We start from the raw sequence: 104,287 nt of genomic DNA on the forward strand, positions 1-104,287 counted from the left end.
AGCAACAACTGCAATCAAGTGTTTGCAATAAGTTGCCATGAGTCTGTTACAGCCCTGTGAAGGAATTTTGGCCCACTCATCTGTGCCGAATTGTTGTAATTCAGCCACATTGGAGGCTTTTCGAGCATGAGCTGCCTTTTTAAGGTCAATAGGATTGAGTTCAGGACTTTGACTAGGCCACTCCAAAGTCTTCATTTTGTTTTTCTTCAGCCTTTCAGAGGAGGACTTGCTGGTGTGTTTTGGATCATTGTCCTGCTACAGAACCCAAGTTCGCTTAAGCTTGAGGTCACGAGCAGATGGCTGGACATTGTTCTTCAGGATTTTTTGGTAGACAGCACTTTTTCACACAGGGCCATGTGGGTTTTGATTTTGTTTTCCCTTCATAATAAAAACCTTCATTTAAAAACTGCATGTTGTGTTTATTTGTGTTATCTTTGATTCATATTTACATTTGTTTGATGATCTGAAACATTAAAGTGTGACAAGTTAGACTATTAGCCAATTACAAGTTAGACTCAGTTTGTTGTTGTTATTCTTTTCTTTGGTGTCACTAATTGTGTCCCTTTTCTCTTGGGTTTAATAATCTGATTTTGTTTTGAATTGTAAATATTTGCTTATTTTCATCATCATATCATCATTGTACATTTATTTTAGCTTATGCATAATAATTCCTTTTCAAGTTGTCTCTTGCCAACACCATCACTCCAAATCTGATCATGACCCCAGTGTTGTTCTTTTGACCCTAGACCAAACTAAGAGGTCGTAACAGTAATAATGTTAAAACTACACCAATGAATGCCTATTTAAACGGCTCTGAATATAAAATGTAATGTAATGTATGGTAATGTAATGTAATCAGAAAGTAAAACTCCCCTTCCGTATTCAACCTACTGTAAAAGTGTATTTGACACGATGCCAGTTTATGCTTTCTTTGTAACTTGAATACAGAAGGCAGTCTTGTGGAAGCTAGATATTTTACTTTATAACTTGTTAAATATGGATATGCATCGCTTCACTTCAGAAGGGTTTTATTAACTGGAATATTTATTGTTCATGAATTTACTTTTCCCTCAGTCCAACAAATCTTTGTTTGATGTTCAGTTTGTAAAGACTATCTGTCAAAAAATCTCTCATTTTTGCAGATGCATAATTTAGCCTCATTTTTGCATCAGCTTGTGCCGTGTAGGAAACGATGTGATTGCTTACAGATTACATGTCAAGCCTATGCCATATTGAGTTTCATGATTAAACTAGTGATTAAAAACACACTTCATGACATTAAAATAGATCATAATCGTGACACAGCAGTTGTCGACCACATTTGATGGGATTAAAAAGACTACTGAAATCATCAGTGATCTTGACTTTGGGCTTCATTTTCAGTTACACACAAAGGATATTAATATTACAGCAGAAAAGACACAGCGGTGTGTTTAAGTGCATGAAGTCCTTTACTACAGATGATGAACTGAAAGAGCACCAGCAGAAGAAGAGGCCATAACCCTTTTAAGAGAGATATGAATCTGATATTATTTTTTAATCTTTTTTTTTCATTATCTTTCATTAGAACATCTAGTTTCTCTTCCACTTCTACTCTTCCATGCAAATGCAATGTATCTTTGAAGATGGGGACTTTGCTTCTCTTGAGATGCTTTGACTCTCTTATATAAATCTGTCCTATTCAGTTTCATTTTTACTTCATTTTTGTATTTGCTTTAAGTAATGATTGATTAAACTCTAATTTTATTTTGTGTCTGTTTTCATTTTCTACTGATCTGCTTGCATCAGGAATAATTAAATCATTTTAGTTCTGAAAGGCATTTACCTTTGGGGCTTTCCATGTTTTAAATTGTAATAGATTAAGTCAAGATTTAGAAAAGGTTATAGGGTCAGGAAATCATAAAATAATTTGATGTGGAGATTTTAATGCACATAGCACTTTATGGAAAAGCAGTAATGATGGTCATAATGGGGATGTTGTTAAAGAAATAATAGACCATAATGAGTTAGTTCAGGGATGCCCAATAGGTCGATCACAATCTACCAGTCGATCGCAAAGACAATGCTGGTAGATCGCACACAATTATAATAAATGCTTTTGTTAAATTTTAATAAAAAGAAACATAACAATGCCCTTTCTTATCCTTTTAGTTTCTGTCTGACTTGCATTTGACTGATATATTTTTACCAGGCAAGATTCAGTTGCCATGACGAATAGCCGGAGAACAGAGCGCGAAGTCGGCTTCTTCCAAATACGCACAAAACAAACAGCCGTCTCTAAAGTGAGCGTACACGTATTGAGCAGACGATTTTCATGAACATATCCACGAACTATTTAATGTTCTGCATTTTCGCACATAGAGCTTGTTAGTGTATAATACAGTGATAATTAATGAAGTCGGGAAAAGCATCGTCCCCCTTGTACTTAATAATGAATCCATTTGAACAGCTGACCATCGCCTGTGCTCCGTCAGGGTTACCTGAACTGGACGGTTATGTTGTTGAGAGCTCTGTAATCAGTACCCGGAAACAGATCAATGGAGCAGTCCTATGGCCAGTGTGGAGGCAACTTTGAAGTTCTCTTGGGGCAGAAAACGTCGCTGAAGGGGACGTAACAGGCTGGTATATCCACAGATCGTTTCTCTAATGGACTCTTGATGGATGTTGCACAGACAGGGAGATGATTGTAACTTGGAGAACGTGGAACAGGGAATTCAGGCAAACAGTCATTAAAACAGGTCGATCTTCTGAGGTGAGGAGAGCAGCTCATGGTATTTCTCATATTTCACAACCATCACACACACTTTATACAGTTTGAGCGATTTTGTGTGTTCGTTTAAGTTGTTGTTTCTTTGTTTGGGGTGAGAACTTTTACTGAATGTCAAAAGTCAAAGTTTGAGATCTGTAAGGGGAATTGATGTGAATAGTGTTGCTGTTGCCATTTAATTTCTATCTTTTGATTTCTAAATTTCTGTCTTTCTATCTCTTTGGCAGATCAACTTAGTTACTTTACATTATTAAACTGGAACAGAGACTGCTAAATACATCGAACCTGTAATGAGTCAGGTGAGACATCTTAAAACTATATGACTGTTTATACAGTTTGACTCTGGAAACATTAAATGTTGCTTTGTAGTGCTCTTTTTTTCTGTACAAAACTAACAAGTTAATGGTCGAATTACCTTATTTAGATTAAATAATCTAAAACTATATTTAGATTAATTTGTTGTAGATTAGTTATTTACACTCACCTAAAAGATTATTAGGAACACCTGTTCAATTTCTCATTAATGCAATCTAATCAACCAATCACATGGCAGTTGCTTCAATGCATTTAGGGGTGTGATCCTGGTCAAGACAATCTCCTGAACTCCAAACTGAATGTCAGAATGGGAAAGAAAGGTGATTTAAGCAATTTTGAGCGTGGCATGGTTGTTGGTGCCAGACGGGCCGGTTTGAGTATTTCACAGTCTGCTCAGTTACTGGGATTTTCACGCACAACCATTTCTAGGGTTTACAAAGAATGGTGTGAAAGGGAAAAACATCCAGTATGCGGCAGTCCTGTGGGCGAAAATGCCTTGTTGATGCTAGAGGTCAGAGGAGAATGGGCCGACTGATTCAAGCTGATAGAAGAGCAACTTTGACTGAAATAACCACTCGTTACAACCGAGGTATGCAGCAAAGCATTTGTGAAGCCACAACACGCACAACCTTGAGGCGGATGGGCTACAACAGCAGAAGACCCCACCGGGTACCACTCATCTCCACTACAAATAGGAAAAAGAGGCCACAATTTGCACGAGCTCACCAAAATTGGACAGTTGAAGACTTTTGAAGAAAAATGTTGCCTGGTCTGATGAGTCTCGATTTCTGTTGAGACATTCAGATGGTAGAGTCAGAATTTGGCGTAAACAGAATGAGAACATGGATCCATCATGCCTTGTTACCACTGTGCAGGCTGGTGGTGGTGGTGTAATGGTGTGGGGGATGTTTTCTTGGCACACTTTAGGCCCCTTAGTGCCAATTGGGCATCGTTTAAATGCCACAGCCTACCTGAGTATTGTTTCTGACCATTGTCCATCCCTTTATGACCACCATGTACCCATCCTCTGATGGCTACTTCCAGCAGGATAATGCACCATGTCACAAAGCTCGAATCATTTCAAATTGGTTTCTTGAACATGACAATGAGTTCACTGTACTAAAATGGCCCCCACAGTCACCAGATCTCAACCCAATAGAGCATCTTTGGGATGTGGTGGAACGGGAGCTTCGTGCCCTGGATGTGCATCCCACAAATCTCCATCAACTGCAAGATGCTATCCTATCAATATGGGCCAACATTTCTAAAGAATGCTTTCAGCACCTTGTTGAATCAATGCCACGTAGAATTAAGGCAGTTCTGAAGGCGAAAGGGGGTCAAACACAGTATTAGTATGGTGTACCTAATAATCCTTTAGGTGAGTGTATCTATCTTGTTAGTGTAGTGTTTCTCTATTATTGTTGTTTTAATGTCATATTGTGATAAATTACAGTATTATTTTTTCAATAACTCATCTGTATAGTTTTGGCCATCATTTGGACGGTACAACAGTCTTGTAGTAATATAGTGGATAAAAACAAGAAGACAATATAAGCACATAAAAACATATTATATTTTATTCAGCAAGCCTGTGAACACTTCGATCATAGATGGAAAAGACTATTTACAGCTAATAGAGGCAATTTAATAAGGGATAGTAAATAGTATTTTCCATTTATGATCTAATTAGTGCTTAAAGGCCTTAAAGGGTTAGTTCACCCAAAAATAAAAATTATGTCATTAATGACTCGCCCTCATGTCGTTCCACACCCGTAAGACCTTCGTTAATCTTCAGAACACAAATTAAGATATTTTAGTTGAAATCCGATGGCTCTGTGAGGCCTTCATAGGGAGCAATGACATTTCCTCTCTCAAGATCCATAAAGGTACTAAAAACATATTTAAATCAGTTCATGTGAGTACAGTGGTTCAATATTAATATTATAAAGCGACAAGAATATTTTTGGAGCACCAAAAAATCAAAATAACGACTTACGTAGTGACGGCTGTAGTGGCAATTTTAGAAAATGCATGTTTCCTAACAACAAATATTCCTAATATTCATTCACGTGTTTATGCAATGTATGCTTCTGTGTGAACTAAAACATATGGAGAGTTTAGGTACAGGGGACCTTTAACCTTTGAAGGTAATGATTTCTCAATGTAAAGGAAAAACAAGACTGTGAATAAGTCAGCAAAGTGTTAGGGAATGGCGTGATCTTGACCTTGCAAATGGGTATAAAAGGGACCTGAAAATGTTATGTCTTATCTTCACTCTGCAGCTTCTTGTGAGCTTGTATGACTGTTAGATCTTTCTTATAAGAAATAAATTTTTAAAAGACTTTGGGTCTAAGTTTGTTTCTTACACGGTGAGTTGTTACTTTTGCCACAACACGGCCGATTTCAAAATTTCTGAATCAGTGTGTCGAATCTGCTGTTCAAAGCGCCAAAGTCACGTGATTTCAGCCGTTGGCAGTTTGACATGCGATCTGAATTATGATTTGATACACTGATTCATTTATGATCCGATGCTTCCTGAAGCAGTGTTTTGAAAATATTTTAATTTGTGTTCTGAAGATTAACAAAGGTCTTACGGGTGTGAAACGGCATGAGGGTGAGTAATAAATGACAGAATTTCCATTTTTGGTTAAACTAACCCTTTAAATGCTTGAATCCTGGTAAATGCTGCTTGCTGCTTGCACTTATTGTTATTATTATTAAAAATACTTAGCAACTGATATATTTTTGATTTTGTCAGAGCAGCTCCTCCCACTACAGTTCATCATCACTGAAGCTCCTCCCACATTAGTTCTCCAATAAATGCTGGAATATTTCCATCAGACGAGCATCAGAGCATCAGGAGGAGCTGAAATCTGCAAAGACTGAGTTTATTAAAGAGGACAGTGAGAACATGAGTGATCCAGAACCCTGCAGAATGAAACACACTGAAGATACTGAAGAACAAAGAGGTTGGTGTTTATTATTCATTCATTCATGATGCTGAACAACATTCATGTTAGAAAAATTCAAACACTTCTGCACATTTAGATAAACAGTCAAACTATGAAATAGATACTGATTTTTCAACAAATGTTCAGCAAAGGGAGGTTTGAGAAACTTTCATCTTGTCAAAATCAGTTCAAATTAAATACAGTTAATAAGCCCTAATAAATACAGTTTTTTTGCAACAGTGTTGGACATTTCTCAATATAGTTTACAACATTTAGTTTTTTTTTGTTGTTGTTTTTTAGCAATAAACAGCAAAAATTGTTTTTATTAATTTTCTGCATGATTTTACTTATGCTCACGGTTGCAGATGTGTTTAGGTATGCACAGTCTTTGTATTGCTCAGAGAGTCAGGATGTAGTGAATCCTCCACGAGGGAAAGAAAACACTGGAGGTATAGAAAGATGGTAAACATATTCCTAATATGGTGAAGGCTGATAATTGGACAGAGGCTTCAGCCTTGAAGGTTAGAGATATGAATGTGAGGAGAAGCTTTCATTTCTTGTCTCACACTCTGCAGCGACTTCAGTGCTTCTGTATGGATATGTATAAAGTTGCTCATAGTAATATTAATAAAATAAAGACTTCATTTAACCAACTATGATAACTTTGTTAGATGGTAGATAAATACAAAACACAGTTTTGGTGAGCGCTTTGTAATCTGTATTCACATTAGATTTTAAAGCAACACTATTTATTTGCAAATAAGACAAACCACAGATTCAGATTGCCCTGCAAATTTGTAAAGCAAAGAATGATGGATGCTCTTTGATATAAAAAAAGAATATCCCTGGCAATATATCATTTTCAGCTGATTAACATTATGAAAACTGGTAAAACCTTTAGGAACGTCAAAAGATAAAACAGCGAAACTCCTAATATTATTTACAATTTTTCCAAATTATGTTCATTTTCCAGATTGAATTGTCACATAGGTTGCAAATGTGCATTCTGCAAACAGTAAGGTGGAGATCAGTGTTGCATTTGTTGAAATTCAGCACTGAAGGTTTGATCATGTCAGATTTAGTCACACAATACAAGTGGCTTGTGAAGAAACAAAGACTGGCTGTATGACGCTTTCATTGAAGCAGAGTTTCGCTGTGAAGATCGCTAAACTCAGGCGCACGTTTGTTTTCAGATCATCAGCGCTTCTTCCGGATCTAGAGGGAGAGTATGCATAGAGTTACCAGATTACACAGATTTAAGTAAAATACCAGGAAGAAAGTCTATTCTTTTAAGTTAAAAGCTCTATTTGGGAAACCACAAGCATATCCCAAAGAAAAAACATGTTTTCAGGATAAATAATGAGCACGCCAATATTGTGACGATTATTTAAAATCAATCGAGAGAAGCAGATATCGTTATCACGATTAAAATATGATTAATCGTGCAGCACTACGTAAGCCCTTCATTCATCTTCAGAACACAAATTAAGATATTTTTGATGAAATCCTATGGCTCAGTGAGGCCTGCATTGCCAGCAATAACACTCCCTTTCTCAATGCCAAAAAAGCTACAGTTCATGATCTGACTACAGTGTTTCAATCTTAATATTATAAAGAGACAGTAATACTTTTTATTAGGTATGCACCGATACAATTTTTTAAAGGACAGAGTATATGAGTACCGATACTTCTTTCTTTTACTTGCCGATTGTTACGGTACACAGGAGGCAGACACAGATATAAACAGGTATTGGTAGTTTATTGACCACAGTAGAGCAAGGGATATCAGACAGGTGAGTAGAATGGATGCAGATGAAGTTCAGATGGTAATATAGGGAATAGTTACTGTCCTTTGTGTTGCAGGTTGATATACGCTGGAGCTTGGAGATCGCTGGAGACACTTGGAGCTGACTGGAGCACACCCACACAGAAGACGAGGCACACAGAGGGAAGGAGACACGCTGGAGACAGGTGAGTATACGAAGAGGAGTCCTTGAGGTAAGCATTACAGGAAGTATATGCGAACGAGACCGGACATGGAGTGCTGTGTGTGTGTGCTCTTTATGGTGCTGTTGATGAGTGAGGTGATGAGGTGCAGGTTGCGGTGATCAATACTCTGGAGATGGTGTGCGCTGTGATTGGTTGAGGTTGGAACCAGACGTGTCTGTGACAGTACGGCCCGCTCCAGAGGGCCGAGGACCCCGACGCCGTGGTGGTCGTCCTCTTCCCCGCGGTTCCGGTCTATCAAGGTGACTGTCGTGGAAAGTTTGAAGTAAGCTGGGATCCAGGATGTCGTTTCTTGGGACCCAGGAGCGTTCCTCGGGACCGTAACCTTCCCAGTCCACTAAATATTCCAGCTGACCACCACGACGCCGGGAGTCCAAGATCTCATGGACCTCGTACGCTGCTCTGTCCTCCAGGATGAGTGGAAGGGGGGGGTTCGGCGGGAGCCACGTCAGGTCCTGTGGAGAGAGCAGAAGGATGGAGAGGTTTTAGCAGTGACACGTGGAAAGTGGGGTGAATACGATACCCGTGTGGCAGTTGGAGTTGGTAGGTGACTGGGTTGACCTGCTTGACGATGGGAAATGGGCCAATGAACCTGGGACTCAGCTTTCTGCAGGGCAGACGCAGTCTGATATCCCGGGTGGACAGCCAAACCTTCTGACCGGGCTGGAAGACCGGGGTGTTGGAGCGTCGAAGGTCGGCCGCCATTCTGCATCTACGCAGGGCTCGTTGCAACTGATGGTGCGCTGAGTCCCAGACCCTCTCGCTCTCTCGGAACCAGTAATCCACAGCCGGAACGTTGGAGGGTTCCCCGGTCCAGGGGAAAAGTGGGGGTTGGTAGCCGAGTATGCACTGGAATGGGGTGAGTCCTGTAGTCGACTGCCGGAGAGAGTTCTGGGCATACTCTGCCCAACCCAGGAACTGGTTCCAAGAGTCCTGGTGGTCATGACAGAAGGTACGGAGGAAGCGGCCAATCTCCTGAACCTTCCTTTCCGTCTGCCCGTTCGACTGTGGATGGTATCCGGAAGTCAGGCTGACGGCCACACCTAGGAGGGAGTGAAACGATTTTCATACTCTGGAGATGAACTGAGGTCCTCTGTCAGAGACTATATCTTCTGGTATTCCGAAATACCTGAACACGTGATTGAAGAGTATTTCTGCGGTCTCCATGGCAGTGGGTAATCCTGGCAGTGGAATTAGACGGCAGGACTTTGAGAAACGGTCCACAATGACTCGGACGGTGGTATTTCCTTCTGAGACAGGGAGATCAGTGATGAAATCCACTCCTAGGTGTGACCATGGTCGATCTGGAACGGGCAGCGGAAGGAGTTTCCCAGCTGGCAGATGACGAGGACTTTTGGAGATGGCGCACTCCCGGCAGCCCTGCACGTACCTTCTGACATCAGATGCCATCCCTGGCCACCAGAAGCGTTCCTTTAGCAACGAGAGGGTTTCATTGACCCCCGGGTGACCAGTGCCAAGTGACGTGTGAGCTGAGTGGATGGTTGGAGTGCGTCGTGTCCGAGTGATGTAAAGTAAGCCAGGTGGACAGCCCGGCGGAGGGTTCGTGGAGGCATTGGAGGAGGGAATGGTCTCTTCTGACCAAGTAATGGGACTTACGATGAGAGAGCTCGGGATGATAGGTTCAGGTTCTTCGGTCTTTTCCTCTAGAGCATGGAGATGAGAGAGAGCGTCAGCCTTAACATTCTTGGTACCTGGACGGTAGGAAATTGTATAATTGAATCGGGAGAAGAACATGGCCCAGCGAGCTTGTCTTGGGTTTAGTCTTTTCACTGAACAAAGATACTCAAGGTTCTTGTGGTCGGTTAGCACCAGGAACGCATGCTTGGCTCCCTCCAGCCAATGCCTCCACTCTTCCAAGGCAAGCTTAACAGCAAGAAGTTCCCTGTCACCGATGGAGTAGTTGACTTCCGCCGGGCTGAGCTTGCGGGAGATGAAGGCGCATGGATGTAGTCTACTTGGCGTCCCCTGCTGCTGCGATAACACCGCTCCCATTCCAGTAGTCGAGGCATTTACCTCCACGATGAACTGTTTCTCAGGATCAGGATGAACGAGTAAGGGAGCGGTGGTGAAGGCTTCTTTGAGGTGATTGAATGTGTTGGTGGCTGCCGAGTTCCAGGACAGAGACTTAGGTTTATCACGGAGCAGGCTGGTAAGTGGATGGGTGATGGAGCTGTAACCTTTGATGAACTGTCTGTAGAAGTTGGAGAATCCGAGGAAGCGTTGTAACTCTTTGATAGTAGTGGGTTCTGGCCAGTTGGTGATGGATTCCACCTTCCTCTCATCCATCCGGATGCTACTGTGGTCTATGTTGTATCCGAGGAAGGAGACAGAGGGTTGATGGAAGGAGCATTTCTCGGCTTTGAGGAACAGGTTGAACTGACGAAGACGGGTGAGGACCTCCCCAACATGTTGGCGATGTTCGGCCTGGCACCGGGAGTATGTGAGAATATCGTCGATGTGCACTAGGACGAAGCGATGGAGGAACTCCCGGAGCACCTCATGTATGAAGTCCTGGAATACGAAGGGGGCATTGACCAGGCCATACGGCATCACCAGGTATTCATAGTGGCCAGTAGGAGTAATGAAGGCGGCCTTCCACTCATCCCCCTCACGTATCCAGATGAGGTTATACGCGCTGCGGAGGTCCAGCTTCGTAAACACAGTGGCACCACGGAGATGTTCCAGGGCCGCTGGGACGAGAGGAAGGGAATATCTGAATTTGACAGTTATCTTGTTGCGTGAGTGATAGTCTATGCATGGCCGCAAGCCTCCGTCCTTTTTAGCCACGAAGAAGAAGCTGGAAGCAGCAGGGGAAGTAGACGGCCTGATGTAACCTTGGGCTAGGGCTTCCTTGATGTAATCCTCCATGGCCTTCTCCTCCAGGATGGAAAGTGGGTATATCTTACCCTTTGGCACTGGTTCACCCGGAAGCAGGTCGATGGCACAGTCCCATGGCCGGTGTGGAGGCAGCTTTGAAGCCCGTTACGGGCAGAAAACATCGTTGAAGGGGGCGTAACACTTGGGGATGTCGATGGAGCGTTGTTCGACTGGACTCTCGATGGAAGTGGCGCAGAGGGAGAGATCAGGCGAAGGAGAAGGTGGAACAGGAAGTTCAGCCAGACAGCGAGAGAAACAGGTGTCGCCCCACTTCAGGATTTCGCCCGTTTTCCAGGAGATGGTTGGGTTGTGCTGCTCCAACCAGGGGCGCCCCAGAACCACGTCAGCGGTGGAATCCTCCAGAACCAGCAGATGTACCTCTTCTTGATGCAGTAATCCAACATGAAGTTTTACAGGTCCTGCCACGGTGCGGACGCTCTTACGTCTCAGGGGTTTGCCAGTTATGGAGTTGATCTTGTAGATCATCGGAGACGGAGTGGTCTTGAGACGTAGCTGCCAGTAGAGGGCGCTGGAGACGAAGTTGCGAGCGCGACCACTGTAAGGGAGCAGTAAGATTGACTACAGTGGTGAGTGGTTTCATTTTATGGGTAGCAGGAATGATTGCACCTACCATGGGTCGAGGTGGTCGTGTGGGGCATGCTGCAATGACATGCCCAGGAAATCCACAGTACAAACAAAGATTCAGGGTCAGCCGACAGCTGCGCTCTTCCGGAGATAAACGGGAATTTTCCACATCCATGGGTTCTTGAGCTGGTTCTGGGGAGCTGACGGGTTCGGATCGGCAGAGGAGCATGTTGGGAAGTGACTGATCCTGGTGCTCTTGGATGCACGCCTGCATGCGAGTGGCACAGCGAATGGAGAGCTGGATGAACTTCTCAAGGCCGATGGAATCCTCGCATGCAGCGAGATGCAGCCGTACCCGAGGTTCTAATCCTTGACGATATGTTGTGATCAGAGCTTGTTCATTCCATCCGCTAACTGCTGCAAGTGTTCTGAAGTGCAAAGCATAATCGTAAATCGACATTGATCCTTTGGGACCGTTGGGACCAGATGGAATCGGCCCACTTCAATGCTTTGCCGTTGAGCTGAAAAATGATGAATGTGATCTTGGATGATTCACTCGGGTACAGGTGCGGCTGCATCTCCAGGACCAGTGTGCATTGCAGCAGGAATCCGCTGCAATCCTCCGCCGATCCTGAGTAGGGTGCGGGTTTGGCCATGGGACTGGCGTACAGCGGTTGTGAAAGAGAACTAATGGCGCTGGTGGTGGTGTTCGCTGGTGCAGGTGCAGGAGCAGTGACAGGAGATGACGGTGGTGGATTGATGGTAAGAGTTCGCCGAAGCGCATCCACCAGGTCTTGAAAGGGATCCGGTTGGCTCATACTGGGTCTGCGGTGTTGGTCCGGTCTTCTGTTACGGTACACAGGAGGCAGACACAGATGTAAACAGGTATTGGTAGTTTATTGACCACAGTAGAGCAAGGGATATCAGACAGGTGAGTAGAATGGATGCAGATGAAGTTCAGATGGTAATATAGGGAATAGTTACTGTCCTTTGTATTGCAGGTTGATATACGCTGGAGCTTGGAGATCGCTGGAGACACTTGGAGCTGACTGGAGCACACCCACACAGAAGACGAGGCACACAGAGGGAAGGAGACACGCTGGAGACAGGTGAGTATACGAAGAGGAGTCCTTGAGGTAAGCATTACAGGAAGTATATGCGAATGAGACCGGACATGGAGTGCTGTGTGTGTGTGCTCTTTATGGTGCTGTTGATGAGTGTGGCGATGAGGTGCAGGTGGCGGTGATCAGTACCCTGGAGATGGTGTGCGCTGTGGGTGATCAGTACCCTGGAGATGGTGTGCGCTGTGATTGGTTAAGGTTGGAACCTGACGTGTCTTTGACACCTATACCGTTACCTATAATTGTGATTAAAGTATTAATTTCTCTCTCTCTCTTTTTTAATAAATATAATTGTTGTTATTTAAAAGAAATGTACAAACAAATTACAAACAATACAACAAATACTATAGAGATACAAATTAAATAATCTTGTTTTTCAGATACAGTAGGTTTATTTACCATGTTTACATTAATTTAATATATTTTGTTGTTTTATTAACATTAATAACAAATATAGGCTACGGTCCCTTTAAGACCGAATCCATGAACACTGACACATATCCTGTTTTCACCCAAATGTTTACATCCACTTAAGCCATAACCGACTGTATTTACCTGAGATACCCCACACGATAAACATTTTGACAGCTGTGTGTGCATTTGACCATTCAGGCGCATAGAGAACCGATCGCACGCTGTCTGAGAGAACCGGGATCTTGTACAAAAAAGAGAGAGAGCGTGTGCAAGAAAGAGAGTGCTTCTGGTCTGTGTTATTCAGCGCAATTCCACCTATCCCGCCTACACTAATCGATAACGAACTGTGATTAAAAGCATGCAGTTCACAATGCATGTGTTGTCATCATATATTTTGAAGTATTTCCACATCTCTTGTCATAGTTCCCTTTGTTCCCAGAATCCATTTCCCAAGATCTTTCATGTTTCCACACCTGCACTCACTTCCTCGTCATCTCCTCATCACTCATCACCTGCACCTGGACTTGATCATCTGCACTCTCTTTATAATGGACTCACTCCCTGCACTCCTTGTCTGATCTTAATGTTAGTTTACAGTGTATGTGTTGTGTCTCATCTCTTTTGTGGAATAAATACCTTTAACTGTGGATCTCCGTATATGCCTCATCTCTACCGCAACTAACACGTAACAGAAGATCATACCCAACCGCTGGACATCCACAAGTTAATATGGGTATCTTCCTTGTACCTGTGCCCCCAAAGAAAAGTGGATGCAAGCTCTCGGCGGAGGACCACCTCTGGACTGCCAGACAGGACGGCCACCCGCTGGAGAAGTATGTGGAGGAATTCGCTGAGCTTTCTAGTAAGGTGAGCTGGCCTGATGCAAATTTGAACACTTGTTTTTTGTGGGGTCTGGACGAGGAGACGATTCGTTATTTTGAACCAGAATGCCTCTTTTTCCTAGTCGAGTCTATTAATCTGATTTTCTTTCTTAATATTTCAGAGTTTGAAATTCAAGAGGTTCAGAAAGAGTTGTATTCTCTTCCTCCAGCCCTCTCAGAAACACAGGTCAATTCAACACTGGTCAATTCACCAGCTGCTGATTTCCTCCACCTACCACTCCAGTGGCATTTCCCTTGGCCTTGTCTGACCTTCAGCCCAGACCGTTCAAGAAGAGGTCCAACGCGAGTCGCAGATGGTATAAGAAGTCGGTCGCTGCCTCACCTGAGCCTTCTTTTAAGCCTGCTGACGAGCAGCCCATACCAGTCTTCCACGAGCCCGCTTCAGCCTTCCATGAGCCACCAAAGGAGGCGGAATGACTGATAGACTTTTGGGCTGAACCAGCAGTCCCAGCCTTCCCCAAGCCCTCTCCAGCCCTTGATGAGCCCTCTCCGGCCTTCAAGCCTCTCTAGCCCTCGACGAGCCAGCTCCAGCCCTCCAACATGAGCCAGGCCACAAGTCCCTTCTTACCACCAGGGATTTCCCCAAGAAAATGTGGTGGGGTTGAGGGGGGGCATGTACATGTACCCGTGGGTGGGGAACCCATGGGTGGGATTCCAGTCCCACCATGGCCTTCCACGGCTCCTGACTTGCCATGGACTACCGAGGCTCCAGACCCACCATGGCCTGCTAAGGCTCCTGACCTGCCAGGACCACCCACAGCCTCCGACCTGCCTTGGCTGCCTGAACTCCTGGACCTGCCCTGGAGACCTCCGTTCCCGTCCGCTCCTTTCTCTGCACCTGCGTGAGGACTCCAGGGCACTCACTACCCTCCTCGGTTTTTCCATCTACGGCGCGAGGCCACACCTATCGGGAGGGGGAGGTAATGTCACAGTTCTCTTTGTTCCTAGACTCCATTTCCCAAGATCCTTCATGTTTCCACACCTGCACTCACTTCCTCGTCATCTCCCCATCATCACTTATCACCTGCACTTGGACTTGATCATCTGCACTCCCTTTATAATGGACTCACTCCCTGCACTCCTTGTCTGATCTTAATGTTAGCTTACTATGTATGTGTTGTGTCTCAGCTCTTTTGTGGAATAAATACCTTTAATTGTGAATCTCCGTACATGCCTCATGTATAGCGCAACCAACACGTAACACCTCTGAGGCTGACATTGTTTCTGCTGCTGCCTCCGGTGTTTCTGTGCATGGAAAATTCTGTTAGCTACGTCATGTGAGGTATTGGTCTTTGGTATCGGGGGTATTTTTATGAATATTAGTACAAGTACATGAGCCTGGTATCGGGCCCCCTTCTTTTTATGTTTTTTATGCTTTTTAATACGTTATGACAATGCACACTGAGCCAGTTTCCCAACGTGATTTCTTAACTGCCACAAAGTTAAATTCATTAAAATGGACATTTGTCCTTGAAATATGATGTACTGCCACAACAAAGCCACATTTTGAGCACTTTTTACTGTATCAGCCTTTTTTTAACTTGGCAAAAAGAACAATGCACACAGCCATTCATGTTACGGTTTCCCGGCCATTACAGAGAATGCTTTAAAGCGGACATAAGGCTGTGATATAAACTGCCCTATGAAAGCCACATTTCAGCAAATAGATTGTTAATCATGCACATCATTAATCTCTTTTTCTTTATAATTTTGAGCAAGATCTTTATTAACTCATTCACATCCATACATCAGGGCTCAGTTTTATGTCTTTCCACTTTATATTTTTCTCTTTAAATTATTTGGATGCACTGAGAATGAAATAATTATTTTTTACTTTTATTTCAGACCCAATAGAAGAGAGCGAGGAGAGTGAAGAAGTGAGTGAAGTGGAGAAGAAACATCATGACAAACCTGGAAAAAAACATTTGAGTCACTCAAAGACTAAAAAGACATTTTTAAAGAAAAGAAGAGCCAAGAAATCTACAACCTGCACTCAGTGTGGAAAGAGTTTCTCAACCAAACAAAATCTTGAGGTTCACATGAGGATCCACACTGGAGAGAAGCTGTTCACATGTGATCAATGTGGAAAGAGTTTTCCAAGCAAACGTAATCTTGAGCATCACATGAGGATCCACACTGGAGAGAAGCCGTTCAAATGTGATCAATGTGGAAAGAGTTTTCCAAGCAAATGTAAACTTGAGCATCACATGAGGATCCACACTGGAGAGAAGCCGTTCACATGTGATCAGTGTGGAAAGAGATTCAGTCAATCATCAAACCTTAAAGATCACATGATGATCCACACTGGAGAGAAGCTGTTCACATGTGATCAATGTGGAAAGAGTTTTCCAAGCAAACGTAATCTTGAGCGTCACATGAGGATCCACACTGGAGAGAAGCCGTTCAAATGTGATCAATGTGGAAAGAGTTTTCCAAGCAATCATCAAATCTTGAGCGTCACATGAGGATCCACACTGGAGAGAAGCCGTTCAAATGTGATCAATGTGGAAAGAGTTTTCCAAGCAAACGTAATCTTGAGCGTCACATGAGGATTCACACTGGAGAGAAGCCGTTCAAATGTGATCAATGTGGAAAGAGTTTTCCAAGCAAACGTAATCTTGAGCGTCACATGAGGATCCACACTGGAGAGAAGCCGTTCACATGTGATCAGTGTGGAAAGAGATTCAGTCATTCATCAAACCTTAAAGATCACATGATGATCCACATTGACGGAATCTCTTTCCACACATGTGATCAGTGTGGAAAGAGATTCCGTCAATCATCAAACCTTAAAGATCACATGATGATCCACACTGGAGAGAAGCTGTTCACATGTGATCAGTGTGGGAAGAGTTTCACAAGTTCAGGTTACTGTAAATTACACATGACGATCCACACCGGAGAGAAGCCATTCACATGTGACCAATGCGGATGGAAATTCTTAACCAAACAAAAGTTTGAAGTTCACATAAGAGTTCATACTGGAGAGAGGCCGTTCACATGTGATCAATGCGGGAAGAGCTTTATGGATTCATCAAAACATAAAAGACACATGAAAATCCACACTGGAGAGAAGCCGTACGCATGTGATCAGTGTGGGTTTAGTTTCACAGAATCAGATATACTTAAGAGACACATGAGGATCCACACTGGAGAGAAGCCGTATACATGCAGTACATGTGGGAAGAGTTTCAGTGATTCAGGAAACCTTAAGATTCACATGAGAATCCACACTGGAGAGAAGCCTTTCATGTGTGAACACTGTGAAAAGAGATTTTCAACCAAACATAGTCTTGAGCTTCACTTGAGAATCCACACTGGAGAGAAGCCATTCACATGTGATCAGTGTGGGAAGAGCTTCAAAGACAAACCAGGTATTGCGCTTCACATGAGAGTTCACACTGGAGAGAAGCCATACATGTGTGAACACTGTGAAAAAAGATTCTCAACCAAATATAGTCTTGAGCTTCACATGAGAATTCATACTGGAGAGAAGCCATTCGCATGTGATCAGTGCAAGACGAGATTCAGAGATAAACCAAGTCTTGTGATTCACATGAGAGTTCACACTGGAGAGAAGCCATACATGTGTGTTGAGTGTGAAAAGAGATTCACTCACAGAAAAAATCTTATTGCTCACATGAGGATTCATACTGGAGAGAAGCCGTTCACATGTGATCACTGTGGCAAAATATTTATTGGGTCATCAGTCCTGAAGAAACACCTGACAGTTCATACGAAGGAGAAGCCACATTCATGTTCTGTGTGTGGAAAGAGTTTTTCACTGCTGCAAAGTTTACAGAGACATCAGAAAATACACACTGGTGTGAAAGAGTACAAGTGCTTTGAGTGTGAGAAGACTTTTATTACAGCAAACTGTTTAAAAGTGCACCAGAGAATTCACACTGGAGAAAAACCTTACAAGTGTTCACTCTGTGACAAGAGATTTAGTAAGTCATCATCTCTGATAAGACATGAGAAGATTCACACTGGAGAAAAAACCTTACAAGTGTTCACACTGTGACGAGATTCATCGTGTCATCAAATCTGAAAACACATGAGATGATCCACAGCAGAGAGAAGCCGCACACGTGTGATCGGTGTGGAAAGAGTTTCACTATTAAAAGTCACCTGAAGCGACACATTAAGATCCACTTAGTTTCCTAACAGCCATGATGAGGGACGATACATTTTGTTGTTAGATTTTATGGGTGGGTGATCTGACGAGTTTATATCATGTTTTATCTTGAAGAAGTTTTCAAGAGAATCATAGAGATTGTGATCTTTTTTTTTTTCTTCGTAATAATGTTAACTACACCAATGAATGCCCATTAAATGGTTGTGCTGACTGGCCAAATTATATCACTCCATCATGTGTCTTTCATTCATGGTGACGTATTTGAATAACAATTCAATGCGAGCTAGCAATAGAGCTGTGAGAGGAATTGATTTGAGGAATTTAGTTTCAATTTCGATTAGGAAAACGTGATTTAAAAAAAAACTGGAAGACGCAGACGTAATCGCTGAATCCAGTCATACAAATGAAATCTACTCTATAACTGTATAATATGTCAATTAAGGCTACGTCCACAAGAAGCCGGATCTTACCCTAAACCGATCTTTTTTTTTTTTCTGCGTCCACACAAAACCACTGAAACGACTCAAAATGTAGTATACATGCCCAACCATTATGTGGCGCTGTAATTCTGCCGCAGAAATGCACTTAAAGCAGCGAAGAAGACTTGCGCATAAACCTTGCCCTCTGAATACAAACTTTAGCAAAACTTAGAAATAACACTTTATTTTGGCTCAGTAGCTTCTGAAGCATAAATGCAAGCATCTAGAGTCTGCTATTACTGTTGTTGGTGCTGTTTTGTGGTGTTAGCGCCGTCTGACTAGGATAGACACGTGGGGTGAGGACATCATAATTTCAGAAAATATACGGATTGCCGCGTCCATACGAAAACGCAAAGACGGCGTTTTCAAATTTATTCACTCTGGGACCTGGTTTCATAAAATAGCGGTTTCACCTTTCGAAAACGCCATATCCGTGTGGACGATAAATATCCGATAAAAAAATTGTGCGTATTCACAGAAACGCGTCTCCGTGTGGACGGGGACTAAATCAAAACCAGGTCAAGTAGACTTAAATCAGATTGTGATATGGACTAGTGTCTGTGAATATTAAACCCCAAAACACTGTCAAGTGTCTCACCTCAGTCATGGTATTGTGTCTGAAAGAGAGCACTGTTTCTGTTTTGACTGCTGCCAGTACCAGGACTCAAACTCATAACCTTTGGGTTACAATTCTGACTCTCTAACCACTAGGCCACAACTGCACATCAAGTGGTAGATAATGTGTATGATTCAGAGAGAAAGCAACGTGGCCGATTGACTGGCTATCACGCTTCATTGCTGAAGCATTAAGAGTTCCTTTCACTGGAACTAAGGGCCAAGCCCAACCCCTGAAAAACAACCCCACACCACAGCGCTGACAGCGGACACGCGCACAGCGTTTGAGAGCAGAGAATACTGCTTATTTTTTTCATGATTTTGGTAACTTATTTCATTTACTTAGCAATATTTTTTTAATCATTCAAATTTGGCTGGGTGTTTAATTACATGTTTTTTTGTGGTGTATCAAACTTAAAGGTGCCCAAGAATGCTTTTTCACAAGATGTAATATAAGTCTAAGGTGTCTCCTGAATGTGTCTGTGAAGTTTAAGCTCAGAATACCACATAGATTTTTTTTTATTAATTTTTTTAACTGTCTATTTTGGGGCATCATTAACTATACACTGATTTTTACAGTCGCCGCCCCTTTAAATCGCGTGCCCCCTGCCTCACAAGCTCTTGACTATATTACAGTGCATTTACAAAGTTCACCCAGCTAATATAACCCTCAAATTGATCTTTACAAGATGTTCGTCATGCATGCTGTGTGCATACATCGAATCATGTGAGTAAAGTATTTATTTTGATTTTCATATTTGATTCTCTATGAGTTTGAGGCTATGCTCTGTGGCTAAAGCTAACATTACACACTGTTGGAGTGATTTATAAAGAATGAAGTTGTATTTATGAATTATACAGACTGCAAGTGTTTAAAAATGAAAATAGCGACGGCTCTCTTGTCTCCGTGAATACAGTAATAAACGATGGTAACTTTAACCACATTTAACAGTACATTAGCAACATGCTAATGAAACATTTAGAAAGACCATTTACAAATATCACTAAAAATATCATGATATCATGGATCATGTCAGTTATTATTGCTCCATCTGCCATTTTTCGCTGTTGTTCTTGCTTGCTTACCTTGTCTGTGCACAGATCCAGACGTTAATACTGCCTTTCCTTGTCTAATGCTTGAACATGGGCTGGCATATATGCAAATATTGGGGCGTACACCCCGACTGTTACGTAACAGTCGGTGTTATGTTGAGATCTGCGTGTTTTCCGGAAGTCTTTTAAACAAATGAGATTTACATAAGAAAGAGGAAGCAATGGGGTTTGAAACTCAATGTATATCTTTTCCATGTACTGAACTCTTGTTATTCAACTGTGCCAAGATAAATTCAATTTTTCATTCGAAGGCACCTTTAAATACTTTAATATGGCTGTACAGGGACTTTAAATCGATATAAACCTTTTATGCATTAAATGATTTTAAATAAATGCAACCATTGAAATGATTGTTTGGTTGTTGAAATGTTCTTTACTGGTATTCTCTATAATGTCTGTGTTTGATGTATGAACTATAAACTTGTTGACTGGTTTTAAGAGGCCATGAATATGTGTTCAGACAAATATATGTTTTTCTACCTGACCAAGACCGCTAGGGTCACAAAGGACACAATACAGCATTTGGGATATGTGACACGAGTTTTACCTTGCTCTGTATTTTTCCAAAGAATGAAGATGAATATTGTCTGTAATTCTCACAAAGACGAGAACATGTTATCAGTATGTTTTTGGAATATTTCCTGTTTATAGTTAAAGCTCAGGGCAACTCCAACCTTGAAGAAGCTGTAAATCCTGTGTATGTGTGCAGGTTCTGTATTGGTGAAGGACTGTTAGTCTACTTGGGACCTGTCGACGCCTTTTCCTGACATAAAAGTTCACAATGTGCCTAAATCCAGGTTGCTTCTGTCTATTAGTCCATGTGCTGAAAATTACTATGTTTGTCTGTTTTTCTTAACCAATCAGAGTCAATTAATTTGAAAGTATTAACATAGCTAGACTTCGAAATGTGTATAATTGAAAATGAAACTATTCTTCAGTAAAGTTTTCTTCAGTTGATTACACTTCTGACTCTGGGTCTTCATTTATCATATCTGGTCTTTAACTGTAATTTCCCCTACAGAATGATATAGTGTTTTAGTTGTTAGCAGCCTACTTTTGATTTCTGAGAGAAACATTTTTCAATGCAGAAAAAAAGAATTTCAATTTACTAACTATTTTATTTACAAACGTGCTGTGCTAATTTCATTCATAGAAGCAATTTACAAACTCACTTTTAAGTTTCACTCTTGATATCCAGTATCATATATACATTTTACAGTTTGTTCTAGTCAGTTTGATGTTCATTCACACCATGAGGCTTCATGAAGTCAGAACAATTACTATGAACTTTAAACACAATTTTTACAAAATAAAATGATTACTGCCTCCATCTCACCACAGCTTTACACAACCAGCAGAAAGAGAGCAGCTGGAATAAAGAGAGGAGGCGTGTAATTCTTGTTGTTATTTTGTGTGATTATGTTGATTTTTACAGTTTTGTTATTGTGAACAGAATTTGCTGTGTTTTTGTTAATTTACCATTGACGTGTGGTGGCAAATAAGTATCAACACATAAGAGACAAACACGTCCAATTGTCTTTCAAAAGTTGTATTTGTTGCAAGAAAGGTCATTCATACAGAGACAAAAGTTGCTGCAGAGTGTGTGACCAGGAAGGGAAGGATTCCTATCACTTTTATATCCACACCTGTCCTTCAGGGTTACAGCTCTTAACAGCTGCATCTTTATCACACATGGCCACAGTCAAAAACACATTTCCGTACAATATCTTGTTCTTTAGACTCCAAACCATATTTTGTTCTTTCCACTACTTCACTACAAACATTACACAATGTCCCATAGCATATAAAAGCATGAGAAATTAAGAAAATGAGTTTTTCTTTCACAAACGTCCTTACTAGTGCCTTCACTTCCATAGATATTATTTTACACTGTGTACTTTGATCTTAACACCTTTAACCGTATTATTTATTATTCTTACGTTAGGTAAAATAAGTTGAGTCTAGCCTAAATTATAAGCATTAATTTGACCTCCAGTAAACTCAACCAAGTTGTCTGCATGATTTCCTTTTAAGTTTCTAAGAGTAAACCACAGTAGGATTCACTGTTGTTTCATCTGGTTAACAGGAAGTCCCCACATCCACTGAAGCGTTAAATGCATTATATATGAATCAGTATGAATTATATATAGGATATGAAGCGTTATATATGAATCAGTAGTGCTCCTAAACAGCTTTATACCCGGAAACAGCATTCCTTTTACAGCAACACTTAACAAGAAGATTGGCTTACAGTTTAATAGGAAGTGACAAATCCAACGTACAATTACTTTGTAACCCTAATATCTAAATGTTGATCATGATTACAAATATTACATTTAAAAGTAGCTATCTTTGGGACAACAGATAAAAACTGAACATTAAAGAAAAATCTAAAAAGAAATCTATGCATTGGCAATGTTTCCTTTTACTATCATTTTACCATTGTTGTCTCCAATAAATGTGACTTATTAAATTTCTGTTCTCATAAAATGTTAAAGCAGGATTTCAGTTGAAATGTAATATTTGATGATCGCTAACATATTTTCTCCTTACACAGAATCCGATTGACCAACGCAGCTGCCAACAAGAAGCTCCTTCCACCAATGAGAAACCTGAAACAAACCTTGGACACGCCCATTACTCCGAGATGCAGCGCCCCGTTTATGTTCAGTTTCAGTCAGCGTCGATCTTCTGAGGTGAGGAGAGCAGTTCACGGTATTTCATCAAACATCAAACACACTTTATACAGTTTGATTGAGCGATTTTGTGTGTTCGTTTAAGTTGTTGTTTCTTTGTTTGGGGTGAGAACTTTTACTGAATGTCAAAAGTCAAAGTTTGAGATCTGTGAGGGGAATTGATGTGAATAGTGTTACTGTTACCATTTCATTTATATCTTTTGATTTCTAAATTTTTATCTTTCTATCTCTTTGTCAGCTTATTTATTTTACATTATTAAACTGGAACAGAGACTGCTAAATACATCGAGCCTGTAATGATCCAGGTGAGACATTTTAAAACTATAAATGTTCATATAGTTTGACTCTGGAAACATTAAATGTTGCTTTGTGGTGCTCTTTTTTCTCTCTTTCTAAAGTTTTTATGATCATCGTAAGTTTCTGTACAAAACTAACAAGTTAATGATCGCATTACCTTATTTAGATTATATAATCTAAAACTATATTCAGATTAATTTGTATATATGTTGTTGTAGAGTAGTTATTTATCTATCTTGTTAGTGTAGTGTTTCTCTATTATTGTTGTTTTAATGTCATATTGTGATAAATTACTGTTTTATTTTTTCAATAATTCATCTGTATAGTTTTGGCCATCATTCAGACAGCCTTGCCTTGTAATATAGTGTATAAAAACAAGCACATAAAAAGGTATTATATTTTATTCAGCAAGCCTGTAAACACTTCGATCATAGATGGAGAAGACTATTTACAACTTGGGTAAAGTTGGTTTTATATTCGCACATTCGGACATCCATATTCAATAGCCTTGTTAATCACACTACATTGGACATTCAGTGGACATTCACAAGTAAATATGCCATTAAAACAATACTTGCCTATTTTGATCGACTGTGGAAAATGTTGTAAGTTGACTATGGAGTCAAATTAATGCCTTAAAGTTTTGCAAAACACAAAAAAGAATTGAGCAATAAAAAAATAAGTTTTGCAAACAAAAATAAGAAATTGGAAAATAAAATAAAGTAGTGCAAAAATAAAAATATAATCAATTACAAAAATCAATGACAGCTGTAATCCTATTTTATCTTTGCCACATTTTTCATGCTCAAACCCACTAAATCATTTGCAACGCTCATTTTATTCTGCGTTTCAGTCAAGCGTGCGCTCACGATACCGGTTTTTCTTTGCGCTGCACTTTTCTGTGCGGATCTCTTTATGGCACTGGTTTGACGTGGGGGTGGAGTCAAGAAACGGGGGCACGCCTCCGTGAAATGCATTGGAGGGGAACGTAATCAGCGACAGGTGAAATAATTCTTTGACTTGGTTAAAAATAATGAATGGTTTGTTTTTGTTGGTTTGTTTAGCATATGTTGTCACCGATTACGACCCCCTCCAATGCATTTCTTATAGTAATATGACAGTTTCGCGCTCTGTCTCACTGCCTGTATCCACTTTTGTGTCCTTAAACATTAGTTTTTTGGGGTCGACAGCTTATAAAAACTTATTTCTGTTTTTTTTTTAGCTTGTTAGCTGTGCACCTTGTCACACAGCAGCTTTTAGGCATTGTTCTGTTTATTGTAATGAGTCAGAAAAGACAAGAAGGCAGCCTCACGCAATACAAAGTCAATGGAGACGGTTGGATTGTTTTCCCCCGGTGGGCGTGGTTTTCAGATTATAATAAATGCGCTCTGTCTCTATGCTTGATCTGTTCTGTGCCGATCTGCGTCTCCTGCCGATGACGTGTTTCGTTGGGGTGTGCAGAGTCTTGATCCAAGGGGGCATGATGGTCTATGAGGACATTGGCATATCTCAAAAAACATGACCGCCATCAGTCAATGATGTTGAGCACCTATTAGACAAGGTTAACGGAGGCCGATCTGAACAAAACTCTGTGGGCATGTTCGACTCATGGTCCTAGAGGTCTGTAAGAATTTTGAAAGAAATCGGCCACTAGTTGGCGCTAACAAGATTTACACTTTTGTAATCATGTGGTGTTTCATACATACAGACAATATGCATATCATTTGATAGATCTCCTCATGCTGAACAACTTTGCCTCAAGAACCAATGATGTCAATCAAATCGTTCATTAAATATTCATGATTATGTGAAAAACCTACTTTTGCAAACTAGTCCTAGGTTTTTCACCTGATCTGAACAAAACCAATGCAGGACAATTCTCTGGACTCTCTAGATCAATAATTATCGAAAAAAAGTTGAACTTTTGCATTTGGGTGGCTGTAACAGGGTCATTTAGAAAAGGGGCGTGGCAAAATACACTAAAATGCCTATAAATCCCAAATGAAAACTCAGAACTTCACGAAAATAAGTGAGCATATGCCACATATGGTTCTAAATAAGCATGACAAATTTTGTGGAGATTGAGCTTCAGGTATAGAAGTTATAACCGTCAACACAAAATATTCCTATGTTTATAAATGAAATCTCAACTAATCCAGATGGCTCATTCGAACCGTCTAGATGAAGTCTGTCCACACTATGAATTTCAGGCATTTTCATTTAATTTTCGCCGAGATATTAGCCAAAAACCAGCAGGCGCGATTTAAAATGTCATTTTTGCTTTTAACTCAGGAACTGAAGGTCCCCGTGAGCTCAAACTCAGATGACAAGGTCTCCCTCCGGGCCCTTGAGCGGCCACATCCGTCGCGGGCCTTGGGCCCCCTGCAGATCGCTAGTTTGCGGGACCCCCGATTTTTAAAGTCCCTGTAAAGTCATTTTAAAGTATGTGTTCTGAGTTTGTCACACCGCAGAAAAATGTGTTATTAACCACCCAGCCAAATTTGAATGATTAAAAAAATCTAAATTAAAGTAAATGAAATAAGTTATCAAAATCTCGAAAAAATAGGCAGCGCTCTCTGCCCTCAAATGCTGGGGGCGTGTCCTCTGTCAGCGCTGAAACCGCGCCCACGTCTCAACTGACTTGAGTATAATGAGTCAAACATACTGATGCATATAAAAATAATTATTTAGAGGGTTGCAAATTTTAGTACAGTTACTGTGGACTACTACTAATTATAACATAAGCAAACTCTGCAACTTACACTTGATGGGCATGTACTGCCGACTGTTGTCGAGTCGACAAATGACGGTGCCGCGGGACGGGAGAGACTCTGTCCGGCCCCATATATCATCGGTTATCGGTGGGACGAGGTCTGTTCAGCCCCATTCACCAAAAAAACATCGGATTATCTGTGATTCCCAGCTGTCTGATGAAAGTTTCTAAAACTATCCGGTGTAGAACGATCACTTTAGAATGCTTCATATCGTCGTTTTAGGAAATGTAAATAAGGACACCGAACATATTGTATATTATAACAACCATGTAATATGCATTTGCATTACGAAGGCATTACTAGCTAAAGGTGTGTTCACACTTGTCATGTTTGGTTCAATTAAAACGAACCCTGGTGCGATTGGCCGGTTAGTGTGGTTCATTTGAACATATGTGAATGCTGCCATCTGAACCCTGGTGCGTACCAAACAAACTCCGGTGCGGTTCGAATGATATATGAACGCAACACGGACCAAAGACATGAAAATGAACCAAAAACAGGAAGATGAGACCCTAAAATGGACAGAATCCTCAAGCATGTCGGTTTTTCTCGTCATAGATGCAAGTTTGCCCATGACAGGCATCAGACACGCGTCTCCACGCAGCAGATCGTTTGTTTGTGTGACAGATGGATTCTCGCCACTGTTTTGACTACTTTGCACATTTTATATACTCTTCAAGAGTTTCCAGCTGGCCAAAATACCATCACATTCAGGCTACGCCCCGCTACACACACACACAATGAGCGCATTTACCTCAGAAAACAGCATTGTTTTGGATGTTCGGTAAGATCCGTCTCAAATTTGGCAATACGTCATAAAATCCGACCAATCACGTTGTGAATGTATCCCTATGCCTGAAGGTTCGGTATCTTTTGGTTCTGTGATAAAATTGCTAATCTGAACGCTAATCGGACCAGGACTAAATGTTTTTTTTTTTCTTCTTTGGTCCGGACCAAATGAACCAAACGAACCGAACTACAAGTGTGAACGCACTATAAATGTGCAAAGGGCTGTATAACTGTAATGACACTCGAGATTGAGCGAGTGAACCGCTGTAGAGGCGGCGCCACACTCTGTGCATCATCGACAGTTATATAGTGTTAGGGGAGGGGCTATGCTCGGGGGACGATGTGCGTCATCAAACCCCCGTTATAGCTCCGCCCAAAAAATCCTGAGCAAAGACTTGGTGAAAAACTGTTTAACGCTCTAACTTTACAATTAAGCATTACACAATTCACTTTGTAATGTGTTTCAGCAATACATTTATAACATTTAGAAAGTGTTTAGAAAGTATTCTCATAATTGACTTTACAGGGACTTTAAATTATTTTGATGCACTAAAAATGAAATAATTATATTTTTACTTTGATTTCAGACCTGATGGAAGAGAGCGAGGAGAGTGAAGAGCTGAGTGAAATGGAGCAGAAACATCATGACAAAGGTTTTTCTCCAGGTTTGAGTCGCTCAAAGACTAAAAAGACATTTTTAAAGAAAAGAAGAGCCGAGAAATCTACAACCTGCACTCAGTGTGGAAAGAGTTTCTCAAACAAACAAAATCTTGAGCGCCACATGATGATCCACACCGGAGAGAGACCGTTCACATGTGATCAATGCGGATGGAAATTCTTAACCAAACAAACGTTTGAGATTCATGTAAGAGTTCATACTGGAGAGAGGCCGTTCACATGTGATCAATGCGGGAAGAGCTTTATGGATTCATCAAAACATAAAAGACACATGAAAATCCACACTGGAGAGAAGCCGTACGCATGTGATCAATGTGGGAAGAGTTTCACAGAATCAGATAAACTTAAGAGACACATGAAAATCCACACTGGAGAGAAGCCGTACGCATGTGATCAATGTGGGAAGAGTTTCACAGATTCAGGAAACCTTAAGATTCACATGAGAATCCACACTGGAGAAAAGCCTTTCATGTGTGAACAGTGTGAAAATAGATTCTCAACCAAATATAGTCTTGAGCTTCACTTGAGAATCCACACTGGAGAGAGACCGTTCACATGTGATCAGTGTGGGAAGAGTTTCAAAGATAAATCAAGTCTTGAGATTCACATGAGAGTTCACACTGGAGAGAAGCCATACATGTGTGTTCAGTGTGAAAAGAGATTCACTCACAGAAAATATCTTAATGATCACATGAGGATCCACACCGGAGAGAAGCCATACATGTGTTTTCAGTGTGAAAAGAGATTCACTCACAGAAAATATCTTAATGATCACATGAGGATCCACACCGGAGAGAAGCCATTCACATGTGATCAGTGTGGCAAAACATTTCTTAGGTCACCAGATCTGAAGAAACACCTGACAGTTCATACGAAGGAGAAGCCACATTCATGTTCTGTGTGTGGAAAGAGTTTTTCACTGCTTTCATATTTACATGCACATCAGAAAATACACACTGGTGTGAAAGAGTACATGTGCTTTCAGTGTGAGAAGACTTTTATTTCAGCAAAACATTTAAAACGTCACCAGAGAATTCACACTGGAGAAAAACCTTACAAGTGTTCACACTGTGACAAGAGATTCAGTGTGTCAGCATCTCTGAAAACACATGAGAGTATTCATACTGGAGAAAAACCTTACAAGTGTTCACACTGTGACAAGAGATTCAATAAGTCATCATCTCAGAAAAGACATGAGAGGATCCACAGCAGAGAGAAGCCGCACACGTGTCATCAGTGTGGAAAGAGTTTCACAATTAAACGCTCTCTAAATCGACACATGAAGATCCATACAGTGGAGAAACCACTTAGTTTCCTAACAGCCATGATGAGTGACAAGGACATTTTGTTGGTTGATTGTAGTGCTTTATTGTAGTGTTGATTGTAGTGCTTTATATCATGTTTTATGTTGAAAATGTCTTCAAGAGAATCATAGAGATTGTGATCTTTTATATCTCCGTAATAATGTTAAAACTACACCAATGAATGCCCATTAGATGGTTGTGCTGACTGGCCAACAACCTAAAGGTTTAATTAAAGCTGCTGTCCACAGTTTTTCCTCTTTGTCGCCATCTCGGTTTGAAACATGCAATTGCAGTCATATGCGGAACAGTTATCTGTACGTGCGTTGTGCCTCGGCACAGTCGTCAGCGCGGATGAATCTAATGTTTGCTGTCAATCACCGCACCGGTGTGGATACTGCACTTCAGAATCACAGACTCTACCTCTTGAAAGTATGACCAATATAAGAATTTTCACTGGAAAATATCATCTGAACAAGTAAGTAACATGTCTGCCACTTTTGTTTTGACCAACTGAGGAAAAAAGCATTAGGCCTACAATAAATCACACTGCCAATGATGATTAAATCTAACGATCCCTTAGCTCGGATCATGCCAAACCCTGCAAATTATTATTACTGTTATATTGTTCTCAAATTGTTAATGTTAACAACATCAGCACTGCGTGACTATGTATTTAGTGTGTATTAGCGTTACCTGTAGATTGCAATGTCTGTAGCCACTCCACAGTCCGAAGTCTTTTGCTTTTTGACTACGGGTTAATCTCCAGTTGTCACTGATGATTGTCATTTGGACCTTTCTGGATTACAATCCGCCATCAAAATGATAAGTTTAATTATTTCAGCTGCTGTGAGAAAAGGCTATAAACGTGCCTCTACCGGCAGCTTCCTCACATGATTTAACTGAGCCTCTCGACGGGACTCCTTTCTGTTTACGGACGTGACGCACAGAGGAACTGCTGCATACTTGAATTTCCAGCCGAAATCCGCCAGTTCGCTCTGATTATAAAACATTATTACAAGCTAACTTGTGAATCGAGACAAGATAATGAGATAGTTTTGAACACTGGCTGGTTATGTACTTGTTCAAAAGTTGATTTTGGATCATTTTTAACCAAAAAAAGTTGCGGACTGCAGCTTTAATCTATCTGTAAATATCTTGATATTGATTAACTTGCTTATTTTCTTGTTAAAGAAACAGCTGCCCAGTAATTGCAGTATAACTAATATATTTTGGGTTAATTTAAATTTATAATTTCTTTTTTTTTTTGTCACAAAAACCTAAATTTGTGTGAATATGTTATTAATTACTTCATTTTATATTCAAAAATGTTCATCCACAAGCAAAACTGGCATAAATCTCCTTTGTTTTCTACTTTTTCTTGTTGAATTAGCTCTAGTTTTATCCCTCAGGCTTATAAATAAAAAATATAAAAATACTTTTATGCATTATGATTTATTCAAAATATATAACCTTGTCATCATGCTTTATGTCTGTGTATATAATATCAAACTGTGATGTATACAAACACGTTTTTTTTTGTTTTGTTTTGTTTTTTCACGCTTTTTGTCATAGTACAACCATGGTATTTTCCCTGATCTTGTATGTAATTATAGGTCCTGCTAAAAAATAAAGATGTGAATGACAGGCGCACTAACACCTCACAGCACGAGTAACCCTATCTAGTGCAGTTTTTCTCAGTATTAGCAATATCTGAAGCCAAAGAAGATGTCAGACAGCTGCTCGAGGATCTCGCCTTTGGAGAAGAATGGACAAAAATGTAAGTAAAAATACTTAAAATTAAGATTACCATGGTGACCTGAGCCACCAAGCATGGCCCCGCCCCTAACGCTATATAAAGCTGCATTCACGTCACCTCATATTTACCGGAATCTTGAAATGACAACACGTGACGTTATATTCGGACCTGTTCACGTCCTTTTGGTTCTTTGGACTGGGAATTATGCATTTCCATGGCATCACTATCAACGCCTAAATGAATCTACAGCGGTCAGGTGGTACATCTGGGAATTATCCGGAATTAACGTTGAAGATATCACCAACGTCTTTTTGACTAGTCGTAATTACATTTTGGATAGTTGGAATTGTCATTCGAGATATCTGTAACGTAATTGTGACTAGTCGAAACGACAGATAATCTGTAATGCAGTTTTGACTAGGCAAAACTGAATTACAGATATCTGCAATGAGGTCATTGAAAACGACATTCAACTCGTCACACATCTTAAATGACAGTTGCAGATATCTGTAATTCAGTTTTGCCTAGGCAGAATGTAGGTTAAAGATATCTCAAACGTCATTATGACTAGTGATGGCATGGTGCCAATCAGTGCTACTTACGAGTTAACAGGTGCGATTTGAATGATTAGAACAACAACATGCTCTGCTCAGGTCTAAAAGTGCTGGCCTAATTTGCATAAAGATATCTGCAACGTCATTTTGCCTAGTCAAAACTCTAATTCAAGATATCGGCAATTACATTTTGACTAGGCGGAATGAAATTTACAGATATCACAAATTTCAGTTATCTCTAATCAAAATTAATTTCAAGATATCTATAACTTGATAATATCTACAATTAAATTATGACTATCCCTAACTCCAGTTTGAGATATCTACAACGCCATTTTGACTATTCATAATTCCAGTTACAGATATCTACAACGTCATTTCGCCTAGTCAAAACTTAATTTGAGATATCTGAAAAGGAACATGTAGATATCTTGAATTGAGTTGAATTAAAGATATCTTGAACAGGAGTTGTGACTAGTCAGAATCAAATTTTAGATATCTCAAACTGGAATTACAGATATCATGTCATTTGTCCTAGAATGTCTTTGTGGATATCTGAAATGACAATTATGGATAGGAAGAATGTAGTTGCGGACATCCGAAATGTTCTTTTTGACGAGGCAAAACTGAAATACAGATATCCGCAACACATATCCAGTCTAACTGTTAAATGTTAAAATGGCTTGCCATATGGCCCCACCCCTAACACTAAATAACTGTCAATGACGCAATAGAGCCACCGAGCATGCCCCTCACCTAACACTACATAACTGTCGATGATGCACTGGAGCCAAAGAGCATGGTCCAACCCCTAAAGCTATATAACTATCATTGACACACTAGCGCCATCGAGCATGGCACTGCCCCTAACGTTATATAACTGTCTGACGCACTAGAGCCACAGAGCATGGCCCTCCCCTAACACTACATAACTGTCAATGATGCACTAGCACCACTGAGCATGGCCCCGCCCCTAATGCTATATAACTGATGATGACGCACTGGAGCCACAGAGCATGGCCCCGTCCCTAACACTATATAACGGTCTGACGCACTAGAGCCACCGAGCATGGCCCCGCCCCTAACGCTACATAACTGTTGATGACACACTAGAGCCACCGAGCATGGCCCCGCCCCTAACGCTATATAACTGTTGATGACACACTAGAGCCACCGAGCATGGCCCCGCCCCTAACGCTACATAACTGTTGATGACACACTAGAGCCACCGAGCATGGCCCCGCCCCTAACGCTATATAACTGTTGATGACACACTAGACCCACCGAGCATGGCCCCGCCCCTAACGCTATATAACTGTTGATGACACACTAGAGCCACAGAGCATGGCCCCGTCCCTAACACTATATAACGGTCTGACGCACTAGAGCCACCGAGCATGGCCCCGCCCCTAACGCTACATAACTGTTGATGACACACTAGAGCCACCGAGCATGGCCCCGCCCCTAACGCTATATAACTGTTGATGACACACTAGACCCACCGAGCATGGCCCCGCCCCTAACGCTATATAACTGTTGATGACACACTAGACCCACCGAGCATGGCCCCGCCCCTAACGCTATATAACTGTTGATGACACACTGGAGCCACAGAGCATGGCCCCGCCCCTAACGCTATATAACTGTCAATGATGCACTAGAGCCACAGAGCATGGCCCCGTCCCTAATGCTATATAATTGTTGATGACGCACTAGAGCCACAGAGCATGGCCCCGCCCCTAACGTTATATAACTGTCGATGACGCACTAGAGCCACCGAGCATGGCCCCGCCCCTAACGCTATATAACTGTCTGACGCACTAGAGCCACAGAGCATGGCCCCGCCCCTAACGCTATATAACTGTCGATGACGCACTAGAGCCACCGAGCATGGCCCCGCCCTTAACACTATATAACTGACGCACTAGAGCCACCGAGCATGGTGCCGCCACTAACGCTATATAACTGTCGATGACGCACTAGAGCCACAGAGCATGGCCCCGCCCTCAACACTATATAACTGACGCACTAGAGCCACCGAGCATGGCCCCGCCCTTAACACTATATAAGTGACGCACTAGAGCCACCGAGCATGGTGCCGCCACTAACGCTATATAACTGTCGATGACGCACTAGAGCCACCGAGCATGGCCCCGCCCTCAACACTATATAACTGACGCACTAGAGCCACCGAGCATGGTGCCGCCACTAACGCTATATAACTGTCGATGACGCACTAGAGCCACCGAGCATGGCCCCGCCCTTAACACTATATAAGTGACGCACTAGAGCCACCGAGCATGGTGCCGCCACTAACGCTATATAACTGTCGATGACGCACTAGAGCCACCGAGCATGGCCCCGCCCTCAACACTATATAACTGACGCACTAGAGCCACCGAGCATGGTGCCGCCACTAACGCTATATAACTGTCGATGACGCACTAGAGCCACAGAGCATGGCCCAGCCCCTAACGCTATATAACTGTCGATGACGCACTAGAGCCACCGAGCATGGTGCCGTCCCTAACACTATATAACTGTTGATGACGCACTAGAGCCACCAAGCATGGTGCCGCCACTAACGCTATATAACTGTCGATGACGCACTAGAGCCACCGAGCATGGCCCCGCCCTTAACACTATATAACTGACGCACTAGAGCCACCGAGCATGGTGCCGCCACTAACGCTATATAACTGTCGATGACGCACTAGAGCCACAGAGCATGGCCCAGCCCCTAACGCTATATAACTGTCGATGACGCACTAGAGCCACCGAGCATGGTGCCGCCACTAACGCTATATAACTGTCGATGACGCACTAGAGCCACCGAGCATGGCCCCGCCCTTAACACTATATAACTGATGCACTAGAGCCACCGAGCATGGTGCCGGCACTAACGCTATATAACTGTCGATGACGCACTAGAGCCACAGAGCATGGCCTCGCCCCTAACGCTATATAACTGTCGATGATGCACTGGAGCCACAGAGCACGGCCTCGCCCCTAACGCTATTTAACTGTCGATGATGCACTGGAGCCACAGAGCATGGCCCCGCCCCTAACGCTATTTAACTGTCGATGATGCACTGGAGCCACAGAGCATGGCCTCGCCCCTAACGCTATTTAACTGTCGATGATGCACTAGAGCCACAGAGCATGGCCCCGCCCCTAATGCTATATAATTGTTGATGACTGGAGCCACAGAGCATGGCCCCGCCCCTAACGCTATATAACTGTCAATGACGCACTGGAGCCACAGAGCATGGCCTCGCCCCTAACGCTATATAACTGTCAATGACGCACTGGAGCCACAGAGCATGGCCTCGCCCCTAACGCTATTTAACTGTCGATGATGCACTAGAGCCACAGAGCATGGCCCCGCCCCTAATGCTATATAATTGTTGATGACTGGAGCCACAGAGCATGGCCCCGCCCCTAACGCTATATAACTGTCGAATGCGCACTGGAGCCACCGAGCACGGTGCCGCCCCTAACGCTATATAATCGTCGATGACGAACTAGAGACACCGAACATGGCCCTCCCCTAACGCTATATAACTGTCGATGATGCACTAGAGCCACCGAGTATGGCCCCGCCCCTAACGCTATATAACTGTCGATGATGCACTAGAGCCACCGAGCATGGCCCCGCCCCTAACGCTATATAACTGTCGATGACACACTAGAGCCACCGAGCATGGCCCTGCTCCTAACGCTATATAACTGTCGATGACACACTAGAGCCACCGAGCATGGCCCCGCCCCTAACGCTATATAACTGTCGATGACGCACTAGAGCCACAGAGCACGGTGCCGCCCCTAACGCTATATAATTGTCGATGACGAACTAGAGACACCGAACATGGCCCTCCCCTAACGCTATATAACTGTCGATGATGCACTAGAGCCACTGAGCATGGCGCCACCCCTAACGCTGTATAACTGTCGACGGCACACTAGCGCCACCGAGCATGGCCCTGCCCCTAATGCTATATAACTGTCGATGACGCACTAGAGCCACCGAGCATGGTGCCGCCCCTAACGCTATATAACTGTCGATGACACACTAGAGCCACCGAGCATGGCCCCGCCCCTAACGCTATATAACTGTCTATGACGCACTAGCGCCACCGAGCATGGCCCTGCCCCTAACGCTATATAACTGTTGATGACGCACTGGAGCCACCGAGCATGGCCCCGCCCCTAACGCTATATAACTGTCTATGACGCACTGGAGCCACCGAGCATGGTGCGGCCCCTAACGCTATATAACTGTCGATGACGCACTAGAGCCACCGAGCATGGCCCCGCCCCTAACGCTATATAACTGTCGATGATGCACTAGAGCCACCGAGCATGGCCCCGCCCCTAACGCTATATAACTGTCGATGACGCACTAGAGCCACCGAGCATGGCCCCGCCCCTAACGCTATATAACTGTCGATGATGCACTAGAGCCACCGAGCATGGCCCCGCCCCTAACGCTATATAACTGTCGATGATGCACTAGAGCCACCGAGCATGGCCCCGCCCCTAACGCTATATAACTGTCGATGACGCACTAGAGCCACCGAGCATGGCCCCGCCCCTAACGCTATATAACTGTCGATGATGCACTAGAGCCACAGAGCATGGCCCCGCCCCTAATGCTATATAACTGTTGATGACGCTTTTTACCACATTTTTTACATTTGTGGTACTATTTTATGCAAAATGGACACTATTGCTGTTGCCATAATAGTCTTCTTCTTCATCAGTTTTCTCTGAAAACTTGCAAAATCTCTGTCAAAGTACTACAGTTGAAGAAGAATTTAGTTCGCCACTAATATAAAAATATGTTCTATATAGTGGGCAAACTCTGGAGGGCCACTGCCCTGCATAGTTTAGCTCTCCAACCCTGATAAAACTCACCTGCCTGTAGGTTTCTAGTAATCCTGAAGGCATTGATTAGCTGGTTCATGTGTGTTTGATTAGGGTTGCAGCTAAACTCTGCAGGTCAGTGGCCCTCCAGGACTGAGTTTGCCCACCCCTGTTCTATATGAATGCAATCCAGACATGCTATATCTGCCATTTTTGGCAATTTGCAAGTCCTCTTCCAAGGCCTCATGGGATAGTAAAGTGTCTTTGTATGTATGTAACACTTACTTTTCATTACCCGATCAGTTCCTTTCAACTATACGCAAAATAAAATACTGCATAAATGTATGTGTGAGTAACATTTATGAAATTGTATTTTATATTCCATTAAGTTTTTTTACTATGTCTGCTTGAGGAAAAAAATTAAAAATATCCCCATGGACATCCTCATAATCCACTCTTAGATGACCCTATTGTCACACTTCAGTTCCTACCATCTGGCTATTTTTACCCTTTACAGATATATCAACCGTACGGTCATGCATAGTTTTGGAAAGTCATGGCAAACAGGTGTTTCTGTATTTCTCTTATATTTTGCCATATTTCTATTGTTTAGACTCTACCCTACTAACTAAAACATTGTGGTTTGATTCCCTCCTTAACTGATACCATGTTTGACCCTATTATTCGATGACCGTTCAGCAACTTCATTCTTTCGTGTGACCAACTGAAGTGTGCAAACTGATGCGGTCACCTGAAAATTTAAAAGTCCCATCCCTCTATGACAAATACAAATAAAGGGGTGGGACAATAGAGCTGTCGTATATTTTTGTCTCATCTCCTTCATTTGACTGATTTTTTTCACACTCAAAGTAAGGTCTACCGTACGGTTGAGAAATCAGTTAAAGGGTTAAAAACTTTCATCAGAAACAACTGGGATTCACTGATAATCCACTGTTATTGGTTAATGGGGCTTAACCAACTATATCCCGCCTCGGCCTTCATCCTCCCGTCCCACCAACAACCGATGACATGGGGCCAGAAAGAGTCTCTCCTGTCCCGGCCTTCATCCTTCTGTCTTGTGGCGCTGACATCTGTCGACAACAGACAGACAAACTATTATGTGAAAAACAAGAACATGTTATCAGTATGTTTTGGGAATATTTCCTGTTTATAGTTAAAGCTCAGGGCAACTCCAACCTTGAAGAAGCTGTGAATCCTGTGTATGTGTGCAGGTCCTGTATTGGTGACCGTCTACTTGGGACCTGTCGGCACCTTTTCCTGACCTAAAAGGTCACAATGTGCCTAAATCCAGGTTGCTTCTGTCTATCAGTCCATGTGTTGAAAATTACTGTGTTTGTCTATTTTTCTTATAGTTAATTAATCCGAAAGTATTAATGTAGCTAGACTTTGAAAATTAATTGATATTGTGATTCGAAACAAAAGATTCAAAGCAGTGTTCTGAAATTGGCCATCACTTGATTGTTGAAAAGTCATTATTATTTATTTTTTTGTCACACAAAAAGTTTTCTTTTTTGCTTTATAATATTAAGATTGAACTATTGAACCTTTTTTAGCTTTCTGGATCTTGAGAAGTTAAGTGGCATTGCCTATAGAGGCCTCACTGAGCCATCAGATTTCATCAAAAATATTTTAATTTGTATTCTGAAGATGTGTTCTTACTCATGTAGAAATAATAGTAATTAATGACATTATTTTTATATTTTGTGTGAACTAACTCTTTTAAGTCGATTAGGCTAAATAAGCCAACAACACACATGGTCAGGTAAACGCAGTAACTGTTTATTTCTTTTACTGGTCATAAACAGCTTAAGCATAAACCGGTCGGGACAGGTTGTTTTTTTGGCTCTGATACATCCCTCAAAGCACCTGAAGTGAATTACAAGCTTCTTGAAATGTTATTATTTGGACAGCCCGTGTTATCTCTGCAGCTGCACTGTTATTTGCGTTCAGTTTCAGTCAGCGTCGATCTTCTGAGGTGAGGAGAGCAGTTCACGGTATTTCTCATACAGTATTTCACAACCATCAAACACACTTCATACAGTTTGAGCGATTTTGTGTGTCGTTTAAGTTGTTGTTTCTTTGTTTGGGGTGAGAACTTTTACTGAATGTCAAAAGTCAAAGTTTGAGATCTGTGAGAGGAATTGATGTGTTGCTGTTGCCATTTCATTTCTGTCTTTTGATTTCTAAATTTCTATCTTTCTATCTATCTCTTTGGCAGATTAACTTAGTTACTTTACATTATCAAACTGGAACAGGGACTGCTAAATACATCGAGCCTGTAATATTACAGTCAGGTGAGACATTTTAAAACTATATAAATGTTCATATAGTTTGACTCTGGAATCATTAAATGTTGCTTTGTGGTGCTCTTTTTTTCTCCCTTTCTAAAGTTTTTATGATCATCGTCAGTTTCTGTACAAAACTAACTAAAGTTAATGATCGAATTACCTTATTTAGATTATATAATCTAAAACTATATTCAGATTAATTTGGATATATGGTGTTGTATAGTAGTTATTTATCTATCTTGTTAGTGTAGTGTTTCTCTATTATTGTTTTAATGTCGTATTGTGATAAATTACTGTTTTATTTTTTCAATAACTCATCTGTATAGTTTTGGCCATCGTTCGGACGGTACAACAGTCTTGTAGTAATATAGTGGATAAAAACAAGAAGACAATATAAGCACATAAAAAGGTATTATATTTTATTCAGCAAGCCTGTGAACACTTCGATATGGAAAAGACTATTTACAGCTAATAGAGGGAATTTAATAAGGAATAGTAAATAGTCTTTTCCGTCTTTGATCTAATTAGTGTTTACCTGCTTGCTGAATAAAATATAATACCTTTTTATGTGCTTAAAGGCCTTAGATTCTCGAACCCCAGTAAACGTTATTATTATTAATAATATTATTATTAGTATTAAAAATACTTAGCAAATATATTTTTGATTTTGTCAGAGCAGCTCCTCCCACTGTAATCACATCATCAGTGAAGCTCCTCCCACAGCAGTTCTCCAATAAATGCTGGAATATTCCCATCAGATGAACATCAGAGCATCAGGAGGAGCTGAAATCTGCAAAGACTGAGTTTATTAAAGAGGACAGTGAGAACATGAGTGATCCAGAACCCTGCAGAATGAAACACACTGAAGATACTGAAGAACAAAGAGGTTGGTGTTTATTCTTCATTCATTCATGATGCTGAACGACAGTAAAAACTATAAACAGTCAAACTATGAAACAGGTAATGATTTTTCAACAAATGTTCAGTAAAGGGAGGTTTGAGAAACTTTCATCTGTCAAAATCAGTTCAAACTAAATATTATTTTATCTGTTTAATTTTGCATATTTTTATATCTGCTTCACAGTTTTTTGCAACAATGTTAGACATTTTTCAATATAGTTTACAATGTTTTTTTTGTTGTTTTTTAGCAGTAAACAGCAAAGATTGTTTTCATAAATTTTCTGCATGATTTTACTTATGTTCACGGCTGCAGATGTGTTTAGGTATGCACAGTTTTTGTATTGCTCAGAGAGTCAGGATGTAATGAATCCTCCATGAGGGGTAGAAAACACTGGAGGTATAGAAAGATGGTAAACATATTCCTATTATGGTGAAGGATGATAATTGGACAGAGGCTTCAGCCTTGAAGGTTAGAGATATGAAAGTGAGGAGAAGCTTTCATTTCTTTTCTCACACTGCAGTGACTTCAGTGATTCTGTATCGATATGTATAAAGCCGCTCAGAATAATATTTTAGTCTTAAAGAGGAATGGCTTTTACATCTATACAAGTCGTATGTGACATTTGGTTGCAGTTTTCATTCAGGAGAAAAAAATTTCATACATTCATACATATACTACATATTAGGGGTGTGACGAGATCTGACGAGGAGAGACTCGAGATTGAGTTCACGAGTTGAGACAAGATTTTTACACACTATTTTTAAGAAATCCTCAATGGCAAAATACATGACTAGAAAAAATATTCTGCAGGTGTATTTGAAATGTTTTAACTAATTATGTTGTAATGAATGTCATTTCAGTTCTACTTTCTGAGTATGAATTATCATATGCAGTAAAAGACAACAATACTCAAGTACTGTAAAAGGTTTTGTCACTAACTCAACTGACTGACTTCTCTTTATGATTTCAGTCTCTTCAGATTTATGAGCTTCTACAATTTTTGACCTCCTAACTGAACTCCTTTCCACAAACTGATCATAGAAATAAAAACAGTATAAATAAAAATGGTAACACTTTACAATAAGGTCTCATTTATTAACATTAATGTATTAACCAACATCAACTAACAATGAGCAATACATTTGAAACAGTATTTATTAATCTTTATGTTAGTTAATAATAATAGTCATTTAACGAGTTCGTTTGCCCATATAATCTTTAGGATATTAGGTTAGCTAATTTGGCTTGCTGTCCACTGAGGAGGGGCTCGATGAAGCATCTTCAACTCGAGCTCTGATACACCCCCCAGTGAATAAATATAGGATGTGATTACATAGGGCAAGGTACCTGAAATGAAGGTGGAGTTTGGGGAGGTGGAGGGATGCTGAAACAGCTGAGACTGAAGAGAGGTAAGCAGCTGCTTATATACTCTGGCTGTTGATTGGAAGATTAGATGGGCTCGCTCCTCCCTAAATTACGTTTAGGAACTTCACTCATTGTTAGTTCATGATAGTTCACAGTGCATTAACTAATGTTAACAAATCTTACTGTGTGTGCTTAATAAGATTATGGTAAAATCTCATCACATATTAGTCTCGTTACACCCCTGCTACTTATGCACGCATATATGCATGCATACATTTACCGCACAGACATATTATACAGATGCACACACCAAATGCGAAATGTGAGTCTCACTTAGGCTCCTCCCAAGTCTTAACAAAAATCATCACAGTCGACTGTGTACTCCTTCGTAATGTTTTTGTTTGTTTCTTCTATTATTTATGCGATCCAAATCTCCCTAAACTGCCGCGCTCCATATCTCTGAGTTTAAATCCACCCGCACTCCCTGAAAGTGGCTGCCATTTGCTGACAGAAGGCATGGAATTACCATGTATTGCTGAAAAGCCCATATTGTCTACTGTCTGCAGCCATTTGAATTATTACGATACCGCCAACGGTTCAAGAGTTACGGTAACATGAATACAGCTTGGTTGGATGTGTCATTGTTTTAAAGGGTTAAAAGAAATGTACAAACAAATTACAAACAATACAACAAATACTATAGAGATACAAATTAAATAATCTTGTTTTTCAGATACAGTAGGTTTATTTACCATGTTTACATTAATTTAACGTATTTTGTTGTTTTATTAACATTAATAACAAATATAGGCTACGGTCTCTTTAAGACCGAATCTATAATTACTGACACATATCCTGTTTTCACCCAAATGTTTACGTCCATTAAGCCATAACCGACTGTATGAGATACTCCAGTCTGTGTATGCTTTCCTGTAGCTCAGCGGTTAGAGCATGGCACTAGCAATGCCAAGGTCGTGGGTTCTATCCCAGGGATTGCACATACTCAGATACAAATGCATAGTATAATGCAATGTAAGTCGCTTTGGATGAAAGTGTCTGCCAAATGCATAAATGTAAATATGTTATTCAGCGCAATTCCACCTATCCTTCCTACACTAATCAATAATGAATTGTGATTAAAAGCATGCAGTTCACAATGTGTGTGTTGTCATCATTTATTTTGAAGTATTTCCACAGCTCTTGTCACAGTTCCCTTTGTTCCCAGACTCCATTTCCCAAGATCCTTTGTGTTCCCACACCTGCACTCACTTCCTCGTCATCTCCCAATCACTCATCACCTGCACCTGGACTTGATCATCTGCAGTCTCTTTATAATGGACTCACTCCCTGCACTCCTCGTCTGATCTTAGGCTACGTTTACACATGGGCGGCTATTTTCACAAACGGACATTTCAACCTCTCTGGTTTCAAAAATAACATCGTGCACACATGTCAGTTTTCAGAAAAGTGTTCATTTACACGTACCCATGTATATATGACGTCAAGAGTGTAACAAGCAGCTCAAGCCCACGTAAGCCAATCAGAATCCCGAAAAAGAATCCCGAATTCCTCTTGAAGTGATTCGAAGTTGTTGCAAAATTGCTGATCTCCTAGCACTCATTCGTCTCTGCTCCTCGACATAATGGAGCAGCTGAAGAGAAGAGAAGAGTTTGCACCAACATAAATGCGACTGCTACTCTTAACGCTTCCATGATCACATGTAAACATAGGTGCGAGCTCTGGCGCATACTGTGACATTGGCTGCCTAAACACCTGATTGTCTCCGTTTACATGCTAACGTGCAAACAAAGATTTTCAAAATCTCCACTCTGGCCGAAGTTTTTAGAAAGACTCATTTTCAGAGGCAAATTCTCCGTTTGCGTGTAAACGAAGGGCGCAAACGAAGGGAAATGTCTCCGTTTCTAAAAATAACCACGTACGTGTAAACGGGGCCTTAAAGGATTACTCCACTTTTAAATAAACTTTTGCTGATAATTTACTCACCCCTATGTCATCCAATATGTCCATGTCTTTCTTTCTTCAGTCGAAAAGAAATTAAGGTTTTTGATGTAAACATTCTAGGATTTTTCTCCATATCATTCATTTCAATGGGCACCAAACGGTTGAAGGTCCAAATGGCAGTTTCAGTGCAGCTTCAAAGGGCTTTAAACGACACCAGACGATGAATAAGGGTCTTATCTAGCGAAACGATTGGTCATTTAAAAAAAATAATAAAAAAGTTTAAGTTTTAAAAGCACAAATGCTGGCCTTGCTCTTTTCTCCAATGCGCGTTCGTGACGTCACGTAATACGCAATTACATTGAAAAGGTCACGGTTGACGTAGGCGGAAGTATCGAGTCAGTGTTTACATTACAAATGTACGGAAGGAGGACCGTATACACATATTCAAATGTCTTTGTGTCAGTTTATTGTTTAATCCTTTGAGCGGTACGTTCCCACATATGGGATGTTTATTTCTGTGCCCCTGGGCGTACGGTTCCACATGTTAAGCGACGTCACATAACTGCTAGATTCAAACTGTGCTTTCGCGCTCTGGCTGCGAGACGGACGCGCGCTCTCTTGTCATCACAGCTATGAAGTGTTTTCAGCCACATAATGTTTCTTTTAAGGTTTCAGACATTTAAATACGCATAAGCATAATTAAACAATACATTTGGAGTTTATAAAACACACACTGATGTCAGACGGCAGTGGAATCATCAATAAACAGTGAATTCAAATATAATTTGCCGACATTTATTCATATCAGACACATAATGGGTCTAAGTAACTATAAAGTTTACTCTCTTATTCTTTCAGTTCACCAGCCACTTACTTGCATATATTTCAGGAGAAACTGATGAATTCACCTGCTGTAAATCAGACTGACAGAACTCTGTGAACTGCAGTGCAAACTAAGATGGCGGCGCCCATCTCGCATTATAGCTCAAGACAAAGATCATTTATAAAAGTTTTTAAAAAACAAAACACACTAACTCACATATATTTGAGAATCGGAATATCATATAATTGAAGACATGTAAGCAAGTTTGCGAATATTTTAAATAAAAAAGGAAAAACAAAATAATAGTGATCCATCTCTCATACAGTGTTATTGTGGCTACGTTCAGCGCTCGTGACACGCACGCGTCGCCATGGAAACAATAAGGGCAAACGTTCTAAAATAAGGGTTGCCTTAAAAAAAAACTCACTCTGGCCGTCAGAATATTTTAAACTCACGCTTGAAAGGTGTGCGTATCCTGGGTGTTTTAATATTAGAAAGCCTAAAAGAAATTTTTTGTCAGGACAGAAATTTGTGACTTTTCAGAGATTTCCTATACACAATCCTGAGCTAATGAAACTGTGGTTGCTACGCCTACGTCAACCGTGACCTTTTCAGCATAATTGCGTATTACGTGACGTCACGAACGTGCATCGGAGAAAAGAGCAAAGCCAGCATTTGTGCTTATAAAACTTAAACTTTTAATTTTTTAAAAAAATGACCGATCGTTTCCCTAGATAAGACCCTTATTCATCATCTTGTGTCGTTTAAAGCCCTTTGAAGCTGCACTGAAACTGCCATTTGGACCTTCAACCGTTTGGTGCCCATTGAAATGAATGATATGGAGAAAAATCCTAGAATGTTTGCATCAAAAACCTTAATTTCTTTTCGACTGAAGAAGGAAAGACATGGACATCTTGGATGACATGGGGGTGAGTAAATTATCAGCAAAAGTTTATTTAAAAGTGAACTAATCCTTTAATGTTAGTTTACTGTGTATGTGTTGTGTCTCAGCTCTTTTGTGGAATAAATACCTTTAACTGTGGATCTCCGTATATGCCTCATCTGTAGCGCAACCAACACGTAACACCTCTGAGGCTGACATTGTTTCTGCTCCTGCCTCCGGTGTTTCTGTGCATGGAAAATTCTGTTAAAATGGACATTTGTCCTTGAAATATGATGCACTGCCATAACGAAGCAACATTTTGAGCACTTTTTACTGTTTTAGCCTTTTTTTTAACTTGGCAAAAAGAACAATGCACACAGCCATTCATGTTACGGTTTCCCGGCCATTACAGAGGAAGCGGACATAAGGCCGTGATATAAACTGCCCTATGAAAGCCACATTTTAGCAAATGGATTGTTAATCATGCACATCATTACTCTCTTTTTCTTTATAATTTTGAGCAAGATCTTTATTAATTCATTCACATCCATACATCAGGGCTCACTTTTATGTCTTTTTCTACTTCATATTTCTCTCTTTAAATTATTTTGATGCACTGAAAATGAAATAATTCTTTTTTACTTTTATTTCAGACCCAATAGAAGAGAGCGAGGAGAGTGAAGAACTGAGTGAAGTGGAGAAGAAACATCATGACAAACCTGGAAAAAAACACTTGAGTCACTCAAAGATTAAAAAGACATTTTTAAAGAAAAGAAGAGCCAAGAAATCTGCAACCTGCACTCAGTGTGGAAAGAGTTTCTCAAACAAACAAAGTCTTGAGGTTCACATGAGGATCCACACCGGAGAGAAGCCGTTCACATGTGATCAGTGTGGGAAAGGTTTCACAAGTAATTGTAATCTTAAGAGTCACATGAGGATCCACACTGGAGAGAAGCCGTTCACATGTGATCGGTGTGGAAAGAGCTTCAGTCAATCATCAAACCTTAAAGATCACATGAGGATCCACAATGGGGAGAAGCCGTTCACATGTGATCAGTGTGGGAAGAGTTTCACAAGATCAGAATGCCTTAAGTTACACATGACGATCCACACCGGAGAGAAGCCATTCACGTGTGATCAATGCGGATGGAAATTCTTAACCAAACAAAAGTTTGAGGTTCACGTCAGAGTTCATACTGGAGAGAGGCCGTTCACATGTGATCAATGCGGGAAGAGCTTTATGGATTTGTCAAAACATAAAAGACACATGAAAATCCACACTGGAGAGAAGCCGTACGCATGTGATCAATGTGGGTTTAGTTTCTTAGAATCAGATAAACTTAAGAGACACATGAGGATCCACACTGGAGAGAAGCCGTATGCATGTGATCAATGTGGGAAGAGTTTCAGGGATTCAGGATACCTTAAGATGCACATGAGAATTCACACTGGAGAAAAGTCTTTCATGTGTGAACACTGTGAAAAGAGATTCTTAACCAAATACAGTCTTGAGCTTCACATGAGAATCCACACTGGAGAGAAGCCGTTCACATGTGATCAGTGCAGGAAGAGATTCAGAGATAAACCAAGTCTTGAGATTCACATGAGAATTCACACCGGCGAGCCATACATGTGTGTTGAGTGTGAAAAGAGATTCGCTTACAGAAAAAGTCTTATTGCTCACATGAGGATTCATACTGGAGAGAAGACGCACACATGTGATCACTGTGGCAAAGTATTCATTGGGTCATCAGCCCTGAAGACACACCTGACAGTTCATACGAAGGAGAAGCCACATTCATGTTCTGTGTGTGGAAAGAGTTTTTCACTGCTGCAAATTTTACAGATACATCAGAAAATACATACTGGTGTGAAAGAGTACAAGTGCTTTGAGTGTGAGAATACTTTTATTACAGCCGGTGAATTGAAACTGCACCAGAGAATTCACACTGGAGAAAAACCTTACAAGTGTTCATACTGTGGCAAGAGATTCAGGCAGTCACCACATCTGAAAATACATGAGAGGATCCACACTGGAGAAAAACCTTACAAGTGTTCACACTGTGAAAAGAGATTCAGTTGTTCATCATCTATGAAGACACATGAGAGGATCCACAGCAGAGAGAAGCCGCACACGTGTGATCAGTGCGGAAAGAGTTTCTCTATTAAAGGTCACCTGAAGCAACACATGAAGATCCATGATAAGTGATGGGACATTTTGTTGGTTGATTGTAGAGGTGGGCGATCTGATGAGTTTATATCATGTTTTATCTTGAAGACGTCTTCAAGAGAATCATAGAGATTGTGATCTTTTATATCTTCATAATAATGTTAAAACTACAGCAATGAATGCCCATTAGATGGTTGTGCTGATTGGCCAAATTATATCACTCCATCAAGTGTCTTTCATTCATGGTGACGTATTTGAATAATAATTCAATGCAAGCTAGCAATAGAGCTGTGAGAGGAATTGATTTGAGGAATTTAGTTTCAATTTCGATTATGAAATCGTGATTTAAAAAAAAAACTGGAAGATGCAGACGTAATCGCTGAATCCAGTCATACAAATGAAATCTACTCTATAACTTATAATGCTGTTGTTGGTGCTGTTTTGTGGTTTTAGCGCCGTATGACTAGGGTCGACACGTGGGATGATGACATCATCATTTCAGAAAATATACGGATTTCCCCGTCCATACGAAAACTCAAAGACAGCGTTTTCAAATTTATCCACTCTGGGACCGGGGTTTCAAAAAATAGCGGTTTCACCTTTCGAAAATGCCGGATCCGTGTGGACGATAAATATCCGATAAAAAATTTGTGCGTATTCACAGAAACACGTCTCCGTGTGGACGGGGCCTAAATCAAAAGCAGGTCAAGTAGACTTAAATCAGATTGTGATATGGATGAGTGTCTGTGAATATTAAACCCCAAAACACTGTCAAGTGTCTCACCTCAGTCATGGTATTGAGTGTGAAAGAGAGCACTGTTTCTGTTACGACTGCTGCCAGTACCAGGACTCAAACCCATAACCTTTAGGTTACAATTCTGACTCTCTAAACACTATAGGCCACAACTACACATCAAGTGGTAGATAATGTGTATGATTCAGAGAGAAAGCAACGTGGCCGATTGAATGGCTATCATGCTTCGTTGCTGAAGCATTAAGAGTTCCTTTCACTGGAACTAAGGGTTCAAGCCCAACCCCTGAAAAACAACCCCACACCATAATCCCCCCTTCACCAAACTTTACACTTGGCACAGTGCAGTCAGGCAAGTCCCATTCTCCTGGCAACCACCAAACCCAGACCGTCCATCAGATTGCCAGACAGAGAAACATGATTGGTCACTCCAGAGAACATGTCTCCATTGCTCTAGTTTGAGTCCAGTGGCAGCGTGCTTTACACCACTGCATCCGACACTTGGTGATGTAAGGCTTGGATGCAGCTGCTCGGCCAAGGAAACCCATTCCATGAAGCTCTCTACACACTGTTCTTGAGCTAATCTGAAGGCCACATGAAGTTTGGAGGTCTGTAGCTATTGACATTGCAGAAAGTTGGAGACTTCTGTGCACTGTGTGCCTCAGTATGCGCTGACCCCGCTCTGTGATTTTACGTGGCCTACCACTTTGTGGCTGAGTTGCTTTTGTTCCCAATTGCTTCCACTCTGTTATGACACCACTAACAGTTGACCGTGGAATATTTAGTAGTGAGGAAATTTCACGAATGGACTTATTGCACAGGTGGCAACCTACTTGAATTCACTAAAGCTCCTGAGAGGGACCCATTCTTTCACAAATATTTGTAGAAGCAGTCTGCATGCCTTGGTGCTTGATTTTATGTGAAGTTCCTAAACGTAATTTAGGGAGGAGCGAGCCCATCTAATCTTCCGATCAACAGCCAGAGTATATAAGCAGCTGCTTACCTCTCTTCAGTCTCAGCTGTTTCAGCATCCCTCCACCTCCCCAAACTCCACCTTCATTTCAGGTACCTTGCCCTATGTAATCACATCCTATATTTATTCACTGGGGGGTGTATCAGAGCTTGAGTTGAAGATGCTTCATCGAGCCCCTCCTCAGTGGACAGCAAGCCAAATTAGCTAACCTAATATCCTAAAGATTATATGGGCAAACGAACTCGTTAAACACCTGTGGCCATGAAAGTGATTGGAACACCTGAATTCAATGATTTGGAGGGACGTCCCAATACTCTTGGCAATATAGGGTATCATTTCATTGATTTGTCATATTGTACAATGTTTTAAACATTTAAATACACATATATTAGACAGTCAGCAGTACGTACCCACCAATGGGTGTAAGTTGCTTTGTGTGCTTATGTTATAATTAGTAGGTAGTCCACTGTGACGAGCAGGGTGGACGAGAGCCGTGAGGAAAAGGTGCGAGTCTCTCACCGAGGAGCTCCGGAAGCATAAAAGGAGGAGCGATGACAGAAGGATGAGAGAGGACCAGGCCTAACTGTGTTAAATCCACAGTCTCTCAACTATATTTTTCAACCCTCTAACTAACGTGATTCTTTTGTTTATATGCATCAGTATGTTTGACTCTTAGAGAAGTTGAGACGGCAGCTCTTGCGAGTGGGTGTGGTTTCAGCACTGAGAATACTGCTTATTTTTTCATGATTTTGGTAACTTCATTTAGTTAGCGATAATTTTTTTAATCATTCAAATTTGGCTGGGTGTTTAATTACATGTTTTTTTGTGGTGTATCAAACTTAAATACTTTTATATGGCTGTACATGGATTTTAATCAGTAATCGATAAAATCATTTAATGCATAAAAGGTTTATAAGTAAATGCAACCATTGAAATGATTGTTTGGTTGTTGAAATGTTCTTTACTGGTATTCTCTATAATGTCTGTGTTTGATGTATGAACTATAGACTTGTTGATTGGTTTTAAGAGGCCATGAATATGTGTTCAGACAAATATATGTTTTTCTAGCTGACCAAGACCGCTAGGGTCACAAAGGACACTGCAGCATTTGGGATACGTGACACAAGTTTTACCTTGCTCTGTATTTTTCCAAAGAATAAAGATGAATATTGTCTGTAATTCTCACAAAGACAATTTATATTTGATGCTCAGGGCAACTACAACCTTGAAGAAGCTGTGAATCCTGTGTATGTGTGCAGGTCCTGTATTAGTGACAGTCTACTTGGGACCTGCCGGCGCCTTTTCCTGACCTAAAAGGTCACAATGTGCCTAAATCCAGGTTGCTTCTGTCTATCGGTCCATGTCAGAGTCAATTAATCTCAAAGTAGCAAGACTGTGAAACGTGTATAATTGTGGTGTGAAAATTAATTGTAAGCAGAGCGGCCTATGAACTCTTTGAGAGGCTTGAATCTGGCTTCTGTTCTGTTGATGAAAATTAAACTATTCTTCAGTAAAGATTTCTTCAGTTGAACACACTTCTGACTCTGGGTCTTCATTCATCATATCTGGTCTTTAACTGTAATTTCCCCTACAGTATGATGTAGTGTTTTATTTGATAGCAGCCTACTTTTGATTTCTGAGAGACACAAAAGAATTTCAATTTACTATTTAATAAAAAAAAAAAAAAAAAGTGCTGTGCTAATTTCATTCATAGAAGCAATTTACAAACTCACTGTTAACAGTTTCAACCTTGATATCCAGTGTCATATATACATTTCAATGAGTTTGTTCTAGTCAGTTTGATGTTCATTCACACCATAAGGCTTCATGAAGTCATAACAATCACTATGAACATTAAACACAGTTTTTACAAAACAAAATGATTACTGTCTCCATCTCACCACAGATTTACACAACAAGCATTGGTGGCAAATAAGTATCACCGCATAAGAAACAACAATTGTCTTTCAAAAGTTTTCAAAAGTATTCCTTACAAGAAAGGTCAGACAGTCTTACAGAGACAAAAGTTGCTGCAGAGCATGTGACAAGGAAGGGAAGGCTTCCTATCATATCAAATCCAACACTAGTACTTTTTTTAACCCTAATCTCTAAATGTTGATCATTATTACAAATATTAAATTTAAAAGTAGCTATCTTTGTAGCTAAAGTATGCATATAAAATCTGTTTCCTGCATCAACATTTTACTGTCATTTTACAATTGTCATTCCTTTGATTTATAAATTATGTTTATGGTTTATAAATCGAGGAAACAAGTAAATCGTGTGCACATTTATCTACTATTTTATTTCCAGCAGGTTATGTCTGGGGCTCCGTGAATACCAGACACATCCCTCAAAGCACCTGAAATGAGTGAATCCCTGTGCTTACAAGCTTCTTGAAACAGTTTATAATGTTATTATAAGTGTTTTGGACAGTTAGTGTCTTTTTTTTTTTTAGACACGTGACATCGCTAACGTACTCGGTTACTAACGTAACCTCGGTTCCCTGAGATACGGAACGAGTACTGCGTATGGGGAAAGGTCTCCCTTTTTCCCCGCTGCTGAAGCCTTTTTCAATAACACAGTGTAACTGCACCGTCATTGGTTCACTCATAGACAAGTTGTTGAACCAATGGCGGCGCGGCATAGCTGCGCGGCCTATGGCGACAAAGCGCGCGAATATTCCCGCCGAAATGAGCGGGGTATAGGGCTATATAAGCAGGCGTTTCGCCATAGGATTTCAGTGTCAATCGACTGAAGCGACGACCCTGAGCCGCAGCCTCGTGGCACGGCAAGTGACGCAGTACTCGTTCCGTATCTCAGGGAACCGAGGTTACGTTAGTAACCGAGTACGTTCCCTTTCGATACTTCACTCGTACTGCGTATGGGGAACGAATTCAACCACGCCGTGCCACGGCTGGGAACGATATAGCTTGCATTTGGCCAACCCAGAGGGGGGCCAAAAGGACAAGCGGAGGCAAAGCCTAACCGAACCCATGGTTACACTGAAGGAAGATACTTCCTATGGTGGCGTGAAGCGGGACTTGTTGAAGGCCGCTAATCACACCGACAGGACCCGAGCTTGTAAGGTCGGGACATCGAGGTGATAGAACCTGACAAAGGTGGACGGCGAAGACCAGCCGGCCGCCTCACAGATGTCTTGGATGGAAACTCCGTTGGACCAAGCCCACGAGGAAGCCATTCCTCTAGTGGAGTGGGCCCTGACTCCTATGGGGCAATTAGTGCCGAGTGAGGAGTAGCACAGGTTAATAGCATCCACTATCCAACGGGAAATGCGTTGTTTCGAGACCGGAGACCCTTTGGTGCGGCCGCCAAAACAAACAAAAAGCTGATCCGACTGTCTGAAAGACTGTGATCGGTCTATGTAGGTCCTCAATGCCCTGACTGGGCAGAGTAGCTGCAGCTCTGGTTCGTCCGCCGAGGGAGGAAGAGCAGAGAGCGAGATGACCTGAGCTCTAAACGGAGTTGAGAGCACTTTAGGGACGTAGCCATGCCTAGGTTTCAGAACGACCTTAGAGTCACCAGGCCCGAATTCGAGGCATGCAGGGTTCACGGAGAGGGCCTGCAAATCGCCAACACGCTTTACCGATGCTAGTGCTAGTAGCAGAGCGGTTTTTAGCGTTAGGGGCCTGAGGTCGGCTGAACCCATTGGTTCAAATGGGGCTCCTTTCAAGGCCCTGAGGACCAACGAGAGGTCCCAGGAGGGAATAGTGAGAGGGCGAGGAGGATTCAAACGCCTAGCACCTCTCAAAAAACGGATCACAAGCCCGTTTCGTCCCACCGATTGGCCAGCAATAGGAGCGTGGAACGCTGCAATGGCTGCTACGTAAACCTTAAGCGTGGAAGGGGAGCGCCCCATTTCCAAGCGTTCTTGGAGGAAAGACAGTATGGAAGATACGTCACTCTCCACAGGGTCTATGTTGCATGTTGAACACCAATCAACAAAGACTGACCACTTCTGGTCGTAGAGGCGCCTCGTAGACGGGGCTCTAGCCTGAGAAATGGTATTTAGGACGTCCTCGGGGAGGCTAGTCGGCTCCCATCGAGGGACCAGAGGTGCAGAGCCCAGAGCTGCGGCTGTGGGTGCCAGATTGTTCTGTTTGCCTGAGAGAGGAGGTCCCGTCTCAGGGGAATTGGCCACGGGGCTCTTAGAGAGAGCCTGAATAGCTCTGAGGACCAAACCTGGTTCCTCCAGAGCGGGGCCACCAGAAGGACTCTGTGCTGGTCTTCTCTGATACGCCTGATGACCTGGGGGATCAGTGCGATCGGAGGGAAAGCATAAAGGAGCGTGCTGGGCCATGTGTGGGCCAGAGCATCTACTTCCTTCGAGAAAAATGTTGGGCAATGAGAGTTGTCTTCTGAGGCGAAGAGGTCTACCTCTGCCTTCCCGAAGAGCTCCCAGATCGTGAGGACCACTTGGGGGTGGAGCATCCACTCGTCGGAGGGGATGTTGCTCCGTGACAACATGTCCGCACCCAGATTGTTCCTGCCAGGAACATGAGTCGCTCTGAGCGACTGAAGCCTCGGAAGAGCCCATTCCAGCAGACGTTTCGCCAGAGCGCATAAGCGGCTGGACGAAAGACCGCCTTGGTGGTTCAGGTATGACACCACCGTCATACTGTCTGACCGAACTAGAACATGACGTCCCGTCAAGTAAGCCTGAAAGAACTGAAGGGCTTTCATCACTGCTAGCATCTCTAGACAGTTGATGTGTAGATGGCTTTCCTCGTGGCTCCACGAGCCGAAGGCCGGTCTGCCCTCGCACACAGCGTCCCAGCCCAAGTTGGAGGCGTCTGTTGAGAGCACCGTCCTCCGTGAGACCGCCCGTAAAGGGACTCCGCGCTGGAACCATACTGGATCCATCCAAGGTTTCAGGGCTAGAAGACAGGCCCGATTGACCTTGAGACATAGGCGGCCGTGCCGCCATGCGCTGGGAGGAACCCGGAACTTCAACCAGTACTGAAGAGGCCGCATCCGAAGAAGGCCTAGCTGCAGCACCGGGGAGGCGGAAGCCATCAGCCCTAGCAGCCTCTGGAAAAACTTCAGAGGGAGATAGGCTTTGTTCGTGACAGATGCCGTGAGCTGCTGAATTGCCAGGGCGCGCTCTGGCGAGACTACTGCCGTCATACGGACCGAGTCGAAAACTGCTCCCAGAAACGAGATTCGTTGAGTGGGGCATAGCGAGCTCTTGGCTAAGTTGACCCTGAGACCCAGGCATTGTAGATGGCTGAGGAGCACGGATCTGTGGCGTTCCAGCTCGACTCGCGAATGGGCTAAGATGAGTCAGTCGTCGAGATAATTCAGAACCTGGATTCCCATCTGTCTCAGAGGGGAAAGCACCGCGTCCATGCACTTGGTGAAAGTGCGGGGAGCCAGAGACAGCCCGAAGGGCAGGACCGTATATTGGTATGCCACCCCTTCGTATGCGAATCTCAAGAATCGTCTGTGACGGGGGGCTATCTGGATGTGAAAATACGCATTCTTCAGGTCCAGCGAGCAGAACCAGTCCTCGGGGCAAATGTGCGCGAGGATCTGCTTCAGCGTCAGCATTTTGAACTTCCCATAGAAAAATAAATAAATATAAGAATTACCAACTGATGACCAACACAAAACTATTGATACACAACGTTGCCACGACGTTGCAGTTACTAACTGGCAACGTCACAAAGTTACGTTGTGGCGACGTATAGGCACCTTTCACTTTTCCGGTTGCCACGACGTAACTAGTTACGTCGCCACGACGAAAGTTTGGTCACCAAATTACGTTGCAGTTACGTAACAGTCACGTATTTTGGTTAGCTGGGTAAATGTTTGAACCCCGGTAAATGCTGCTTGCAGCTTTGATTATTATTATTATTATTATTAAAAAACTTAGCAACTGATATATTTTTGATTTTGTCAGAGCAGTTCATCATCACTGAAGCTCCTCCCACTACAGTTCATCATCACTGAAGCTCCTCCCACTACAGTTCATCATCACTGAAGCTCCTCCCACATCCGTTCTCCAATAAATGCTTGGATATTCCCATCAGACGAGTATCAGGAAGAGCTGAAACCTGCAAAGACTGAGTTTATTAAAGAGGACAGTGAGAACATGAGTGATCCAGAACCCTGCAGAATGAAACACACTGAAGATAGGTGAAGAAGGTTGGTGTTTATTCTTCATTCATTCATGATGCTGAACAGCATTCATGTTAGAAAGATTAAAAAACACTTCTGCACATTTAGATAAACAGTCAAACTATACATTAGTTACTGATTTTTCATCAAATGTTCAGTAAAGGGAGTTTTGAGAATCTTTCTTCTGTCAAAATCAGTTCAAACTAAACTTTCTTCTGTCTAAAATTCAGTCCCTCGGTGCTTGTCTTTTTCACGGTTTGCAGTGTGTGTGTGTGTGTTCACTACTCATTGCTCCTATTGTGTGTGCACTAACTTGGATGGGTTAAATGCAGATGACAAATTCCGACTAGGGTTACCATAATTGGCCTTCACGTCACTTTTTCTTTTCCATCTCCAAACCTATTCTGTTCACAGCTGATCAGAGGATAGTGCGTGCCCTCCTGCTTTGTTGTAATTTGATGATTTTTGTAAAATAATATGTATTTGTCACGGTCACCAGCACTAGGACTCCATTTCCCAGCATCCCTCCTGCTCCTCACCTGCGCACATTCATTTGTTTCTATGTACACTAATGATCATCACAGCTGCACATAATCAGTCAATCTTCCTTTGTGTATTTAAGTTCCTGTTTGTCTTCAGTTCCTTGTCCGATCACTGTCTTGTAATGTTGTGTTGTTTCCCGTTTACCTTGCCTTTTGGATTAAACCTGTATTTTGTATTGAACTCTACTCCTTTGTCATCCTTCGTGAACAAAGCCTGACAGTATTTTGCTTGTCAAACTCTGAGTGGTTTCACTGGTTTCACACTCTGCAGCAACTTCAGTGCTTCTGTATGGATATGTATAAAGCTGCTCAGAGTAATATTTTAGTCTTAAAGAGGAATGGGTTCTGAGCTCTAGGGCTAAATTATGAAAGGCTGCAGTATCGATAAACTCCTACATTACTGTCGGTACTGGAGAAATTAAGAAAATACACATGCTGTTTATTATTGCTATATAGACGTTATATTACCATTATTGCACTTTTGCTATTCGCAATCAAGAAGAGAGAGAGATCTCTTACATGGAGCCACAGCGCACACAACAGGAAAGCCCCTGCTTGAAGGGTTAGTTCAACCAAAAATGAAAATTATATAATTTATTACTCACTTCATCTTCAGAACACAAATTAAGATAGTTTTGATAAAATCCGAGTCCTACATCGCCAGCAATAACACTCCCTTTCTCAATGCCCAGAAAGCTACTAAAAGTACATTTAAAACAGTTAATGTGATTACAGTTTCAATCTTAAGAATACTTTTTATGTTTTTTATACTGTTTAATATGTTATGATAATGCACACTGAGCCAGCCCATACGGAAATGTAATATATGACATATATGTCCCTATATCGCAAGTGACATTGTCATATATGCAAAATATATGACAATATATTGCTATCACATATATACATATCTCTAGATATATGTTGATATATGTTTATAACATATATAAAAATTTCATATTAAATAAATATATTGACATATATTAATACCATGTATATTATTTTTGTTTATATAATATTATATGTTATGACCATATATGTCACATATATATGTTTAATTTATATATGCCAATATATATGTTTATAACATATAAAAAATGTCCATATTAAATAAATATATTGACATATATTTATACTATCTATATGATTTTTGTTTAGTTTATATAATATTATATGTTATGACCTGTCACAGATATGTTTAATTTATATATGCCAATTTATTTACACAACATACATAAAAACATTTTACATGCTTGTTTTCCTTACTAATTCCTTATGTTTTCATTATTTGAGCAGACTGAACTTTTAACAAGTCTATACACAATCCACATTTCATTTAAATTTCTCTCCCATTTAGAATTAGCACAATATTTTAAAAACTTGATATATTTTACATTATTTATTTTACCTTATCTTAACTAGCTCATAAAAACTGTTGTAAAAAACAAATGCAATGAAAATAATCTAACCCATCTTCAAATAATTTTAATTAAATTACTGATTTTGTATGGTTTAAATAACTTTTTATTGTTGTTATTTGGCATTACTGTGACTTAACCAAGAGTTACATAATGAAAATAGTATGCTTAATGCTTACTATTGAATAAAGCGTTTAGATTTGACCCAAAAACAAACAAAGAAACAAACAAAAATGTTAGAAACACTTTCAGTCTGCATTTCAGGCTTTGCATTTAGAATGGTGCGCAGTTACGTCATTGCGCGCGCCCAAATTCAAACGTAATCAAAATACCGCCAAATTACGCGCATTCAGGATCGAGACCAACGGATGAAAATGTTTGCGCTTGTCGAGTGGAAACAAGAAATGGAATGAAAAACTTATGACAGATCTGTATATTTAACCGAGTGGAGAGGTGGACTGAAGAAAAAACCTCAAGGCAGATGGCATTTGTACGAGGCAATGGCGCATAAAGTTGCAGGTAATTTCTGATTTTTTTATTATAATTCACACATTGATATTGAACGGAGAATACATTTTAAATGATCGTTAAACTGCATGAGCCATTGATTTACTAAGCTACTGGTAACGTTAGCGCAGCTAGTAGGCTACAGATCGGTTAAATGAGCAGAAATTAACCGTGTTTAACTATTAGGTTTTTAAATTGCTCTATTACTGCATAATTGTGTGCGTTGTATGTTCATATTTAACAGCTAACATTAAGTACGAGTAGATTATTACAATGAAGTGCATTATTCTATGATCTTTAAATGTTTATGTGAGAATAATATGTTTAAAAAGTAATATTTTAGCTGTCAGACACATGTAGTGGAGAAATAAAAGTGGATGACTGTTAACTACATTGTGTTTCACAGACATGCCTAAAGCAGGATTAGGCCTTAGTTCAATATAAACGTATACTAGAAAAAAAAAACATTAACGTTACTTGTGTGCATCTTGAGACAGAACAATGGCTTAGACATGATTTAAGATATATTAGTAAGTTTCTTTCAGTTAAAGCAGCTCAAACATACATTTTAGTCTAGGACTAGCTTAAGCCTTGTCTGTGTAACCAGGGGTGTTTAAAAATATCATAGCCCTAGTTGTAACTTTAGATTCTACATTTTGTTTTCCCCTTTTTCCCACAGAGACAGTCCACCCTAGAAAAACCAACGAGGACTCAACATCAGTCCAGTCCAAAACTTCAGAGCAAAAGAAAATGCAGGCCAAGCTTTTTAAGAATAAGGAAGTTGTTCTTGCGGAAGCGGATATTTAACTTCATATCTTGTTAAGTTTAATTATTATTATTTATTAATAATAGTAGTAATAGTATAGAAAATATGTGATGCAAAGCTAAATTGTATCAGGCCCCCTAAACACTTTTTGTTAAAGCAATCTTCTATTTATTCACGTAACTTTAATATTGATTCATGTTTGCCTTTCCTCACAGCTTGAAATTCACCCGGCTCAGGAATTTGTGTTGTGGTCATGCAAACAGCCTCACTGCTATGGCATGGATGCTTCTTCTTGGAGTATTTTGACACTTTTGCTAAAGCGCAATCTCAGAGGTATGTAATTGGTCATAGTGTGTGCATGTGTCTGTACAATTATTATTATTTTTTGGTAATTATGTAGATTGAACTTGAAACTGTCCTATTATAGTTATTCTGGCATATTTACAGATATATGTACACACATTTACATTAAAATATGATGATTTATAAATAATTTGAGTTGTACTATTTACATTATCATTTTACTGAAGCAGGCTGTCCAAGAATTAAGTTGAAAAATGTAATTTATGGTTGAGTAGTTAGATAAGAGTGGAGTGAGTTTTGATTTTGTTCTAAACTGTTAACTTATGTTGCTTTCTTAGGTGGCAAGTCTAAAAAAAGCAAGCCCTGGGGAAACAAAGGAGGCCTTGGACAGAACAAAAATTGATGCAATAATGAGTACCGGTATGTATATTATTTTTTTAATTCGGCTCATTTTTTAAAACTGATGACACTTAGGCCCAATCCCATTTTTACCCGTACCCCTTCATTTTGCACGTTCACATGAAGGGGTAGGGGTGTCTCGATTCTCTTTTGGCTGGAGTGGTAGAGGTAAGGGAAAGGGCCAGATAGCCCTTCAAACAAAGATCTTTCAGGATCACACTTTGAACAAAGGGGTATGAGAAATTTCCCTGCATACACAAACTACCGTTTCATGCTATTGATATTTCCACACAGTATCGATTACTTGTGTGTTACCTGGCTGGCAGTTTCTCCGTAGCTTGCTAAACGTGCTATTTGAATGATATGAACACATCTCGTATCGGCTGTAAACTCTTGCATTACCAAGGCAACAACAAACTCATTTGTATTACTTTGCAAAGAGCTCCGTTATTGCAGCGCCGCAATAGAAAACGAAACCATATCCGTACCGGCTGACTCGGCACGAAATGCAATGGTTAAACAAACAGCTTGGGCCGATGGAAAAGCTGCTTTATCAGTCTTGGGAAACTCGAAGGGTCATACAACGCAAAACAATGTTGTGAGTGAGTAATCTGTTAAATGTCGCCTGATTTCTGTTGATATGCCCCCTTAATTGCTGTTCATACTGGTTAAATGTTACAGGACACTAATAAAAGAATCTATTATGACGTGTAGTAGTGGTTTCCCATTTCTTAGGGGAATATTTTCACCCCTACACATTGCCACTCTGTTTCAAGGGGAAGGGCGAAGGGGTACAAAATAGAATTGAGATTACACCTGGTTCTAAAAAATGCCTAAATGTATCTACCTAACGAAGTATGCCGTGTTCATTTAATGTGTTTTAGGGAATTATAATTTGGATGTCCTTAGATAAATGTTGTAAAACTAAAAGACATTTCTTTGTCTTTTTTACAGATACAGTGATCCAGAGATCTCCTGGAACCACCAGGGGCCAACTAAGGGTCGCTATTAATCAAAAGGTCACTGAGCTGCGGACATCCAAAAAGACTCTAAAACTTAAAAAATGAACAGCATGCATCATATACCTGGGGCCTGTACCATGAAGGTAGTTGAACAAACTCAGTGTTATAGGATTAGTAACTTGTGAAGTTAGTTTGTATAGTTGATAATAGTGATAGAGACTCAAACATGTAAGGTTATATCATATTTAAAGTTTATTTACAGCTTATTTATATTACATATGATCTGTATATATTAATATTCATTGGAACTAAAATTTTAACTAAAATCGCTTGTTTAATGAATTGGTGGATTTTCCTGTTCTGGGCTTGTTTTGTTGAGTGTTCATTAGTTTTCTAATTTTGCACTTTTTTTTTTATTTTTTTTTTTTATTTAATTTTTTAATAAAGATTTAATGTTTTAACTCTTTTACTGTAATCTATTTTTCCTAACTGCACCGTTTAACATTTAAGGCCATGTGCATTGTAAGCATTATTCTAAACATATATGTGTAATTTGTATATTGAACATTTATACAAAGAAATATGTCATGCAAATTGATATTTATATATGTGACATATATGTATATAAGACTGTTTTATACATACATTTACATATATATTTATATGGGCTAGTTTTATATGTCAATATATGAAATTGTTCCATTTTCGAATAGGTTTCATATATGGGCAGGTATATATATGTACATATATGTTTTCACTTTATATGTGACATATATGTATAAATGACTGTTTTATACATATATAAACATATATATTTATATGGGCTAGTTTTATATGTCAATATATGAAATTGTTCCATTTTCGAATAGGTTTCATATTGTTACAGTTGTACTGGTTTGAAGAGATGAGGCAGGTACGGATTTCCACACTACACAATACTTTAATCCAAAAGGCAAGGAGAACCAAACATACAACATAAACATAACATTCAGAACGGACCAGGAGTGAAGGGAGTGAGTCCAATATAAAGGCAGTGCAGATGAGAGAGTACAGGTGATGATGATCTGTGATGATGGGGAGATGACGAGGGAAGTGAGTGCAGGTGTGGAGAACAGGAGGATCATGGGAAATGGAGTCCAGGGGAACAAGGGATCTGTGACAGTACCTCCCCCTCCCGGTAGGCGCGTCCTCGCGCCGTAAATAGAATAACCGGGAGGGGGGGGCGGGCGCCCTGGAGACCTCATGCAGGTGCCGGGGGATGAGTGGACTGGAGTAGAGGTCTTCAGGGCGGATCCATGAGCCATGGCGGGTCAGGAGCCTTGGCAGGCCACGGCGGGTCAGGAGCCTTGGCAGGCCACGGCGGGTCAGGAGCCTTGGCAGGCCACGGCGGGTCAGGAGCCTTGGCAGGCCACGGCGGGTCAGGAGCCTTGGCAGGCCACGGCGGGTCAGGAGCCTTGGCAGGCCACGGCGGGTCAGGAGCCTTGGCAGGCCACGGCGGGTCAGGAGCCTTGGCAGGCCACGGCGGGTCAGGAGCCTTGGCAGGCCACGTCAGAGGCCCACCCACATGTGTGGCGCCCACATGTCCCCCACCCACGGGTACTTGGCCCCCCCCCAAAAAATACTTGGAGAGGTTAAGGATCATATAGAGGAGTCCAAGGAATAAAGTCAATGTGTGGGTGGAGGAGCATGGAGCTGGCTCGGCGGCGGAGACTGGAGAACTTGGCTCGGCGGCGGAGACTGGAGAACTTGGCTCGGCGGCGGAGACTGGAGAACTTGGCTCGGCGGCGGAGACTGGAGAACTTGGCTCGGCGGCGGAGACTGGAGAACTTGGCTCGGCGGCGGAGACTGGAGAACTTGGCTCGGCGGCGGAGACTGGAGAACTTGGCTCGGCGGCGGAGACTGGAGAACTTGGCTCGGCGGCGGAGACTGGAGAACTTGGCTCGGCGGCGGAGACTGGAGAACTTGGCTCGGCGGCGGAGACTGGAGAACTTGGCTCGGCGGCGGAGACTGGAGAACTTGGCTCGGCGGCGGAGACTGGAGAACTTGGCTCGGCGGCGGAGACTGGAGAACTTGGCTCGGCGCCGCCGGCTGGAGCGGCGGGAGCCCGGCGCCGCCGGCTGGAGCGGCGGGCTCGGCGGCGGCGGCTCGAGCGGGGTGCTCGGCGGAGGCCGCTGGAGAGGGGTGCTCGGCGGCGGCGGCTGGAGCTGAGGGCTCGGCGGCGGCGGCTGGAGCTGAGGGCTCGGCGGCGGCGGCTGGAGCTGAGGGCTCGGCGGCGGCGGCTGGAGCTGAGGGCTCGGCGGCGGCGGCTGGAGCTGAGGGCTCGGCGGCGGCGGCTGGAGCTGAGGGCTCGGCGGCGGCGGCTGGAGCTGAGGGCTCGGCGGCGGCGGCTGGAGCTGAGGGCTCGTAGGCGGCGGCTGGAGCTGAGGGCTCGTTAAAAAAGTCAATAAGCCAGTCCAGATCTGGCGGCTCGCACAGGGTTGGAGCGGGCTCTGGAGATACAGGAGCGGGCTCTGGAGATACAGGAGCGGGCTCTGGAGATACTGGAGCGGGCTCTGGAGATACTGGAGCGGGCTGCTTCCTCCTCCGCTGCTTTCTGGACCCAATTGAGGAGTGTGGGTCCAGCGTTGACCAGGAAATCAGTTCACTGGAGGGATATGCGGAGGGAGAGGCAGGCTGACCAACTGGCCTGGCCACCCGTGTTTCAGGAGAGACTGGACGAGATGAACACATATCCTGAACCTCCTCACAATAGAAACTAGATCCGTTTAAATATAAAATTAGATTAATGGTTTCGTTCAGGGAAAAATAATCTTCAGGTTCATAAAAACGGATAGTGTTCTCGTCCAGTCCGTCCAGAAACAGGGTGATTAAGCGTGCCTCAGACCAGTTAGTCAGAAAAGCTAGCTCTACGAACTCCTCCACATACCTCTCCAGTGAACGTCCAATCTGGAAGAGCCCGATAAGGCGATCGCCGGGTGACAGGGTGAGAGGCGTTGGAGGCGCAGGAGCCAGGGAGCTGGTCAAAGTCTCCATCTTCTTGTGGAAATGCAATGGTATAGGTCCGTCTTTCTGTTACAGTTGTACTGGTTTGAAGAGATGAGGCAGGTACGGATTTCCACACTACACAATACTTTAATCCAAAAGGCAAGGAGAACCAAACATACAACATAAACATAACATTCAGAACGGACCAGGAGTGAAGGGAGTGAGTCCAATATAAAGGCAGTGCAGATGAGAGAGTACAGGTGATGATGATCTGTGATGATGGGGAGATGACGAGGGAAGTGAGTGCAGGTGTGGAGAACAGGAGGATCATGGGAAATGGAGTCCAGGGGAACAAGGGATCTGTGACACATATATGTTTTCACCATATATGTGGATATATTTAATATATGTAAATGTCATAGATGTACATATATTACATTTCCGTATGGGAGTTTCTCAACAGGATTTTTTTAATTGCCACAAAGTTAAATTTGTTAAAATGGACATATAATTTTGAGCAAACAGATCTTTATTGATTCATGCACATCCATACTCTAATTTTCTTCATAATTTTGAGCAAATAGATATTTATTTCTGGACATCCAGCTCTTGCTTTCTTCATAGGCAGTGACACACAAATGAAATAGGTTTTAGTATACACAAACATTGGAGCAAAACTCGAATGGGATGGACTGCCCTCTAGGATTGACTTTGCCCACCCCTGTTTTAGGGGCTCCATACAAAGGTCACATGATTCATTACATAATGTTTCTCCAATATGATTGGTTCTTCAAATGTATAACTCAGCAAACCCTTCTGTTAATAGGTATAAGCAATTTGGCTCATGATTTGGGGATATTTAGATTTCAAAAGCATGTAAATGTTAATCCTGCAAGAAAAAGACATGTTAGTTGTGATTAATTAATTTTCACCTCAAATGATTGTTGTATTTTATAGAAGTTGTCTACTTTCTGCTATTACATCAGGGCTCACTTCATATTTCTCTTTAAATTATTTTGATGTACTGAAAATGAATTAATTCTTTTTTAATTTGATTTCAGACCTGATGGAAGAGAGTGAGGAGAGTGAAGAACTGAGTGAAGTGGAGGAGAAACATCATGACAAACCTGGAGAAAAACCTTTGAGTCTCTCAAAGACTAAAAAGACATTTTTAAAGAAAATAAGAGCAAAGAAATCTACAACCTGCACTCAGTGTGGAAAGAGTTTCACAACCAAACAAAGTCTTGAGGTTCACATGAGGATCCACACTGGAGAGAGACCGTTCACATGTGATCAGTGTGGAAAGAGTTTCTCAGAGAAACGAAATCTTGAGGTTCATGTAAGAGTTCATACTGGAGAGAGACCTTTCACATGTGATCAGTGCGGGAAGAGCTTCAAACATAAATCAAGTCTTGAGCTTCACAAGAGAGTTCACACCGGAGAGAAGCCATACATGTGTGTTCAGTGTGAAAAGAGATTCACTCACAGAAAATATCTTCATGTTCACATGAGGATCCACACCGGAGAGAAACCGTTCACATGTGATCACTGTGGGAAAACATTCATTGTGTCATCAAACCTGAAGACACACCTGACAGGTCATACGAAGGAGAAGCCACATTCATGTTTTGTGTGTGGAAAGAGTTTTTCACAGCTGGGAAATTTACATAAACATCAGAAAATACATACAGGTGTGAGAGAGTACATGTGCTTTGAGTGTGAGAAAACTTACAGAGGGCGATTTAAAATGTCATGAGAGGATCCACACTGGAGAAAAACCTTACAAGTGTTCACACTGTGACAAGAGATTCAGTGTGTCATCATCTCTGAAAACACATGAAATGATCCACACTGGAGAAAAACCTTACAAGTGTTCACACTGTGACAAGAGATTCAGTGTGTCATCATCTCTGAAAACACATGAAATGATCCACACTGGAGAAAAACCTTACAAGTGTTCACACTGTGACAAGAGATTCAGTGTGTCATCATCTCTGAAAACACATGAAATGATCCACACTGGAGAAAAACCTTACAAGTGTTCACACTGTGACAAGAGATTCAGTGTGTCATCATCTCTGAAAACACATGAAATGATCCACACTGGAGAAAAACCTTACAAGTGTTCACACTGTGACAAGAGATTCAGTGTGTCATCATCTCTGAAAACACATGAAATGATCCATAGCAGAGAGAAGCCGCACGCATGTGATCAGTGCAGAAAGAGTTTCTCTTTTAAAAGTCACCTGAAGCGACACATGAAGATCCACTTAGTTTCCTAACAGCCATGATGAGTGACAAGGACATTTTGTTGGTTGATTGTAGCGGTGGGCGAGTTTATATCATGTTTTATGTTGAAGACGTCTTCAAGAGAATCATAGAGATTGTGAACTTTTATATTTTCATAATAATGTTAAAACTACACCAATGAATGCCCATTAGATGGTTGTGCTGACTGGCCAAATTATATCACTCCATCAAGTGTCTTTCATGCATGGTGACGTATTTGAATAATAATTCAGTGCAAGCTAGCAATAGAGCTGTGAGAGGAATTGATTTGAGGAATTTAATTCAATTTCGATTATGAAACCTTGATTTAAAATAATGGAAAATGCAGATGTAATCGCTGAATAACGTGGCTGTTTGACTTGCTATTGTGCTTCATTTTATTCATATACACTTTATTTCAAAGTTAAGGGACTCCTGCCTTTACGTGCACATAAACCTTAATGACATTCCATTCTTAATCCGTAGGGTTTAATATGGAGTTGGCCCACCCTTTGAAACTATATCAGTTTTGGGACTGGGAAAGCTTTTAACAAGGTTTAGGAGTGTGTTTATGGGAATTTTTTACCATTCTTCTAGAAGCGCATTATTCAGGTCAGGCAGTGATGTTGTATGAGAAGGTCTGGCTCACAGTCTCCGCTCTAATTCATCCCAAAGGTGTTCAATCGGGATAAGGTCAGGACTCTGTGCAGGACAGTCATGTTCCTCCACACCAAACTCACCCATCCATAGTCTTTATGGACCTTGCTTTGTGCACTGGTGCGCAATCATGTTGGAACAGGAAACTGTTCAAACTGTTCCCACAATGTTGGGAGCATGAAGTTGTTCAATATGGCTGCAACAAATGATTATTGTGATATTCGATTAATCTACCGATTATTGGAATGATTAATCGTCTGATCATAGATTATTATACTGGTTAATCAGTATGCTTTGTTCGATTATTCCACTAGCAATTAGTTAAAATATCGAGTTATACTTTAACTAATAATTAAAACAAGAACTTCAGCTTTTGAAAGTGTATGTTTAAATAATTTGTTAAAACTACTGTTAAAATGATGTACTGTGTTTTTATTAAGTCTGGGAATTGTTGTTAATAAGTGTAAAAATACGAATATGTAATATTGTGCAAATATTTCAGAAAAATGCTCCTCTCTAGATTTCTTTTTTTTTGTTTTTACTAACTATCGAGTTTATGGTCGCTTATGTAATGGCTTTCCTGAGGTAAATGTAACATTTTGTGACATATTCGTTTGAAATACACTTTATTGTCCCCAAAGGGAACATTTCTGTTGGACTCAAGGTGTTTACATTGACAAAACCAATAAAATAATTAAATTGAAAAAAAAAAAAGTATAATAATATTTATTCATCATTTTTATTGTGGTTTTCTGCGGTTGAAACTCTGATTAAGTGATTACATTAGAGCTGGATTCATTTCAGTAAATTGTACTGTATCTTTCAACATACTTTTTAATGTTCATTCATGTTTATTTTGTGCTGTAATAGCAGAAAAGAGGAAGAGATATTAGGTTCACGTGCCGCTTGACCTGAGGCTCTACAGCGATCTGTCACTCCACATTAAACCACATGTATTGTTTGAATCCCGTAGTAAAATTGACAGAATTTAAAAGTTACGGTTTTTTTTTTTTCATATCAAAAGTAACTTGATCTGTCTTATCTGTCTGTGTCCTCTATGCTCTATGATGTATCTTTCATTGCGTGAGAAAATGGACGTGTGGCGAACAGTGAGTTTGAATGAGGGTTGGTGACCCCGCATGACAACGTTTTTTGTAGTTATGCTAAAAGTTATGTTTTATGCTATGTTAAACTCCCACATTTTACGGGTCGACTTCATTTTCACTATGCACTCTGAAGCACTGTGTCTTCTTAGATTCGATCCGGGAGGACTGCATTACAGTATTGTGTTACAGCGCCCCACTGGTCAAACCGCGTTATTGCAGGCCCTTCAAATTGGTCATATGAGATCAAAAGTCTGTTTGATAACAAAAATATTTGTCGACAATTTATTATTGTCGATAATGTCAACTAATCACTTCAGCCCTATTGTTCAAAATGTATCAGTATGCTGAAGCATTAAGAGTTCCTTTCCCTGGAACTAAGGGTTCAAGCCCAACCCCTGAAAAACAAGCGCGCACGCATGATACGTGACAGAAACGCATCCTTAATACAGATTTAACCACATCCAGACAGAGTGAGCATTTTGCAGGAAAGGAAGAAGGAAATATCACAAACGCAGACTCTTTCAAGACCCAGAAAATTGTATAAATGTGTTCTCATCTCTCATACAGCAGAAGAAGAAAGTGGTTCAGTCAAAACACTGTATCTGTAACTGCATGAGAGAATAATATATGAGGTGTAAGTTTCTCACTGACATGTTGCAAGCTTTATTTGACAACTGATATAATATATGGAATATTTTTGACGTCACTACATGGAAATAACCAGATTTATTAATAAAGTCATGTAAACATGGTTTAATTGTGTTGTCAGTTCACTGGTTTGCATGTAAACGGGGAAAACTGGTTTCAATAAACCATATTTGTGAGTTATCAGGTTACTGGTGTGTATGTAAACATGCTTATTAATTGACACATTTTATTATGAAGAAGCTCTTTCTTCTAATTATACTTGTTAAACATTTTATTCTTTAATTGATTACAGGAGAGAATTACACTGATGTGATGCTCTGAATGAAAAAACAGCGTGATCAAAGGAAGTTTTCCTACATGGAAGCCGCTCTAGTTTCAACTTTAGTTGCTCTGTTTTCAATAGATTTAAAATGAATAAAATCAGTCAGAGGAGGAAGAGCTAAACCATACATAGTTTTATTAATTAAATGCTGTTTGAAATTGAATGACTGAAAGAACATTTTTTATAATCCCTGAACCAACACTGAAAATTTGGAGAACATTCAGATCTGTTCAATGGGTATAGGTGTCAAACAGTCTTTTATACTACTGTTGTTTCCCATCGTTCTTCTGGAATGAAGTAAGCTGTAACTTTCCCAGACTTTCCAATATCCTTCTCAAGGTCTCACAGGGGCAAGATATCTGCCTTTTCATGCCCTCAAACCAAGTTGTCTGATTTCCAAGTTTCTAGGAGTAAACCTCAGTTTAATCACAGTTGTGTGTCCTTGAACACACACACTTCTGCTCCTCCTTTTCATGGGTTGCACACACACACACACACACACACACACACACACACACACACACACACACACACACACACACACATACATGACTAACAATTACTGTACATCTCTGCCAAAACAGTATAAGACATTTATTAGAAACAAAAATCAATAATGGCATTTTATTCAATACATTGGCTAAATATGTATAACAAGAAAGCATCTCCAATAAACAAGATGATGCTATAATAGGCCTACCAGTTTATATTTTAATCAATCTTGAAGACGTCTACAAACTACTTTCCAAGAGAATCATGGAGATTGTGATCTTATATGTATTATTTCCTGTGGGTGTGCCGTGTTTTCTCTCTCACTCGCTCCCTGTCATTTTTTTAGGCTCCAGCTCTTTAATCTGCTGTTGGTTCCATTAACGTCATGTTGACACACAGTTTTCTTCACACATAAGAATATAACCTTTAAAAACAAGTATGCAATAGGAAAAACATCTCAAGTCAGCGTAAACACCACAGGCATCTGTACAGTGTCCCGAGCAAACCGTGAATTTGCTTTTCCTTCAGAGCAACACATATTTGTAGTGATTTACCTATTTGTTACATCACTAATATTACATCTAATGGGAATTAGGAAATTATACACTGATAATATACAACAATGGTAAACATACAGATTTACACAACAAGCATTGGTGGCAAATAAGTATCACTGCATAAGAGTCAAACAATTGTCTTTCAAAAGTTTTATTTCTTACAAGAAAGGTCAGACTCTGTCTTACAGAGACAAAAGTTGCTGCGGAGTGTGTGACAAGGAAGGGAAGGATTCCTATCAAACCTAATCCAACACTAGTACTTTGTAACCCTAATCTCTAAATGTTGCTCATTATTACAAATATTAAATTTATTTATGATAAAGTAGCTATCTTTGGGACAAAAGACAAAAACTGAACATTAAAGACAAATCTAAACGGAAATGTATGCATATAACATCTGCTTCCTGCATCAACATTTTACTGTCATTTTACAGTTGTAATTCCTTCGATTTATAAATTATTTTTATGGTTTATAAATCGAGTAAACAAGTAAATCGTGTGCACATTTATCCTACTATTTTATTTACAGCAGGTTATGTCTGGGGCTCCGTGAATACCAGACACATCCCTCAAAGCACCTGAAATGAGTGAATCCCTGTGCTTACAAGCTTCTTTAAACAGTTTATAATGTTATTATTAGTGTTTTGGACAGTTCGTGTCATTTTTTTTTTTTTTCAGACACGTGACATCGCTAACGTATTTTCTCCTTGCACAGATACAGAACAAGAAGCTCCTTCCACCAATGAGAAACCTGAAACAAACCTTGGACACGCCCATTACTCCGAGCTGCAGCGCCCCGTTTGCGTTCAGTTTCAGTCAGCGTCGATCTTCTGAGGTGAGGAGAGCAGTTCACGGTATTTCTCATATTTACACAACCATCATATTTACACAAACTTTATACAGTTTGATTGAGTGATTTTGTGTGTTAGTTTAAGTTGTTGTTTCTTTGTTTGGGGTGAGAACTTTTACTGAATGTCAAAAGTCAAAGTTTGAGATCTGTGAGAGGAATTGATGTGAATAGTGTTGCTGTTGCCATTTAATTTCTATCTTTTGATTTCTAAATTTCTATCTTTCTATCTCTTTGTCAGCTTAGTTATTTTACATTATTAAACTGGAACAGAGACTGCTAAATACATCGAGCCTGTAATGATCCAGGTGAGACATTTTAAAACTATATAAATGTTCATATAGTTTGACTATTAAATATTATTTTGTGGTGCTCCTTTTTCTCTCTTTCTAAAGTTTTTATGATCATCTTCAGTTTCTGTACAAAACTAACAAGTTAATGATCTAATTACTTTATTTAGATTATGTAATCTAAAACTATGTTCAGATTAATATGTAGTGTTGAGGAGTAGTTATTTATCAGGTCCTTCTCAAAAATGTAGCATATTGTGATAAAAGTTCATTATTTTCCATAATGTAATGATAAAAATTAAACTTTCATATATTTTAGATTCATTGCACACCAACTGAAATATTTCAGGTCTTTTATTGTTTTAATACTGATGATTTTGGCATACAGCTCATGAAAATGTCATCTCAAAAAATTAGCATATTTCATCCGACCAATAAAAGAAAAGTGTTTTTAATACAAAAAAAGTCAACCTTCAAATAATTATGTTCAGTTTTGCACTCAATACTTGGTCGGGAATCCTTTTGCAGAAATGACTGCTTCAATGCGGCGTGGCATGGAGGCAATCAGCCTGTGGCACTGCTGAGGTGTTGGAGGCCCAGGATGCTTCGATAGCGGCCTTAAGCTCATCCAGAGTGTTGGGTCTTGCGTCTCTCAACTTTCTCTTCACAATATCCCACAGATTCTCTATGGGGTTCAGGTCAGGAGAGTTGGCAGGCCAATTGAGCACAGTAATACCATGGTCAGTAAACCATTTACCAGTGGTTTTGGCACTTTGAGCAGGTGCCAGGTCGTGCTGAAAAACGAAATCTTCATCTCCATAAAGCTTTTCAGCAGATGTAAGCATGAAGTGCTCCAAAATCTCCTGATAGCTAGCTGCATTGACTCTGCCCTTGATAAAACACAGTGGACCAACACCAGCAGCTGACATGGCACCCCAGACCATCACTGACAGTGGGTACTTGACACTGGACTTCAGGCATTTTGGCATTTCCTTCTCCCCAGTCTTCCTCCAGACTCTGGCACCTTGATTTCCGAATGACATGCAAAACTGAGCAACAGTCCAGTGCTGCTTCTCTGTAGCCCAGGTCAGGCGCTTCTGCCGCTGTTTCTGGTTCAAAAGTGTCTTGACCTGGGGAATGCGGCACCTGTAGCCCATTTCCTGCACACGCCTGTGCACGGTGGCTCTGGATGTTTCTACTCCAGACTCAGTCCACTGCTTCCGCAGGTCCCCCAAGGTCTGGAATCCGTCCTTCTCCACAATCTTCCTCAGGGTCCGGTCACCTCTTCTCGTTGTGCAGCGTTTTTTGCCACACTTTTTCCTTCCCACAGACTTCCCACTGAGGTGCCTTGATACAGCACTCTGGGAACAGCCTATTCGTTCAGAAATTTCTTTCTGTGTCTTACCCTCTCGCTTGAGGGTGTCAATGATGGCCTTCTGGACAGCAGTCAGGTTGGCAGTCTTACCCATGATTGCGGTTTTGAGTAATGAACCAGGCTGGGAGTTTTTAAAAGCCTCAGGAATATTTTGCAGGTGTTTAGAGTTAATTAGTTGATTCAGATGATTAGGTTAATAGCTAATTTAAAGAACCTTTTCAAGATATGCTAATTTTTTGAGATTTTTGAATTTTGGGTTTTCATGAGCTGTATGCCAAAATCATCAGTATTAAAACAATAAATACCTGAAATATTTCAGTTGGTGTTAGTGATCGACCGATGTATCGGTTTACCGATATTTTTCCCGATATTTAAGCATTTTTCCATAATCGGGTATCGGTTTTGTAATATCGGATTCGCCGATTTACGGCGCCATCTTGTGGCCGTTTTGAGACTTCCTCCGTCTGAGGAGATCAGTCAACAACAACTCAGTGCACAGGTAAAGTATATGTTCTACTTGGTTTGCTTTAATTAATCAACTTTATTTAACATAACAGACATGCACAAATGAGATCTGAGACATAAATTCCTGATATAGTTAATTTATGCAGCTTGTTTCTAAACAATTGAGACAAACTCATTGAGTCACGTAGTGTAATTCGTCATGTCCTGCCCCAATAAAGACGTTACTTTACATGAATTAAATAAAACAGACATGAATGAGTGCATGTTGAAAATAAAAGCGCTGAATTTAATTCTCTATCTGTTGTATTTGCTCACCATTAGTCTAGAAGAAAAAGTTCGTTCATATTGCTTAGCAACTGACGGATGATCACACTGTAAAAAGTAAAACATTGGTGTTCTTCGTTTGATATATTTTTTTCCATTCCAATAGCCTAAAATTATTAGATTGTTAAGTAAAATTACATTTTGTAATTTATATGTGTCTTTCAATCTATTTTCTTAGATCGATACAATATAAAATTATAACATAACAATGAAATTTAAATCATTCATTCGATCAAACGAATTTTATTAGATTAAGCATGGTTTGCGCATGCGCACACATGAAAACTCGAGAGAAGGTTCTGGAAGAGACCGAACGCAGAAGAAGCGGCAGAAGTCGGAGGAGGCGCAAAGCGAACAGGACAGGACATTTTGTCAGGTAAGGGAGGAATTAACCAAAATTGTACGTCTGTGTTATCCTTGCCCTTTATTTCAGCACTCACACTATAATTTTTATAAGGTAACTAGTTCAGTTTTTATAAGGTGACTTCCTTGTCACTGTTTTACTGATAGCCAGTCTACCACGACCTTTCTAGCATCCAGCATTTAAATACTTGAATAGCATTAACGTCATATCATTTTAATGAACAGATACGCAGATTAGAAGTTATTATAACGTAAACTTTGACATTAGCGGTAAGTTATAGCGTTAACATTGCGCCATTTTACAGCTAACGATTTTCCTGGGAAATCCAAGAACTTAATATTATCTACCGATTGAACGGATATTATGAAAGGAAAAAATATTTTTTTAGTTGTATTCATGACTAAAGCTTGAGTATATTGCATTTCTTTGCCGAAAGAAATGAATCATCAATATGCGAGTGACGTGTAACGTTTCCCGCTCAGAATTTAGGCTTAACGTTACTGGCTCAGCTCCGGGCGCTCAATGCCATTATAAACGCTGATTTTATATGTTTTATGTTTTAAATTTGCGAAGGCAGGAAATGAATGTGAGGAAAATTAATTTACACTTTGAAACTGTAGAACTAAAATGGATTAATGTTTGAATTTTAATTTTAGGAAAGCTGCTGCTTGGTAGGCCTAGTTCCTGGTGCCAGTTTTGGTTGTCCAGTCTTCGCTGACACTGGTAAGTTGTTTTTGCCATGGAGGGGAGGGGGTTGAGGTCAGTAGGTGATTCGTGCATTACATTCAATACTGATTGCACTGATTCAGGGCTGGAGCAAATGATTACATATGCTGCGTCCCAATTCGCCTACTTATACTACGCCCTAAAAGTATGTACTCTTTTTGTGGAGAAAAAGTATAAACTTTTGAGTGTGTAGCAAAAGAGTATGCAAGCCATGGGAGATAAGTTACTACTTTGTCATCTTTAACGGACGGATCTGTCGCGTGCATCCTGTCATCGTAAACTGGCATGTCAATCATCTTATCACAGTTAAAATCCTCCATTCCATCTATTTTAATTTCCTACCTTTTCGGAGAGAAATGTTGTAGCACGTTCATCTACCAGTCGTGTGTTTTCCATGCGGAGACTGTCCTTGTGTGTTTGCAATTTAAATATAATGGTTCATTTAAAAGTTAATGGCTTAACGTATCTTTGCAAATGTTCAAAATGCTGCTGCAGTTGTAATATAATGTAGATAACATTGAATAAATACATTTTTGCCAGGTAAGATACTGATAATTAATTTACTTATGTTTCAGAAAGATGACAATTTAATATTTGACTGGGAAGAATTGCAAATGTTGTGGAGAGGTGGCCAGCACTTTTTCAAATTGAAGAGGTCAGTTTTGGTACAAAACTATGTTGATTCTTGTTCATTTGGTATTCCTAACAGTAATTTGATTACAGCTTTTGTTACTAATTTAAATAATTTGGTCAATTATTAATCCCAAACTTTGTATTTTCTGCTGTTTTCATTTTTTAGATCAGTGCCGAGTTCATGAGAATCACAACACAAAAAGGGTGGCGTGACAAAGGAAAGGACTGGCAGGATTTTACATCGTTTAGATGAGGTATGTACAATTACGACTGAGTCAGACTGAATCAAATATGTTTGATATTACCTTAACCAGTCTGTTCTATGGTCGCTATGACAGGGTTGTACATTAACTTTTTTTGCGCGTAACACTGGTGCTACAAAGGTTAAAAGATTTTTAGCACCAGTAGCCTGAAAGTTGTCAGCACAGACTGATTTCTTTTGTAGCATGTGTGACAAATGTCACACTGTACAGCCCTGTATGATACCAATTATGACATTAAAACCCTGACAACTCAATTGTTTGTGACAACTCAAACAACTCCTTCTAACCACAATGAGTGAAGATCTGAGCGTGATGCCCTTAACACTAACATTGTTAGCCTTTTCAGTGTGGTGTTATATGGAGGCAATCTGCATGTGGCTCAGCTGAAGTGTTATGGATGCCCTGGTTGTTTTAAAGGGATAGTTCACCCAAAAATGAAAATTTGATGTTTATCTGATTACCCCCAGCGCATCCAAGATGTAGGTGTCTTTGTTTCTTCAGTAAAACACAAATTAAGATTTTTAACTCCAAATGCTGCCGTCTGTCAGTGGTACAATGCAAGTCAGCGGGAACTTGGACTATAAAAGTAAATAAAACACGACAGACAAATCCAAACGAAACGCCACAAACGCTCGTGACGACACATTGATGTCCTAAGACACGAAACGATCGGTTTGTGTGAGAAACTGAACAGTATTTATATAATTTTTTACCTCTAATACACCACTATGTCCAACTGTGTTCATCAAACGATTCGTGATGTCTGATCGCGCTCAGACAAAAACAGTGATGTCTCGCCCATATACTTCAATGAGTGCTAGACATCACTTCCGTTGTCGGAGCGCGTTCAGACATCACGAATCGATTGATGAACACAGTTGGACATAGTGGTGTATTAGAGGTAAAAAATGATATAAATACTGTTCGGTTTCTCACACAAACCGATCGTTTCGTGTCTTAAGACCGCAGGGTTTAATTTTGGATTTGTCTGTCGTGTTTTATTTACTCTTATAGTCCAAGTTCCCGCTGACTTCCATTGTACCACTGACAGACGGCAGCGGTTGAGTTAAAAATCATAATTTGTGTTCTACTGAAGAAACAAAGACACCTACATCTTGGATGTGCTGTGATGGTAAGCAGATAAACATCACATTTTCATTTTTGGGTGAACTATCCCTTTAAAGGTTGTATCAGCGATTGCAGGCCCAAACATAAATGATCATATTCATCCTTATGATCCGCTAGCTGCACGCCCCATAAGCAGGCCGTCAAAAAAAACGCCTTTGTAGGCAGCCTAGGGTCTGAGATCTGTGCACAAAAACAATAGACCGCAACAGTGCTATCAACCACTAAAAAAACAAAATAGTGTTTAATTTTCTGAGATACTGATACACTCTTTATTCATTGCTATGTATTGTCTTGCCAGGATATGCCAGGTGATGGACTGGAGCAAACAATGGCCGTCTTAATCTGTGAGACAGACAGACACCAGGGTTCTCATTGAGTCCACAGAGGTCCTCAGTAAAGTGCCCTCAACCGCAGCTGCTGTAGCAATGCTGTTTGGACTAACATATGTGGTATACCTCGAGTATCCAAAAGAACTGAAATTCACTTGAGTTTTTTCTGAAAGTTTTAATGGAACTTGGCGCAAGAAAAATGACCCCCAAAATATGTCGCCTCTCCACTCTGCTGCATAGTCAATGACTGACTGACAGCCTCCATTTCAGTGCTTTGATGAACACAGGATGGCAGAAATTCTTTCACCCCAGTCTCCACTACATCGTATTAGTAGTTCAGTAGTTGTTTGTTGTTTAGTGGATGTGGCAATATCTATGTTTTGTATTTGATTTACATTCATTTCTCTGAATTATATTTGTATTTGTAAAACAATGTTTGTTTTGCCAAAAAAGTCTAATCTTAAAAACAGTGATTTAATAAATCTTTTAAAATAAGGTTTGATCTGACTCATTTAAAATATATATATTTTGAGAGAATTTAAATTTTTTAATTGTCAATTGTGAAGCAATTTATATTACTTGCAATGAATACATATTTCAGATTGAAGAAAATTAAATTTAGATCGTCTCTTAAAAACCTTTTTTTTAATTTAAGCCAATTTAAAATATTGATTTACACCAAATTCATAAAAGAGTTTGCAGGAAATCAAGTCTGTTAAGAAACGTGTTTTTTTAATTTAAGCCAATTTAAAATATTGATTTACACCAAATTCAGAAAAGAGTTTGCATGAAATGCAGAAAATTAGTTTGAACTGAATGGTTTCTGAACATTAGGTCAATGTAAAATCTTTATTGTGAATGGTTACCTTAATTTTATTAAGTTAATCCAATGTTTCACTTTTTACAGTGCAGGAGGCTTAAGCACGGCCACTGAATGAAACTTTTGACAAGATTATCTTGTTTAAACACCCTAGATTATATTATCATTTACTACATAACAATTATTTCGCTAATACACATATAAATATAGACTACCGCTTTGTGGAAATTAATTATTTATTATCTTTATGCGCGATCGCGGTTGATTAAGTTATAGTCAAACAGCACTTTGTCAGTTGGCATTTCATGATTTAACGTTAGATTAAATTTAGATCATAAAATGCCAACTGACAAGTGCTGTTTAACTTTATTAGATTATATAATCATTTGATTTACTACATAACCATTATTTAGTTAATACAAATCTAAATAAATGCAGCTCTGTGGAAATTTATTATCTCCACACGCGATCGCGGTTGAGTAGCCCAATTTATAGTTTTGTGTAAATGCATAGATAAGTTACAGCACTTTGTCAGAAAGCATTTCATGATCTAGACCGACAAAACATAATAATTAATAACACTAGTTGGAAAATGCAATGATGTGTGCTGTTTTGTTTGTTACTTTCCTGACAATGTTATATATTCCAGCTAATATTATTCAGTAAAGTTTTTTTTTTTTTTTTTGTATGCAAGGAGGGAGTGATTGTTATAAATAAAATGGTTTGTTCAGCTCATTTGTGTTGTAATAATTGTCAAAAACAGAAGTATAACAGTAAATAAATATCGGTTCTGCATATCGGTTATCGGGTACATAAACATGCAAATAATCGGTATCGGTATCGGTTATAAAAAAATCAATATCGGTCGATCACTAGTTGGTGTGCAATTAATCTAAAATATATGAAAGTTTAATTTTTATCATTACATTATGGAAAATAATTAACTTTTATCACAATATGCTAATTTTTTGAGAAGGACCTGTATCTTGTTAGTGTAGTGTTTCTCTATTATTGTTGTTTTAATGTCGTATTGTGATAAATTGCTGTTTTATTTTTTCAATAACTCATCTGTATAGTTTTGGCCATCATCTGGACGATACAACAGTCTCGTAGTAATATAGTGGATAAAAACAAGAAGACAATATAAGCACATAAAAAGGTATTATATTTTATTCAGCAATCATGTAAACACTTTGATCATAGATGGAAAAGACTATTTACAGCTAATAGAGGCAATTTAATAAGGAATAGTAAATAGTCTTTTCCATCTTTGATCTAATTAGTGTTTACCTGCTTGCTGAATAAAATATAATACCTTTTTATGTGCTTAAAGGCCTTAAATGCTCGAACTGCGGTAAATGCTGCTTGCAGCTTTGATTATTATTATTATTATTAAAAAACTTAGCAACTGATATATTTTTGATTTTGACAGAGCAGCTCCTCCCACTGCAGTTCATCACCACTGAAGCCCCTCCCATATCAGTTCATCATCAGTGAAGCTCCTCCCACATCAGTTCATCATCACTGAAGCTCCTCCCACATCAGTTCATCACCAATGAAGCTCCTCCCACATCAGTTCATCATCACTGAAGCTCCTCCCACATCAGTTCTCCAATAAATACTGGAATATTCCCATCAGACGAGCATCAGGAAGAGCTGAAATCTGCAAAGACTGAGTTTATTAAAGAGGACAATGAGAAAATGAGTGATCCAGAACCCTGCAGAATGAAACACACTGAAGATACTGAAGAACAAAGAGGTTGGTGTTTATTCTTCATTCATTCATGATGGTGAACAACATTCATGTTAGAAAGATTCAAAAACACTTCTGCACATTTAGATATGCAGATAAACTATGCAAAAGGTACTGATTTTTCAACAAATGTTCAGTAAAGAGAGATTTGAGAAACTTTCATCTGTCAAAATCAGTTCAAACTAAACATTATTTTAGATGTTTCAATTTGCACATTTTATATCTACTTCACAGTTTTTTGCAACAGTGTTGGACATTTCTCAATATAGTTTACAACATTTAGTTTTTGTTGTTGCTGCTTTTTAGCAATAAACAGCAAAAATTGTTTTTATTATTTTTCTGCATGATTTTACTTATGCTCACGGTTGCAGATGTGTTTAGGTATGCACAGTCTTTGTATTGCTCAGAGAGTCTATTGCTAGTGAATCCTCCATGATGGGAAGAAAACACTGGTTGGTAAACATATTCCTAATATGGTGAAGGATGATAATTGGACAGAGGCTTCAGCCTTGAAGGTTAGAGATATGAAAGTGACAGGAAGCTTTCATTTCTTGTCTCACTCTCTGCAGCGACTTCAGTGCTTCTGTATGGATATGTATAAAGCTGCTCAGAGTAATATTTTAGTCTTTTTTTATTGAGCATGAACAATTGTTTTTTATTGAGTAATCACTTAAATAAAAAAGATACAACATATCAGAATGCAAACTCCCACCCTTCCACCAGGTAGACTTATACTGTACTGAGAAATTACAAGAGATTGCAGTGACAGAAGTATAGAGTGAACTACCTAATCAAAAAAATAATGATAATAAAATAAATAAATAAATAATAATAAAATTATACAAATAAATAAAATAATGGATATAAAATACAGAAAGAATTTACATCAAAAAGAAGCGAGAAAGGATTTAACAACATCAAAGGTAGCACTCCAAGACTTTAAAGTCTTTGACTTTGCTCCATGTATGCGAGCTGTTGATAGCTCCAAAGAAATAATATCCAGAAAAGATAGGGCCCATACACGCCTACTCATCGTATGTGGAGGAATCCAACGACTTTCTTAGCTGCAGTGAAAGTTTCTCTGTTGAGAAGACAATGGTAATTCTGAGAAGTTACATAAGAAGAAAAGTTCCGGAGACAAAACCATATCTTTATCTAACAGGAATGATATGTCATGAGCAAGCTGAGACCAGAAAGAAGGTCCAGAAGAGATTCCAGAACATTCCCAGAAAAAATGTAGGTCTGGGCCCATGAAAGCGTCACGTGATCCCCCCGTAATATTTTAGTCTTAAAGAGGAATGGCTTCTGACCCCTAGGGCTAAATTATGAAAGGCTGGAGTATCGATAAACTTTTCTTTCTTTTTTTTGATTATCAAGAAGTTGTCTACTTTCTGCTATTACATCAGGTCTCACTTTCATGTCTTTCCACTTCATATTTCTCTCTTTAAATTATTTTGATGTACTGAAAATTAAATAATTATTTTTTACTTTGATTTCAGACCTGATGGAAGAGAGTAATGAGAGTGAAGAACTGAGTGAAGTGGAGGAGAAACATCATGACAAACCTGGAGAAAAACCTTTGAGTCGCTCAAAGACTAAAAAGACATTTTTAAAGAAAAGAAGAGCCAAGAAATCTGCAACCTGCACTCAGTGTGGAAAGAGTTTCTCAAACAAACAAAATCTTGAGGTTCACATGAGAGTTCATACTGGAGAGAGACCGTTCACATGTGATCAATGTGGAAAGAGTTTCACAAGCAATTGTAATCTTAAGAGTCACATGAGGATCCACACTGGAGAGAGACCGTTCACATGTGATCACTGCGGCAAAACATTTATTGGGTCATCAAACCTGAAGAGACACCTGACAGTTCATACGAAGGAGAAGCCACATTCATGTTCTGTGTGTGGAATTAGTTTTTCACGGCTGCAAAGTTTACAGGAACATCAGAATATACACACGGGTGTGAAAGAGTACATGTGCTTTGAGTGTGAGAAGACTTTTATTACAGCCGGTGATTTAAAACTGCACCAGAGAATTCACACTGGAGAAAAACCTTACAAGTGTTCACACTGTGACAAGAGATTCAGTTGTTCATCAAATCTGAAAAGACATGAGATGATCCACACTGGAGAAAAACCTTACAAGTGTTCACACTGTGACAAGAGATTCAGTCAGTTAACAAATCTGAAAAGACACAAGATGATCCACAGTGAAGAGAAGCAGCATTAGATGGTTGTGCTGATTGGCCAAATTATATCACTCCATCAAGTGTCTTTCATGCATGGTGATGTATTTGAATAACAATTCAATGCAAGCTAGTAATAGAGCTGTGAGAGGAATTGATTTGAGGAATTTAGTTTCAATTTCGATTATAAAAACGTGATTTTAAAAAATGGAAAACGCAGACGTAATCGCAGAATCCAGTCATAAAAATGAAATTTACTCTATAAGTTTATAACCTGTCACATTTTTGATGAATAAATCAAAAGCAGGTCAGTAGAATCAGATCATGATATGGACTAGTGTCTGTGAATATTAAACCCCAAAACACTGTCAAGGGTCTCACCTCAGTCATGGTATTGAGTGTGGAAGAGAGCACTGTTTCTGTTACGACTGCTGCCAGTACCAGGACTCAAACCCATAACCTTTGGATTACAAGTCTGACTCTCTAAACACTTGGCCACAACTACACATCAAGTGGTAGATAATGTGTATGATTCAGAGAGACAGTAACATGGCTGTTTGACTTGCTGTTGTGCTTCATTTTATTCATGTACACTTTATTTCAAAGTTTTTGGATGCCTGCCTTTACATGAACATAAACTTTAATGACATCCCATTAATCCGTAGGGTTTAATATGGAGTTGGCCCACCCTTTGAAACTATATCAGTTTTGGGTCTGGGAAAGCTTTTAACAAGGTTCAGGAGTGTGTTTATGGGAATTTTTGACCATTCTTCTAGAAGCACATTTGTGAGGTCAGGCAGTGATGTTGGCGAGAAGGTCTGGCTCACAGTCTCCGCTCTAATTCATCCCAAAGGTGTTCAATCAGGATGAGGTCAGGACTCTGTGCAGGCCAGTCAAGTTGCTCCACACCAAACTCAATCCATATAGACCTTGCTTTGCACTGGTGCACAGTTATATGTTGGAACAGGAAACTGTTCAAACTGTTCCCACAATGCAACAAATGAGTATTTTGATAATTGATTAATCTACCAATTATTGGAACGATTAATCGACTGATCATCGATTATTATACTGGTTTATCAGTATGCTTTCTTAGATTATTCCACTAGCAATTAGTTAAAACATCGAGTTATACTTTAACTAATCATTAAAACAAGCAGTCTGGGTCAGTCAGTTTTCATGATTGTCAGTCTGTGATGGCACTCAAAGGCCTGGTGTTGTGGTGTATGGTCTTCTCCATTGTTTCTCTGCCTCTCTCTCCTCAGTCTGGCTTTTGATTGATCCTGCCACAGTTTTGCATTCCAGGATGTTATCTTCACTCCTCTTTCAGGAGGGGAGTTGAAAGCCCGTCAGCTCCTCCCTCTTCTTCTCTCTGTGGACTTGTCTTTGCATCTTCGCCACTTTGTTAAACAGACTCCAGTTTATTGCTACCATCCCTTTTCCAGAAGCCGTCTGAAATTTGAACACTCAGAGACTGCATTAATCAAATTGAACCATTGTAAATTCTGACTTCAATTGTATCTGAGCAATCAGCTCTTTATCTAAAGTCCACTTTTCAACTATCTCATCTTTTTCAATTAAACATCCAAATAAATATTATACTCACATTATAATGCCAGTTCCATTTGTTCCGTAAGTAGAATAGGGAAGGTGTAGGACATACAGCGCAAGCTTTTTGAAGAATATGAAAGTGCGATTTGGCGGAAGCACATGCAAGGCTCTTTATATTTATATCCTTCTTTATATTCGGATTAATAAAATTACTAATTAATTACTTCCACAAAAGTCACCTTTAAAGGAACACTCCACTTTTTTTGAAAATAGGCTAATTTTCCAACTCCCCTAGAGTTAAACAGTTGAGTTTTACCGTTTTCGAATCCATTCAGCCGATCTCCGGTTCTGGCGGTACCACTTTTAGCATAGCTTAGCATAGTTCATTGAATCTGATTAGACCGTTAGCATCGTGCTTAAAAATGACCAAAGAGTTTTGATATTTTTCCTATTTAAAACTTGACTCTTCTGTAGTTAAATCGTGTACTAAGACCGACAGAAAATAAAAAGTTGTGATTTTCTAGGCTGATATGGCTAGGAACTATACTCTCATTCAGGCGTAATAATCAAGGAACTTTGCTGCCGTTCCATGGCTGCAGCAGTGCAATGATATTACGCAGCGCCCGTGAGCCCCTGCTTGCACAGGGAACGTGCCTTGCAACCATGGAGACATTTGTGAGAGACGCTGCGTAATATCATTGCGCCTGCTGCAGCCATGATACGGCAGCAAAGTTCCTTGATTATTACGCCTGAATGAGAGTATAGTTCCTAGCCATATCAGCCTAGAAAATCACAACTTTTCATTTCCGCCGGTCTTAGTACACGATTTAACTACAGAAGAGTCAAGTTTTAAATAGGAAAAATATCAAAACTCTTTAACGGTCTAATCAGATTCAATGAACTATGCTAAGCTATGCTAAAAGTGGTACCGCCAGAACCGGAGATCGGCTGAATGGATTCGAAAACGGTAAAACTCAACTGTTTAACTCCTAGGGGAGTTGGAAAATGAGCCTATTTTCAAAAAAAGTGGAGTGTTCCTTTAAGACAAAGAAAAAACCTGATTGGTCAGAACTCCTCAAAGAGGTGGGACAACACCCTAATATTAAATAGGCAGATCACAGATCACTAAGACAATAGAAAGACTCCATTCATTGGCCAGCACATCAATCTGGACCCGAAAGGAAATGCAACAAACCAACTAACTCGCAAGAACGCAGACAAGGGAATCCGCATTCAAAGACAAACAACAAGCAAGTGCCTCCAGATCCTAAAGCTGAACTGGTGCATTAATTTAATGATTCATGGTTTGTTCAGGTCAGGCCTTATGAAGTGCATATTTTGCTAGAAATCATGCTCATCATTTCAGTCTCTCCTAAAACTCTTTCTTTCTCATTTCCTTTCTTTCTGCAACATGTATGAATGTGGGTGTGTGTTTGTGTTATATATTAGTTTGTGTTAGAATAATTAATAAAGTCTCCTGTAGATTTTTAAAAGAAGTGTATTGTTATTATGTGTTTACAAATGCAATGTCTTAAACTGTCAATAACATTACCCTTGCTACTAAACAGTGTTTTCACAATTCATATCCGCTACAAGAGCTTATTACGGCCTGAGTAAATGAACGCTGGACGATTCAGTTGCTCGGTCGTAAGTGACTCTTATAATTCCCTATAAATTAATTAATCATTTCATTTGGGCTCATTTGTCTGACACGTGACACGAGTTGTATCTTGCTCTTCTGTATTTTTCCAAAGAATAAAGATGAATATTGTCCGTAAATCTCACAAAGAACATGTTACTCTGCAGAATAGAATTTTTGTCTTGATTCCAGTCCAAATATCTAAAAATTCTTAGATCAAGAAGCATTTTCTGGACAAGTATAAATTATTTTCTTGTTTTTAGGAAAAATAAGTCAAAATTAAGTGAGTTTTTCCTTAAAACAAGTAAAAAATAATCTGCCAGTGGGGTAAGTAAAATAATCTTATCTCAAACCAAAAATAAGATATATAATCTTGTTTTCAGTTTGGACTAAGATTATTTTACTTATTTATCTGTAATTTCCCCTACAGTATGATGTAGTGTTTTAGTTGATAGCAGCCTACTGTTGATTTCTGAGAGATGTGAAAGAAACACAGCTATTTAATTTACAAACATGCTGTGCTCATTTCATCCATAGAAGCAAACACGAGGAGTGACTGACTGATGAATATTTTTTCCTATTCGGTAGAATTCACTGGAGTGCAGCTTTCCCTGCATCATTTGGTGTTATACTGTTATACATTTTCCTTCAGTAATTGTTTGCTTCATTGCAGTTGTAGTTATGTTTAGTTATGTAAACCCTGGACTTGGCAACACTGACTTCCTTTACGGCACCAGTCTCAGGACAACAGAACAACTCTCTCAACAGGGGCTTTTCATTCATTAGAATTGATGTAATGTACCCAGAGCCTCTTCTGTATTATCAGCACAAGGAAGAGACAAGTGTTATACAATAAACAAAAGATAAACAAGAATAACTAACACAACCACTAAATGAATAACATTGATGGTATAGGAATAAAGTGTAAGATACATCAAATACAAGTAATTAAATTTGGTGTGGCTATGGAAGAGTTACATTATCTTATGGAAAGATAAATTGTTTTTCTGAAAATAATCAGGTGGAACCTTATTATGCACCAAACAAATAAACGAAAAATTATTGGTTACATCAGCAATATTGCATCTATGAATTAGGAAATTATATACTGATAATGTACAACAATGCCAAGGTCTCTGGAAAGAGGTTTGGTTAAGTGATATTGTCACATGACAGGCTTCTCTTCTTTTCTTGTGATGCTTTCGCTCTTACAACTCATAAAAGAGATTTGTCATATTCAGTTATACTTTTACTTAATTTTTATATTCACTTCAAGTAATGATTGATTAAACTCATTAATAATTGTATTTAAAAAATGTTATTGCCTCGCTCGCATCAGGAATAATTTTATAATTTTAGTTTTGAAAGCCATTTACTTTTGGGGCTTTCCATGTTTTAAAATGCCTCAGTTTTTAAATGCCTAATAAATTATATTTCACCCACACAAAACTGACACTGAATGAGATGCTGTTTGTCTACATTAATAACAGTTTCACCCTTGATATCCAGTGTCATATATACATTTCAATGAGTTTGTTCTAGTCAGTTTGATGTTCATTCACACCATAAGGCTTCATGAAGTCATAACAATCACTATGAACTTTAAACACAGTTTTTACAAAATAAAATGATTACTGTCTCCATCTCACCACAGATTTACACACCCAGCATTGGTGGCAAATAAGTATCACTGCATAAGAGTCAAACAATTGTCTTTCAAAAGTTTTATTTCTTACAAGAAAGGTCAGACAGTCTTACAGAGACAAAAGTTGCTGCAGAGTGTGTGATAAGGAAGGGAAGGATTACTATCAAACCTAATCCAACACTAGTACTTTTTTTTAACCCTAATCTCTAAATGTTGCTCATTATTACAAATATTAAATTTAAAAGTAGCTATATTTGGGACAACAGACAAAAACTGAACATTAAAGACCAAGCTAAAATGAAATGTATGCATATAACATCTGTTTCCTGCATCAACATTTTACTGTCATTTTACAGTTGTAATGCCTTCGATTTATAAATTATGTTTATGGTTTATAAATCGAGTAAACAAGTAAATCGTGTGCACATTTATCTACTATTTTATCTACAGAAGGTTATGTCCGGGGCTCCGTGAATACCAGACACATCCCTCAAAGCACCTGAAATGAGTGAATCCCTGTGCTTACAAGCTTCTTGAAACGTTTATAACGTTATAATGACAGCTCGTGTCTGAATATGTGCAAGGAGAAAATAAGCTAGCGATGTCACGTGTCTGGAAAAAAAATGACAGCTGCAGAGATGACTGACCAACGCAGCTGCCAACAAGAAGCTCCTTCCACCAATGAGAAACCTGAAACAAACCTTGGACACGCCCATTACTCCGAGCTGCAGCGCCCCGTTTATGTTCAGTTTCAGTCAGCGTCGATCTTCTGAGGTGAGGAGAGCAGTTCACGGTATTTCATCAAACATCAAACACACTTTATACAGTTTGATTGAGCGATTTTGTGCGTTCGTTTAAGTTGTTGTTTCTTTGTTTGGGGTGAGAACTTTTACTGAATGTCAAAAGTTAAAGTTTGAGGTCTGTGAGGGGAATTGATGTGAATAGTGTTGCTGTTGCCATTTCATTTATATCTTTTGATTTCTAAATTTCTGTCTTTCTATCTCTTTGTCAGCTTAGTTATTTTACATTATTAAACTGGAATAGAGACTGCTAAATACATCGAGCCTGTAATGATCCAGGTGAGACATTTTAAAACTATAAATGTTCATATAGTTTGACTTTGGAAACATTAAATGTTGCTTTGTGGTGCTCCTTTTTTCTCTCTTTCTAAAGTTTTTATGATCATCGTAAGTTTCTGTACAAAACTAACAAGTTAATGATCGAATTACCTTATTTAGATTATGTAATCTAAAACTATATTCAGATTAATTTGGATGTTGTTGTAGAGTAGTTATTTATCTATCTTGTTAGTGTAGTGTTACTCTATTATTGTTGTTTTAATGTCATATGTGATAAATTACAGTATTGTTTTTTAATAGAGCACTTAAATAATTTTCTCAAATAATCAGTAAGAAATTGATGCAAAAACTTGAGAAAATGAGATCCAGGCAGTTGATGACGTTGAACAATTATTTATTCATTGCAATTAAATTTAGCCTCACACGCAAACTCTAATCGATAATGAAAATATTTATGTCTTAAAAGTATGTGGTTCACATATTTTTTTGCCACTGTATGTAAAAATGTTTTTACATTGTTTATTTGTTGACCCGTCATGCAAAATAGATAGGGAAACTATCTTTTACATTATTAATACAAAGACAATTATATTTCAGATTGAATGCATGTATGCTAGTTGAAAAACTTGACCACATGGGAGATTTACGGAAATTTTGGTAAATTTCATCCCAAAATGTCCCCTAATAAAAATCACATTCGGGGGGTAAAACTTTTTTTTTGGCAGGGTTCCCTTAGTAAAATGTGCATTTCAAGGGCTAAATATCATGTTATTTGAGCTCGCTTAACCCGTGTAAGGGTGCTTTCACATTAGCACTTTTTTTGGTGCACTTGGCAACACTGTTTGGTTCATTCATTCACTCACTCACTATATCACTCACACACTTTTTACTCAATTTGAATGTCTCTCCTCCCCCAGTTTTTAAAATTGAAAACAAGCAGATCATATAGAGAAACACTTTTTCCATACCACCCCGTCACATCAACATATTTTCAGTGTCGGGGTGGTACAAGAATGGCTTCCTTGCCTGAATAAAAAGGATAATATTATTAAAGATTTTGTGCCTGAGGTGGGAAAATATGTTTTTTGGAGGATTAACATATCTTTCAAGTTGTATGTTTGTTTAAAAAAAAGTTTGTTCCTAATAAAAATTTTGGAAATGGAAAATGGAAGTGGAAATGGCACCCATTTCATAGAATGACTCTATTATAATAATAATAATAATTATTATTATTATTATTATTATTATTAATAATAATAATTAATAATAACAAACTTAGCAACTGATATATTTTTAATTTTGTCAGAGCAGCTCCTCCCACTACAGTTCATCATCAATGAAGCCCCTCCCACTACATTTCATCAACAGTGAAGCTCCTCCCACATCAGTTCTCCAATAAATACAGGAATATTCCCATCAGACGAGCATCAGAGCATCAGGAAGAGCTGAAATCATCAAAGACTGAGTTTATTAAAGAGGACAGTGAGAACATGATTGATCCAGAACCCTGCAGAATGAAACACACTGAAGATACTGAAGAACAAAGAGGTTGGTGTTTATTCTTCATTCATTCATGATGCTGAACGACAGTAAAAACTATAAACAGTCAAACTATGAAACAGGTACTGATTTTTCAACAAATGTTCAGTAAAGGGAGATTTGAGAAACTTTCATCTGTCAAAATCAGTTCAAACTAATTATTATTTTAGCTGTTTAATTTTGCACATATTTTATATCTAGTTCACAGTTTTGCAACAATGTTGGACATTTCTCAATATAGTTTACAACATTGTTTTATGTTTTTTTTTGTTTTTTAGCAGTAAACAGCAAAGATTGTTTTCATAAATTTTCTGCATGATTTTACTTATGTTCACGGCTGCAGATGTGTTTAGTTATGCACAGTCTTTGTATTGCTCAGAGAGTCAGGATGTAGTGAATCCTCCATGAGGGGTAGAAAACACTGGAAGTATAGAAAGATGGTAAACATATTCCTAATAAGGTGAAGGCTGATAATTGGACAGAGGCTTCAGCCTTGAAGGTTAGAGATATGAAAGTGAGGAGAAGCTTTCATTTCTTGTCTCAGACTGCAGTGACTTCAGTGATTCTGTATGAATATGTATAAAGCCGCTCAGAGTAATATTAATAAAATAAATACTTCATTTAACCAACTATGATAACTTCGTTAGATGGTTTAAAGCAACACTATTCATTTGCAAATAAGACAAACCACAGATTCAGATTGCCCTGCAAATTTGCAAAGCAAAGAATGATGGACGCTCTTTGATATAAAAAAAGAATATCCCTGGCTATATATAATTTTCAGCTGATTAACATTATGAAAACTGGCAAAACCTTTACGAACTTCAAAAGATAAAACAGCAAAACTAATATTATTTCCAATAATTCAAAATTATGTTCATTTTCCAGATTGAATTGTCACATAGGTTGCAAAAGTGCATTCTGCAAACAGTCAGGTGGAGATCAGTGTTGCATTTGTTGAAATTCAGCACTGAAGGTTTGATCATGGCAGATTTTGTCACACAAATGGGACAAGTAGCTTGTGAAGAAACAAAGACTGACTGTGTGACACTTTCATTGAAGCAGAATTTCGCTGTGAAGATCGCTAAACTCAGGCGCACATTTGTTTTCAGATCATCAGCACTTCTTCCGCATATAGCGCATGCAAATAGTTACCAGATTACACAGATTTAAGCAAAATACAGGGAAAAAAAGTCTATTTGGGGGATTTAAGATCTTTGCATCTGGCAACCACAAGCATATCCCAAAGAAAAAACACATTTTCAGGATAAATAATGAGCGCGCCAATATCGTGACGATTATTTAAAATCAATTGAGAGAAGCAGATATCATTATCGCAATTAAAATACGATTAATCGTGCAGCCCTTCGTAAGACCTTCATTCATCTTCAGAACACAAATTAACCCTTTGAGCGGTACGGTCCCACATATGGGATTTTTATGTCTGTGCCCCTGGGCGTACGGTACCACATATGGGATTTCGAACGTTCAGCGACGTCACATAACTGCCAGATTCAAACTGTGCTTTCGCGCTCTGGCTGCGAGACGGACACGCGCAGCTCTTGTCATATATCACAGCTATGCAGTGTTTTCAGGCAAATAATGTGTATTTTAAGGTTTCAGACATTTAAATACGCATAAGCACCATTAAAACAATACATTAAGCATTTATAATTTACACATTGATGTCCGACATCAGTGGAAGCAGCAATAACAAATATAATTTGGCGACATTTATTCATATCAGACACACATAATGGGCCTAAGTAACTATAAAGTTTACTCTATTATTCTTCCAGTTCACCAGCCACTTACTTGCATATATTTCGGAAGAAAATGATGAATTAACCTGCTGTAAATCCGACTGACAGGACTCTTGTGAACTGCAGCGCAAACTAAGATGGCGGCGCCCATCTCGCGTTATAGATCAAGATAAAGATCAGTTATAAAGGTTTTAAAACGACAAAGCACACTCACTTACACATATTTGAGAATCGGAATATCAGATAGTTGATGACATGGTAAGCAATTTTGCGAATATTTTAAATAAAAAAGGAAAAACTAAATAATAGCGATCCATCTGTCATACAGTGTTATTGTTGCTGCGCTCAGCGCTCGTGACACGCAAGACGCGTCGCCATGGAAACATTAAAGGCAAACGTTCTAAAATAATGGTCGCCTTAAAAAAACTCACTCTGGGGGGACAGTTAGAATATTTTAAACTCACTATCGAAAGGGTTAAGATATTTTTGTTGAAATCCGATGGCTCAGTGAGGCCTGCATCGCCAGCAATAACACTCCCTTTCTCAATGCCCAAAAAGCTACAGTTCATGATGTGACTACAGTGTTTCAGTCTTAATATTATAAAGCGACAGTAATACTTTTTATTAGGTATGCACCGATACCATTTTTTAAAGGACAGTGTAACGAAGGCGGGACTCAGAGTAAGATCCACATGCGAAGCTTTATTAAATGTTGAGCGTGGTCGTACAGGCAAACGGGGTAAACAGGAACATCAGAGACAGGCAGGATCGTAGTCAGAGAACATGCAGTGGTCAAAAGGCAGGCAGCTATCAATCACAGGACAGGAGAACCAGACAGGGATCAGAAACAGGAACTGGAACAGACAGGATAAACAGGACAAATGCTTGGAAATGTTACACTGGGAAAACAAGACCTAGCAGTGAGGTGATGTGTGTAAGAGTCTTTTATTGTCCTGGTAATGAGCTGCAGCTGGGTGTGGTGATTAGTGATTAGTGTTAAGTGTGTGCAGGTGAGTGGCAGAGAGGATGATGGGAGATGTAGTCCGGGAACTGACAGGAACAGACGGTGATCATGACATAACGCCCCCCTCCCGGAAGGCGCGTCCTCGCGACGTGAAGGAACAGCTAGGGAGGGGGGGGTGGGTGCATTGGAGATCTAGTAGCAGCCAGGAACGGGATCTCCAATGCAGTCCCTGGAACTCGGGCAGCCACGGCGGGTCAGGTGGCTCGGGCGGCCACGGTAGGTCAGGTGGCCTGGGCGGCCATGGTAGGTCGGATGGTTCAGGCAACCACGGCAGGTCGGAGTCCATACATGGCCTTAGTGGCCTACAGTCCATTAATGGCCATGACAGCAGTGGTTGAGCAGGGTCCCCACCCACCAGCTCCCCACCCCTAGGTATACTGCCCCCCCCCAAAAAGTTCTTGGGGATTTCAGCGGGGCCCGTCACAGGTTCATGGGCAAGGAGTTCGGGTGAAGCTGGCAGGGCAAGACACCTGAGTGGCGCTGGCAGCGCAAGGCGTTTGAGCGGCGCCGGCAGGGCTGGAAGCTTGGATGGCGCCGGCAGGGCTGGAAGCTTGGATGGCGCCGGCAGGGCTGGAAGCTTGGATGGCGCCGGCAGGGCTGGAAGCTTGGGTGGCGCCGGCAGAGCGAGGAGCTCAGTAGATGCCGGTAGGGCGAGGAGCTCAGTAGATGCCGGTAGGGCGAGAAGCACAGGTGGTGCCGGCAGGGCAAGGAGCACAGGTGGCGCAGGCAGGGCAAGAAGCACAGGTGGCGCCGGCAGAGCGAGGAGCTCAGGTGGCGCCGGCAGGGCAAGGAGCTCAGGTGGCGCTGGCAGAGCGAGACACCTGGGCGGAGTGGGAGAGACCTCTGGAGTAGCGGCCTCTTGAAAGGCTTCTGAGCCTTGAGGAATGAAAGAAGCCTTCTTCCTCCTTCTCCTCCTCTTCCGAGGGTGAGGTGATGGTTCACCGGTTGGAGTGGGTTCTGGAGCAAACTCACTGGCTGAAGCAGGTTCTGGAGCGGACTCAATGGCTGGAACACCCCCTACATCTTTCAGCACTGCAGGGGCGGCCATCTTGCCCGTGGGCACTGGCAAAGCAGCCATCTTGTCCATCGCATCCAGGGCGCTTGAGAGCGTTGCAACCGACGAACTTGAGAGCGTTGCAACCGACGAACTTGAGAGCGTAGCGTCCGATGAGTTTGAGTGCGACGCGGCCGGCTGGCTTGAGTGCGACGCGGCCGGCGGAGGCTTAGGAATGCCAGCCGCTCGTGCTGAAATCAGCGGTGGATCAGTCACACTGGAACGCAACCCTCTCCGCTCCCGAACTGATCTAGAGACGTGACGTTGCTCTGGGCGATCAGCGGAGACTTGACGTGACTCTGGGCGATCAGCGGAGACTTGACGTGACTCTGGGCGATCAGCGGAGACTTGACGTGACTCTGGGCGATCAGCGGAGACTTGACGTGACTCTGGGCGATCAGCGGAGACTTGACGTGACTCTGGGCGATCAGCGGAGACGTGACACTGCTCATGGAGATCAGCTGGGACATAGACTGGTGTTGTTGTAATAGTGGCCACCTTTTTGTGAATGTTCTTTGATGCGGCGTCCATTACGTGATTTACTATGGTGTCGCATTTCCCCGCGACACCCACAGTAAAACGTGAACCAACGGTAAGCAGGGCAAAGTCCAAGAATTCCATAAACGTCCCTCGGGGACCATTGGCGATTAAATAACCCTTAAGAGGTTCATTTAGTCCATAAGCAAAAAAGTCAATGAGGGCACAGTCCGGTAAATCAGAAAAATGGGCAATGTCCAGGAATTTCTGGATATGAACCTCCAGGGTGCAGTTACCTTGACGAAGGCTGACCAGGTGTGTTGCGGGATCCATACTGGGACTAGGACGCCCAACAAAGCTGCTGGATCTGGGTGTGGCTAGGTCTTCTGTAACGAAGGCGGGACTCAGAGTAAGATCCACATGCGAAGCTTTATTAAATGTTGAGCGTGGTCGTACAGGCATGGTCAAACGGGGTAAACAGGAACATCAGAGACAGGCAGGATCGTAGTCAGAGAACAGGCAGTGGTCAAAAGGCAGGCAGCTATCAATCACAGGACAGGAGAACCAGACAGGGATCAGAAACAGGAACCGGAACAGACAGGATAAACAGGACAAACGCTTGGAAATGTTACACTGGGAAAACAAGACCTAGCAGTGAGGTGATGTGTGTAAGAGTCTTTTATTGTCCTGGTAATGAGCTGCAGCTGGGTGTGGTGATTAGTGATTAGTGTTAAGTGTGTGCAGGTGAGTGGCAGAGAGGATGATGGGAGATGTAGTCCGGGAACTGACAGGAACAGACGGTGATCATGACAGACAGGATATATGAGTACCGATACTTTTTTCTTTTACTTGCCGATACTGATACCTATACATGTATTAATTTCTCTCTCTCTCTCTTTTTCAATAAATATAATTGTTGTTATTTAAAAGAAATGTACAAAAAAATTACAAACAATACAACAAATACTATAGAGATACAAATTAAATAATCTTGTTTTTCAGATACAGTAGTTTATTTACCATGTTAACATTAATTTAACATATTTTGTTGTTTTATTAACATTAATAACAAATATAGGCTACGGTCCCTTTAAGACCGAATCCATGAACACTGACACATATCCTGTTTTCACCCAAATGTTTACGTCCACTTAATTCAATTCAATTCAAATTTATTTGTATAGCGCTTTTCACGATACATATCATTTCAAAGCAGCTTTACAGAAAATGGATGTCAACATTACAATTTAAAGAATGTAGTTAGCAAATAATATACTTTAGGTAATTACAATCACTATTAGCAGTTTAACTGAAGGTAGAAGTAATGAGCTCCTGGAAAATGAATTACATTAACAATAAATTAGGATATAGAGATTGTGCAATGTGAATGTTGATCTAGATGATTGCGTCTCCTGAAGTCCTCGCAGGACTTAAGCCATAACCGAGCCATAACCGACTGTATTTACGTGAGATACTCCACACGATAAACATTTTGACAACTGTTCAGGCGCAAAGAGAACCGATCGCACGCTGTCCGAGAGAACCGAGATCGTGTGCAAAAAAGAGAGAGCGTGTGCGAGAGAGAGAGAGAGAGCGCTTCTGGTCTGTGTTATTCAGTGCAATTCCACCTAACCCGCCTACACTAATCGATAACGAAATGTGATTAAAAGCATGCAGTTCACAATGTGTGTGTTGTCATCATTTATTTTGAAGTATTTCCACACCTCTTGTCACAGTTCCCTTTGTTCCCAGACTCCATTTCCCAAGATCATTCGTGTTGCCACACCTGCACTCACTTCCTCATCATCTCCTCATCACTCATCACCTGCACCTGGACTTGATCATCTGCACTCTCTTTATAATGGACTCACTCCCTGCACTCCTTGCCTGATCTTAATGTTAGTTTACCGTGTATGTGTTGTGTCTCAGCTCTTTTGTGGAATAAATACCTTTAATTGTGGATCTCCGTATATGCCTCATCTTTACCGCAACTAACATGTAACAGAAGATCAGACCCAACCGCTGGACATCCACAAGTTAATATGGGTATCTTCCTTGTACCTGTGCCCCCCAAAAAAATTGGATGCAAGCTCTCGGCGGAGGACCGCCTCTGGACTGCCAGACAGGACGGCCGCCCGCTGGAGAAGTATGTGGAGGAACTCGCAGAGCTTTCTAGTAAGGTGAGCTGGCCTGATGCAAATTTGAACACTTGTTTTCTGAGGGGTCTGGACGAGGAGACAATTCGTTATTTTGAACCAGAACGGCTCTTTTCCCTAGTCGAGTCTATTAATCTGATTTTCTTTCTTAATGGTTCCGAGTTTGAAATTCAAGAGGTTCAGAAAGAGTCGTATTCTCCTCCTCCAGCCCTCTTAGAAACATAGGCGGCCTGGCCAGTTCACCAGCCGCTGATTTCCTCCACCTACCACTCCAGTGGGCATTCCCCTATGGCCTTGTCTGACCTTCAGCCCAGACCATTCAAGAAGAGGTCCAACGCGAGTCGCAAACGGCATAAGAAGTCGGTCGCTGCCTCACCTGAGCCTTCTTTTAAGCCTGCCAACGAGCAGCCCAAGCCAGCCTTCCATGAGCCGCCAAAGGAGGCGGAATAGACTTTTGGGCTGAACCAGCAGTCCCAGCCTTCCCCGAGCCTACATGTACATGTACCGTGTGTGGGGAACTCATTGGTGGGATTCCAGTCCCGGCATGGCTTGCTAAGGCTCCAGTCCCACCATGGCCAGCCAAGGCTCCAGACCCGCCATGGCCTTCCACGGTTCCTGACCCGCCATGACCTACCGAGGCTCCAGACCTGTCATGGCCAGCCAAGGTTCCAGACCCGCCATGGCCTTCCAAGGCTCCTGACCCCCCATGGCCTACCGAAGCTCCAGACCTGTCATGGCCAGCCAAGGCTCCAGACCCGCCATGGCCTTCCAAGGCTCCTGACCCGCCATGGCCTACTGAGGCTCCAGACCTGTCATGGCCAGCCAAGGCTCCTGACCCGCCATGGCCGCCCACGGCCTCTGACCCGCTTTGGCTCCCTGAACTCCTGGACCCGCCCTGGAAACCTCCGTTGCCGTCTGCTCCTCTCCCTGCACCTGCGTGAGGACTCCAGGGCACCCACTCCCCCTCCTCGGTTTTTCCATCTACGGCTCGAGGCCGCGCCTACCGGGAGGGGGAGGTAATGTCACAGCTTGTTCCCAGACTCCATTTCCCAAGATCCTTTGTGTTTCCACACCTGCACTCACATCCTCGTCATCTCCCTATCATCACTCATCACCTGCACCTGGACCTGGATCTTAATGTTAGTTTACCGTGTATGTGTTGTGTCTCAGCTCTTTTGCACAGAAAATTCTGTCAGTTACGTCACGTGAGGTATCAGTCTTTGGTATCGGGGGTATTTTTATGAATATGAGTACAAGTACATGAGCCTGGTATCAGGCCCCCTACTTTTTATGTTTTTTATGCTTTTTAATATGTTATGACAATGCACACTGAGCCAGTTTCCCAATGTGATTTCTTAACTGCCACAAAGTTAAATTCATTAAAATGTCCTTGAAATATGATGCACTGCCACAACAAAGCCACATTTTGAGCACTTTTTACTGTATCAGCCTTTTTTTTTAACTTGGCAAAAAGAACAATGCACAAAGACATTCATGTCGCGGTTTCTCGGCCGTCACATAGAATGCTTTAAAGCGGACATAAGGCTGTGAAATAAACTGCCCTACGAAAGCCACATTTCAGCAAATAGATTGTTAATTATGCACATCCACATTTGATCTAAATGATAGTATTTTATAGAAGTTGTCTACTTTCTGCTATTACATCAGGGCTCACTTTTATGTCTTTCCACTTCGTACTTCTCTCTTTAAATGATTTTGATGTACTGAAAATGAAATAAATCTTTTTTTACTTTTATTTCAGACCCGATAGAAGAGAGTGAGGAGAGTGAAGAACTGAGTGAAGTGGAGGTGAAACATCATGACAAAACTGGAGAAAAACCTTTGAGTCGCTCAAAGACCAAAAAGACATTTTTAAAGAAAAGAAGAGCAAAGAAATCTACAACCTGCACTCAGTGTGGAAAGAGTTTCACAACCAAACAAAATCTTGAGATTCACATGAGGATCCACACCGGAGAGAAGCCGTTCACATGTGATCAGTGTGGGAAAGGTTTCACAAGTAATTGTAATCTTAAGAGTCACATGAGGATCCACACTGGAGAGAGACCGTTCACATGCACTCGGTGTGGGAAGAGTTTCACATACAAACAAAATCTTGAGATTCATAAGAGAGTTCATACTGGGGAGAAGCCATTCACATGTGACCAGTGTGGGAAGAGTTTCACAAGATCAGAATGCCTTAAATTACACATGATGATCCACACTGGAGAGATGCCATTCACATGTGATCAATGCGGATGGAAATTCTTAACCAAACAAAAGTTTGAGGTTCATGTAAGAGTTCATACTGGAGAGAGGCCGTTCACATGTGATCAATGCGGGAAGAGCTTTATGGATTTGTCAAAACATAAAAGACACATGAAAATCCACACTGGAGAGAAGCCGTACACATGTGATCAATGTGGGTTTAGTTTCATAGAATCAAGTAAACTTAAGAGGCACATGATGATCCACACTGGAGAGAAGCCGCATACATGCATTACATGTGGGAAGAGTTTCACAGATTCAGGAAACCTTAAGATTCACATGAGAATCCACACTGGAGAAAAGTCTTTCATGTGTGAACACTGTGAAAAGAGATTCTCAACCAAACATAGTCTTGAGCTTCACATGAGAATTCATACTGGAGAGAAGCCGTTCACATGTGATCAGTGCAGGAAGAGATTCAGAGATAAACCAAGTCTTGATCTTCACATGAGAGTTCACACTGGAGAGAAGCCATACATGTGTGTTGAGTGTGAAAAGAGATTCACTCACAGAAAAAATCTTATTGATCACATAAGGATCCACAATAGAGAGAAGATGCACACATGTGATCACTGTGGCAAAATATTCATTGGGTCATCAGCCCTGAAGAAACACCTGACAGTTCATACAAAGGAGAAGCCACATTCATGTTCTGTGTGTGGAAAGAGTTTTTCACTGCTGCAAAGTTTACAGAGACATCAGATAATACATGCTGGTGTGAAAGAGTTCATGTGCTTTGAGTGTGAGAAGACTTTTACTAGAGCAAACTGTTTAAAATTGCACCAGAGAATTCACACTGGAGAAAAACCTTACAAGTGTTCACACTGTGACAGGAGATTCAGGCAGTCATCACATTTGAAAATACACATGAGGATCCACACTGGAGAAAAACCTTACAAGTGTTCACACTGTGACAAGAGATTCAGTGTGTCATCATCTCTGAAAACACATGAGAGGATCCACAGCAGAGAGAAGCTGCACATGTGTGATCAGTGTGGAAAGAGTTTCACTATTAAAAGACACCTGAAGATACACATGAAGATCCACTTAGTTTCCTAACAGCCATGATGAGTGACAAGGACATTTTGTTGTTAGATTGTAGCGGTGGGCGATCTGATGAGTTTATATCAGGTTTATGTTGAAGACGTCTTCAAGAGAATCATAGAGATTGTGATCGTTTATATCTTCGTTATAATGTTAAAACTACTCCAATGAATGCCCATTAGATGGTTGTGATGACTGGCCAAATTATGTCACTCCATCAAGTGTCTTTCATTCATGGTGACGTATTTGAATAATAAGTGAAGTTCACAACGTAATTTCGGGAGGAGTGAACCCATCTAATCTTTCAATTAGTGAAACTCAAACATAATCTCAAGAGGAGGGCTACCCTAATCTTTCAATTACATCCAGAGCATATAAGCAGCTACTCACCCTGCTCTGGCATCAGTTGTTTCGATATCCCTCCACCTCCCCAACTCCACCACATAAATTAAGCATCTCATCTATCGTACTCCTCTTTCATGCAATAGTAGTCCCTGGGGGGTATATCCAAGCTCGAGTTGAAGCTGCTTCCTCGAGCCCCTCCACAGCGGACAGCAAGCCAAATACGCTTAACCTTATTAGCTTAAAGATTTTATGAGGAAACAAACTCGTGAATTCAATGCAAGATAGCAATATAGCTGTGAGAGGAATTGATTTGAGGAATTTCGTTTTAATTTTGATTATAAAAACTGGATTTTAAAAAAAAAATGGAAGATGCAGACGTAATCACAGAATCCAGTCATAAAAATGAAATTTATTCTATACCTGTATAATCTGTCAAATGTATGATGAATAAATCAAAAGCAGGTCAGTAGAATCAGATTGTGATATGGAGTAGTGGACTCGAACCCATAACATTTAGGTTACAAGTCTGACTCTAACCACTAGGCCACAACTACGCATCAAGTGGTAGATAATGTGCATGATTCAGAGAGACAGCAACGTGGCCGTTTGACTTGCTATCACGCTTTGTTGCTGAAGCATTAAGATTTCCTTTCACTGGAACTAAGGGTTCAAGCCCAACCCCTGAAATACAACTCCACACCATAATCCCCCCTTCACCAAACTTTACACTTGGCACAATGCAGTCAGGCAAGTACCGTTCTCCTGGCAACCACCAAACCCAGACTCGTCCATTTGATTGCCAGACAGAGAAGCGTGATTGGTCAGTCCAGAGAACACATCTCCACTGCTCTAGAGTCCAGTGGCAGCGTGCTTTACACCACTGCATCTGACGCTTTGCATTGCACTTGGTGATGTAAGGCTTAGATGCAGCTGCTCGGCCATGGAAACCCATTCCATGAAGCTCTCTACACACTTTTCTTGAGTTAATCTGAAAGCCACATGAAGTTTGGAGGTCTGTAGCTATTGTCTCTGCAGAAAGTTGCTGCCGTCTGCGCACTGTGAGCCTCAGCATGCGCTGACCCCGCTCTGTGATTTTACGTGGCCTACCACTTTGTGGCTGAGTTGTTTCCAATTGCTTCTACTCTGTTATAATAACACTAACAGTTGACCATGGAATATTTAGTAGTGATGAAATTTCATGAATGGACTTATTGCACAGGTGGCAACCTATCACAGTGCCACACTTGAATTCACTGAGCTCCTGAGAGCGACCCATTCTTTCACAAATGTTTGTAGAAGCAGTCTGCATGCCTAAGTGCTTGATTTTATACACCTGTGGCCATGGAAGTGATTGGAACACCTGAATTCAATGATTTGGAGGGGTGTCCCAATAATTTTGGCAATATTTTTTATACGTTTTACATTTATTCATTTGGCAGATGCTTTTATCCAAAGTGTCTAACAAGTGAGGAATACAACAAGCAAGTCGTGATGACGAGGCACATGGACACAAGAAGTGTTCACCATACAAGTTTTAGGCAGTGCTCAGAGTATCATAAACTACAATTGAGAGAGATTAGTGGAAGTGAAAGGATAGGAATAAGAAGTTTTTTTTTTTTAGGATGAGGTTAAGTGCTCACGAAAGAGATGAGTTTTCACCTGTCTTTTGAAAATTGCCAGGGATTCTGCATTCTGGATGAAGGCAGGAAGATCGTTCCACCAGCAAGGAACAGTGAACGAGAATGTTCTGGAGACTGATTTTGTGCCTCTCTGTGATGGTACCACAAGCCTTCGCTCCTTTAGTGATCACAGGCTTCTGGTAGGAGTGTAGACTCGTAAGAGTGAGTGGAAGTAGGAGGGTGCTGAGCCTGTGGTGGATCTGTAAGCAAGCATCGACACCTTGAATTTGATGCGAGCAGCAAGTGGTAGCCCGTGCAGAGAGATGGAGAGAGGCACAACGTGGGCTCTTTTGGGCTTGTTAAAGATGAGACATGCTGCAGCATTCTGAATCATTTGTAGAGGCTTAATTGTGCATGATTGCAGTCCAGCCAGAAGAGCATTGCAGTAATCAAGCCTAGAAATGACCAGGGCCTGGACCAGAAGTTGTGTTGCATGTTCTGTTAGGAAGGGCCTAATTTTCCTGATATTGTATAGTGCAAATCTGCATGACTGAGCTGTCTTCACAATGTGGTATTTGAAGGTCAGTTTGTCATCATGGATTACTGCAAGATTTCTGGCCGAATTTGATGGGGTAATAGAGGATGTGCCAAGCTGGATGCTGAAATCATGATTTAGAGTCGGATTGGCAGGGAAGACGAGAAGCTCAGCCTTTGCCAGGTTGAGCTGTAGATTATGTTTTTTCATCCATGCCGAGATGTCTGCCAGACAGCTTGAGCTTCGTGCAGCTACTCTAGGATCATCTGGTTGGAATGAAAGGAAGAGTTGTGTGTCATCAGCATAGCAATGGTAGGAGAAATCATGTGCCTGAATGATGGGACCAAGTGGTGTAGTGTAAATGGAGAAGAGGAAGGGTCCGAGAACTGAACCCTGAGGAACCCCTGTGGTTAGTCGATAAATTTTGGATACCCCCCCTCTCCAGGCAACCGTGAAAGACCTTCCTGTGAGATAGGATTCGAACCAGAGAATTCCAGTTGTCCAATGATGAGAGGGTGGACAGAAGGATCTGATGATTCACAAAAGAATCATGTTAGTTAGAGGGTTAGAGTCTCTCACGGAGGATCTCCGGAAGCATAAAAGGAGGAGCGACGACAGTGAAGGACGAGAGAGAACCAGGCCTGGACTTTATTTTATGTTTGTGTGGTTGGCATTTGTCTGTGAGGAACTGCCGGCATTTTACTTTCGTTTTGTATTTGTTTATTTTTATATTAAAGTTAGCCGGTTCCCGCCTCCTTCTTCCCGTATCAACAAACTGTGTTAAATCCACAGTCACTCTACTAAATTTTCCAACTCTCTGAGTGATTCTTTTGTTTATATGCATCAGTATGTTTGACTCTTGGAGAAGTTGAGACGACAGCTCTTGCGAGTGGGTGTGGTTTCAGCACTGACAGCGGACACGCCCACAGCGTTTGAGAGCAGAGAATACTGCTTATTTTTTCACGATTTAGGTAACTTATTTCATTTACTTAGCGATATTTTTTTAATAATTCAAATTTGGCTAGGTGTTTAATTGCACCTTTTTCTGTGGTGTAAAAAAACTCCAGAACACATACTTTAATATGGCTGTACATGGACTTAATCACAATATAAACCTTTTATGTATTAAATGATTTTAATGATTTCTTTCAAGTAAATGCAACCATAGAAATGATTGTTTGGTTGTTGAAATGTTCTTTACTGGTATTCTCTATAATGTCTGTGTTTGATGGATGAACTATAGACTTGTTGATTGGTTTTAAGAGGGCATGAATATGTGTTCAGATATATATATATCTGTTTTCCTAGCTGACCAAGTCCGCTAGGGTCACAAAGGACACTGCAGCTCTTGGGATATGTGACACGAGTTTTACCTTGCTCTGTATTTTCCCAAAGAATAAATCAATTAATTTGTCTATTTTTCTTAGCCAATCACAGTCAATTAATCTGAAAGTATTAACGTAGCTAGACTTTGAAACGTGTATAATTGAAAATGAAACTATTCTTCAGTAAAGTTTTCTTCAGTTGATTACACTTCTGACTCTCTGTCTTCATTCATCATATCATGTGACTTTGGTGGCATGAATCACTGATTCGTAACAAAAGATTCACAGCAGTGTTCTGAAATTGGCCATCACTAGATGTTGTTGAAAAAAACATTATTATTTATTTCTTGTTTTTTGTCACACAAAAAGTTTTCTTTTCACTTTATAATGTTAAGATTGAACTACTGAACATTTTTTCGCTTTCTGGATCTTGAGAAGTTCAGTGGCATTGCCTATAGAGGCCTCACTGAGCCATTAGATTTCATCAAAAATATATTAATTTGTGGTTTGAAGATGTGTTCTTACGCATGTAGACATAAGGGTGAGTAATAACATTATTTTTATTTTTGTGTGAACCAACCCTTTAAGTCGATTAGGCTAAATAAGCCGACAACACACATGGTCATGTAAACGTGGTAACTGTTTATTTCTTTTACTGGTCATAAACAGCTTAAGCATAATTTATTGGAGTCGGCTTATTGAAGTGTGCATGTATGATACGAGACAGAAACGCATCCTTAGTACAGATTTAAACGCATCCAGACAGAGTGAGCGTTTTGCAGGAAAGGAAGAAGGAAATATCACAAACGCAGACTCTTTCAAGACCCAGAAAATTGTAAAAATGTGTTCTCATCTCTCATACAGCAGAAGAAGAAAGTGGTTCAGTCAAAACACTGTATCTGTAACTGCATGAGAGAATAATATATAAGCTTTAAGTTTCTCACTGACATGTTGCAAGCTTTATTTGACAACTGATATAATATATGGAATATTTTTGACATCACTAAAGGGAAATAATCAGATTTAGTCATGTAAACATGGTTTAATTGTGTTGTCAGTTCACTGGTTTGCATGTAAACGAGGAAAACTGGTTTGATTAAACCGATATTTGTGAGTTATCAGGTTACTGGTGTGTATGTAAACATGCTTATTAATGGTCACATTTTGATTATGAAGAAGCTCTTTCTTATAATTATACTTAAATTAGTTAAACATTGATTGTATTCTTTACAGTAGAGAATACCATTGATGTGATGTTCTGAATGAAAAGAAAAAAAAAAAAATCAGCTTGATCAAAGGAAGTTTTCCTAAATTGAAGCTGCTCTAGTTTCACATTTAGTTACTCTGTTTTCAATAGATTAAAATTAATAAATTCAGCCAGAGGAGGAAGAGCTAAACCATACATAATCTTATGAACTAAATGCTGTTTGTGGAGTTGATAAAACCTCCTCTGCTGAGATCTTCAGAGATTTAATGTCTTTTATCTTTAGTTCATCTAACGCTGGGGCTGAAGAAAGCTGTAGTTTGTGTTCCTATTTCTCTTTTTTCAGTGCTTGTTCACAACAAGAGTTTGAAAGAATGAAAGAATGTTTCAGGAACATCATACTAACCTTTAAATAACATTCTACTAACGTTGAGAAAACTGGATTTTTTATTTTCTTGGAATGTTACAAAGCAACGTTCCAAGTATGCTGAATTTCAAATCAAAAGTTGAAAGAACATTTGAGTACTATCATACCTTTTAAAACACGTCCCTGTAATGTCAAGAAAACTGGACATTTTTTTATATTCCCCAAACCAACACTGAAAATTTGGAGAACATTCAGATCTGTTCAGTGGGTATAGGTGTCAAAGAGGCAATCAACTCTTCAGTCTTTTATCCTCCTGGACTAAATTGTTTAAAAAATAACATGGCATGAAATTACATGTATAGGGGATTTTTTTTTTTTAAATCACCAATTAATTTTTAGGCTTCAGGACTGTTTTTAATTAAACTTTGTACAAAGATGATTCTCAACTTGAAAGATATAATGGAATGAATTGATATACCATTTTACTTTATGCAATATGTGGGTAAAATATTCATACATGGGTTTTCCCATTCAATACAATGCATATATATCTAATTTGCATATTAATGTGTTCTTGGAGCAATATGTAATGAAAAAAGATGTGTAATAATGGGAATAATAATTGGCAACATTTTCATAATAATATCTAATAATCAATAGGAATTTTGATATATAATTTATTTCCCTATTCACTTGTATCTCCTACAATGCCTGATATACATGATTTAAGTCCTGGTGTCCTCTACAGAGGTCATGTATGAAATCAATGTCCTATTTCATAACAGAAAGTCATATTGTGATTTGAAACCCCACAACATTTTCCTGAGATGTTGATTTATAACAAACAATTTCAAAATTAATCCGATTTAAATGGTAATTACAAAATATCATATTTCCATAAGAGTGCTAATTTTCATTTCATAGACATAAGGGTGAGTAATAAATGACATTATTTTTATTTTTGTGTGAACTAACCCTTTAAGTCGATTAGGCTAAATAAGCCGACAACGCACATGGTCATGTAAACGCAGTAAGTCATTTATTTATTTTACTGGAGTAAGGTCATAAACTGTTTAAGCATAAACTGTTCGGAACAGGTCGTTTTTTGGCTCTTACACAGATTTCGCACGGGATGTTAGCATTTCTGACGGCTTATTGAAGTGTGCATGCCTGATACATAACAGAAACGCATCCTTAGTACAGATTTAAACGCATCCAGACAGAGCGAGCATTTTGCAGGAAAGGAAGAATGAAATACAGAGCAGTTTCTAGCCTTTTTGGCACCCTAGGTAAGATTCCTCTTACACCCCCCCACACACACCCACACACATGAAGAACTTACTCCCTCATCTGTAAACAAAGCAAAACAATTCTCATCTATTTTTTGTGAGTTAATTCTACTAGCTCTCTGCATGTTATATATTTACAAAAATATTTATAAGAACCCATGCATGAAAAAAAGATGATAAAAAAAGTTTAAACATATTTCAGAGCAAACTGAAACTCTTAAGCTAGTTAAAATAGTATACTACTCACAAAAATTATAGTTAATAAAATAAACTACATGAAACTGTTATTAGTTTAACTTATAACTAGTTGAATACAATCTAATGAAGATAGTATATTGGTGTTCATGTAGCCTACAGAAATAAAATATTTTTAAGAATGTTTTTTTTTTTTCTTCTCCAAAGTTAAAAAATGTGTTGAATAGCAATACACCACTTATTTATGTTATATATATATATATATATATATATATATATATATATATATATATATATATATATATATATATATATATATATTTAATTCTCTTCCTACAGTAGCATATCAGTCATATTTAAAGACCAAGAAGTTGTTGTCTTGGCGAAACCTCTAAAAATGTGGTATCTCTGCAAAGCCCTGAACATGCTCTTTACAGGAC

General features: G+C 40.3%; 2 pseudogenes; both read left to right on the forward strand.

The window, feature by feature from the left end:
• Nucleotides 1-2,268: 2,268 nt before the first annotated feature.
• Nucleotides 2,269-20,445, forward strand: LOC137017120 (zinc finger protein 845-like; annotated as a pseudogene).
• Nucleotides 18,023-96,983, forward strand: LOC137003241 (zinc finger protein 721-like; annotated as a pseudogene).
• The last annotated feature ends 7,304 nt before the right edge of the window (nucleotides 96,984-104,287 follow it).

Source organism: Chanodichthys erythropterus, chromosome 3, assembly GCF_024489055.1.
Source record: "Chanodichthys erythropterus isolate Z2021 chromosome 3, ASM2448905v1, whole genome shotgun sequence".
NCBI classification, from domain to species: Eukaryota; Metazoa; Chordata; class Actinopteri; order Cypriniformes; family Xenocyprididae; genus Chanodichthys; species Chanodichthys erythropterus.